The sequence below is a fragment of the Cygnus atratus genome, chromosome 2 (assembly GCF_013377495.2).
Source record: "Cygnus atratus isolate AKBS03 ecotype Queensland, Australia chromosome 2, CAtr_DNAZoo_HiC_assembly, whole genome shotgun sequence".
Lineage (NCBI taxonomy): Eukaryota > Metazoa > Chordata > Aves > Anseriformes > Anatidae > Cygnus > Cygnus atratus.
This window is the reverse complement of record NC_066363.1, coordinates 101,105,912-101,218,084: the sequence shown is the minus strand read 5'-3', so window position 1 is coordinate 101,218,084 and position 112,173 is coordinate 101,105,912. Positions and strand designations below refer to the sequence as shown.

Below are 112,173 nucleotides of genomic sequence, written 5' to 3'. Positions count from 1 at the left end.
AACCATTTTTCAAGTAACAATAATTATTCAATGCATAAAGTGGAAAAGAGTCAGGCTTTGATGGCCTCTCTTTTTGTTTTGTTAGGGAGAGGAAGGTTAGCTGATAATTATATTTCTAGTACTTATTTAATACAACGATTATAAGAATCATGGTTTTGTCAAATGAGTAATACCAAATCACACATTCTATGTCATAAAGACACAGAATGGTTTGGGTTGGAAAGGACCTTAAAGACCATCTCCCACCCTGCCATGGGCAGGGACACCTCCCACTAGAGCAGGTTGCTCAAAGCCCCATCCAACCTGGTCTTCAGCACTTCCAGGGAGGCAGCACCCACAGTTCTTTGGGCACTGCTGATACAAACAAAAATATCCTCTGTTTTGTCAGTGGAAAATATCTTTTATCACCTGGTTAGGTAGAAAACGCTAGTGACAGATAAACATGGCATTGCTACAACACTTTGAGACATTACCAAAGATTTGCTATTTGCTCGCTTCTATCTGTCCCTGACTTAAAATAAAACTGTATGCGTTCAGGGAAATCTATAAACACTCTGCAAATATTTCAGAAGTATGTTCTACAAAACTGTCCTGTGTTCAGGCATTAAAGTGTGTTTCCCTCAAACTCATTTAGTATATAATACTGAAAAACTTGTGACATAGTACACATAGTTACTTGTGACATAGTTACATAGTAGCAGATCAAAGAAAGCACAGGCCTGGATAACATATTGTTTTTTGTTATTATCTATTTTTTCCTAAAGGAAAAGTTTTTGTAGGGTTTAGGAAATGGAAAGTAAAAGATTTTGTTTCAATATTTTCTATTTTCTATGATGTTGTAACTAAAACTGATGCACATATCTCAACCTGAATAAACTGGTTGTTAACATATCTGTCACTTGTAGTATCAATAAGTGGGAGTTGTTTTTTTTTTAAATTGTTACCATTAAAAAAATGCAACAATTTTAACTGAAAGCTCCTTCAAAACTAAAACTCACATGTTGCTGTACTATACCTAACAGGCATAACACAACATGACTGGCAACACTACAAGTTCTTAAATCTATTTCCACTGTGCTTATCTGCAACATTACAAGTTATGATCCACCGACACCATATGCTGATGTGAATTAAAAAACAAACAAAACTTTATTCAGACCAAACTGAAACCACAATTCTAATAATTTACAGTAACAATTTCAATGCACAATTTAAGAAGATTACTGATTTTTCACATCTTTTTCCTCTGTACATTCATTCTCCTGTGTACATACTTTACATAGCAGCATCATTATAACTTCCCAATTGGGATTAGAGTACAAACAGTCTGAGCCATAACTAGTACAACTTCTTTGGTTCAAGGTGATCAACTCCTTCTTCAAAGACTTCATAAATTTCTTCCATAGCATGCATGCTACTTCCATAAATCCATGAATTAGAAGTCTTTTCTTTAAATTTCAGGCTCCCATTGAGTAATCTGTCCAATTTCAAGATAAGAATTCATCTGATAATCATTAACAATCAAGAAGCTGCACAATATTCTCTAAGCATTTTAAGTAGTAGGCATTTAGCTCATTCCCTTCTGGCTGTGGAGTAGCTAAAAGGAAGAAAAAAACCAAGATGTGAACTTCTCACTGATTCTGAATAAGAAATGATTTTTTTTTCAAAGATCATATCAAACACCTTGCTAGAATTCATCGTATTTTATAAGTATATCCACTATGTTTTGAGTAGAAAATTTAGTAAAAGTACTTTATGTTGCAAAGTCTGTTTGTTGTTGTTATTGTTTGCTTTTAAAAGGCTGTAATCAATGAGATTTCCAAGACCCCATTCAGTTGTAACAAAAAAAAAAGTGAAAAATGCCTTTTGATTCTTCTGTGTTACAATACGGTAATCCCCTGTTTTTGCTAAAACTTGTCCTTGGGAAAGGCAAGGTATGAAATGAAAAAAAAAAAGGCATGTTGAAAAATTTATTCATTTGTACTTAGAAGAACAATCTACCATTTTAGCCGTTTTTATACCATTTTAAACCATTTTGGTATATGAAACATTGCATTATATTATTGATATTGCACATATATATATTGCATATACATTGATGGTTGACTTAGTGAAGGATGAATGTGAAATGGCACAATGATGAAATCAATGGATTACAATAGCATAGAATGAACTATCATGATCTGTTCTATGATCTACTTATTATGATACTGTCAAGTAGTGCTCAATGTAAGCAGAAATTTTATGACAATTCTGTCTTGCAAAATACTATGGGAACTTGGTATTACAAGCCTCTGCACTGATGAACCTATTTGATTAGGAATATAGAGCAAATGAAATCAGTAGGAAAACATTGGCTCAAAATGAAACTTTTGCATGTGTTTCTAAGATCAGAGCCTGATGTGATTATTACCTACTAAAGCTGCAACGCCAGACCAATATTTGAAAATCATTTCAAAATGAATGCTCTTGAGCTGAAGATAGCAATCTATCATATAAAAGCTATTCAAACTATAGTTATCTTCAGTTACTTGAGGAAAATACTCAAGCTTTCAACTAACTCATGGTACAGTATTTTAAGACTGGCACAATGATCTGTTCTGATCCCTTATCTATGTAGCTGAATCAAGTCAATTTGAGAACTGTTAAGCAAAGTATATGCTAGATGAAGATTTTCTTTTCACTAAAGTTTAAGAACTAACAAAGAAGCATCGCATGTAGCGAAGAAAGCATTTTGTTGCAAACCAAATCAGACCTGTTCTTACAAATTAACCTGAGATTTAAAATTTAAAATTTGTTAACCATTTTACTATATCTGTACTTGAAAGATGCCTAGCTAAAAATCATCTGTACTCATGATTTTAGAGATGAAAGTATCCCCTCAAAATCTTATAGGAAAACAAAAAAAATATCATGAAGATATAAATTAAAATGCATTAGTGTCCTGGTTTCAGGTAGGACAGAGTTAATTTTCCTCCTAGTAGCTGGCAGGGTGCTATGTTTTGGATTAGGATGAGAAGAGCGCTGATAACATGCTGATGTTTTAATTGTTGTAGAGCAATGCTTACACCAAGCCAAGGACTTTTCAGCTTCTCGCTCTGTCCTGCTAGCGAGCAGGCTGGGGGTGCAGCAGGAGCTGGGAGGGGACAGACCCAGGACAGCTGACCCAAACTGGCCAAAGGGGTATTCCATACCATCTGACGTCATGCTGAACAATATATAGGGGTGGCTAGCCGGGGTGGGGGGGCCGGCTGCTCGGGGATAGGCTGGGCATCGGTCAACGGGTGGTGAGCAATTGCATTGTGCATCACTTTGTACACATTATTACTATTATTATTATTATTATTATTATTGTTATTATTTTCCCTGTCTTAATAAACTGTCCTTATCTCAACTCACAGGCTTCACTTTCCCGTTTCTCTCCCCCATCCCGGAGAGGGAGGGGGGAGGGTGAGCGAACGGCTGTGTGGTGTTTGGCTGCCAGCCGGGCTAAACCACAACAATTAGTGAGCTACTTGATGGAAAAATACATAATTGACATTAGTTAAAATTTAAACTTACTCTTCACTACAGAATAAGCCTCATCTATTTTTCTCCTTATTGATGGATTCTTCAGAGTCACTTTTGCCTGCAGCACACACAAACAAAATAAAATGACTTGATTTTTCCCCCCATGTTAACACTTTAACAGCAAAGTTAACTCCTTTGTTTTCAACTAGAAAATGACAGTAATTAGGAATATGAAATGCTGGAATTTTAGAATTAGCAAATGACTTCGTCATCATCCAGAATGCATTTATGTAAGCAGTCTGAAATCATACAGGACAAGTTACTTACTTATTATGTTGTTCAACCCCCCAGCCCGAGCATCTATGTTATTAACATAAGAAAATGGAATTGCTGGTGTAAGCTTTATTTTTTGTTTACTTCAAGGTTGCCATGTATAACAGTAACATTACATCTTTTCAAGTATTTCTCAAATACTAACCTTCTGATAGTTGTGAAGCAAAGCCCAAAGTGAAGCTGCTCCTATTCTCTGAACTGCTTTACTATCACTTTCCAAACAGGTAGACAGCACTGCAATAGCCTTATCTAATGACATAAAAACAAAACAAAAACAACCCTCATCTAGAAAATATCATCAAATATACACATCTCTGTATTTTTATCCTTGGAGAGCACTTATTTCTATGACAAGTATTGGTATGGCAGAAGAATTAAAGTTATATTATCAGATTGATTAAATTTAAATATGCTCACAAAGTTTAAAAACACAAAACCAAAAACAATCAATGCTAAAAAATAAGCAATTGGTAATAAAACAGGCACATGTTATGCACAGCCATCAGATATGCACTGGAACTGAGGAAGCCATAAAACCTTTTTATAACTCCCAGTATCCACAACTTGAGCCATATCAGGATAGAAATTAAGATGTTTCTATTTTCCATAGTAATTACTACATAGGCGATTTTTAACTGATGAGAAATATTTTAACCCTACAGGAGGCACCTTAATTTTCTAGCCTGACTCTGAAACCTTCAAGTCTCTTGAAGTCAGATTGTTCACTTCACAAAATTCACAGATAATGTATGTGAATAATGTACGCTTAATTAAGGCAGCAAATCAGCATTGCAGGGGAAAAAATGACAAGGATGGACACTATAAAAGACCTGCTGAGTAGTTATAAGGAAGACAGAAGCATTCTCTCTGCAATTAAATGGGAGAAAGAAACATGCCCTTTACAAGCAACTGAGAAAAGTTCTGTCCATGTTGTTACATTAAACATATACGTCATGATCATAACTTCACTGTTATTATAAATAGTTTCAGCACATGCCAAAACAAAAAAGTTTGTCTCAACAGCCATGATTTGCAGGAACTAATACGGTTTTGTCCAACAAAGTTATGAAAACCCATGGTAGAAATATTTAAAAATAATTATACATTGTTTCAGACAACGACACATGGAATTCATCTGATCTCCCTCTAAAACACTAGCTGTTTGAGAAAACTGTAAAAATACTTTAATTCATGTTGTATTACTATATTCAAATGTTCAGTCTCATGATATTTTTCAAATTTGTTTTGCTTTTCTTTTTGTTACAAATTCTTATTTTTAAGAGCATTTCCGACAAAATAGCAGTTCTATAAGAACTTCTATGAAAATCATTTTAATATTATTTAGAAAGGCATTTCTATAAAGTTCTTGGTCAGCAACCCAAATTACAATGAAAACATGGTATTTTTGAAGATATAACATTTTCTAATAGCTTAAATACCCTTTAGGCACTTACCATTAGCTAATATTTTGGGTTTATTTGCTGGACTAAAACAAATGTTATGTAGAATAAGTAGTGCTATATATTGGCTATTCTTGTGTTTGTTTTTACACATTTCCACGATCTGTTCTATAAAACAATTTATCTTCATAATCATTTGCTGTCCATCTTCTCCAAAAGATATGTTCAGTAGCAGCTTTAGCCAAAGAATACATATGTTACTAGGATTTTTATGACTTCCTTTTGGTAATGAAAGGGACAAAAAGTTCTGCAGGAAGTTACTCTGTCAGAAGGAAGAAAAAAGATGTTAGGATATATAGTATTCCATGGTTTCTTCACTAATGTTTGACCTTCCAATCTGCATGCTTGATCAAAACCTAGTACTAATGTTTTTATTTATATAGTTTTATTTATATATAAATATATAAACATTTTAATATATATAAACGTGTATGTGTTATATATTGTTTTATATATAACTTTATACTTTAAAGAATCCACACCTTAGTTAAAAAGTTAATATGGTATATGTAATCAATTATGTAGTAGATACTTAAAAGTTGGACCAACACAATACATGTATTTGAAGTATAATTTCCACCACTGCATAAGCATTTTACTTTGTGCTTAGCGTTTTTGCCCCCAAACGAGCCAGAAACAATTTAACTGAATCGATGCAGTATTTATCTAATGTGTTCTTGATTCCTTACTTATATGAACAAGTGTTAAACGTATAGTATCCTCCCCTTCACAGACAATGAGGGGGCACTGGGAGGAATGTCTGATATGCCAGGGGGCCATATCGACATCCGGGGGACCTCAACAAGCTGGAGTAATGGGCTGACAAGTATCTCAAAGTTCAACAAGGAGAAGAATGTAGGGAGGAACAAACCCAGTACGTGTTGGGGGCCATCCAGCTGAAAAGCAGCTTTGCAGAAAAGGACCTGGGAGTCCTGGTGGACACCAAGTTGAACATGAAAGACATCGAGGCTCTGAAGCGTGTCCAGAGAAGGGCTACGAAGCTGGTGAAGGGCCTGGAACACAAGTCCTACGAGGAGCAGCTGAGGGAACTGGGGTTGTTTAGTCTGGAGAAGAGGCTCAGGGGAGACCTTATCACTATCTACAAGTACCTGAAAGGAAGGTGTGGGGAGCTGGGGGTCGGCCTCTTCTTGCAGATTACTAGAGATAGGACTAGACAGAATGGATTCAAAGTTGCGCCAGGGGAAGTTCAGGTTGGAAATTAGGGGAAATTTATTCTCAGTAAGAGTGGTTAGGCATCCGAATGAGTTGCCCAGGGAGGTGGTGGAGTCAGTGTCCCCAGGGGGTGTTTAAGGAAAGGTTGGATGTGATGCTTAGGGACATGGTTTAGTGGGCAATAGTGGTGGTAGGGGGATGGTTGGAACAGATGATCTTGGACCTTAACGATTCTATGATCCTATGAGTCAGCAATGCGCCCTTTCCACAAACAAGGCTAAAGGTATACTGGGCTACATTAGGCAACATATTTCCAGCAGGTGGAGAGGTGATCCTTTCACTCTAGTCAGTAATTGTGAGACTGGAGTACCAATTCTGCCCCTCACCCAGCACACGAGAGACATGAGGAGAGTCCAACAATGGGCCACAAAGACGATTAAGGGACTAGAGCATGTCACACATGGGGAAAGGCTGAAAGAGATGGGACAGTTTAGCTTTGATCACAAGACACTCCATATTGAAGTATGAGGGTTTATTAAGAAAAGGAAAGTGTGTATATGACATTGTGAAAAATCAGTAAATATTACGTACCTTCTGAATAATGCCTTTACAGTCATGAGACAAAGCAAGGTTAGAAAGAAGATTGAAGACCACCTGCTGAAGTGGGCTGTTATCATTTGATACTTGGGAAGCCAATTTCAAGATGTTATACATTAATGAATTGCCAGCTGCACTTCGTACAGAAAGTGATGACTGTCCACCACTGACCCAACAAAGTGAAGTACAACCTTAAGGAAATCAAACATTTATCAGATGAGGAATGTACATATATATTAAAAAAAAAATCTATCTAAAGAGTGGCTTAACAGCTCAAAGATCAAGCTTTTTGACTTTTTGACACACAAGGAGTGGTTTTTTGTTTTGTTTTTTAATTCCTTTGAACCATAGTGAAGTCAATGGGATGTGCTTTGAATAGAAAAGTGACTCAAATGGAGCACTTTACAGGAATAGCAGTCTACTGTTCTAGAATCTAAGAGTTTATTCTGCTGTTAAAAAAAGTCATTGTTCTGTCTCGGAATGTATCCTGGTACATTATATCCAAGGCATTAAAAAATTATGTGTCATAAGAATCCAAAGTGACCTTCTGAAACTGGTTCACAAATCGTGCCTGTGTACGTTGAAACTTTTATTTTCTTAAAGTACTTTTCTGAGAAATGAGTGTTGTCCGCAGCTACCATTACTTTGTACCACAGTACCAAGCAAAATACTATGCTACAGGACTACAAGCTCAAATTAGCACAGCAGCAGGGAACAAGTAAGTTGCCAATACAATGTTTATGCATGAATGTGCATGTATACATTTTAATTTAGTGGTATTTGCCAACTGCAACTGTGGTTAATTATTTACATGGCAAAAGCAAATAAAAACAAAACAGTCTTTAACCATTACAAACATCTGCATCATTTATTTGACTGCACTAAAGGAAAGCGGTTAATGAGCTCAAAGTAGATAAGTAAGTTTGGGTCACCTCAACAACTATGAACAGAAAGAGAAAACATTATTTATCCAAAACCTTATTAGCAAGAAAAATACAAATACAGCCCGGAGGCAGAGGAACAAGAAAGACCATCAGAACTTTAAGCATGATTTCCGGTATATCACAGAGCCTTATATTCCCTGCTTTTAATTCTATATCCTGTGGGTGGCTAATATACGCATGTATTTCTTAAATCCATATTAAAAACAAAAAACAACAATACCTCATTACGAAAAAGTACATTACAAACTGCTTTGAGGTCTGGAGACATTAACTTAAAAAGAACTTAAAAAAACTGTAAAAATGTTCAGATATGTTCAGTTAGTATATTTTAACTAAGCTAATTCTTAAAGGTGTGTTGATAGGGAGAAAACAACATACTTATATGGCTCTCTTCAAGCCACAAGCAAATTGTTATCTGAGTCAATAAACCAGGATATGGAATGAGGCTTCTAGTAGCGGGGATAATTACTCTGAGAATTTCCTCAAATGAAGAAAAAAATCTTTACACAAAATATACTTTCATCAAACACAAGTTAACTGAGCCCAATATATAAATAGAAGAAATATAACATGGAATCAAATTAGAATATTGAATAATTCAAAACCAGAATCTTCTCAATAAGGGCTTAGATACAAAGTGTATAAAGTACTGATATACTGTTCTCTACGATACAATTCCCAAAGTTGTATTTCTACAGTATACTATTCAGTTTGGTAGGACTTTCAGAGTAACCCTCAAATATGGTTTGAATTAAATGTTATTTAATACTTTAACACAATTATATTCTTGTTAAAACCAACAGAGTGAAATGGGATCTGAGCAAAAGTCTTGAATGCATTAAAATCAAAACTGTTGATGTACTTTGATGGACCAGACCAGTGCTTTTATACTCTGCTGTTATAGTAGAAATTGACATTCTTTTCCTTTTATGCTTTTTTCTTTCCTTTCCTTTTTTTTTTTTTTTTTAAATGCTATCCTAATTATATTCTTTCAAAATATGTTGATGTATTACATCACAGTGTGACTCTCATACCTGCAGGATAGTTTGCAGTGTAGACACAAAGCAAATGCAGAGCAATTTCCATTGAGGAGTCATCTATTAAAAACCATGGCCATAGCAAATTCAGAACAGGAACAAGATGAACTTTAAGTGCTGCCATCTATGAGAACATGAGGAAGAATGAAAACTACTATATTATTAAATACTTTGAAGTATAAACAAAGTGAGAAAAGCATACTTTTTATCTTCTTGAGTCCCATTAGTTTGGCTTAAAGGACTGAACAGAGAGAAGCAAAACCCCACAACATTAATGAAAGATCCATGATTCCAACAAGACATTTATAGCATTTACATTGTTCAGTTGTTCATACTTTAACTTCTTCAGTGAATACCTTGAAATTATTTTTAGTGATATATATGCCTACACTTTATAAACCATATAGTATTATAGCATCTCTTAGTATTAAAATATTTTGGCAGCAAGTTCTCTGTTATATATCCATATTTTTGTTTCAGTTCAGCTTCGTAATATATGGTTACTGAATATTATTTGCTAGCAATTAAATTTAGTGCTCTGGAGAATTACATCAGTAAGCCAAACTTGTCTAGAACCACTGTAAAATGTTTTAATTACTGAGAGACATGCAGATTAAAGTAAAGATTTATTCACCTCAGCTGTGATTGCTGAAGAGCTACCTATTCTACAGTTTTATTCTACTCCAATTAAACTAATTGGAAGTCAAAAAGCATGGAAATAGAAGAATGCAGTTCTACAGAGCAAATAATAGAAAACTTTAATTATTAACAACGTCCTTCTTTCCTTCAAGAAAATGTCTCTGCAGATCCTTGATGAAAACAGGAAAAATGTTCAACAATAATCTCATCTATTTTTTTTCCTTTGTGTAAAGGTAAAGTTCTTGATTCTAGAAAGGAAAAGTTGCATCAGTGTAGCCAAGCACTGGTATATGGGAACCTTAGGGATAAGCAAATGGCTGATGCAGGCCCATAATTTACATGGTGTTCTGTATACAAAAAGGGGACTAACACATGCCTTCAAGAGGGGCACTTCTGGAAGGAATTACTTACTTTGCATTCTTCATTCTGAAAGAGGCAGTTTCTAAGGAGCTGCATAGCACATCTTAACTGCTTGTTAAGGCTATCCTCCTATTTAGAGAAAAATACTTGAAGATCACCAACACAAACAGAATTCATTTTGTGCAATGAAGGAAACATATTTCAATGGAGTGGTGCAAATCTAAGGTATCAATGTTCAGGTCACATATCTTCCACAGAGTTTCCTTCTGATTTCAGGTCAGATTAATCTCAGCTATCTTAAAACACTTTTACTAAAGACATTTACAGCAAGTTACTTGGATGCCTCCTCCTGTCTCTTTATAACTCACATTAATTCTAGGGGAACTGACCCGGCCAAATGCAGAGATCTGTAATGTAGAGCTCCATTTCTGTTACAACTAATGTAGAATTGGAGGGAACGCTTTCTGTGTTTGATTTGTTCCATCCTAAAGAAGACATCTAAAAAAAAGTCAGATGAATCACTTCCTAAAAGAACCTATTTTTCTTCCCTAAACAAGATAAAACAAGGATAAAAACAAGGATAAACCAACTCTATTTTGCAGATCTCTGTATTTGGTCAGACCAATACATCCTTATATTCCCTCTGTCTTAGCTCCCTATCCTTAACACAGGAAAGTTTCCAACCTGATAAGAATAGTACAAAGATAAATACGGACCTTTGGACAGTGAGGTACTATACAGACATTAAAGTATTCAAGTGAACAAAATATCTATCCTCATGGTACTGCTCTGACGCTAAAAGACTAATGATGGCTGACCTCTAACTTCTACAAGGTTGATACACAAAACCACTTCTGAAAGATGATCTAATTCCAGTAAGCTTGTTCAATCCAGAAGACTATTTCTGTTTTATTAAGTATAAAGGAAAAAAGAGGTAAAGTAGGATTCACGCTTAGTCTCCAATATGGTGAAGAAACAATGCTTACTTATAAATCATACCACGTAAAATTGTTGACAGTCAAAACAAAAGAAATATATACGTCATTATTACAAACACATTTATGACTGGTGTGTCTCATTTTTAAATAAACAAGATGCTAATTCAAAGAAGTTCCTTCAAGAACATAACTCTGGGTGTGAGAGCAAGCTGATGAAATAATCAAGTTTGCAAAAGCTCCATACTCAGGGACTCTTAAAGAAGCCCTATTATCCAGAACCACCACAAGTTGTCATTTGCTCTGACTCACCTGTGACAGCTACCAACAGTATCCATGTCAATGAAAAAAAAAAAGGGGCTGAGAAGTGCCATATTATGTCAGGGTGGGTTTTGTTTGTTTGGCTAGTTGTTTTTGTTTGTTTGTTTGTTTTGTGTTACCTTTTTTCTCTGTGCTTTCCCAGGCTTTAGAGAATCCAAATTCAGCTGTGCATGAATATGTTTCATCTGTTCTATACAATTGTCAACCAGGTCAACTGGAAGACAAAAATCATTAATATTTAGAAAATCATTCATAATCAAAGGAATTCAAAATACCCTTTAAAATATGAAGTTTCAAAACTACTGAAAAGAAAACAATAATAAAAAAACTAAGAGGATGGGTTACTAACAACATCTGGCAATATGACAATGGCCATTATGGAACATAAAATATCTTGCTTGCAATGATCTTGATTCCTGTTACCCTCCTGAATTGAAATTTAAGGATTCAGTTCTACAAATTCTGTAACTTATATTATCTTTATATCAGAAAATAACTACTACAGTTCCTGAGATGGGTTGTGTCTAGTAGAATGATCTCAAGAACCAAAAATATATTTAGGTCCTCTTGCAACACATTCCTGTGAGAGGAATGTCCACAGGAGGGACTGATAAAATGGAAGGGGGAGGGTGATTTTTGATGAATTCTTTTTATGATCTTTTTCAAAATACTCCTAGCTCTGTATTAGTTACAAGTCGCTGAAACAAGACAGACAGTTGTCAAAGATGGAGACTGTTAGGCTAGCATATGAAAATGAATTGGGAAGAAGAGGATAACAGATCAATTCTTCAGCTTATTTTCAACAATGCTGCACAGAAGACTAAAACTTCAAAGGTTAGGGCATGCATTTATCTCATTTAAGTCTTTCCCCACCACAGTTTTGCTATATCCAAGGTGAGACAAAGAAAGGCAAATGTTCAATTGACTCCAAGTGAAAAATGTTAATTTATTAGCATCTAGAGTTCCTTAAGTTATTACAAGATCATTACATCATGGGATAATTCACGTTGGACAGGATAGCCTCCAGAGGTCATGTAGACCAACATCCTAATCAAAGCACAATCAGCTCTATCAAACAAGGTTTACTTGGCCCCTCATTCAGTTAGCTCTTGAAAATCTTTAAGGACAGAGGCTATGTAATATGTCTGGGCAACCTGTTCCACTACTTGACTGCCCTCAAACTGAAAAATTTGCTTTATGGACAGTCTGAATCTCTTTCATTCCAATTTACGCCCATTGTCTCTCATCTTTCAATACCACACACTACTGTGAAAATCTGTCTTCTTCACAACCTCATACATACTACTGGCAGGTTGCTATTAGGTCCCCATCACAGCCTCATTTTGTCCAGGTTTAACAAAGCCAATTGCCTCAGTCTCTCCTCCAAGGCTCCAGACCCAGACCACCTTGGTGGCCACCTACTGAATTTGCTCCAGTTTGATGATATCTTTCTTGTACTGGGAAAAATCTGGATACATTATTCCTGATTTGGCCTAGCAAGTGCTAAGTAGAGGGAGATAATACTTTCCCTCAATTTACTCTCTGTGCTCCTGCTACTGCAGCTCAAGATGCTATGCTGTCAGTCTTCTCACATTCAACTTGCTGCCTACCAAGACCTCAAGGTCCTTTTCAGTTGCCCAGTCAAGCTGTACTGTTGCTGCTCTCCGGGTACAGGACTTTGCATTTGTACATTTAAAAGAAGTCCTTAAGACATCTTCTTTAAATATAAGCTAAGCTAAGCTATTTCAGTGCAATCTAGGTTTAAAGGACCAACAAACCAACAGAGAGATAGAAGTAACTAGAAAGCACCCAGGACAAAATACACACTTGTGCTGATCAAGAGATATTAAATGTACGGTACAAAAGAAATGCAAATTAACTGGTCTCCCCTGCATTCTGGTAGACTCAAAAAGTCTCTTTTTAGAGGTGTTTGTTTTATGACTGTAAAAACCTTAGGCATGGAAGATGTTGCACTGCAAGAGAAGGTTCTATTTAAACTGCAAAATGGGAAGAAAGAAACAAAGCGGCACAAAAGAATGAAACCGAAAAAGTATTTTGTTGTCTAGGTATGGGCAGAACTGAGAACACAGGGCATGCCTTCACCAACAAACTTCTATTGGCATAAAGTGAAATAAGAAATGGAAGAATTCTTTAAGACACTCCTATTCTTTAAGACACTCCTAGTGTGAAGACACCTCCAGTTTTGAATGGATGGATATGCTGCTAGCTGTAAAAGCTCACAGCACTTCTCATTCTAACATATAACAATTTTTTAACCATGAATTTTTGGACAGGACAAAACAAAATATTATCTGTAGCTGAAAGTTTTAATTATTAATAAAATTTCTCCATTAAAATATGCAAAAAATGCCTCTGAAAACTAGGTCTTTTATTTTGACAAAGGACATTATAATTTAAAAACTGTGAAATTTGATTTATAAAGCATTTAACATACATTTTTAAATGCTCACCTTCTAAAGCACATTTCTGGGCATTTTTGCTGACAGCCAACAGAGATAGCAATGCACTTACAGCAACTTCCTTCAGCACATCTTTTGAAGATTTCCTTTCACAGACCTACAAATAAAGCAATTTCATCACCATAATGAAAAAGTGAACACATTAAAAGTAGTATTCATATCATAAGTATGTTACCAGAGTCTATATGCTCATTCTGATGATTCACCACTATATTCCTGTCTGGAATTCTCCCTTCTCTACATTCATGTTTATAGTTTATTTACATTGAAGTGTTTCGTTATTTTCTCTACGTAAAAGAGATGAGAGAGTGATGGAAAGGGAAAATATTTCTGAGCCCCCTCCTTTTATTCTTTTCTTAACATGCTACTTTCCTAAAGCCTCGATACTGGCATTCCACAGACCATTTCTAATATTCAGGAATACTATTACAGACAACTTACTGACATACTTCAGTGCAATTTGACTTCCCTTCAACAGAATGAGAAGGAACATTACATATCAGTGAAATTAGAGTAAAAATATCATTGACCCAGATAATTTTAAAATACTCTTCCAACAGGATAAAAATGGCAGCTTATTTTTGCACCCCTTATCTTTGTCTTTGTGATTACCTCACATTTCTAATAATGTAAATATAAAGTCTATACTTTCAAAGGAATATATTTGGAGTCATATAACAAGAGACTTAAAAGACTGAGAGCTGTCTGTGCTTTATGTATTATCTACTGGAGAATTTTATCTGTCTAGCAATTTTCCCCAAAAATATGTTTCCCATGCAAATGAAAATGGTATATACTGTAATCAGAAGAATATAGTAAAGTTGGAACTGATGCTGGATTATGGCAAAGGAAAAATATACTTTGAAGTTAGCCTAAAATGCAGCATCCAAATAAAAGCTTACTTCAGACAGAAATCTTGTAAGTACCTAGCCATAGGACTACCTAAATTTTACACTGCTACACGTACATCACATATTCAACCTCTTACTGGCCTCTGTCCTCTAACTAGTAATTGCCTAATATATTTTTCAAATTTTAAGATGCAATAAAATATCAGTGTTTGCCCTAGAGTTATCACTTACTGATGTGTTCAGTGCCACCACAGAACTAAAAATGTCAAGAGATAAGGACTAGTATGTTAATGACTTGAAAAAGAAGACAATTCAATCTAGACAACTGACAGAAAATTAGATCAACAAAGCATGGACATGGGACTTCTGTGATTTAGTCATTCAGAACCTTTCAGCCTGTTAAATTGCTACTTGTTTATATATATTTTTAAATGAATATTATAATCATTAAGTAAAAATGAAACAAAACACAAATAAAACAACAAAACACAACAAAACAAAAATCAAACAACAAAACGTATTTCCCCATCAGTCTCTTGGGTGTTTTCCTTTGATTAAAATACTATGTGGTCAGTTAGAACTGATTAAATAACTATGCTTGGTTGTACTACATTTGTGTATATATACATATATATATACGTTTATATATATTTTTTTAAGTTTCCATTTTGTCTATTTTCTAAATTTTACCCTAAAATCTAGCAAAAAGTCCATCCTTTTTTGAAGCATATTCTTTTTTTTTTTTTATTTTCCTTACTCTGCAATTAAGATTTGCAGATTATAATAAAAAGGATAATTTATGTCAATCATAGGGAACACAAATAATTAATAATTAATTGATGACTACCTACTAGATGAGTGGAAAAAACAGCTATATGTAAACTCATAACACCTTCAAATAGCACATCCTGTGGTTTTAGCTTATTAATATTATGGCATTAAAATGAGAATGGACACCTTCAATTTTTTTGTAAGTTATGATTAATAAGTTTAAGATGTCCTTTAAATCTTCAGCAGATCTAGCTATGTTAGTCTGCACCCACTAAGTTAGTTGAAGGGGAGATTACATGCTTTACAAAATATTGTAAGTTTTATATTCAGAAAAAGAGTAGGATCTAAACTTGAGATTTTATGTATACATTATGGTTTTCTTATTACTTTTATTTCTAACCTTGAAAACGCATATATAAAGGTTAAAGTTTAAATACACAAAAGTACCAAGGCCTTTCAAAGTCTGTAGGTGTGTTTACTGCATACAACCAATTTAGTAAAGCGTATTAATTTAGTACCTGGTCACACTTGCAGACTTAAGTGACCATTTGCCATTGTATATAATCCATTTTGTAGATTTTATGTAGTTAGGATGTTTAATGGAGGTAACTGATTGCTTAAAAATTCCCATTCACATCCTTTTTTATGTTAGTTAATTATTTGCTTGAGTGTTTCTCTTTGACCGTATTTACCGTCACTGATTATATTAATAGCTTACCTTACATACTATAGCCTCCTATTTCAACTGTTTCTCAACGACCACCATGTGAAAAATAAACGAGTAAATGTAACTAAAATGTATATTCTCTGCTCTTCAGAAAACTGAAGCTGCTTCTTTCCTAATTCTGTTCTTTTTGAGGATCATAGCAGATATATACCCCTTCATGTAATATAAGAACGGGTTATCTTTTCAGCTCTTATTTGAGGTTATTCTACAAGAATTCAGCAACCATAGGAAGAGAGCAGATGAGATGATACTAAGACAGCATTATTTTGGTCACACTATGTATCATAAATACATATCAATTGATACATACTCAACACACAATATTTTACATAGCAAAATAGGTCTAAACGTGATGATAAAAAAAAGTTAAGAAAGTGACTCCAGAACACTAGAAATTGAGAGTTACGTTAGGTTTTATGAAACTTGTGTCTTGTAGTCAAACACTACTGGACTATATAAAAAACAAAAACAAGCAAACAAACAAACAAACAAAAAGCATTGGTAAATGGAAGTGTTTCAGTTTCAGCAAACGTTTTAGTATGTTTACTCACGGATCAATGTTATTGTTACAGTGACAAACTGCGCATATTTTAAAGGACAATGAGTACAGAGACAGAATTGATGATGTGAGGGAAGATGGACATAAATTTCATATACAACTTGTGTTATTGCTAAGTAATGGAAGATTTTAATTTTTACCTCCATTTATTTACAGACTGTTATTCTGGGCAGTACAAAAAAAGTATAAATAAAAATAATGAGATTACTGTAGGAAAGAGAATATTCAGAATGAGTATCTTAATAAACATCTTGTCACCAATATATATTATGCTAGGCCACAAGTTCCTGAGAGACTTAATGAAAATATGCTACCCAGATGACTTAAAACTAGTTTGGAAAAATACAGTAATATTAAGTGTATTTAAGCACAATATTGCTCTTACATTATCTGGGAATGAACTGAAGGGCTTACTGGTTTATTCTGATTCACAATTTTTACAAAGAGTTTGTTAAGAACAATGATGCTGTGATTTACAATGGGGATAATTACAGCTTGAACCTTAAAATCTCATTTAATTTTTGGAAGAACACGAAGATAGAACACCATATCAGTATTTGACAGACATATTCTATACAAGAAATATCATCTTCCCTACATAAGACTTCATCCCATGCTGTTGTTCCATAAAAGTAATGGCCAAAGAACTTCCTAGGAGTGGCTTCTTTGCAATTTCTCTAACTTATTACATGAATTTCAAAAATGAGTGTAATAGATATCTCAGGTGAAAGATGTCTCAGTTCATAACTGGAATAAACTGGTTTTTCATTAGACAACAACATTCCTTTAACAAAGTACAAAAAAGCAAAAATATATCCCACAATCACATTATTAAACTTTAAATACCTGAATAATTAATTCAGTAAGTTGAATTACTGATGTTTGACATCCTCCAACATGATCTAAAAGAAAGCTAACAGTTGAGTTCTGACATATACTCTGTTTATCTTGGAGCTGTCGTCTTCCTTCCTCACTCAAAAGGACAGAGAGGAACTGTAAACCAGCCATAAATAAAGCAGGATATGTGGTTGACAGATGAACACAATCACAAATGTTATCTGAAAGGTTAAATAAAAAAAGATTTTTATATTTCATTCTAAGTAACACTTAAATGCTTCAGAACTTAGAAACTTATCAAAGAAAGTACTAGCCAAGAAGCTGCTATATTAGTGTACTACATAAGGAATTCTACAAATTCTACGTATTTTGACAGTAAGTCTTTTTGATACTAAGTCTAAGAAAAAAAGTTTGCTCTAGTAGTTTGAATGAATTAATTGTCCTGCATTAACTGGATTATAAAGTAAAAAAAAAAAAAAAAAAAAGCAATTGCCATTTGCTAAGTCATTTGTTTTACAATTTTCTGAACTCTCCTCATTTTATTCAAAAGCTTACATTATAGTACTGACAGTACTCATCAGCTGCTTTATGTGAAATTGGATTTGAGTTTACCCCCATCATTTAACATACACCTGGTAGAAATCACAAGCTTGAATGATGCTCATACTTGGGTTTCTCTAAACATATTAGAGAATCTTGGTGACCTTGGAGCCCTCACTAAGCAAGTAATTAACAGAGGAATAATTAAAAAAAAAAAAAAAAAGAAAAATACCCACCCACAAACCACCTGTATAATAATCTTGAATTGCTGTATCCCTTAGCTTATTTTAAAACTTTTTGCTTTCCTTTTGTGTAAGATAAAACAAAAATACATACACAGGGAAAATAAAAAAGTGCTAAGGGATCATTTCAGGCTCTATTTGCTGTACTTGGTTGAGATTTACAGCTAGAATCACTACCCCACATATAAAAACAAGATTTGTGAATTTATATTGCAGTTCAAAAATTAATCTGATGGTATAAGGAAGAGATAAAAAAAGTTCATTTGAAAAAGTCAGTCAAACTTTCTGTGTACATTTATGTTTGTAATTTTGGATATACCATTGACAATCATTTCGTAGCATCTAAAGAGGTATGCCTCTTCTATTTATTTAATTATTTTATTAGTTACCAGGTTAAAACTCATCCAGAAATAGTTATTACCAATTATGGCTGTACAGTGATTTGCAAGAGCTGCTGTCACAAATGGAAAAGATATTTGGCTATTCTTCCACAATAATGTAGTTAGAAGGTTGAAGAGGTCTACCCATGTGTCACGAAGTACAGATGTTAACTCAGTATCTGCAAAGATAATACAGAAAAATCAAATTATTTACACATGCATACAAATCTGGATAGCTGAAGTGACAACTTTAAATTATGCTTAAATAAAGACCTGCTGCTATTTGGCTATACTGGAAACAAAGTTCTTTATTTACCTAGCCCATCTTTACAGCGAATGGAGAGAATAGCGAAGGTATTTCCCAAGAGAGGTTTCAACAGTTCATCCTGGATTACAAGCTGAGAGTCCACTAGTAAACATGATTTCAGAAGCCTGGACACAGATGATAAGTATTGAAGTAGCAATAGTACCTGTTAAATATTTTTAAAATATATGAAATAAAAGCCATACATTTGCACCTTCCGTATTTTTTAATACATTAACTCAATTGATTTATAACTTTTTGAATGAATATATACCACTTGAAAGAAAAAACAGGATGCAAACTAAAAATTGTTCTCCTAATATGTACTGTAGTAGATGAAACAAAATTCCTAGTCTTGAAACATGTGTGTAATCAACTTTCTAGTGACAAAGAATAAACTTCCCTGTGAGAAAGACATGACTTTCATTATGTGTACAGCATGATATTCTCTTGAAGCTCATAAACAAAAACATTAGAATGGTCAATAATATTGACAAACATATGTATATTTCCTGAAAACAGAAACTCAGTTTGAAGCTTAAAAAAAATAATAATTTTTTGCAGGAACACTTTTCACTATATCTGCACTATATCTGCCAGGAACACTTTTTCTTAATGACATGGGTATCTGCCTTTGAACTAAATATTTTGCTAAGTTAAATTTGAGACAAAAGTAGTTCTGTTAGCAACAACCCTTATACATTTTGCATACATCAGAATTAGCTGAGAACTATGCAAGTGTCTGCAGGACTGGAGCCAAAGCAAAGCTGCCAGATTTGTCACAGAAAATAAGTGTCAGTAACTGCATCTGTCTCACACTTCAATTCTGTACAAAGAAATTCTATTACACATTTATTGTAACTGCTCAATTCAATGTGTTTTAAAAATACAAAATTGGTTTTCAGTTGTTTGATGGTTATAGGTATTGTTCTAATACAGAAATTATTTTTTCTATGCTGAACATAGTACTGTATTTTCTCTTAAACCTTTTCAAAAACACAGATTCATATGAATATAGCCTATGGCAATATGTCTGGCATATGTTAAGAAATACAGATAACAAACATAACTAATTTCATAATTAAAAAAATAGTAACGAGTACATCTCTAACCTGAGCTTTTACATGTTCTGTATGACATGGATGACCCAGTGGAGCTTTCAATTCCAAGATATATCTCTCAACCAGATTAGCACTTACAAGACTAAAATAAAATCAAGATGGTTAGAAATATACTTAAGTAATTAAACATCCTACTAACTTAACACCCTACATCTGAGAACATTTTAAACAGAGCAAAAATAAATTATGTATTTTCTTAAAATAGTCTTTTTTTTTTTTTTAATATATCTAGTGCAATAGCAACCATTGTAGCATTAAGCTGTTCCAGAATAGCTAGCATAAATTCCTATTGCTATTATTTCACTGGTTAAAATTCTTTACATTTGATTGCTTATTTTCTTTCTTGTGTAACAATAAACAGCTCTGTAATAGTATAAACTGTATTCAGACAAGATTTTTCCTTAATTGCCGTATGAAGATCAACTGCAAAAGCTCTTTAAAGACTTTAAAAAAAATATGCTGCACTTTAGGATTTCCAAGCACTGTCTGCAGATGAAAGAATTTATTATGATGCAAGTAAAAACACGGAATACAATCTGAAGATTATTTTGCAGATGTTCCTTATTTAAAAAAATAGAAACAAAAATAAAAATAAAAATAAAACAAGCAAACAAAAGTATCCCACTACAGTCTCTGATCTTTCCCAAAGATGTCAAGCATTGCTTACGCTCTTTTAATGCAACAGGCCTTGGCTCACCCTCAAAATATAGTTTTATTTAATTAAAACTAGAAAATTATAAAATTAATCAAAATGATCTGCAATTCTGTCAGATCAATATTCAATATGCTCTGACTATATCAAATACCACTGTGTTAAAAAGAGAAAAAAAAGGTGACTCAATGGTCATCTAGACCAAACATCACACGACCAGTACACAGTAGTCCTGCAGAAACTACACACCACAAATGGTATCACCAATATGACTACCTCTCCTATGAAAAAAAAAATCCAAATTCTTGTATTGGTTGTATGTCAAAAAAAAAAAAAAATTAAAAAAAAACCAACACTGCAGAAGCAAGAATTGATCAATAACTTTAACAATTTTGCCATAACCATAGATCTCATTTCAAACTTTTCACCGCTATTACATTACTACACTTTGTCTGTAGTTCAGCAGTTATTGATCTCATACCTGCTGAGAGCTGTTAGCAAATGTACTTGTTGAAGAGCAATTCCAGTATCTTTTGGTGTAACAATCATCAGATTATGCAGAAGGCTGCAAACAGCTGACAAAAGTGCAGGTGTGACTACAGCACATTGTTTAGACATAACAGATGTGACAGAATCATGTTGACTTGGAGATGCTGTTGTGGTAGTATCACTTCGACCTAAAAGGTGTTTAAACAAAACAAACAAACAAAAGATACAAAATGATGTAGAGTAGTTACAGAAAATAACTGGATTTCTATTTTTCAGAAAATATCCAGGTTTCTTTTATACTTAGAACAGTATATTTTGGAGCGCAAAAAACATCAAATACAGGAAAGTGTTATTTAAAATAGCTCTGAAACAAAATGTTCTTTGTACAGAGCATCAATAATTGTAAAAGATAAATGCTAAATTTGGAATTATAAAAATTTTGTTTTCAATTCTTTCCTTAACAATGTTTTTAAAATCTATCTATATATTATATATATCTTATTATATCCATAAGCTTATTTACATTATATACATTTTATCACTTTACAACTGTATTTAAACACACACAAAGCTTTTTCTGTGTGTATGCACATGCATGTTATGTATATAACAGCTTTATCAAAATCAAATGTTTTAAAAGGGTGACTGTAAGACAGCCTACTTCTGTCAAATCTAAGTCACCCTATTTCCTTTTAAAGATGATATTTCATGCTTGTCTTCTAATATAACCATTAGAAACATCAATGGTGTATGTTCCAGTAATACACAAGCTTTATACTTATTTACAAATACTGGAATATTGGTAGGCTAAGCAGCAATCATTACGTATTAAAACTCAAAGTTTGACTCACCTTGTGCCGTAAGCCGACTAACTGCAGTTTCAGGAATGAAATTGGTTGAATTTGTTGGGACTGTTGACTGAAGCTCAGTAACACTTTCCAGTGACTGTGATGCAGATAGAATCTAGAAAGCCATAAAAAGGAAACTAGTTGATTGCAGCTTTGATAGAGCAGACTTCCATTTACATTTTGCTTATACAAAGAAACAAAAGTTTTAAAAATTGATCACGGTCAAAATCTATTTGATTACAGTTTTACATATATATATATGTATTTTTATATATAAATGTATTAATATACACCAAAAAATCTATATTTATATGCATCCAATGATTGAAACTATTGAAAGATAAGCAATACAAACAGCCTGAAACATTTCAGTTAAAAACTGATCAATGTCCATGGTAGTGGAAATTTCTCCTCTTCATCTCTTTCTTTTTTCCCCATCCATATAAGTGATTCAATCTATATTTGCATCAAAATAAATAAATAAATAAATAAAGGGTGGGGAAAAGGAAATCAGAAATTATTCTTCCTACCCATTGTATTCTTGCAGCTAGGTTACTTCTTTCCAGGTTTGGCTTTGATTTTCTAGAAGCACTTTGAGCTACTGGAACTCTCTATATAGTATTTTCTCATCCTTTGGAAGGTTTAACCCCACTGCCCCATGCACCATCACTGCCAAATGTTGTCAGGCTTCTACAGGGCTTTGAGCAAACTGCTCTTGGCAGAGAGGGGTGGAACTAGATGATTTTTAAGGTCCCTTCCAATCCAAACCATTCTATAATTCTATCAGCACATTTTTTTTCCTTGAGACCACAGTCCCTGTCTGAGCAAAAGGTAGCTACCTCCATGTTACAGCTCTGTTCTCTCCCCCATTTTTCTCTGTCCTACTACATTCCATCCTACAGTCTCAAATATTTCTCAGTGTAACACTGTGACACTGAAGCTACAGTAAGATTTGTGATGCATGTCTGAAAACCATGATTTACATATATTTGGGGGACTAGGACTTGCCTGACAGAGTATTTTTCTTGTTAGCAAAAAGCAGTACCAAATTGCACCAACCAATTCAAATTCAAACTTTGTTTAGATATACAACTAAAAAGAGCATTATTTGCCATTTGAAATGAATTATTTAAAGCTTCATAACTTCAGATTTAAATCATTCTTGAAAATGATTATTATATTAAATCAATCCACCTTGACTTGTGACAAATTCCGTATGCATTTAGCACTGCAATTACAAGTATTCTAATAAATGACAAATCTTTCTTGAAAAGTACAAATGCAACCTCCAACAGTCCACTTCTGCAACATGTAAAATCCTGAAAGAAGTTACTACTATATAGAGTCATCTTAAAGATATTATTATGAACTCATAAAGGCCTTCACATGTTAATAAATAACATCACCTACATTGCACAATAAATTCTTTTTGCATCTTGCAAAATTGTCTGAACACTTTCAGCAAACTTTTTTAACCTCCAGGATACAAATCCTGCTGGCACTGCTTTAGAAGGCATGTAGTGACTAATTCTCTTTTCAAACCTTTAAATCACTTAACTGTACAGCTCTCTGGTAATCACAGATTCAGAAAATAAAGTACACTTTTTTATAAAATAGGAAGATTTCATAGAAAAGATTGGCCGTAACTTGGCTATCTGGGAAATGTTTGTATCTGCACCACAGCTCAAGTTTTTAAGTAACTGTTCATTCTGCAAAGCAGCCCTGGCCAAAAAACATCCCTAGTGTGAAATACGTTGGTATGTCCATGCTGACTGCTGTTCTCAACCAATCATACATACTAAACATAAAACAAACATACTAGTTAAAGCAAGTTTTCTGTAATAACTTGAATTAATGTTTAAACTATACATTTTATAGAAGTCAAAGACGTATTATTTTCTCAGAATCAGACTGCTTGCAACATCCACAGTACAGTTTACAGAAAAATAAATTTGACAAAATTCACTGTAATTCACCAAGACCTTAAAGACACTAAATACAGCATGTATCAATGTACAAGCAATCCAGCTCTCCTGCTGTCTTTTATGTGACCTTGAATCATTGATTTCATTCCCACACTGCCATTTCTTCACTCTATAAAATGTGCAAAATTGTACTTATAGCCTCTGCAAGACCTTTGACAGACTATTTTACAGACTAAAGTAAAATAATAATAATAATTTCTGTTATTTAGTGTATTTGTTTTTCAATTTTCACATTTTTAATTTTTGCAGATTTGAGGAAAAACATTAGGGATAAGGAAAAACAATGAGTCCAAAAAAAATTCAGATACTATTTTGACTTAGGGTCATGTGAACACTGCGTGAAGTCAGACTTTGTTAGTGGATAGCTTAGATTATATTAAAACTGAAAACAGAAAACTAATACTGTCTTTTTATGTCAGAACTGTTTTCAAATATATTAAAAAATAATAATAAAAAAATAATTCTTTTCTGTTCATAGAATTTATAGAATAATAATACTCCTTTTGTTTTCATAGAATTCAAGCAAGCTGGCTTCCATAAAAATCTTCTGGATGTGGCTTATTGAAACAAAAAACAGTTTTATCTTCCTAAACTAGCATTTATGCAATGAATATAGACATAATTAAAAGATTTTTTCTTCAAAATTTATTAAATATCAGAAAATATCTTCCAAAATAAATATTTTTATTTGTTTTGATAGCTGGTAACTCTCAATTACTTGTGGCTGTTGTCACCAAATCTGTATCATACACGAACGCTTTTCCCTGCAATAGAACCTGAAGACTCCCTTTCAACTACGATAGGGAAAGCTTGCCATCTAGTGGGCTTGGAATGATTATGTGCTCCTGGTACCATCAACAGAAGAAACTTCTTTAAACTTTTGGTAATGACTACATAAATATGTTTCTTTTCCTCATTTATCAAAATGGAAAGCTTTAGGCCAATCTGTAGGAAGGTAAAATCTGAAGTTTTAGAAATAAACTGCAAGTGCCTTATTTCAAATCATGTTATTTTAAAGAAATATTTCCGAACTTTACTAGACAGACACTTCATAGTCATTAACTGCGCTCTGAAATTCAGTTTATATTTAGCCTCCATTCCCTTCCTTTGTCTTTCCTCTCTCTTCAACTTGCATTGAAATACGAGACCTCTGCAACTCTTATCTATCCAGCATGTCAATGTTTTTTTTATAGGCAAGAAACAGTCTACACAAACGAGTTTACAGCTGTTAAAAAGTTGACAGTGTTAATGAATGTGTAGGACAAATGGAAATAAAATCACTTTCCATCTTGACAGTCAAGTAATCCTACTAAATGTAAAGTCTACAACATCTGGAGGACTAATACAAATTACTATACCTCAATATGCTTTCAGATTTGTATAATTAGTTGGAAATACAGAACAAAGCCTTTACATTAATTTATGATGCTACTTTACACATATAAATTAATTTGACCTAGTAGATTCCAAGTTTTTTGGTTTTTTTTCTTAAGCCACAGAAGCTGCACTAGCTTGTTGTAATGAACTAACTCTTTATGAGAACTCAAGCACAACTTCAAGTAGATCAAATATTAGGAAGAATTGCTGAAATTTAACTTTCACCTCAGGTAAAAACAAATGAACAAAAACTTAAATTTGTTCAACTTTAATAAGAAAGTAACACCCTATTCATTAAAAAAAGGAAGCAACTGTTTGTAAATAGCGTGAGATTCCTATTAAAACATTTTTTTCCTTTAAGTAGCATTCATCTAAGATGAAGCAGCATGTGTTTCCTGATTTACATGGAGTTTCATTTATTTTAGTTTCAAATACTCAACTTTGAATATTTGTGTTTAAAATGACCCAAAGGTATTTGTGTTTTTATTATTATTATTATTATTATTGTGTTTTTTTTGTAAGACAAATGAAAAGCAGGTTCACTAAAAAATTTCTAAATCCAAAAGAGACAATTTAGCTTAACACTCAGATATATTTTTCCTAAGTATTAAAAATATAGTAGAAGTGCTCTTCATAAATCCATTTATAATAGAGTCAAACAAGAAGGAAAAATGTTAATTATGAAACATTTTGAGACAAAAAGTTGCAGTACTGGCTTTTCTGTATTTATTTATTTTTTGATCCCCTTCCACAGTAAAATTAGGCATAGCAGTTTGAGTCAATGATACAGTATCCTGGTGTGTTTTACAAGTATTTGTTATATCTGTACATTTGCGTAACAGAAAAATGTCTGGGCAATTAGTTCAAAAGTAATTACTTTCAAAGTAAAGATACAGCCCTAACATTCTTTAACTAGGAAACTTACAAGTGCCCTAGGCTAATAATACATTGTTAAGAAAAAAAAAAAAAAGAAAAAAGCACAATCAAATGAAAACTATGCTAAAACTATGTATATGGAATTTTTATATCCAAAATAAGCACCTATGAATATAGCAAAACAGAAACAATATAGGTGCCTTAAGTGTTGAGTTTCAGCTGTAGTATTTAATAGATCAGGACCATGCCAACTGAAATATGAAGCACTGAACATGAATATGACTTATAATGCTCTTAATGTAAATATTTTGTTTCATACAAGGAATTAGTGGAAAACAAACCTAGAGATAATGCTATTGTTATTGCATTAGTAATTGTCCTACGTTGTGTTTTTTTTTGTTTTTGTTTTTTTTTGACAATGACTTTCAAAGAAACCTACACTTAGCTGTGACAGCTTTGAAAGATGTAACATTATGGCTTTCATATTACATTATGAAATAATGGTTATTCATATATCAGAAACTTTCAAAGAAAATGTAAAAATAGTTTATATGTCAAAAATTTCTGGGAGTTATGCTACAGTCTTTGAAAAGATATGATTTTTATTAGGTAATTAATGAATGTTATAGAAGCTTCCCCCACAGCCTCATCTAGTATTGCCAATCCATTCTGGAACTGGAAGAATGTATTTAATTTTCTCCTTTTGCATTTGCCATTTTGAAAATAGCGTATGTTTACAGTATTTCACTGCAGAAGTCATCCTAGCCAGAAACAAACTTTTCAAACAGAAACCTGTTTTCTAATATTGTTCTTTTCTATCTTGAGTCTTGTGAACGCTTGTGGCACTTTCAAGTTTTATAAACACATTTTCAGAATCCAGTGTTCATTATTATATTGTATATAATTTTAGCACAATACACCTCTGTTGTTTTGATTGATCCAGTTCTATAGTTGTATTACATAAATATAAGTTCATTCTGAAAGGACAGTTTGGATATAAGCAGAAGTGGCAACTACAGACAGAGATGATTGCATTTTGTTAATAAAGCCAATTACAGAGTGAGTAATCTCTAGAGAGTACATCTTTGTGGGAGAAGCTATAGAATTTTAGCACTGTCCTATGCATTTAGCTAGACAGCCATTTTAAAGTTTTACTCAGCATACTCAGCTAATTCACAGTAAATTTCAATTTAGTTTTTTTTTTTTTTTACATTTCAGTTTACTTTAAGCTTTTTTTTTTTTTTAAGCATTTAGTACTTATTTTCTTCACAGCATCTCATTAACAACGGTGCATTAAAAATAAAAAGATTACTCTGGACATTACCATAGTTTCTGATGTTGACTGAGAATGTGAAGATTGGCTTTGACTGGCAGGAACCTTCCAAAGATTAAGAGAATCATCCAAATCTGTATAGGAAAAATGGGGGGGGGGGGGAAAAGACAATTATCAGAATCAAACAAATTTTTCTTTTTTATTACTACAATACCAGGAGAGAGCAAAACTAGCTTTTCAAAGCTTTGTTTCATAAAACAAAAAAGTAGACAGTCATACTTCTGAAAGTCTCAAAATATTTAATAGGTTTGTATACATTGTACCGCTCAAATATTATCCAGCAAATCCCTTGAATAAACAGAAATTAAATAGAATACAATATTCAGCTATGACATAAAACACCATGGAAAAAACTATACTTAGCTCAAATTGCAGTTACATAGCCTTTGATCATTTGAAATAGTTCAGATTTAGTTTTATTTAAAATATAATAGGATAAAAGTACTGATACTGTGGTCTCACAATACAAACATAATGAACTGACGTCCTCATCTTCAAAAAAGCTTCAAGTTTATAACTTAAGAGAAGCAGTTTCAGGAGAATCCATATCCATAAATATAATGAAGGCAGAATTAACTTGTAAATGTGTTTCAGAACAAAAAGTGATGAAACCTTTATAGCTCAAACCTGTTAATAATAGGCTTTCAGTTTTTTATATGTAGAAAACATAAGTAAGTCAAACAGTATGGCACTAGACTACGCAGATTCCAAATCCCCAAACCATAAAAGTGGAGGTCCTATAAATATCTTAGCTGATTACTAAGCTGAGATAATTATTTTTAACATAACTTTATTGATGAGGTTTTTTAAGTTGCTGAATAACGTGAAGGAAATACACCAGGAAGAAAACCTACAAAAACAGTTTCAGGAAGATAAACCAAAGGGAGATCTTCTATTAAGAAATGACAAGGGACCTAATATAAAAAGCAGCAACAGGTCATTATAGATGAACATAATTGTGAAGGTATGAATGGAGCACTTATAAGCCTTTCAAGCACAATTGTTTTAGAGACAGAGCAAACATTGTCCTGTCCTCCCTTTCTTTTTCAAATAAAGCTTATGTTTCCTGTTCCTGAAATCTCATAGATAAAAGATAGAAGATTCTTCCTCCTCACTTCAAAGCTGCCAGAACAGCATTCTGTTGGCTTTACTCTTCAAAAAAACACAAAAAAATATCTCAACTGCTCACTGAAATGTTCTACAGTCCTGGAGAATTAGTTGATCTTAGATATGATATTGCATCAGTTAATTGACAGAAAAAGCAATTGGCCCAAACAAGTGGAACAATGGAGGACAATGTATTGGACAGAAAAAAAAAAAAAAAAAACATTTATGACTGTCCCCTTCCCTCCCCCTCCCCCCGCCCCCCTGCCCAAACAAGAGAAAAAGGAGAAAAACAACACAGGAAAAAAAAGAAAAAAGAGGGACATGAAGGAGGGGAAGAGAGAGACATGAGGTGGGGGAGACATGGAGTGGGGAAGAAAGTGGCACAGGGAAAGACAGAAGGGAGAGCACAGCACAAGGGAAAAAAAAGAGGAAGAGAAAAAAAGGGGGAGAGACAAAGCATGAGAGAGCCACAGGGAGGGGGGTGAGGCACAGAGACAAAGAAAGCCACAGAAGAAATTAAAAAATGAAGTGCTTTTATGACTAGAATTTTGTATATTGCTGAGGTACATCTCTGGTAACGGAGTAGGTTAACCACAAACATATAAATTCTATTTCCTTTCAGTGTGTCTGTCATAAAGTCATAACTTAGTAGGGAAAACAGCATTCCTCTTCTGTTCATGCTTCTGTAACGTAAGCTGCAAAGATGCAAAACCTACAAGAATTGCTCAAATTGTAACCTTAAAAGATGCAAACAGAATCTTAGATACACAAAAAAAGAAAAAACAAAATAATGATCCTATTAATTTTCCTCTCCTCAGTTTTCACTAGCTGAGCTTTCTCAAGAATTTACTAACTTTCTAAACTTCAGATAATACTACATATCTGGACAAGAACGTGGGTTCCACCATGCATCATAGAAAGAGACTTAGAAAATGATTACTCAATATAAGAGTTAGATCTCTGGAATTTCAAAGGTATGCAGATTAAAAAAATCTAACCAACCAATCTGAATATTTGATCAATCTCTGAACTAAATTATGTCTGAATGTCTTAGAACACTGATAACTTCAGCATTTTGGAAGCCACTCCTAATCATGCATCTTTGAAGCTGTAAAAAATACACACATTAAGAAACAGAAGTAGGAGATGTAGACTGTTTCTAAAACTGTATTTCTTTTTCCTAAACTTTCATACTTGTCTGTTAAAGTTGCAAGCATAAAAAGTATTTTAACCCCAACATTTCACAAGAAAACTTGCTGTAGAAACAATTACACCTTTTTACACCTTTACATTTATAACTTTTTGAAGATGTAACAGTTCAGAGCTTTGTCTGAGATATGCCGAATTATTTACTCTTAGATATTTAGACCCATACTGAACTTGAAAACATTTAAACTCATGGCTTACATATTCAATTTTGAGCTTCATTTTTAATAAGATTTACTTGAGGTAAGTTACTCTAAACTAGACGTTACTTCAGTAGGTTAAAAACGGAAGATTACATTAGCATAACTTACCAGTTACACCACTTTTTTCAATAATGTGGTTGTCTTCCCTGGAAGAATTTAAATCAAACATATAACAACCTAGGTAACAGTGTTTCACCATCTGATTCAAATGTTGGTAAAATTGACAGTGATACAAAAGAGCGTTAAGTGCAGGTTTTCCTGTCTGGGAGAGGCCGGATTCTTCATCATGTACACAGGGGCCCTGAAGACATGAAATTCACAAAGATAATTATTTTATGTAAAAGATTCCTTTAAAGAAAACTGTCAAAAACAAACAAAACACAACTGTAAGCCTAATACTGTTTGTGTGTATATGCATAGCTGTTTTACAGACTAACAGATTCCAGAAGTCAGATTTCGATTTTATTACGACTAAATAAAAGTTTTACAAAAACAGTAATGATTTAGTAAAATGGAAGTATTTATTTAACTCCTGAGAAATTTATAACAGCTAAGTAGAAAGCCATGGAAAGCTATAACCTGTGGGATTTAAGACTTTACAACTCTAATTTCTCATTTAATCCTACTTACAGATATAAGTATATTGCTATTATACCATCTACCCATATCAATCTATTATGACAAAAGATTTATTTAAAAAATTAAAAAAAAATGAAAGAAATTCTCTTTGAAGAATGTTTTTCAGACATATTTTTAAATACTGACTCAAGGGAAAACATTGTAGAGAACTGAGTTTATTCCTAGAAAGAAATACCTTAGTTGTTTGTTTTCCACATCAACAGTTTGATTTGCCTGTTTATATTACAGTATTTTTCCAGTGTCTTCTACGGTAATAGAAGAAAACAAAAAATCCCTATTAAGCTATCACCTGTTTTAGAATGACCACAAAATTAGAAATGTTAATTGGCAAAAGAACTCAAAGTGAGAAAAAAAAATTACATTCTGTGAGTTTTAGAAGGGATCTTGCAGAACTTTAATTAAGACTTGTTTAAATTATCAGAAAAATAATGCTAGTTAGAAACTTTCCTTTGTAGTCAGCAGATAGCAGAGGAACATAACCAACAAATAAGTCATTTGAAAGACACTATTTACCCCCAAGAGGCTCCCCCAATCCCTCCATTTACACTGAATATAAGCCTTCTTTCCAAGAAAAAAAAAAAAAAAAAGATCAAATAGAAGGTGTAAAACTATTTTGTATGACAGGGTAAGTTATAGCCAGAGCTCTGACTGGGTACTGCTAATTATTTTCTATGATTCTATATAAACAGACTATTTCACTATTTGCCTTTTATGCTAATTAAAGAATTATATATGACAAATAGTTTGAAGAAGAATGCGTTATTTCATGCAAATTGCTCATAACAAATTATAAAACTGTAGTCATTCACTATCAGCAATATACTTGGACTGTATCAACAATGACAAATGAATTCTTTGGAAATTCTGTTAAATTTAGTCAAAATCTTGCTACCCATAACTGTCTTTACCAGTTTAAAAACCTATACCATTCACTTTATTGCACAATGGGTGTACTGAAAGAGTCATTCATCAGTTACTTTCACAATGTGGTTTGACTTAAGCAATCTTCAGAAAACGTAGTACACTGCAGTCTTAGAATACTTTATACAGGTTGACTTATTACAAATTGTCTCCTGCGGCCACTCTTTAAAGTAATATAGCAAAATGAACTATTACAAAACAAATCAACCAAGTAACAGCAACACTATAGACATTTATGTGAAGATACTGGCCTACAAGCTCCAGCAACAGCCTTTTCCAACACTATTTTCATTAAATGATGAAATAATAATGTTCTACTTTGGCTCTGGTACGTTATAGCTACTATTCACCCAGATCCACTTAACTGGTCTCCTTTGAACTTGCTTGCATTAATGTCTGCAGGCAAATTATCTTATCCTGTGTGACGAAAAAAAAGTAACTGAACTACAGAATTTTATCCTGGTGGTATCTTACAACTTTAATTGCTGTTTATATTTTCAACACTTTTAATTTACCAGTTACCATAAAGTGTTGTTTGATAATATCTTTCAGCATGAACACTTATTAAGAGATGAGCAATTTCCATTAAACTGCACTTAACAAGAATTGACTCAACACTCACATTAATTGCACTGGCATTCATCCAGAATTCTGCAGCTGGATTCAATTTCTGTCACCTCACCATAGTCATTGAAATATTAAAAAAGAATAAAAAGCAACTTTCAATTCAGTTTATATTGACAAGTTATAATAGCTGCACCTTGCAAATCCCCTGCTACTAAATAATTATTATTCATATTGGTAAAATATTAATTTTTAAGTAATCAAAGACTGAAACAAGCCAGAGATTACAGATTACTTGAACATATTCCTTTATAATCAGATGTAAAGAAAAGATGTCTGGGGGACAAGAGGCTGGAGAGCAGCCCCACGGAAATTAATCTGGGAGTTCTGGCTGACAGAAAGTTGAATGTAAGTGTGCCCTGGCAGCCAAAAGGGCCAACCATATCCTGGGGGTACATCAAGCACAGCATTGCTAGCCAGTTCAGCGAAGTGATAATCAGTACTCTGCTCCACGCTGGTGCAGCCTCACCTCAAGTACTGTGTAGTTTTGGGCACCACAATACAACAAGAACATAAAACTTATTAAGACTATAAAAACTATTAGGACTATAAAACTATTACAGAGGTGTCCAAAGGAGGGCTACAAAGATGGTGAAGGGTATAGAAGGGAAGATGTAGGAGAAGCAGCTAAGGTCACTTTGTTTGTTCAGCCTGGAAAAGAGGAGACTGAGGGGAGGCCTCAAGGCAACCTACAGCTTCCTGATCTCTTCTATTGGTGGTCAGCGATAGGACATGAGGGATGGTCATGAAGCTGCACCAGCAGAGGTCCATGTCAGATATTAGGAAAAGGTTCTTCACTGAAAGGGTGGTTGGACATTGGAACAGGCTCCCCAGGGATGTAGTCATGGCAACATGACTGCTGGAGTTCAAGAAGCATTTGGACAACGCTCTCAGACATATGGTTTGACTTTTGAGTGGTCCTATGTGGAGACAGGAGTTGGCCTTGATGATCCTCGTGGGTCCCTTCCAACTATGAATTGAATGTGAATTCTATGATTCCCTTCCATATGAATTCTATCATAGAATATACCGAGCTGGAAAGGACCCACAAGGATCATCAAGTATTTGAAAATATTCGTCACCCAACTGGACACAGCCCTGAGCAACCTGCTGTAGCTCATCCTACTTTTCAGCAAGGGTGTATGTTCTTAAACAGATTAAATTACAGCAAACTGCTAGCAGCTTCATCTTTCTTTGGGACATATTGTTTCTTGCCACTCATATTTATTTCAAAACATTTTATAAACACTACGTTTTCAGAATTTCTTCCTCATACACCTCAAATCATGTTGCATTCTGAGTGTGGGCAGAAAAAAAAAAGACCAATTTCTATTTTAAAACATTAATGACACTATGTAAGCAAGTAAGTTTCCTAGGAGATTAAAGACATTATATAAGATACTGTACATACATGATCTAAGATACTAAACAATCTAACTTTAGCTGTTTTCTTGAACTTGCTGGAAGTTGGAAGAAGTTTGTCTACTCATGTATTTCTTTCCAAAACATCACCTCAGACATTAAATACAGGTATAGTGCATTAGGTTTTTATGACAAATAATGCATCTCCGTGAAAGTATGAACTTTCTCATCAATAGTTACTCACTTGCCAAACACAGTCTTTCACATCTTCAGTAGGAATTGGAATCACAAGAAGATTTTGTAGAATAAAAGCAGCCTAAAAGAAATGAAATCATCAATACTGCAGTCTAGTCATCACAGTTCAATAAAATACGTCAGACTGAACAGCACAGTTTCTATATTATTCCATCGCTTTAGACATATATAAGAAAAAAATTTTCCATATTCATGTTGGAAAAAAAAATTAAGACAGCAGAATGACACAAAAAACATACCTCCCTGCGTACCATGCTACATTCAGATTGGTCCAGAAGGATGTTTATCACTGTTCCCCATAGCCCTCCTGAAATGTTCTGGCAACTTTCTGCTAAAGCAATACATCCTACTTCAAGAGATGTAAGAGCTGATCCTATTCCAAGTGCTGTGAATCTGACCTAGTACATGTAAGTACAATATAAAAGTGACGTTTCTTACAGTAATATTAAACACGTCTTTTAAATTATTATTATATTAACTGAATCTGTAGCTTAGAAGGAACTTATTCAAAAATAAGTATTCAATAATCTTAACATTAAGCCATTTAAAAGTAGTTCTGACTAAAAATATCATACAATTCAACAGATTTGCATCAAATACATTTGCTCTAAACTTGTAGTACAGGTACCTGCTTCTGCGTTGGAGCTAAACAAGAGCAACATTGATGAAAACTGCTTATGAATCACTATCACGAGTGACTAATGAGAGGACAGAAGACTGAAGATAAAGTGAAGGATTTCACAGAAAATGTTTATATGGAAATATTGCCTCTACTTTATTGCTATTGTTACTTAGGATATAGCTAGTAACATTTAAAATAATACAAAACAGTAGTTTCAATATTGAATAAATTAATCAAACAAAAAAGTTGTAAATACTTAGGTGTCAAAATAAGATATCAACATTACATTAACTGACCTCAGGGTCTCTATCTACCCATAAAGGAACCAGCCATGCCAGACCTAGGTGAGAAGGAAGTTGGTCTTCACTGTTATCATAAGGCAAAGACCAAAGAGATACCCAGTCCTGATCAGAAAACAGAGAAAGTACGGAATTATTTTATAAATCTTTTAATGCTATGCCAGTCTACCAACTGAGCCTAAGTTATCAATTGCATACTAAACCACTTTAAATGCACACAACACTGATATTCCTGGAAAAAAGAGTTTGATTCTGCCTCTATAAATATGCATTTAACTTGTTGACTTCACCTATTGAATATAATTAAATTTGTGACTACTTCTTCATAGGATTAGGATAGCAGTGCTAAAGACAGAATAAATATTCCACTTGAATTTTACATGTATTACTCCTTGCATTTTTTATTTTTGCTCATTATAAACACTTTTTTTTTTGTAATCATAGGTGTGCAGGAAATTGCCAAATAAGAACACACAATTATTTCTTTCTTTGATCATAATTTATTCTTTTCCTTTGTGCACTTGCCATATGATTAAATAAAGTTATGCAGACTACCATGTATTACCTATCTGCAGATTCCATGAAATCATACTTGACTTTGCAAACTCAGTTTCTTACTTCATATCAAAAAATCCATACCAGCAAAGTGCTTTGGTTAGCATTTATGTTTAGCATAAAACTGCACAATGCATTAAGTTCATATTGAACCACGATACCTAAAATTTTATAGATCCGTCCTCTGGCCATCTCATATCTGTATATTTTTATACAGTAGATGACAATGTTGGATGCTTCTCTCAGAGTAGTGTATTTTGCATGGATCTTCAATACATACAATATTAATAACAGTAAGCATAGTCTCTTACAATATTTGAATTTGAAAGGGGAGGAGCATTAAAATACAAAATGAAATACAAAATATAGGTCAGGTCAGCAAAGTATGATCATAAAGCAATAACAAAGCAAATAAGGAAACAAAACATTGCATACTAAGTACATGGTCTATTTCTCAGTACTTCTACAAACACCTGATAGTCATTTCTGTCCATCAGTATGAACTAAAGGATCTTACGCCCAACTTTACAAGGTAGTTCTGTAAATAATGAAGGACCAGAATGGTTCGTAACACCACTAATGAGCAAAATAAAATTAAAAAGACCAACTGGATTTTAACTACTTTTTATTTCAAGTCACTACACTGTACGTTTTAAGATGGTATTAAAAACTTGAAAAAAAAAAAAAAAACAGTTATCCAGGATGCTTCTTGTATAACACTGATTGCACAGAGGAAGGCAGCTAACTTTGTATTCCTTTCTCCATAAGATCTGACACTAAATCTCATGATTGCAAACCATGGATAGGATTTAAAAAATTTTTTAAGAACATAAATTATCAGTATTGTAGACATTAACACTGTTGTAGACAGATTATGACTTATAGCCACAAAAATGTCATTGTTCATTATGTTACTATACATATTATTATATGTATGACTAAAATAAATGAATAAATAAATAAAGGATCACATCCAGTCTTTCATCCATGCACTTATGATTTAATTCGTCAGAGGTAGCAGTCTTTCTGCAATGTACTTAATACTTGTTACAATATATCTGTGCATAGCCTCACAAGTGAGGAGATAAAGGCAACTATAACACACTCACCATATCCTTGGCTTGAGCCATCATTTCATGAGATAAGTGAAGCAAGCAAAGAACTGTACTTTTTGTAACACCTTTTCCCATGAAGGACATAGCATTTCCTCCCCATTCAACATAAAATGATGAGATGACCTGGGAGTATGGGAAAAAGTTCATGGTAGCTTTACTGTAAACAGCATACAGGTAGAGTACCAACTGTTGTACAAAACTAAAACACAAACTTATGGAAAGATGGCAAACATTATCAAATATACACTTTCAGCTAGATTTTAAAAATGTATTTATAAGTCACTTAGTCATACATTGATTTCCTATATGGTTAAACATCTGAAGCTCATTGAAGAGGCAACTTAAAACCAAACTATATAGGAAAAAATATATAAATAAAAAATATAAAACAAAAGACTACAGTGGAACTACATAATAAACACAATATTGAATAGAAACCTGAAAGTTTATTTTTGATGGAAATTTGTCATTTATTGCACCCATTTTTTCTTTCAGATATGCTTGGAACTAAAAATGGAGTTTCTTTCCAAAATTCTGTGTTCAAGAAAATGGGTCATTTCTATTTCTTGTTGTGATTTGAATTGGAATAAATATACTAGCTTTCCATATCAAATTCTGATGAACAGAAAATAGAGGTCATGGGATCATACTGTTAAATAAATGGTCTTTGACTAAATATATAACCATATATGTTAAAATGAAAATCATGCTGCTTTTAACAAAACATGGCCAAAAAAAAATTATTCTTAATACTTATGCTTCAAGATGAACTTTTCTCCCCCAAACATGGCAATTTAAACTTCTCCATTTTTGTTGTTATTCTTTCTTGATGTTCCACCCTATAGGAATTCCTTCCAAATGCAATCTCTTCCCTCCCCCCAAAAGAAACCTTAACTTACTTTAACATTTAGGCCAATTAAAATTGCTTAATTCTTTTGCACATCTTGGCAAGTTAAGACTTTCTCCTAAAACACTACACCATTGTTTCATAACAAATTTCAGTAAAATAATCACCTGTACGTAAGCTTCACAGACACTTACCTGGTTGCTATTCATATCATTGAGAACCTCAGACAAATTAAAGTTACTTTAAGACTTTTTCAAACCTCTACCATTTCAACAGATGTTACTACTTGAAGCTAAAAAGAAAGCTTCTAAGAAACAAATGTTGACTTCCCAACAGCAGCAGCATCTTGAATTACCTCTTTTCTACTTTCTCTGTATTAATAACTTGCCTGAAGAGTTACTACCGTTACCCTTCACCCCCTTTCACGCATGGATTTTGCTTGTGGGAGTATATCTTGGATTTTACTCTTAGTGTTTTAGTTATAAAAAAATACAACACCCATTTGAGCTTTCTTGTCACTAACTCTTAAACAGGGGATGAAGGCACAAGGAATATAACCAATCTTCATAAGAAAAAAATAATTTATATTTATTTATTTTTAAAGTACGTATCACTCAACCTGATCTACATTTTTTAGCTATTTACTTATAAGAAAAGTACCTTTCAGAGCAATGATATTCACTACAAGTACAGTGTAAAAATTATGACGTAATTAGTTACATGGTGTTTTACAAGCATTCAGACCAAAAGTTAGGTTATAACATAACCTACTTACTTCAAGAAGACCTGTTAAATATTTCTTACAAATTGTGACAGGTTCAACTGTAGCAGAATATGTACTCCAGTCTGGCAGTGCAGTAACATGAACCATTCCTCGTAATGTTCTCTCCAGTGAAGGAAGTCCATAAAAACGTGGTGCATCTGTTAGTCGTAAGCATTGTAGCAGCTTCAGAGCCAGCTCAGTTCTGAAAGAGCCAGCAAGTTCCAAGCCCTCTCTGGATTAATTGTAAAAAGCAAAAAAAGTATCAACTGTCAGCATGAAGTTATTGTAATGAATTGTTTTTACAAGAGGCTGATGCATCATTCTTATTAGTGCTAGTCTGTGAGTCTCAGCATCTCAATTAGTTACTGCTGGCTTATGAAGAAAGTAACACAGACTTAAATTATTATTTATAGCTTCAACCAAGTTCTGAAAGTATAACATTGTAACTGCTTATAACAGGACAGCTTAACCAAAAAAGGACAAGTGAGATAGAACTCTAATTACTGATGAACGTATAAAAGAGCAAGAGTTTTTCAAAAGAATCTCTCAGAAGAGTCACAAAGCTTAATAGCTATGTTCATTCCGGTTCAAGAGACAAATTTTAAAATATTTCCTGCAAGTACAACACAAAACTGGAAGGGATTTCTATAATCATTTTTCCAGCTGTCAATTCTTTTATGTATATATATATATATATATATATATATATATTTTTTTTTTTTTTTAAGAGCAACTGGGAAGAATGAAAAAGATAACATTCTAAAAGTATTTTTACAAACAGTTATTTTGTGGTACTTAGCTAAGCAAATATGTCAAGTTGCAATTTTAGCATCTCCTCAAATGCACTTGGATAGAGGGGTTTACTGTGGGAAATATTTTATAAACTCAGAGAAAAATATAATATAAATCAATTTCTGTCTTTGTTTGACTAACAGAAAAAGGTTGGAACTTCATGCTGGGAGAAGCTGACTAATGTGACTTGATACACTCTAATATACTTTAGGGCAAAAATGAGTTGGGTGAAAATAGGTATTTGTTGATATTCCAGTGTTTTGCTTTCCTATTAATAACTACTACAAAATCAACCAAATTATCATTAGCTCGTGCAAATTTCCAGCAGTGAAAGAGAAACAGCTCATCTTCTCAATACCATCAATTTATTTATCATTTGTTGAAAAACTGCATACCCTAATACACTAGTGCATAGCCTTCCAAGTTTCTTAATTACCTAATTTTACTGTGAAAACGTCTAGCTAATGCTGATCTTTACTTCAAGAGGAGTATACTACTCCATTTTTCAGATTTACCATGACTGTACCATGGTATAATTACATTCCAACTCTGACTGAGATACAGTAGCACTACGCATTATGATCCCCAGCCAGAATTAAACAGAATTAAACTCTACCTGTCAGTCACCAACACTGAGCAAAATAACAATGCGTTAAAAAGACGAATGAGTTCTTTATCCAGCTGCTGCCTGACAGCAGTCTGTATTTCATCTATTTCATCCCGCACTTGGGATTCTGGTCGCACAAGAAGGCCCAAAAGGGAATTTGGCTTCTAAAAGAAAAGAATAAAAATACAGTCACATACTGCATTGTTTAAATTCTACTTTAACACACACACTAAAGCCATTTTTTTGTTCAGTGCTTTTAAATCACACATTATAAATCATAAATTCCGCAATCGTTTTAATACGAATTATTTGTTTAAAAAAAAAAAAAAAAGAAAAATGTAAAATTTTCCAATAATAACCAGTTACTTGAATCTACTAAATATCATAAAATAATCATCCACAGTTAAAGCCTTTAAAATCTCCTGGTATTAATTAGCCATATTTGGTAAATTTTATAGGTTTCCCAGTTAACCATACACATTAAAGTACATCAGTTCTATACATAGTGAAAAGAAGATTACTAGTAATTTTTTCTTAATGTTTAGACAGCATTTTAAAAGGGGAAAATGCAAGAGCATAGAGACAGTACTTTTCTTAACATGTGATATGTAAGACCATGAGTGATATCACTTTGAGGACACTATGCCCTTGCTTTATAAAATACTGTTCTTTACAACAAAAACTTAAACTGCAGTCATGACTTTTATCCTTGGCATCTAACTATTGTTTTTTATACGGCAAGACTGAATTATGTTTTGACAAATATAATAAAAAAATTGTTTTATATTGCTTTCTTAATCTTAATGTCCTATTTTATACTTTTCAATTTTACACATCTTAAAAGAACACCATTAGAGAGAACAGATCTCAAAAGTAAAGCACACAAGTCAAAAATCTGAAAGGAAAAAAACCTACATTCTTTCAATATTATACTTGCCATTACATATAAACTAGCCTATATAATATAAATAAATTGAACTTCCTCAGCGCAATAAAAATATTTTACTTAAACATATTACAACCATTTAAAATCAAAACTAAATTGACAGACTCTGAAAACAAAAACTTATGTCTTAAATTTCAATTCTTGTTCTTAAGCCACAACAGATGATGTGCATTTATATCTTTGTCAAACAGAAGGTTCTAATATGGAACCTCATCCTTTAAGTTACGTAGATAATACATATATATAGCTAATGTAGTTAACCATACCACAGTTATACACATTCAACTATATGGGAATATACATGTATATACATACAAATATTTAGCTAACAATATAAATTTATATATTTATACATATGTACATAAAGAGCTATGCATAAAGCTATTGGATAACTAACTATTATTAACATTTCACATATATATTAACATCTATAAGGTTCTAAATATTTTACTACAGTTACCTACACCAGAGCAAGACAAACACACACAGATGTTGTTTACATTTGGCAAATACAATATTAGAATTTAAAGAAAGAAAATCAAACAACAAGTAAAGGAGAGAAGGAAATTTACTCTTGCTCAAAGTTAACTTTTCCCAACACTTAAAAACGTAGGACAGACAAAGTAGCACGGTAATACTACAAGATCTGTCTATTTCTTGGCTTTGTTGAGAAAAGTTGTTTTCCTTGAGCAGCTCACCACAAGCAAACCAACCAACCAGTTCAGAGTTATATCATCTTGTACAGCCTACAGCTGAGTTTCTAGGTATCTTCTTACGTTTTTAAGCAATGATTTTATGATCCACTTTAGATGGTCTACCTCCAAGCTTGCTCTCTGCTCTCTACACAATTTGTTTAAAAATCTTAGGACATCTACCAAAAGCTTCTCATCCTCAGCAGAAGCTGGAAGCACTTGCAGAAACCTGCAATGAAAACCACAATACTTGTACTTGTAGGGAATTAAAAGACAGTTTAATATCTCAGACTAACAGGGCTGGGTTAACTTGGAAATATGCGGTTACCTATAGCAAATGTGGAATTACCTACAGTAAATATGAATATGACATATTTACATACAATAAATATGGATTTCTATCAGTTAGATATTTTAAAGCACCTGTATTATATATACTTCACACATAAAATATCAAATATATTTAACAATTAAATCATACTTATATATGATTATATGTTACATATTATAATATACAGTATAATATATATAGTATATGTATTAGGTATTATTATAGCCAATTACTATTACATACATTAAATAGTGTGTTTACATTTAGTAGACATAGAATTGCATATGGGAAAAGAAAGAAAAATCTGAACTGAGTAAAAGAAAGGAGAAAAAAGTATCCTTATAAATATTGTGTTCTTATGTTTTGCCATTTTTGCATACATAAATTACAAAATCACAGAACCACTAAGGGTTGGAAGGGGCCTCTGGAGGTCATCTGGTCCAAATCCCCTGCTCAAGTGTAGACACCAAGAACAGGTGGCCTAGGACCATGTTCAGAAGGCTTTTGAAGACACCCAAGGAAGGAGACTCCACAACCTCCCTGGGCAACCTGTGCAAATGCTCCATCACCCATGCAGTGAAAAAGTGTTTCCTTATGCTTAAACAGAACCTCCTGTGTTTCAATTTGTGCCCATTGCCTCTTGTTTTCTCACTGGGCACCACTGAAAAGAGGCTGGCTCCATCTTCTTTGCAACCTCCTCCAAGTATTTATATACATTGATGAGATCCTTCCCATACTCCCCTCTTCTCTAGGCTAAACAGTCCCAGCTCTCTCAACCTTTCTTCACAAGAGATGCTCCAGTCCTTTTTTCACCTTACTGCCCCTTCATTGGGCTCCTTCTAGTATGCCCATGTCTCTCATGTACTGGGGAGCCCAGAAGTGGACACAGTACTCCAGGTATGGTTTCATCAACACCAAGTAAGGGGGAACAATCACCTACCTTGACTGGCAACACTCATTCTAATGCAGTCCAGGATACAATTAGCTTTCTTTGCCACTAGGGAACACTGTTGGCTCATGTTCAATGTAGCGTCCACCAGAACCCCAAGAGCCTTTTCTGCAGAGCTGCTTCCCAACTTGTAAGCCCGCAGCATGTACAGGTGCATGGGTTTGTTCCTCTCTGGGTAGAGTACTTTGCACATCTCCTTCACAAGGTTCCTGTCAGCTCATTTCTCCAGACTGTCAAGGTCCTCCTAGATGGCAGCATGATCCTCTGGCATACCAGCCACTCCTCTCAGTTTTGTAACATTAAAAAAATTGCTGAAGATACACTCTGCCCCATCCTTCAGATGATTAATGAATATATTGAACAGGACCCATTATTGACTATTGCGATACACTGCCGATTACAGGCCTCCAACTACACTTCATGCCACTGATCACCACTCTCCAGGCCCAGCTGTTCAGCCAGTTTTCAAACAGTTTTACCCATCCAGCCAATACCTCCTCAGCTAGTCTATGAGAATCTTATTGGAAATGGTGTCAGAAAGCCTACTGAAATCAAGGCAGAACATCTCCACTGCTCTCCTCTCATATACCAATCTGGTCATTTTCATTGCAGAAGGGTTTCAGCAGGCTAGTCAAGCATCACTTCCCCTTGGTGAGAACATCCTATTCGTGACAATCTTCGTCCTTCACGTGCCCTTCTTGAAGACAGGAGCAACATTTGCTTTCCTCTAGTCCTCAGGCACCACTCCCAATTGCCATGATCAAAGATTATTGAGAGTGGACACAAAATAACATCAGCCAGCTCCCTCAGCACCTGTGGGTGCATCCTCTCAGGGCCCATGGACTTACATATATCCAGTTTGCTTCTGTATTGCCTGACCTGATCCTCTTCCAGCAAAGGGTTAATGCCCCTTGCTCCAGCCTTTGCCCACATTCTGGCATTCCTGAATGCTGGTCTTCCTAGTAAAGACTAAGACAAAGGTGACATTCAGGACTTCAGCCTTTTCCATGTCCTTTGTCACCATGCTCCCTGCCCCATTAAACAGGAGGCCCATGTTCTCCTTAGTCTTCCTTTTGTCACCTATGTACTTATAGGAGCTCAAGTTGCCTTTGACATCCCTGGACAGGCTCAGTTCCAGTTGGGTGTTGTCTTTCCTGACTGTAACTCTGCACATTCAGGCAACACCTCTATATTCCTCCCAGATTACTTATCTCTGTTGTCACCTTCTGTATGCTTCCTTCTTGATTTTTGTCAGGAGGTCCACATTCATCCATGCAAGCCTCCTAGCATTTTTGCCTGACTTCCTGTTTGCTGGGATGGATCTCTCTTGAGCTTAGAAGAGGTGATCCTTGAACATTCATCATTTTTCTTGAGCCCTTCTTCCCACGATAGGACTCTTCCAAGCAGATCTCTGAAGAGGCCACAGTCTCCTCTCTGGAAATCCAGTGTCGTGATCTTACTTTTTCCCCTCCCCACTTCTCTCAGGATGCTGAACACCACCATTTCATGGTCAATGGAGCCAAAGTTACCTTTGAAATTCACATTATCCACAAGCCCCTCCTTGTTGGAGAGTACAAGGTCCAGAAGATAATCTCTCCTTGTTGACCCCTCTATCACTTGGAGTAGGAAGTTGTCATCAATGTTCTCCAGAACTCTCCTGGATTGCTTATGTCCTGCTGTGCTGTCCCTCCAGCAGATATCAGAGCAGCTGAACGCTTCCAGGGAAGGGACATTCACAACTTCTCTGAGTATAATATCAAAGATCTTTAATCCTCATCTATAATTTCAGTCAATTCGCTACCTATACCTAGACAGCACTGCACACGTTCCAGCTGCTCTCTCATATCTAAGGCAACCCCACCTCGTCTTCCTGGCCTGTCCTTCCTAAAGAGCCTGTAGCCCTCCTTTGCAACATACCAGTCATGCGAGCCATCCCAGCACATCTCTGTGATCCCAACAATATCACAGCCCCGCAACTGCACACAGATTTCTAATTCCTCCCATTTATACCTCATTCTACATGCATTTATGTACAGTATTGGCAGATTTAAATGGACAAATAAACCAATACTGGAAACCAACACTAATTACTTTAGTATATTCTGCCATTTGCTGTTACTGATTCTTCTGACCTTTTCAATGTATTTTTTTAGGCAATTTTACAATTGTTACTAACAAATTTTTGGAAGTAGTAAAGGTTTCTGGAGCTACTTCCTTACACAGATATAAGCAGATATGTATAACCGTCTCTATATTCAGCTGAATCCCAAGCTACAGGAAAACAAACACACACATGCAAACATTTTTTCTCATTTGCATTTAGTGAAAATTTTGAAAGACTGCAAAAATTAACTTTTACTTGGCTTTGGTCAACTAAGCAACCAAAATAACATGGGTTTTACATACTGCACCAAAACCATCAGTAGGTTATGAGAACTGTTGTAGCTTGAGCTCAGCAGGGAACAAACCACCCCATTCCCCTTCCTAAATAGCATATAAAATAAGATTTCCAGCCCAGATGTTAGGATCACAGTTTGGAGGGATAAACAACAACAAAAAAAAAAAAAGCCCCACAAAACAGTAAACAGAATTTGTGCTGTAGTTCAGGCAACACTTCCTAACGCCAATTAGAACTAAGTGGACTTATGCTTTGAATCACAAGACTGTAGGCTCTAACCTGAGCTGCAGAGTGAGAACTAGTGGAAAACTGCAGTGCAATGAATAACCCTTGCTGAGAGGTAGATTATATTCAGATTCAGCATGAGGGCTTTAAACTAGGTAAGAAGGGGGACGGGGCTGAAATAAGGCTTGTTGGAGCTGTGCCAGGGGGAACAATGGCAAGGCCGGGGGAGAAGGCAATGGCCCAAATGAAGTGCACCTACACTAATGCATGCAGCATGGGTAACAAACAAGAGGAGCTGGAAGCCATCGTGCAGCAGGCAGGCTATGACTTGGTTGCCATCACGGAAACGTGGTGGGACCACTCTCATGACTGGAGTGCTGCAATGTCTGGCTATAGGCTCTTCAGAAGGGACAGGCAGCACAGAAGGGGTGGTGGTGTGGCTCTCTATATTAGAGAGTGTTTTGATGTTGTAGAACTTGAGGCTGGGACTGATAAGGTTGAGTCTCTGTGGGTTAGGATCAGCGGGAATGCCAACAAGGCAAGCATCCTAGTGGGGGTCTGTTATAGACTGCCGAACCAGGATGAGGAGACGGATGAGGAGTTTTATAGGCAACTGACAGAAGTTGTGAAATCGTCAGCGCTTGTTCTTGTGGGGGACTTCAACTTCCCAGACATATCCTGGAAGCACAACACAGCCCAGAGAAAGCAGTCTAGGAGGTTTCTGGAGAGCGTGGAAGATAGCTTCCTGACGCAGCTGGTTAGAGAGCCTACCAGGGAAAGTGCCCCGCTAGACCTTCTGTTCACAGACAGTGACGGTGGGCGGGAGCTGTCTTGGGCAGAGTGACCACGAAATGGTAGAATTCTCTATTCTTGGCGAAGCCAGGAAGGGGACCAGTAAAACTGCTGTCTTGGACTTCCGGAGGGCTGACCTGGAGCTGTTCAGGACACTGGCTGGCAGAGTCCCTTGGGAGGTGGTTCTGAAGGGCAGAGGAGTCCAGGAAGGCTGGGCACTCTTCAAGAAGGAAATCTTAATGGCTCAGGAGCAGTCTGTCCCCACCTGCCCAAAGACGAGCTGGGGTGGAAGAAGACGGGCCTGGCTGAGCAGAAAGCTGTGGTTCGAGCTTAGGAGGAAAAAGAGGGTTTATAATCTTTGGAGAAGAGGGTGGGCCACTCACGAGGACTATAAGGCTGTTGCGAGGCTGTGCAGGGACAAAATTAGAAGGGCCAAAGCTCATCTGGAGCTCAATCTGGCTACTGCTGTTAAAGATGACAAAAAAATGTTTTTACAAATACATCAACACAAAAAGGAGGACTAAGGAGAATCTCCATCCTTTACTGGATGTGGGGGGAAACTTAGTTACAAGGGATGAGGGAAAGGCTGAGGTGCTTAATGCCTTCTTTGCCTGCGCCTTCAGCGGCAAAACCAGTTGTTCTCTGGATACCCAGTACCTTGAGCTAGTGGAAGGGGATGGGGAGCAGGATGTGGCCCTCACTATCCACGAGGAAATGGTTGGCGACCTGCTACAGCACTTGGATGTACACAAGTCAATGGGGCCAGATGGGATCCACCCAAGGGTATTGAGAGAACTGGTGGAGGAGCTGGCCAAGCCACTTTCCATCATTTATCAGCAGTCCTGGCTATCAGGAGAGGTCCCGGTCGACTGGCAGCTAGCAAATGTGACGCCCATCTACAAGAAGGGCTGGAGGGTAGACCTGGGGAACTATAGGCCTGTTAGTTTGACCTCAGTGCCAGGGAAGCTCATGGAGCAGACTATCTTGAGTGTCATCACGCGGCACTTGAAGGGCAACCAGGCGATCAGGCCCAGTCAGCATGGGTTTATGAAGGGCAGGTCCTGCTTGACGAACCTGATCTCCTTCTATGACCAAGCGACGCGCCTGGTGGATGAGGGGAAGGCTGTGGATGTGGTCTACCTTGACTTCAGTAAGGCTTTTGACACCGTTTCCCACAACATTCTCCTCAAGAAACTGGCTGCTCGTGGCTTGGACTGGTGTACGCTTCGTTGGGTTAAAAACTGGCTTGATAGCTGGGCCCAAAGAGTTGTGGTGAATGGAGTCAAATCCAGCTGGAGGCCGGTTGAGTCCCCCAGGGCTCAGTGCTGGGGCCGGTCCTCTTTAATATCTTTATCGATGACCTGGATGAGGGGATCGAGTGCACCTTCAGTAAGTTTGCAGATGACACCAAGTTAGGTACGTGTGTCGATCTGCTCGAGGGTAGGAAGGCTCTGCAGGAGGATCTGGATAGGCTGGACCGATGGGCTGAGGCCAACTGTATGAAGTTCAACAAGGCCAAGTGCCGGGTCCTGCACCTGGGGCGCAAACCCCAAGCACAGCTACAGGCTGGGAGAGGAGTGGTTGGAAAGCTGCCTGGCAGAGAAGGACCTGGGAATACTGGTTGATAGTCAGCTGAATATGAGCCAGCAGTGTGCTCAGGTGGCCAAGAAGGCCAACAGCATCCTGGCTTGTATAAGAAGCAGTGTGGCCAGTAGGTCTAGGGAAGTGATTGTGCCCCTGTACTCGGCTCTGGTGAGGCCCCACCTCAAGTACTGTGTTCAGTTTTGGGCCCCTCGCTACAAGAGGGACATGGAGGTGCTCGAGAGAGTCCAGAGAAGGCAACAAAGCTGGTGAGGGGTCTGGAGAACAAGTCTTATGAGGAGCAGCTGAGGGAGCTGGGATTGTTCAGCCTGGAGAAGAGGAGGCTCAGGGGCGACCTCATCGCTCTCTACAGGTACCTTAAAGGAAGCTGTAGAGAGGTGGGGGTTGGTCTATTCTCCCACGTGCCTGGTGACAGGATGAGGGGGGAATGGGCTAAAGTTGTACCAGGGGAGGTTTAGGTTGGATATTAGGAAGAACTTCTTTACTGAAAGGGTTGTTAGGCATTGGAATGGACTGCCCAGGGAAGTGGTTGAGTCACCATCCCTGGAGGTCTTTAAAAGACGTTTAGATGTTGAGCTTAGTGATATGGTTTAGTGGAGGACTTGTTAGTGTTAGGTCAGAGGTTGGACTAGGTGATCTTGGAGGTCTCTTCCAACCTAGACTATTCTGTGATATGACTCTCACATGCCTTCCAGCTACATTGGGTGCAGCCAGAACAAAGTCATGCTTGCTTTCAAATATCTCTTTCTGTGCTGTTAAAGATCTATTTGCAAACACATAGATGATGCATTTTAAGAGTAGTTTTACTTTACTCCTAAAACAAAGAAAAACCATGCACAAATCAAACACTCAGAAAATCAGAAATTAAAAAAATAATTAAAACAACATACAACCCAAGTCAACATTAATATTACCTGTTTAATCTGTGCTTAGTCCCTTCTATCAGCTTTTGGAAGTACAAAGAAACTGAATTCAACTACAGGATCACATAATATTTTTCCGTAAGACCATTCTGACTGACTACATGCACAATCAGAATCAAAAAAAAAAAACAGTTCCACTAAGCTGAAGATATGAAAATTATGAAATTTACGATTTAAAAATCACACTCTTAATTCATTTTTGTAGTCAGTACGCTTACCTATTTATTGCTTTTTGCCAAACAAAGCTCTTCAAAGTGTTTCGACAAGACCCAGAGATGCATTTTAAAGCAAGTCTGTCATTCAGAACATAAAAACTCAGCCTAGTGAGAGCAGCCCTAACATCTCTGTGGGATACTGCCTGAATGATTGAATTAAGACAGTCCTGCAGTCCATAGGTTGTGTGAGTTATTTTCAGTATAAGAATGTCTTCTGAGGAGAGTTTTAGCATGTCTAAAAATCTGAAAAGGCATAAGAGAAAAATGATTAACAACTAGCATCTTTATAAATTATTTCAGTGAGTGCTGACTCCTTCACTTTCCAGTTCAGATGAGAAGACAAACCCTCAAATGCCTTAAAAATGTATTTCTGTTAACCAATCCCTTCCCCTTTCTTTTTTGCCCTCAACAAAAAACAAACAAACAGAAAAACGTTAAAAAACCCACAACCACAAATCATCAACAACACACCATCCCACTACATTCAAATCCTCAGTTGTTTAGTTTTTTTGGTAAGAGGGCATCTCTCAAAAAGTTGTTTGAAAGGTGTTATTCACAAGGTTTGTAATGAACTTTTCCTCCACAGTATTGTAGATGTTGACCTCTTAGACTATACCATCTTCTTTTTAAGAAATTGCTATGGTTTTGACTAAGGCAATTTAAAATAAAAATAGTTTATCAAACCAATGACTGCAAAGTTACCTCTGGCTCAGAACCATTCTATTTACTCCTAAAAATTGTTGGACCCCTTAAAGGACACAAGCAAAAATGAAATATTGTCAAGACGGACAGAAACATAGAAACAAGCATTTCAGTCCTATTAAATCAATCACATTTTAAGACTGTGTACAAAATAGTCTTGAAGAGAAACCATGCTAACCAAGAACTAACTAAAGGATGTAAAGAGTTTTTTCGACTATCTATGATGATTCTCAGGTATTACCATTAAAAGGAATAATTATTTAAAATTTAAATTTGCCAAGAAAGAGAGAAGAAAATACAGGTCATGCAGTGATGAAGGGGGGATAAAAGATAGCTCCTTAAAAAAAAAAAAAAGCATAATGAAAGAACAGAAACAAGAATTTAAGTTTCTTATTGTTTAAAATTGTGTGAAAGGAGTCCAACCACCAATAAAAGTTGGATAAAGCTCTAGACTTCTTGCTTAAATACAAATTAGGTAAAACATTAGCTATGAAAACGTATCTACAACCTCCTGGGATGTGATCATTTACATTTAGAAGATAGCATTCTCAAAGCATGAACAGCTTGAACTGCTGTTTCAAGTTGGAAACTCATTTAAACTTGAAGGAACACTAATATGATTGAAATATATTAGGATTTAGAATCAAGATAGAATAGCTCACGTTTCTGCTTGCTTCTCATAGTTTGTCAGTTGCAATAGGTTTTCAATCCCACGGTACCACGACAGATTCCAAGCCATCTTTAGCATATCTGACACAGGTTTCGTAGCCAAGCACTCAGAAGACAAAGGCACCACAACAGAATTAGGGCTAACTGCATGATGAGCAGTGATTTTGACTGGCAGATGATATCTTTAAATAAATAAATGAGTAAATAAACAATTAAATGTATAAACAACTACTAAATGCTCTATTTAAGCAAGCTTTTAAATTTTATAAATAAAAGTTCTTAAAACTCTTTGTCAGAGAATAAAAGGCTGGGAGAAAAACTCCACATTTAACACTTAAAAGTGCAGACAACTTTGGATTTAACATTAAATGTTTCCCTTTGCTCTCCCATCTCTATCCTTTAGGGAGGACAGCAAATGGAAAGGACTGAAGTTGGCTGTAAAGAAACAAAACAAAAATCCACACCAAAAAAAAAAACAAAGCAAAACAACACAAAAGAAACAACCAACACATACCGCCTAACAACAGCGACAGGCAAACTGAAGGCAGGTAGACCAGTACCACTACTGGTTATGCCATCAGCCCTGCAAGAAAGAGATTAAGCTATTACTCTTGATTTTTTAATTTTGATTTACTACTAATGCTGCACTTCTTTATTATTCAGACATAGCTGCTTTTTCCTACAAGTAGCAGTTTACGAAGTCATCATTGAATACATTTGTGTTAACAAACATTGTTTCTTCATGATTATGCAGCATTAAGACAGTTCTTAGCTCACATACATACAAAAATGTGCATGAGAATTCTTTTCAGTATATTTCACATGCGTGAATTCTAAGAACATTTTTATTCCTGAAGTACACGCACATTTCAAATAATAAAATATTGTAAGCTGAAGTCTCTGGTTTAAGGACAACCACTACCAAGCCAAAATAAATAGAAATCTAATTAAGTTAAAAAAAACACCACAACAATAGCTAGCTATTTGATTAGTATAGCTTCCATTTTTGGAAAACATGGATTAGAGAACAATCAGGTGTTTCTGAAAATGAAAATAGATATAAGTACGAAGTATTTAAACTGCAAAAACATGCCAGGTAGATCTACATAACAGGCAACCCAAACAATTTGTTTGACATACAAATACAAACAATTTTCTTGACCTACAAATAGGCAATACATGCAATTTGGGACATATTAAAGTTTGAGGGATAATTTATTTGAATATATACATATGTAACTGATTTTCAGGAAAACCTTAAATCTTGTTTAGAGATGATGCCAATAAATAATTGTTTTTTCATACCATGTGTCTGTTCTTGCTACTTCGTCAAACAACAGAAGACAAAGCAATACTGTAGTTTCCATTAAAACAGCTTGATCATTTTGGAATATCAGGGAAACTGAATGAAACAAAGATATTTTTAAAATTTGTTAGGAAAATACTGACATTTAATAATACATCAAAGAACAGTGGCTAAAACCAACTTTTTTCCACAACCATTTTGCTAACATCTTCAACAGATGCCACAACATGACTAACACTAGCAAACAGTGATTTCTTTAAAATATTAGGGACACAGAAGCTAGCCACGGTTCTTAAGAAGGCTTTTGGTTAAACATCTAATCACGTATTTTCTATCTACCTATGTATTAAATTCAAAATAGAATCCTTACCTCTGAAGAGCAAAAGCAACAAAGATGACTGCTGTGCTAGAGACAAACGAACAACTGGATCAGCATACACAAGTTTCCGTAAGAGTGTCAGACAGGGTAAGGCTATGGATTCCATTACCTGCAAAAACAACAACAAAAAAATTAAATAGAGATATCGATTAGGATGATCTGTTAAGGAATGCTCTATACGAATTGTCATGCTATGAACCAATACATTCTACTATTTATACCAGAGCAACCTAGAACTTTCTTAGACAAGGAAATTTTATCTGGGTGATAACTGCATATTCATTAGAAAATACTTAACTTCTAGTTTTATTTTATTGGTATGTTTGGTAAGAGAGTAATTTTTCTGGTTTCTGGCCTTGTAACACAGTTGTAACTTTTGCTTCCAAAGTATGTATTTTTAAGAAGTACATATATGAGCTGAAGGATTTCAAAAAACTACTTCCTCATAAGCTTATTTTTTTTGTTTTGTTTTTTAATGCAAATAGCTTACTGCATCAGATTGATTCTCTGATCTTTCATATCAGGGAATCCAAGAAGAGAATGCAGCTTTCTAAAAGTCAAATTATTGGTGAATAGCCAAAAATAGACCAAAGTAACTTCTGGTAAAGAATGAGAAGACAGCATGTCCTTCACAGGACATTCCTTTGCTTGTCTGAGACTCTACCTTTAAATTTTGTTTTGTAAACTCCATCACCAAACGCAGTTTTGTTTAATATGCAACAGATAAAAGCCCTGCTTATTTAATATAGGAAAAAAGATTTCTGCACAGCTGTATACAAAGCCTTAATTAAATTAAGCTTTTTCCCTCTACTAAATACTACATCCTTTTCTTGTAGCCACTTCTCTAAGATAATACAAGTTTTTTTGGTTTTGTTTTGTTGTTTGTAAGAGGAATTCCACAATAATAAAAATAAGCTAAGCACCTTATAGCCTAAATAAACTTACATAAAGTGATTGTAAATAATGAATTTCAGGAAAATTCAAGCACCAGATTAGATGTATTACAACACTGGAAAACTTTCTCATCTACAACAAATATACACTCAACTATAAATGTGATCTTATCTACCAGGACTTTACTGGTTAGGTGATCTTCTATTGGTCAGAAAATTACTCCCCAAATGTAACCTGACATATATTTTCACTTACTATGAACATAATCTTTTAAACTAAAGAGGGTAGATTTTAATTAGATATTAGGAAGAAATTCTTTACTCAGAGCATGGCGAGGCATTGAAACAGGTTGCCAAGAGAAGCTGTGGATGCCTCATCCATGGCAGTGTTCAAGGCCAGGATGGATGGGGCTTTGAGCAACCTGGTCTAGTGGTGCCCGTGGCAGGGGGCACTACATGATCTTAAAGGCTCCTTCCAATCCAAACCATTCTATGATTCTAATTTTTAATTATATTTTGCTTCAGGTCTTAAATTCAGAGACCATTATTATTATAGACAAGACTTTTAAATTTATTAAAAACCATTTTTTGGTCTCTACTTAGAAACCTCACAGAAGTTTTGATATATTTCAGAACCACATCACCCAACACAGTCTGGCCAACTATTATAATTGGTAGACAAACCAATACTTCTCTAATTAAGAGAATCTTGCCTTTATCAAAAATTGAGTAAATTAAATACATATTGCAATTCCAAATGTTACTAAATATTTGTATTCTGTGTAGAATTAAAGTACAAAGAAAGTTAGAGTTTTAAATACAAAAAAAAAGCAAATATTACCGCTGTCATGCTGTGCAACTTTTGCAGAAAAAACAACAATTTTACCTTGCCATCCACATGTACACATTCATTAAGGTAAGCCAAAATCTTTTCTATCACACCCAGCTTTTTCACAATGCCATGCATTTTGGTATCTGTAGGAAAAACAAAAGATAGTTAAGAACCACTGCTTCTACATCAATTTAACCCTGAACTTCTTTCTGCATTATCACAAACTGTTGTTGTTGACAACAAGTTTCTAAAATTCTTCTGTTAATTAGCAAGTACAAATCCAGCTCTAAGGCAAGCCTGCCCAAACTGTTGCCTTGTCACCAACCTTTCTTTAGCTTAGACATCGCAAAGAATACTAGAACGCATAAATATTAACTAGTCCTTCTAAAGAACTTGACAATAACCGTGCAAATTGTGCAGTTTTAGACACACGCGTCTACATAACAAGTGAAAAAGAGTACAGATGCTCACATTACTAAACAGTCATCACAGCACAAATTTTAGATAATATTCTCCAAGGCAAAAATGAATAAATAAAATAAAACCTGCACTTCATTTGCAATGATCTGACTATAGTAGCTTCTTGGATGGTTGTCTCAAAGTTTTTATGGGAAAATACTTAGGATATTTATGCCCCACAATTAAAGTGATCCCAAGTGCAACACAATTTCCTATAAGGATTTCGTTTGTAATATTTGGATAGCTTTCAACAGTTTAATATTGAACTAAAAATGGTATTTACAAAATCTCATTCATCCTAAAAGTATTTTCTACCTACCTCACCGTTCAGAACATCTGGTTTAAGAACATTCAACAACAACAAAAAAGCCATGTTATTTGGGTTGGTTGGTTTATTTTCATTTTTTGTTTTAAATAACGTGATCTTTCATATTAAATTTGTCATAAGACAGATACATTTTCTCCTTTTTAATTTTATCCTATGCTCCCTTTCATAACTGGTATCTGAAAACTTTACCAGCTGTAGTTAGATATATTTTTACTACTCAAAGGAGACATTTCCTCAGTTGTGTAATAATTTTTTTCTGCCAAGAAAAAAAAAAAATCAATTTTACTACTGTCTAAGACCTGATGTTCCCATGGTGAAAAGAACTATTTTCTGTCATTAGGATTTTTGTTCCTTGAACAAAACCTATGCTTGCACCAGATTGACAGAAAACCAAAACAAGTAGAGAGCAAAATTCGAGGTTATGATCTTGCATTGAGCCAAATGCTCTACTCAAGACTGTTTACTTTTTTTTTTTAATCAGATCATCTTTACCAGATTTCATCATTTTTCCCCCATGTGAGCAACACAATTATAAAAGAAACAAACAAAAAACACGATGCAAATTTATGCATCAGTCACTTAAATAAAGTCATAAAGAGAGAGTATAACAGGAATGCTTTTCCTGCAAACATACTAGATTAAATGCCACGGGGAGTCTGCATCTTGATATTGATAGAGGGTAAAAGCGGCATGGAAGCTTAGAGTTTACTGAACAACATTCACACAAATGACATTTGTCCTGGTTTCAGGTAGGACAGAGTTAATTTTCCTCCTAGTAGCTGGCAGGGTGCTATGTTTTGGATTAGGATGAGAAGAGCGCTGATAACATGCTGATGTTTTAATTGTTGTAGAGCAATGCTTACACCAAGCCAAGGACTTTTCAGCTTCTCGCTCTGTCCTGCTAGCGAGCAGGCTGGGGGTGCAGCAGGAGCTGGGAGGGGACAGACCCAGGACAGCTGACCCAAACTGGCCAAAGGGGTATTCCATACCATCTGACGTCATGCTGAACAATATATAGGGGTGGCTAGCCGGGGTGGGGGGGCCGGCTGCTCGGGGATAGGCTGGGCATCGGTCAACGGGTGGTGAGCAATTGCATTGTGCATCACTTTGTACACATTATTACTATTATTATTATTATTATTATTATTATTGTTATTATTTTTCCTGTCTTAATAAACTATCCTTATCTCAACTCACAGGCTTCACTTTCCCGTTTCTCTCCCCCATCCCGGAGAGGGAGGGGGGAGGGTGAGCGAACGGCTGTGTGGTGTTTGGCTGCCAGCCGGGCTAAACCACAACAACATTTCAATCCATTTTAGTTACTTCGATAACCTCAAAATAAAGGAAGACATTTAGGACGTTGAAGAAATTCTTCATTACATGTAAAATACCTTTAACTAGCCCATGTAATTGATTGACCTTCCCAATTAAAATGCAACAACACTAAAGATATGTTTACATTTTATAGCAATTATTGTTTATATTTTATAGTGATCATCACCCCAAACACAAGACAGAGTATCTAAGTTAGCAAAAGGAAAAATTTGAAGCACTGTTAGCTCTAAAACAAATCAACAAAAATCAGTACACTGTTGTTTACAATAGTGTTAAATTTTGGTCCAACAATATATATATAAAACCTACAAGAAACATCCTCAGCAGAAATGTACACAAAAATTAGAAAAACAAGTTCACATAATGGTCAACACATAAATACAATTTTTTGGATAACTTACCTTGTAAAATGATGGCTAGCTGCTCAGCTGCAGACTTCCGTAAAACTAGGTCAACAGCATCAGAAGTCAGGATGTCATAAAGTTTTTCAACAGTTTCTACCTAAAAGTGAAACTATATCAGATTCACATGCAGTACGCTATTGTAAAACAAGGTAACTAGACACTTTTCCTAACAAAATAGGAAATCACAGAATGGTTGAGGCTGGAAGGGTCCTCTGAAGGTCATCTGGTCCAACTCCCCTGCTGAAACAACTGAGCTGTAAACACCTACAGCACGCTTCTCAGGACTGCGTCCAGAAGGCTTCTGAAGATAGCCATGGAAGAAACCTCCACAAACTCTCTAGGAAACCTGTGCCAGTGCTTCATCAACCACACAGTAAAAAAGTGTTTCCTGATGTTCAAACAGAACCTCCTGTGTTTCAATGTGTGCCCACTGCCTCTAGTCATCTCACTGGGCACCAATGAAAAGAGGCTGGCTCCACCAAAATAAAGATTTTTTGTTAGAAAGCATTTGATTAGATTCTGCATGCATGTAATAAAGGAATAGGTTTTAATCTTTTTGCAACAAATCTCTAATTCCTAAAATATATACAGTAGTTCCTAATGAACAATAGAAGTGGATGTCTAATAAATAACATTCAGTTTATGCAGGGCTACAGAAAGCTCAAAACTACGCAGAAATGCTAGAATACGCTTTTTAAGTCTCTGCCATCAGTCCCCTTCAATAAGGGTGGAGGAATTACAATCATCCTGGAAACCCAGATATACAGATTTCAGATTGCATTTTCTGGATGATGTAGGGAAAGAGTATAAATCAAGTATACAATTAGCGATTAGAATAATTTTTAATCAGAGGGAAAGGATCTTAACAATTGTTTGATGTATTATTGTTAATCTGAAAATGCTGAGGGTAAAGAAGGAAGAAAATATGGAAAGGAAGTGGTTAAAAAACAGTTTAACTGAATGCAGGGAGAAAAATTTTCATACAGGTCAAATACTTGTGATTTGTTTTTCATTTTGAAAAAGCAGCAATACTAAGAAAACAGACAGCATTTTGCAATGTTTTTAAATATTTCATATTGGAAAAAAAATATTTGCCTTTTCCAGTAAAAAAAAAAAAATGGATTTTGTGGAAAAAAATCTCTGACAAAAATCAGACGCTACTCATACACAATTAAATTGCTGTAAGCAGGGCAGACCTGCACCCTTTGTACTTAAGTCTTGTTGTTAATTTATCTGCAACGAAAAAAAATGATTACTTCTCTTATTCGCAGTTGCAATTGATAGTGTAAACCTGAAGTAAACCAATTTGTATGAAATACTGCAAACTTCAAAAAATGTTAATGTCAGTGACCAGTAAGCCAGAAGAGAGGAGCAATAACAGTATTTAGACAGAGCTTACTCACCTTAAATATTGATTCCATTTTATCATCCAATTTCAGCTCAATAACTTTTTCTATAATAAATAAGTTTGAAATGCTGGAAAACACACCGCCATGCAGGTTTGGGCGTTTCAGACTTGCTCCTTCTTCATTTAAAAGATGGAATACTAAATGTTTAAGTGCTATAGAACGAACCCTAAAGGAATAAACAATTAGGAGAACTATATAAAGTCCTCATTAGAAAAATTTAGCTCTACAGTTAGTTTATAAAATTAATAAAGTGAAGGGTGGGTGGGAACAAAGTCTTTACTCAATGTACTTTTCACTGTGTCTAAGTCTATATTGTGTTGTTGTTTGTTTTTTTTTTTTGAGTAGACGTTTTTGTCATTAACGTTAAAGACATGCTGAAATCCTACAAGGCATTACTCACAACTGCTTTTTCGAGAAGAGAAGACGCAGAGCGGCCCGTAATCTAGTAGTTCTAGGGAGAATACCCTCTCCTTTGTCAGAAGATGTTTCACTCAAAGTGAGGATGCAGTTACCTAGCTTATCTTTTGTGTCAGCGTAACCCTAAAACAAACAAACAAACAGATTATAAACTTAGTAAATTAGAAAGTGGAAGAAGGAGCAAAAGCAAAAAACCCACAACTTAAAAAAAAAAAAAGATTTATGAAGATTAAAATTTCTCTGCCAACAAAGTGAAAAAAAAGTGATCCTGTATACAAAATTAAATAGAGATTTTTATATGGCCCAGAGGTACTTTGACCTGGAACCTTTGACCTTTAATATGTTAACATGATGCTGTTCTATAAGGTCAGTTTCCATTTTAATAAGTGGGACTCAGTCACTACATGAAAATAACTTTAAAACATTAAGTCCTACCTATTTTCAGGTATTTACCCCTTTCACACTCAACCAAAACAAACCAGAATCAATTGCATACTGCAACCACTTAAAAAACAGAGAAAAATTGGGTTCTGAGGGAACAGGCTTATATAGTTGCCAAGCCTCTCCATGGTATTTGAAAACTCCTGGCAGTCAGGTAAAGTCCCCTCTGACTGGAAAAAGGGAAACATCACTCCCATTCAAAAAAGGGTAGAAAGGAGGAACTGGGGAACTACAGGCCAGTGAGCCTCACCTCTGTGCCCAGAAAGATCATGGAAAAGATGCTCCTGAAGCAATGTCAAGGCACATGCAAGACAAAGTGATCCAAGTCAGCCAGCACAGATTCACTAAGGGCAAATCATGTCTGACCAATCTGGTGGCCTTCTATAACGGAGTGACTGCATCAAGTTGACAAGGGAAGACCGACTAATGTCATCTATCTGGACTTCTGCAAGACTTCTGACACGGTCCCACATGACATCCTGATTGCCAAAATTGGAGAGATACGGACTTGAAAGGTGGACCATTAAGTGGATAAGGAGTTGGCTTGAAGGTCAAACCCAGAGAACAGTGGTCAACGGCTCTATGTCCAGGTGGAAGCCAATGACAAATGGTGTCCCTTAGCGGTCTGCCCTGGTGCCGGTACTGTTTAATATCTTTATCAATGACATAGGCAGTGGGATCGAGTGCACCCTCAGCAATTGTGCAGATGACACCAAGCTGAGTGGTGCAGTTGATATAACAGAAGGAAGGGATGCCATCGAAAGGGACCTGGAGAAGCTTGAGAAGTGGGCCCACAAGAACTTAACAAGGTTCAACAAGGCCAAGTGCAAAGTGATGTGCCTTGGTGAGGGCAATCCCAGACATGAGTTCAGCCTGGGAGAAGAACTCATTTAGAGCAGCCCTGCAGAGAAGGACTTGGGGGTTCTGGCGGACAAAAAGCTCAACATGAAGCAGCAGTACACGCTTGCAGCCCAGAAGGCCAACTACATCCTGGGCTGCATCAACAGAGGAGTGGCCAGCAGGTCAAGGGAGGGGATTGTGCCCCTTTATTCTGCCCTTGTGAAGCCCCACTTGGAGTCCTGCATCCAGGTCTGGGGCCCCCAGTACAAGGATGTGGATGTGGTTGGATTAGAGGTTAGGATGAAATTCTTCACTAAGAGGGTGGTGAGGCACTGAAGAGGTTGCCCAGAGAAGCTGTGGATGCCCTATCCCTGAAGGCCAAGCTGAACAAGGCCCTGGGCAACCTGACCTACTGGGTGGCATCCTTGCCCACGGCAGTGGTGTTGGAACTGGATGATCTTTAAGGTCCCTTCTAACTCGAGCCATTTTGTGATTCTATGAAAATAGAAGGCATTTTATATACATTGGGTAAATATAGGCCTCCAGTAGTCTCAGCTAAAATATTTGTTTTATGTAGCCATGACAAGTTATAGCACAGAGAAAAATTCTACTCAGAAAAATGAGTTTGAAAGAAAACCTCTCCATACATGTTTAGACTACAGCTTATATTAACACCACCACCTATCTAATCTTGAATATCAGTGGAATGCATATGAATGTGTGTAACACAGGAAAGCTGTCATTAAAGGTTACACCAGTAACCTTTCTCCCATCCCTTTCAGTTCTCATAGTGCTTCTCCTCTGCAGTAGTATGTTTTCCAATCTGTTTCTTCTATTTCATGGGACATCTTATTTGCAATTTTTTTTTCAATTTATGGTAATACTGAGGCACAGGCAATGAACAAACTTACAGCAATAAGTAAGAAATAACTACCTAGAGTGATATTTTGAAAGAAAGGTGAAAAAAATGTACTTGGATGTACTAGCTAAACTAAACATGAGACGGAAACCCTCTCAATTATTTTTCAATGGTCTTGAGAATCTGGAGAGGTCCCAGTCAACTAGAGCTGGCAAATGTCTGAATTTTCAAGAAGGGCAAGAAAAATGACCCTGGTAATTATAGGCCTGTCAGTCTCACTTCAGTGCTTAGTAAAATTATGGAAAAAATTATTCTGGGAATTATTGAAAAACACCTGAAAGGCAATGTGGTCATTGGTCATAACCATCACAGGTTCAAGAGGGGAAAAGTCCTATTCAATGAACCTAATTTTCTTTTATGACAAGGTTGCCCACCTAGTGGTCAACGGTAGCCAGCTGATGTGATCTTTTTGAATTTCATCAAAGCTTTTGGTACTGTGTTTTACAGCATCCTCAGCTGATAGGTCAGGTTCAAAGAGTTACAGAAAATAAGGTTACACCAGGCTGGCACCCAGTCACTAGTGGCACTCCCCAGGGATCTATTTTAGGGCCAGTTCCCTTCAATGTTTCCATAAGTGATCTGCACACAGAACTTAAATGCATACTAAGTAAGTTTGCAGACGACACTAAATTAAGAGACCCTGACAAATTTGATGACTGGGCAATCACCAACTACATGAAGTTCAGCAAGAGTAAGTGCTGGATCCTGCACCTGAACGTGTGTACAAATGGGGGAGGAGAGGCTGGAGAGCAGACCCACAGAAATTGATCTGGGCGTTCCTGTCAATGGTAAGTTGACTATGAATGAACAGTGTACCCTGGTAACCAAAAGGACCAAACACATCCTGGGGTGCATCAAGCATGGCATTGCTAGCCAGTCAAGAGAAGTGACTGTCCCACTCTGACCTGCGCAGGTGCAGCCTCACCTTAAGTACTACAGTTTTGGGCACCACAGTGTAACATGGACATAAAGCTATTAGAGAGTGTCCAAAGGAGGGCCGAAAGGATGGTGGAGGGTCTAGAGGGGAAAATATATGGGGAACAGCTGAAGTCGCTTTGTTTATTCAGCTTAGAGAAGACAAAACTGAGGGGAGACGTCATTGCTGTCTATGGATTCTTCACAAGGGGGAGGCACCGAACTCTGGTAACCAACGATAGGACCCAAAGGAACGGCCACGAAGCTGCAACAAGGGAGGTTCAGGTTGGATATTAAGAAGATTCTTCACTGAAAGGGTGGTTGAGCACTGGAACAGGTTCTCCAGGGAAGAGGTCACAGAACCAAGCCTGCCAGAATTCAAGAAGTGTTTGGACAATGCTCTCAGACATATGGTTTGACTTTTGGGTGGTCCTATGTGGAGCCAGGACCTGGACTCGATGATCCTTGAGGGTTTCTTCCAACTCAGAATATTCTATGAGTCTATGAAATAAGACAAAAAACATACACCAGGAAGAACAAGATAGGTACAGCAAAATAGCTAATTTGGAATCTATGATCTATAGGTAGATCATAGAAGGGAAATCTCTATTGTTTTTTTCTTTAGTGCTAAAGAACTTTGATGGAGCAACTAGGCTGAAAATCAGACTGAAGGCTGCAAAAGTAACTATTAGATTGAACCAAGAGTGAAGATATGGAATATAAAATTGGTATTACAGATATGAAGACTGATGTTAAGGATAATACTGACTGTTAATACTTACAATCAATTGAAAACAAAAAGGAAAACAAAGAAAATACAGCTTACATGTACTGCTATTCATTGAGCACATAACTTGATCAGAAAACTGTACAATCACAGAAGATCTCTGAATGTTCAGCCTTAAAGATATGGGAGGCACTTAAATAAGCATGAAAAAGCATGCAATGTTTTAAGCTGTACTTGGATTTCAACTCATATCCTCAAAAAAAATTTAACTTAATTTCTACTACATTTCGGTGTTTCACATTTCTAGCAATAACAGGCTAAAATCTGTCTACAAAATTTAAAGAAGTAACTCTGGCTGGCATCTGGACCCATATAACATTCACTATTTGACTTTTGATAAAATAAGTCTGTTGGTATATTACTGTTAATCTACTTTCCAGCTGGTACTTACAACAAACTTCTTTTTGTGGTTTAAGAGGACAGTGCTGTTGTTTACATGATTTAATACATCAAATTCAGATAATAGCACATAGAATTACCTGTAAAACAGGAATGATGGGATAGAGAGCTTCAATAAACTTGTTCCAAGTCAATACTGCCATTACTAATCGGCCCTGCAATAGATGCATCAGAATGGCCTTGGCTGCAGAATGTACCTGTTAAACAACAAAAAAGAAAAAAAACTAATGCAAGAGCTGATGTTTGTCATTGATCAGTTTGTCAAGAAAAAATGTAATACAAAAAAAAATCTCAAAGAGAAAGGACCTACAGAAGAAATACTATCACTGAATGACAACTTTAAATTGTCTGTCACACTAAACATCAGGCTGTTAAAAAAGCCTCTCAGAAGACAGAAAACAAACAAACAGTTCTGCCTAAATAGTACAAACAAGAAGTCTTGAAATTGAAAACCTCATTCAGGCAGAGAGACAACTACAGAGAACGTAATTCCTCTCTGGATTGATTGCCTGCGTACCAGAGTCTAAGCATACGATGTACCAATGCCAAAATGTTTAACTTCCAAGTTAAAATTGTAATATGCCGTGACCACTACTGGAGTTTCTCATGTAAGAATAAGTCTGAATTTTATTTTTGATTGTTTGTTTTAGATCTAACATGTTTAAAAAGATCTTGATGCCTTTTTATCAAAACAGTTCTGAGGGGAAAATGGTTGGACTTCTCTATAAATATTAATGAATCTTTCTGAAATAAAATAAACCATTATTCAACTTCAACTTATACATCTATTGGCCCCTCTATCCTCCTGGTAAAAAAAAAAAAGTTTATTTTTTTCTGACTCTACATTTCTGGAGTAATTCCCAGAGTTTCTAGTCTTTATGATATGCTTCTGTAGAGGGTTTAGAAGGACTTAAAACCTGTTATATGGCCATTTCACTTTATGGAAGAAAAACTAAGATCATCAAAACTTTCCAATTGTACATGAAACAATTTGTAGTTTTTTTTTTTTTATCAATAAAAGAAAAAAGGTATATGATGCAATATAAATACTGTATTGACACCATATACAACCTATTATTATTGTTAAAATGGGAACAGAGGAGAAAAAACAGCTTCTCAGAATTTATTCTTCCTTAAATAAATACCTACCTTTAGCAGACAAAAAAATAGCATTTTTCACCAGAAATAAAAATACTCTCCCTCCAGGTAACAGGTCTCTGTCTTTTATAAACTTTTTATAATCTTTTATAAACCCTGTCCTATCTTTAAGCAACTGGATTTGTAAAAACACATGGCAAATGTTAAGCCCAACCTTGGGATACAAAGTTCTTCTCAGTGTCTTCATATCATCACATGCCTGAAAGATTAAACTGATGCTTTATGAGAATTTAAATAGCAGATAAACATCCAAGAAGGAAAAAGAATAGGTCTTGGTATGATCTGAATAACATACATTGTTGAGACACAGAATGCATGCTTACAAAATCATTGCATTATTAGGAAAGAACAAAATGAATTCTTATTGTTCTCTTAGCAAGCTCCTTAAATTGAATATCAATTTATCAATATCAACTGAATATCAATTTATTTGATATGCTTGACCAGTTAGTCTTTTTAATATAAGGCATTCAATAGAATAGCCAAACAAAATAAATGCTTTCCTTGGAGGAAAAAAAAAATATATATATATACACACACACACAAACTATAAATATAAATACAAATACAAAGTACATTATCAAACACATTTTACTTCTTTTAAAATGGTAATCTCTAAAAAACATTTCTAAATGGAAATATGCAGTGTTGTGTTTAAAAAATCCCTATTTTTTATTCAATTTAAATTCACTCTTTGCATAGCTTTTCTCTATACAAGAAACCATATGAAATGAAAACTTCAGGTAAGCCTCAAAACACCACACATCGGCTTATAAATACAGTTCCTAAACACAGTACCTCATTTTTATCTTCCTGAAGGCCAAATGTAGAGATTTCATATAAAACTTTTGGATGAAGAAGAAAGTGTACTCCATGGCAGACTGAAGAAACAGGTTTAGCAATATTATGAACACGTAGACAGTCCTTCAGTAAAAATAAAGATGGTTAGTTTTAAAATTCAAGACACTCTCCCATTGCTGAATCTTGTTTTATAGACTGCCTTAAGTTGTGCTCCATTAAAAGGCTTTCTTTATGCAGCTAGGAGCACTACAAGTTAATTTTATGGTCCTGGAAGAAACACCTTCTTTGTTGATCACTAACTAAAAATTCCTACATAAGAAATGCAGAAGCATTATGTTTTGATTAACTTTTTTTAAACTATTATTTTAGATCAAATTTTATACGTTGTTCAGCATGACATTAAAATAAGCAAAACCTGTAACAGTCAGGTAAAAATCTCACAAAAAGCTACAAGTGGAGGCAATGTTTTTTTTGTTTGCCTTGTGAAAAAGTAGCTCCAATATCTTTGTATTTTAGTGAATTGTGCTATACCATCAATATGAAGTTTAGCCCGTTAACACTCATAATAGGAAATTATTATGCCCAAGTATTATGATATCAAAATAGAATAAAGATTTTTATTTTCACTGATATAAGCCAATTATGAATACCTGAAATGATCTGATGAATAAGACACTACCATTATTAATACAGAATACAACCATACATTTTTAGGAAGCTTGCACTCTTCATGCCTTGAATGATCTTTATTAAAAAATTAAAAAATAATGAAAAAAACAAAAACAAAACAAAAACCAAACAAAAACCAAACAAAAAAACAAGAAATTAAATTTGTTAAAAATCTGTACATAATATTACTCAAATGTTTTAAATGTTCCCCATGTTTTTATACATGTGAAAAAAACATTTTCCTTCTTTTTTTTTTAATTTTATTTATAGCAACTAAGCAACTGAGCAGACTGTAGGTACATGAACATATATATATATATACACATATATATATGTTCTGAAAGTGTCGGTATTACAATATTCTATTTCCCTTCAGTAAACATTCTTGCAAAAAGCTGAAAAGCAGCCAACTCAAAATGATTTTTGCTCACATATGAAAAAAACAAAAAACAAACCTAAAAAGCACAACAGAAGAAAGTGAAAAACCTCCATAAGGAAAATACAAACTGGGCAATCTCATTTCAGCAGACAAGTAAAAATGAACACTTCAATTTTTTTTTAAAACAAAATTAAATTGAAACACTTCTGCAGAGCAGCACCAAAAACAAGCCAACCAACCAAGCCAAAACAATAAACAGTGACCAGTATTACTAAGAATCCTTTCGAAAAAGCAAAATTATCAATCACTAGTTTTCCCCACACTTTAGAGACATTCTGAAGGGAAGTACCTGAAGTATAATCTAACCAAGTAGTTTTAAATCCCCAATATAGAATAGCACACTGCAAGTCCGCACCTATACAGATCTTAAAGCATACAATGTGGTGAGCAGAATTGGCAGTAACAATGCTCTTGATGAGATAATCACACAATATACATTATTTAGCACAACACCAATAGTGTTAAGAAAGCTTTAGTTCTAACCTTAACCACTTCAAGACAGCAGCGATAAGCTTCAGTTTTTATATTCAGCAAAGGATGAGCCAATAGATGGAGAAGCACATTTTGACCCTCAGTCTGAAGCAATGGGTTTGCCTGGCCAGACTTCCAACTTAAAATGAAAAATAGTTCAGTTTACATTACAAAATTAACTGTGATTAACTTTCATATAGTGAATATGTTTATTTTACAGGAACTAAAGATGCCTATAAAACATTTTCTTGTTAAGTTTCAGGATAACCCCTCAAAAATACTTCCTGAAAAGAAAAATCACTTGATTGACAAGTTCAAGATAATAATGTTTTAGCAAAATCATAACAAATCTTCAGATTTGTAAAAATACCTTCTTTCCGTACTTATATGTAAAATAAAGACCATCATTTTTCAAAACTCTCTCATGAAAATTAGGAACCTGATAAACATTTATATTAATCTGAAAATATCATATTCTATTGAGTTTCAATAGAGTCTTTGGAACATGGCATATAATTATAAAAAAAAATAGTGCTTTCAGATTTGTTTTGTTATCTTTGTTTTTACCTGTAGAGATAGCAGTCCATCTCGTTGTCACAAAGAAAACTGACATTAGTCAAAAGACAATAATCAGTTTAAGTGAATTCCTGTTTTCTGAAATTGTAATCAAACAATAATTCTAAAAGGATTAGAATACTGAAAAGTATTTTGACATTTCAGAATTAAAAGCTACTCATATTAGACAGCTCTTAAAACTAGTTTCCTTTGAAAAAAATATCTGCAATCAAGTTCTGAAATGGTATAAAATTAAGATTTGGTATTTCTACTTAAGTGATACAAAATGTTTCCAGGCACCACAGAGTAACTTAAGTTCTTTAACTGGAAAATAACATGAGAAGTCTGAAAAATTAAAAAATCATAAAAGCTTACACTTAGAAAAGAATAAAGCATGGGTTTTTAGCACCTGACACTCAATTAAAAAAAAAAAAAATCTACCACAGGATGGTACAAATTATTTACCAGAGATCTTTCAATGGTTAAAAGAAAAAAAAAGTTCAAATACAGGGACAAAAATTCAAACAACAACCAAGTTGAGATTCTACTTGAGAAAGCTTATAATTTTTTTTTTAATTGATATTTTCTCAAGTTTTATATAGTAAGGTACTTACAGATTTGAGCATATGTGAATGCATTCCTGAAGCAAGGGCAAGTGTTGATGGTAGGGTAGGCTACTTAAGGCCTGATCTGCCAATTCTAATAATTCAGAAAAATTCTTCTCCCCCTGGAAAGTAAAATGAAGAAAAAGAAACTATCAAATTTTGTAATATAAAAATATAAAATGTTACTGTATAATCTTCCAGAATTCTTCACTGTTTCTACTACACATAGTTTCATTCAGCCTTTCACAGAGAAGCTTATAGTTAACCCAAATAACAAACTAATTGGATTTCATACAAATACATTTTAGTACCCACTCCTGTGAGCTGACAACTCTTCACCTGCTGAATCCAGAGAAAGATCAACTAAACTCACTGGGAATAAAGAGTATCTAACTTTTCACAGTGTGAACTAACATGCTCCTAACGCTACTCAAAAAACTTTCTGAAGTACCCAAGAATAGAGTATAATAAAAGATTTCACTGTTAAGCTTTTAACAACCCACTATTAATAAATCTGTGGGTTTTTTTGTTTGTTTTTTAAATCTTCCTATGTCTTCATACTCTTGGTTAACAAATACATTAAGCATGAGCCACTTAAAATTGAAGGAGATTAAAACTTCATTATGAATAATATTTTGAGTAAATTACTGATTAAGTTCAGAACCTGTTTATGTAAAGGATGAATCAGCTCAGATTTAAGATAGAAGGACATTTCAATTGCTGATTTCATTCATTTATATTTTAGTGACAATGGAACAAGCATTTTGCACAAGCAGGAATTACTAGTCCATTCGAATAATGGAGAATATTTCAGCACCATGCTTGAATCTCTTTAACTAATAAGACATAATATAACAGGTGTCTTCATAAGAAAGTGAACCACCCAGATTTCACACAGTCTAGAAGTAGTAGTGTATTAGAACTACTATTACCGGGTAGTTTGGAATTAAAATATCCAAAATATTTAAATACTAGGCAACAACATATACACACTATATATTTAAATATAGTACTTGCTTTTTTCCTACTACTTTGCCTATAATTAGATTATAAACCCACTTACAATCTGACTTTTTTCTTTGTTTTTTCCCTTCATGAGTATAAAATACTCACATCTGTTAGTTTTCTTTCACAATGCCAGAATACAGTTTTTACAAGGGGGAATAAAAACAAGCATAGGAAATAAGTTTGCCTACAGAAAATGCTTTATATAATGAAATTCCACACCTTCTTATGAACTTCAATCATAAAGCTACAAGTGCATTCAATGGAATAAGCAGCTTCTGAGGCTTTTTTATAAATACTGTAGTTCTCGGAACTCATCTGCTCCAGATAGGCTGCAACGGCTTCATGAATGCTTGGATATTCCAAGGAAAAGGGTACATCCAGAGAGAGAAGAAATAAAGCATTCAGCAAACTCTTTTGTGAAACTTTACTCGCCTTCAGAAAAGAAAACAACTGTCAGAATAACACAGCCTGAAAATACAGTAAAACCAACAACAGCATTTGCAGTCTTTCAATAAGTACAATCATTACTGCTACTGCTTAAAATTTAGAGGAAGAAACAAAAATCAAATGAGTTCTACATGAAGAATTTATTTTTTATTAATAAGTAGGAGTGCAGTAAATTCCAGTCCTAACATTAAACCTGCAACTAGTCACAAAATATGAGATGCGTACAATCCAGACACAGCACTAAGAACTTCATAGATTTGCCAGGTCAATCTACTGTCCAACCACTAGATGGCAGAGAATACACAGACCACAATTATTTCTCTCTTACTAACAAAAAGCTGTGTACAATTGTGCATAGTAATATCACATATTAAGAACTGTGATTTCTGCTTGTTACATTTTGTTTGGTTGATTTTTGTTTGTCTTCCTTACTGCAAGTGTTCATTCAACTTAAATTTTGACCTCAAATGTGGTAACTATTTTCAACTCCTGCCATATGCAGATTTAAAATTTTATATTATGTACATGAAAGCATAAAAATTATAAAAAAAATCATTAGATTAATATGTCTGCACTTGTTTGCAGAGACAAGAAACAACTTTCATTAGTAAAAGATTTAATGTTCATGGCAAAAAAAGTAACTGAAAAATTAATCTGCTATTCAAATTGAACAATGTCTAAAAAAGAACTATAATGCAATTTAAACTGACAAAAAACGTAGACATAGACTTTTAAAGAGGATTTTTTTTTTTTTTTTTTTTTTTTTTTTTTTACTACTTTGCGTCCTACAAAAACTTCCAAACACGGGAACGGGACCCCCATCAGAAATAAATTCAGAAGAAACAACCCAAGAGCTATAACACAGAACTTGTTTAAAGAGCATTAAAAACACTTAATTGGTAGAAAGTGTAAAACATATTTGCTCACTATATTCCATCAAATTAAGAGTGATGATTTTACACAGTACTAGTCATACCATATTAACAATAAACAAGCAGGGGGCAGTATAGCTTTGCAAACCATGAATAATACCAGGAAAAAAAAAGTTACAGGAAGAAGAAAAAAACATTACATTTTGAAAGCCTCATTAAAAAGCTGTATTAAAAGTTTTTTTTAGACTTGTATTCTGCAGCAGATTCTGCAGAATGCACCAATATCTGAAGAAAGGACAAAGTTCCCTTCCTCAACCATATATCAGCCAATGTAAGTCAGAGGAATTTCTCTGTCCAGGGGCTGTTCTCCCAGCATTAATCACTGTGGAAAGCATCCCTTTATTCCCTCTTAAAATACAAAACCCAAACACAATCACTTTTCAAATTAGTGATGGCCTACCTTTTCTACGGGGAGAAGTGTTTGCAGCAATCTAATAGTGAAAAGAGAAATGCTAGTAAATGCCATTCTGTGATGTACCATCATCACCTCGGGCTGCTCTACACTTATATTGGTTTTGTGATATAATATAGTTTCTCCAAGCAAACCCAAGACCAGAAGCAATTTGTCTCTCTGAAAAAAATAAAATTAAAAAAATAAAGCACACAATCATTAGAAATAATTGACACGTTATAATTACATCTTTACAGCATTTATACAGTATAACTATTTTGAAGATGCTAGAGGTACATACTAATTTACAAATGCAAAAATGGTACAACACACACAGTATTTCATTTGGCTTCCATATAGAACTTTGTCTAAGTTCTAGACTTCACTTTACATTCACTTGCACTTCTGAATACTTTGTTACCCGTTAATAACTCTCTCCCCCATTTCTTCCCCCCTTGCTCTTCATTTCTTAATTCCTGCTCACTCCATTTTGGAACTTCTAGCATTACAGATATTTTGAAGATCATTTTCAGTATGGAAATATTAGGACCTAGTTTGAACCCACTAATGAAACTAATACAAAAATTAAAAAGAAATTAAAGAAAATCTTTGAAATCAAATGTTTTATATGCCCATTCATCCTCAAAGGAAACATCAGCACATTTCTCAAATTATATAAAATCACTACCATTTGAAGAGATTCAACTCATTAACACAAGAAGGGAAAAATTTTTTTTCTAGAACCTGAAAAAAACAGGTTTTGTACTTGGAATGCCAGTTTTAGAATGCCAGTTTTCAGAGTAACAATTAAGAAGGCAATACCAAATGGGAGATTTGGCTTATTAATTCTATTCATCACTGTTAAACAGTTAATACAACTAACTCTAGATAAAATTGAAGAAAATGACAAAAAGCAATTGACTAAATCAAGTCTTTAAAGAAATTATCATCAAAACTTACTACACAGTGAGAAGAAAAGGATTTGTACTCTTCTTATAGAGTACAAATAAATAAGTTTCCCTCTGTGCTGCTACAATTCACAAGAGGTAGAGTCTCTGCTGCAAGACCATGGAATCTCAAGTCAGCAGTAGAATCAAAGACGTTATTCCTCCCTGAGACAGTGAGGACTGTTTTCAAAGCTTGTGATCCAAAAAACTGAGAGGCCACAATAATAAAACTTTTTGACATGGCAGAATCAAACCATACCTAAGAACACATGACAAAACCATAAAATAAAAACTTTATTTGGGAGGATGGAAGCATAAAAACATGCATGAAATGCATAGATATGCAAATGTAAGTATTTTTGATTGGGATTTCCAAAATAAGTAATTTTCACAAAGATATTCAAATGCAAAGTTTTAAAACTGGATAAACAAAGAAACATCAAGCAACAGCAAGAAATGCTTTCAAGCTTCCTGGAAGGGAGACACATGACCTCCTCCCCTTAGAGCTAATACAAAACAAAGAGAAAGAATGTTTTCTAAACACTGAAGCCTAACAATTCTATAAACATTATTTTTGGTAAAAGATATTTTATTCTATATACTATTAAGTAACATATAGGTAAGCTTAACACTTGTTTCATACAATTGCCTATCTTCTACTTACTCAAACACTAAGAAAGATAAAGAGCTGTGTTTTTTTTTATCCAATTGCTTTATCAAATTTAGCTTTTCTGAATGGCACTGCACAGTTCAGTTCTGCATCATAAATGTAGATACAACACCTCATTGAGGTGAAGTTTATGTTTAAACTAATACTTTACTAATAAATCTCAAAGCTCTACCTATGGAAGAACTTTGGTATCAACTTATACCAGCATATAACATCAAATATTTTTTTATTTTTTAATAGGTATAACTGCATACAATTACCAAGCTTATTTGCAGAGTTTTGCTTGTTAGTAGAACAATGTTTGTTTCCAGGCAACTAACAGCAATCTATATAATGTATGTGAGATGATGCTCATCATTTCTACTATACTTTGACAGATTTGTATGCAATTGAATATACGAATTCGTGTCATATAACAACTAGACAAAGATTATATTAAGCTTCTTAGATTATCTCTGCAATCATCTGTGTACTTTGGGAACTATCTCTTGGAGAATATTAACAACTACACTTTCTCCCTTTTCTCCTCTGGGAGCTATTTGGTGGAGGATATAAGGAACGGTACCTCCTCCTCCTTTCCTTGTGGGCTAGCTACAATAGCTTTTGAGTATTTTGAATGTCCTTGGGTAACCAACAAAATCCTAGTCTTCAGGATGCTTTTTTCTAAGGTTAAACAATTCAGAATACCACCTGGGCAGTGTGGTAGTGGTGTGGGAAGATATGGGCAAGTACCTGTCACAGTTGTCTCCTCCAGTGGTTTTAAACCTTACTACTGAACAACTGCGGAACCCTAAAAAAACAATAGAATGTTTGAAAGAAGCATGCCCTGATCCTGGCAATGCCAGAAAGTTACAGCTTGTCACACTGTGCTGGGGACACGCGTTATGAAAGCATCTGTCTTCCCGAGCAATCCCTACGCATATTAAGGGCTTACTTCCCTAGATGTGACAGACATCTTGCTGAATATCACTTGCTGACAGGAAGTAGAGAATAATTTTCTCCTTTTGCTTCCATGTAGCCTTTCCTTTAATTAAACCACTCCTTATCTCAACCCATGAGCCTTTTTTCCTCATATTTTCTGTCTCTGTTCTTCTGAGGAAGGGGAGTGAGAGAGTGGTGTAGTGGAGTTTAGCTAGCCATTAGTGTAAAACCACCACAGTTCTTTTACAGACTCTTCCAAAGCAAAACTTCTTAGATTAAATAGATGCAAGAAATCTTCACTATTGACTTGATGTTGATCAATGACAACAGATTTTTGACAGATCAATATACTAATTCAAAGAAAAAAGTTCTCGTTCTTGGATAGATTCTACAACTAATATATAATCATTCGTACAGTAGCAAGTAGGTAAGTCTCCAGTAATATTTTAATAATTATTGCAATACCATTGTTTCATATTCAGTGGTATCTTCACGAACTCTAGCTAAAGTCTAGCATTTAAGATGACGATTAACTCAAGTTATTAGACAAGTTTCAGTCTCTTCATCTCTGTTATTCATGTAGAAAGTATATGACTTGCTGGCTAATGTTTCAGCTTTCCAACACCTTCAAAAGAGCAAGTCACCCATAGCTACTTCACCTGTTGATCACTAATTTGGTATTTCATCTCTATAATTCTCAACTATGCTCAGGTATGTCTTTCCAGCAATTTAAATTGCTTGGCCGTCAGCACCAAAATGCTTTGAATCTCTCTTGGGCCAAACAGCTTTCTCCTTTCTTTCCCAGTAAAGCAACAAAGTTAGATTAGCTGAAATCTGTGCAGAGATCTGTAAGTCCTGTGTACGAAGTGGACACCAGGTACTTTACAATTCCAGTTTTGGACCTAAACAGTTATCTCCCTACTTTTAAATGGATAGTTTACAAGGTGTAAATAAAGTGAAAGCTGTCATTTAAATCAAAATGCTCTTCAATATTTGTAGTCAGTACTCTTCCCTTAGATCCTTTCTTACATGTGTTTCAAAGGCTACTTAACAGCTTTTCACTACAAGACAAAACTCATGATTTATTTTCTTGAGGTGAAACTTCAATATCTTCTGTTAAAAGAAGAATGTGCCAGTGATAAAACCAGTAATAAACTATTTAAGATTTTCAAAACGATAGCTCAGCAGAACATTAGATATGTATATTAATCATGGCAGAAAACGTCAAAGGCTTACAAAAGCAGACTATTAAATATGTCTTACTGAAGCCTAAGGAAGTCTTACCAGTTCCAATCCAAAAAGGCTTTCATCTTCCCAAACATTCTCAGAAATAGCATCACCAATAAGGTACATGTTTTCAACAAGCAACTCAAGAACTTCCATTGTCACTCTCCTGCTGCCTAGGAATAGAAATGAGAGGATAAATTAAAATATAAGCAAAATAACATATGATATTGAGACAACAGCATGTTGAACAAGGGATTATTCTAAATCTGAAATTCTGAAGTGCCAATTTTCCTGTACACCTCTATTAAACTAATGCTAACTACCCTCAATCAGCAATAGCTCTAAAACATGGAAGATAACAACTAGGCAAAACCACGATAGAAGACATTAAAGCAATCATATACATGAAAAACACACTACGTTTGCCTACAAATCCTACAATACAACATAAATCTTACTACAGCTGTAAATCCAGTTACTGGATTTTGATAAAGTTCAGAATAGTCACTTATTTCCACCACCACATCCATCAAGAGAACTGGGTTACAGATATTCAATATATATTGCCTATTCCTGATAATCTGCATTTTCAGTACAGCAGAGTGGCTTTCCTTCTAGACTGTTTTGTTTGAGATCTTTTGAAAGGCAGATGAATAACCACTTTATCTGCTTGTACTTTTCTCTATAACATTTTCTCCCCTTTGCCTAATATTTTGTTACTCCTTCTGACTCCGAATCTCTTAATAACACGGCTACTCTGGTCTGTCTATTAGTGACTTTGATACTTCGTACAGCTTTATGCTTGGACATGGGACTACAAAGAAACCCGACCCAAGCTTAAACATTTACAGCCTACAATTGCTACAAATACAACCCCTCCCTAAGATCCACAAATAATGAGATGTTAGAGGAGAATCAGTGAAAGACTAGCACACTTCACAAAGAACAAGGCAGAATATCTGGAGCTAGACCAAGTATTTTCAACTTCAGATAGCAGAGGATGCCAAGGATGTTTGGCATCCTAGAGAACCATACTGTGAAAGTTTCCCCCAAATACTTGATTTATCTCAACTGTTGGCTTAATTACTTCTTGATGGTATGTTTCTATTTAAAAGCATGGATTCTACACACCACGGAATTTTCCAATTCATTTTTGAACTATGATAAAGACTTAGCATCCCTCAAGATCTGTTTTAAAAATTAAAAAGCAAGCTCCACAGCTTGCTGCAGTGTGTATAAGAAGAGAGAACAAAAAAATAATTTATCTACCTTTTGTAGATTTTACACACTGCAGAAGCCTTGTTGGTATACTTGAGGGGGAAAAATGGTGTGCGCCAGTAATGTAGAGAAAATGAAAGCTCATGCAATTTGCAGCTGAAGTGTTCTGCTTTGAGCGAGCATATGGCAGGAAGAGCGCAGGGCCTTTCTGAAGGCTTGCTTTTTCCAATCTAACAGAAGTGCCATTTATTTTAAGCAAATATTACTAATTTGAAAAGTATGTGCCTGATAACTCCAAAAAGTACTTTTGTCCTCTTTTCATTATTTTGCAATTTCTTAATCAAATTGCTTGTGTCTAAAGCAGTTGAAAGGTGACTTAATAAATCATTAGGAATAATAAAATATTACAATTATAATGCAAGTATTAAATAAGGGTGCTTTTAATTTGAGTTATAGTTCAGAAAGTTTTGAAGTTACAAGCTAAACATTACACTTGCAATAATGCAGGAAACAACTTCCACGTACAAAATTTATTCTGTAGCTGGAGAGCAGCCTCGAAGACTACAGTGAAGAACATAATTAACTTGATAGCAAATAAAGCAGTTTTCCCAATCAAGTACTGACTGGTTCACATCATACCAGAAATGACCGCAGTGACACCTGATGATAAGGAAAATACTTCATAAGCAGTAACAGAAATATCTTAATTAACAAAAATGCTGTTCCACTGTTCCTACTTCATAGGCTAGTACAAACTCAGGACTGTCATAAGAACGAGTTGACAGAACCAATGAATAGGACAATGTCAGTATTATGTTTTTCCAGAATCATTTAGCATGATTAATATTTTTGGAACACTTACTTTATAATATAAGAAACTCTACCTAGGGAAGAATAAGACAAATATATTCATACACATACAAAGATACTGAATAGTTAATTCAACTGACTATGGCCTTCCCGCTAGGCAGACTGCTGAGATAACCTGTCTATATTGGTATAATCTCCTTATCCATATACAACACAGTTATGAATCCGATTTCAAAAGCAAATAACACAATAGCTAATCACAAACGTAGCTTCCATTCTCCATGTATTAGTATTTTAATATAGAAATATTAGTATTTCTATTGAAGACTACACTAAAGAATATATAATTAACTTGATAGCAAAAAAGTTAAAATAACTTCTTACAGCTACACAAACTGACTAGTTTAACAAATTGTTACCTTCAGATCTAAAAAAAAAAAAAAATCACAAATATGAAATGAAATGTAAACTCAAGTACTATTAACTCTCAGCAAACCTGTTTAGAAACTATCACAATGAAAGATACAAGTGCTTGACATGTAGGCAAGCCCACAGGAACTGCAGATAACACTAGTAAGAGCATCAAGCAACAGGTACTCAGATATCAAAGTGGGCCAGCAGCATGAATTGACATATACTCACAACTATCATGTCCAGTTGTTTCGAACTGTCTGTATTACAATTCTTCATACAGATCATCACTATGGCTGCTACTCATCTTAATTACAGGCAGACAAATAACAAACAAGTTTATGTGAAGAGACTAAACTCTCAATCTTTGCCTATGCATGAGGTTAGTATGACAAGACAGCTGACATGATAGTGGCGGATCCACAGGACGGGATTTTAGTCAAGGAGAGGAATCTAGTTCTAAAATAGAACTATCTCCATCACCTTATGTTATATATAGGTGAAACTGGGAAGCAATATGAGAACCTTTAAATTGCTATAATATTGGCAAAGAAAAGGAATTTGAAATTAAGTAACAGAACTATTCTCCAAACCCAATTCTGAAACACAGTTTTGTGTCTAAACTTGGCTTGTAAGAGCACATTTGCACCTACAGAGCCGGACCAAAACCACATTAAAGAGTTTGATCTTGCAAGCCTGGCTGAATAAGGAAGCAATAAGGTGTTAGAATATCTATTTGTTTTACTTTTCAAACATTTCTTGCAAGACCATTCCACCATACTCTTACGTGAGTACATTTGCAAGATACTCATTTCTCGATACCTGGGGGAATCAGTATGTGTTAAGAGTCCATTATTACTAAACGCACAGTAAGAAGGATATGTTCAGATTTAAATAGCTGTCATTAAGACATTCTGTATTAACACTGACTTTAAACCACTGAACTTCAGACAAATATGGTAACTAAAAAATAACCACAAAACCCAAACCAAACAAAAAACAACCAAAAAGAAAAAACACTCAACTATTGATTTCTGAAATAACTTTACATCACAAACCGGGTCAGCACAACAAAATAAAAATTCCAGCAAACATCTCTACAAGGAACAGAATTTGAGCTTAAACAAAATATACATTATATCGTAAATTAAAAATAAGTGAATTTTACGGTAGGGTTATTGATTTTCCTGTACCTAGTAACTTAACTAGTTGGAAGAAAAAGGATATTTATTTTAAAGTGATGATAATGCTAGTAAAGGTTCCTGTTCATTTTACTGAAAAAGCAATTCAGAAAACATTATTATATGAGGAACAGTGTGTTACAGCTCTGTAAGACAGTGACTGTCTTACAATGTCACAGTGTGCACTCACATCACAGGGTTTCGGATCAATGAGAACTAGATAAAAATATTGGTTTTCTTATCTCTTTCTCATTACAGCACAGTGGAAGAAGGAAGAAATATGATCTATTAGACTAAGCAGAAGTTTAGAAAAAAAAGAGGGCAAGAGAAATGACCAAATTCATCTGAAAATGAATTTTAATTCTATGATAAGCTGCAAAGAAACTTTAAACAAACACTCCTCAATGATGGAAAAATTCACTATATTTTAACTCTGTAGATTTGAAGTGACATGTCAGAAATGGAAAAGATGGAAAATAAGATTTTCTACATAAGAAATGATGATACCAGAAGTCAAGAATGTGCTTCTGAAGGGTTAGTATTTAAATATAATATCACTATCCTAAAAGGAAAAAGCAAAGATCTTGTTAACATGAGTTTGTTTTATTACCAAAAAAATGGATTGAATAACTTTCCTAGTGACATAGATGAATGCTGATGTTACTATCAAATATATTAAGTAAAAGAGTACGAAGTCATAAAAAGTTATAAACAGTAAAAAACAAAAAACACTAAATAAAAGTAAGTATAAGATTCATACATATTTTATTTGATTTTTGTAAGTTAAATAGTTAAATCCTCATATTCCAGCTCAGGAAACTGTGACAGGTGTATTACCAGAAAAAAAAAAAAAAAAAACTCTTAGTATTCTGATCACTAATCAATATGGAAATAGCTGGAAATATATATATTTCCAGCTCCTATATTTGAAAACCTTACCTCTTCTACCAATATCTATTTTGAATTGTTTTACAACTAAATGCAATTTTAGACAACCTAAGAGCAAAAAACACTAACAAAAGGTTTTGCAATTTACAATTTTTAAAGTGAAATAAAAATCATTAGCTGCAATTAGACTATCTTTACTTGTTTTTCTTACTTCATACATAATAAAAACAAACATTTTTTTCCCAAATTTGTATTTATTAATTCTTGAACATGAGAAAAAATACATGCTCAAAGAGATCGGGACACATATTTTGGTAAGCATGTTTTTTTTTTCTCCTTCTTCCTGAGTGATGTTTTATTTCACCATACCATTTTTCCCCTCACACACGCACACTTATTCCTACCACTCCTCACTGTTATCAGTAAAAAGCACCTAAAACTTCTGCAAGTCTGTAAATCAAACAGAATATTGAAGCTTTATGATCTGAACAAAATCTCCAGGAAAAAGCTGCTATAATTAGCTGCAGTTCATCAGTAATCATCTACACCTTATTTGAGGTACTCACCTCATAATACCAACTTCCTAAGAGAAAGTATAGAAAATGGAAAGAGAAAGTGAAATATCTCATTCAGGATTTTCTCACCTGTTCTTAAAAGAGGTATAGCATTTTCCAAGACTGAAACGCAGAACTGAGGAAGGCTAAGCTGCTTCATCTGTAATTCTAAAGTGTCTTCATTTTCAATATCTGGCAGGTCAATATGTCCTACATCAAGTTGAGAATGCAGAGAGATTCTCGAGTTTGCATTTGCTTGAGTACTGTTTCCACTTAAAACAATAAACAAAAATAAACAAAAGATAAAAAGAAAGACGTTAAATCTTGCAAAGGAAATCCGTATACATAAAAGATGACAACAAGTATTTTAACGTCCTCCTTCTATGATGCATCCCCCTCCTTCCCAATCTTTTCTGATACTCACCAGTGCTGCAGGAAGCTGGAGATTTTGTTGTATGATTTTTATTTTTTTTAGATCATAACTGGTAGGATCACAAGCGAATGCCTACTGTTTTAGCAGTCATTTTTCACACTTAGAAGTGTGTACTCAAAAAAATTCACATACAGTGAAGAGATACAATATTGCAAGAGAAAAATCAGTTGATTTGAAACTTTTTTTTGAACAAAGTCTAATAGATGCTTGAAGCAAGGCCACATTAAATCAAATTTCAACTCAAATTATACCAACTACATTAAAACCATTCTATGCAGCTAGCCACAGAATCCTTAGAAAGAAAATGCAGTACCCTTTATTACAGACTGTAGGGCTTTCTCTGTCCACTGTAAAACAGAAAATATTCCCTTCCCAAAAAAGTGCAACCAAGTATATATCAAAAAAAGCTTTATATACATGTATGTCTTAACTACATAAAAATATATAGTTCATAACTTCACTTTTGAGGTACTTTCAGAAGGAATTTAATTCTGTTGGCTGCGTTATAATTAATGTAATTCTGAATTAATCTAATTAGCGTTGTAAACAACATTTGAATTGCTTTGAATTGCTTTAACAACCTGTATGACTTTTATAGTTTGTTTTTTTCTGTTACTGTTAAACAAGCTGAAGAAACTGAATTGCGGCATGACTGTGCTATTTTGTCTACCTAAACATAAAAGATATCTCAAGAACAGTAATTAAGAGTTTAAAAGCTAAGATTAAGAGGATGATAGAAGACTACAAGTGAAATAGGGGAGTTCAACAATACATAGTGGTTCTGATTGCACTTACCAGAGGGTAAGGAAGGAGAGGTATCAATCAAAAACAATTCAGAAGAGGAAAGGTTAAGTTTCCAGGCAGAATTTGAAACAGACAAACAGACAGATTGAAGAGTCTCAAGATTCGAGAATACGGAAAAAAAAGAGTTACTTACAGAACTGCAAAAAACAAATAGTTTATATATTACATATTATGTTCAAAAAGATAAGATTCACTATCAATTACTCTTCCATATTAGAATCAAGAATGTCAAAGAACATTATAGCAATTTCTGTTTCATTGGCTCCTTAAACATACTTTCTATTCAATGTTACATTTTTCTTTACCTTATTTCTGAGTTACATTATATCTTCATAACAAATATGATTCAGGGGCAGTGAACTGCAGAAAGGATGCATGAAGAGAAGTGTACCTTCATGAACAGCTCTCGGTATGGCCTTATACTTTTAACGCATTATCACTATCTCACCCTCTGTTTCATAAATGCCTCATCATTGGCATTAACTCTTATGTAGATTTCCTTACTACACTAATAGCCAGAGCCACTACTCTCTCTTGCACAATATGCTCCAACATACTGAACTGTTAACTGTTCATCTTAGAAAAACAGCCAGCTCCTTGAATGCCTAAAGCCTAGAGGTCATTTATAGTGACAGATACATAGCAAAACCTGAATATAATAGACTTAAGGAGAGCAAAAATAACCTTTTACCATAACAACTCACTCTCAAGATGCATATACACATAACACTGTGAGCTGTTCTCATCTGTAAAATCACTGTCTGTTTGAATACTTAGGAGTTACTCAATCATTAAGCCAATATGCCACAAAGACTCAAAAGAACTACTATTAAGCACACAGTAAGGATTTGTAAGACCTTTTAAGTTCCCACATGTTAAGCAGTAAATAAGATGGTGATTCTGGACTGGTAGCTTTAAGCAGAATCACAGAATATCCCGAGTTGGAAGTGACCCATAAGGATCATCTAGTCCAACTCTTGGCACCGCACAGGTCTGCCCAAAGTTTAGCCCATGTGACTAAGTGCACAGTCCAATCACTTTTTAAATTCAGACAGGCTTGGTGCAGTGACTACATCCCTGGGGAGCCTGTTCCAGTGTGCGACCACCCTCTTGGTGAAGAACCTCTTCCTGATGTCCAGCCTAAACTTCCCCCGCCTCAGGTTAACACCATTCCCACGGGTCCTATCACTGGTGTTTACGTTAAGTAAACGTTAAGTAGGTTGTGTCAAGATAAGTAACACATCCACACACAAACAACAACCTCAACATTTTGAGGACATGCAGTGAATTTGGAACTTCATATTGAAGCTGCATTTTTAGAAGATATACAGCTGAAATTTGTTATCAGATTTAGCACCAAGGTTTAAAGAGTTTATTGGAAATCTTTATAAAGCACAGTATTTTTGACAATACTTTACACTGTTATCTGTGTGATGGTCATCCAGTTTTTAAGTACTTATGTGGTCATCTGCTAACTAAAAAGAAAAAACCTTGACTTTACAGCAATAGTCTGAATAAATATTTTTTTGTGTTTTACAAATACACACACACACAGCATAATAATAATACTAAGAGATTTGTTAAAAGTATTGGTTGGGTACAGAATATGGCAGGTAAAACTGATCTCAGGTATTCTCAACACTATTTAAAGAACTAACTGTTTGATTTTTTTGCGTCATTTGATTACTTTCCATAAACATGGTTTGAATTTTAGCTGGTTAACAAAATGCACATAATCCCACACACTGCAAAAGAGTTGATGCCATAATCCTCTAATAATAATATTAATTGAAGTATAATTTTATTTCCTATTTTATTCACCTAGAAGATGCTGCATCCCAATCTTGACCATCTCCTCTAGGACGCTGAACTGTCCTTCCAATCACAGATGGCCGAGGACTACTACTTCCAGGTGATGGATTCTGAGAACGAGGAGGACCTCTTGGTTCTTGACAATAAGATACAGATGAATTCTGTGAAGCTGTGCCTTTATAAAAATCATATATCATCCATTAATGAAATCTGTTATTCTTAAAGATACTATATAATTACTTTTACCATTACTTGACTAAAGTAGCATATGAAAAGCTACAAGTCTAGCAAGCTAGGACAGCCTAACACTGGCAAGTAGCAAAACACTGAAAACTACAGTGTTAATTTATTAATAATAAATTTTGAAAATTAAAAAAAACAAAACACTGGAATAATTTCATGCCATATTTTGGTAATTGTTTTAGTCTTAGAACTGCACACTGGAAGAAAATATTTTTTAAGCTACATAAGCTTCAAATTAATGTTGCACTGGATGTGGTGGTATTTGTGTGGTATTTGAAGTCAAGCATAAAGACACTGAGTTACAGAAATTAAAACATATCAAAAAAGAGCCAACATGAAGAAGATTTATGTAATAACCGACCAAAATACAAACATGGTCTCTGACTAAGGCTATTGGATTTGCTGATGTTATAATGTAATTAGTAAAGAAATAGCCAATAGAATTCACTGAGATTAAGAGACCAAGTATACTGGCAATTTTATGAAGAGAACCAGACTGCCATTTTAGAGAAACAAAAATCATTAAATCCAGCTGACAAAATGGAAATAAGAAAATCATTACAACTAGTCTACATTATAAAATTTACAAAATTTAAGCCCTGAAAACATTGCCCTAACAAAAAATAGCTCTAAGAACTGTAACATCTGAAACAACGATTGCATTATTCTCAGCCATCAGAATACAAAGAAGTTACCATGGTTCAAGCAATTTGTAAGTAAACTGTTAAGCACTAATAGCTCAAAAACTTTTCTGAGACTCAAAGACTGCCCACTTTCATTTTACAGATTTCATTTAGCTTTGTTTAAAAAAAAAAAAAAAACTATTGCTAACGTAAAAATAGTTGTCTACTGAAAAAGTGGATGCATGGAGTATCATAGGAAATGATTCAAATAATACATTCAAATCTGAAAGTGTTTAATATTGAAAAATAAGTATTCTTAAATAATGCAAGCACTCAAGAAACATTTACTAACATAAATAGTACTGAACATCATCACTTAGCAAAACAGTTTCACAAGATTACGTTCACTATAAAGTAGTGCTTTTATTTTTTTTAATAACATTAGACATTCTTACCTGTAAGAAAAACACAATAGTATTTAAACTATTTAAAAATACCTACCTTGCTCAGTGGAAAAAAAACTCGGATCTCTGTGAAAGTTAAGTCTGCTTCTTAAGAAGATGCACAACTGTTGCAGGCACGACACAGCCTGCAAAGCTAACCGATGCCTTCCATCTCCTCCAAAAGCCAGGTTTAGCAGAGATAAAAGGCTCTGCAAATATAAAACCATTAACACTGGTAGCTCAATATTAATGCACTTTCATGAGCGGTCAGGATAGAAAGAACCTTGCACTAAATACAGTTCACAAATGTTTCTAAGTAAAAATCATAGCAATAAATAAATAGGCTTAACTACTGTTTTCTCACTGAATACAAGACTATCAGTCTCAAAGAAAAATTGAGTTTCTCATTATTATATTTCCAATTAAACCATTGCTTTCATGATGGGACCCCCTTGGATGGTATGTGTATGCCAGGGACACGATTTTGCCTTACCCAGATGAAACGAAGTATTACTTCACAACACACTTCATTACTGGTTAATAATATACATTATTACAACAAAATAATTTTCTAAATACAATATAGAGTTAATGTCACTGTTTCAGTGCATCTAGAGTTTGACTTAAATGGACTTTTGCTAAGAAACAAATTGTAGCATTTACATCATTTCTTACTTGACAAAACTGATTCCATAACAAAACAAAATCCTTAAACTTGATGTTAGGTCTTACCTGAACAATCTTTGGTCTTTGAAGGAAGATCTCAGCAGGAAAATCTTGCATAATCACATCCTGAAGAAGCTCACAAGTACTCCAAATTAAACTCTGGTTGCTACTTCTCAAAGAGCTAAAAATGCAGTTCGTGTTTAAATGTACATTAAAAGCAAAAAAAAAAAAAAAAAAAAAAACAGTTATCATTAGCTGGAACAAGTCTCTGCAAGAAAGTTATAATCACAACACTGAAGAACCTAAAAAAAAGAAGCTGTAATTCTACTGTCTTGCGATTTTTTTAACTTGAGTTATTCCTTAGCTATGTTAATTCTGTATACAATAAAGTAAAAACTCCATTCCAGCTGTCATATAAAATTAAGTTCCCAGAAGAGAAATAACCATATTGATTCTGAATTTGAAATTAAAATAAGAAAGACTGGTAATTCCCTGTGAAGTTAGTGATTATCTCAGTGGCATACAGCAAGCAATCTAACACTTACCAAGCTTTGTCTATTAGTAAGGTTCATGTAGAACTTTGAAGCACTCAAATTATATATGTTGGAAGTTACATAAAGTAACAAATTTAGTAGCTATTAGTTAAAATGTATTATAGTAAATAAAAGAGCCATTTGGATGTTCTACTTCAGTTTTCCTTTTTTTCTATTTTTACTGTTTTAAAAACCACTGTTAAAAATTCAAACATCCTGTTCCAAGGATCTAATTTTTTTTTCTACACTACACTTTCTACATAAAGCAGATGAAAAGTTAAAAAGGTTTTCCAACTTTAGAGATCTTTTGAAAGGAAAAAAAAAAAAGCAAAAACCTATTATAGGAAACCTTACAGTTAACCAGACTTGCTAAATAATCAAGTTCATCACAACGCATTGCTGGCTATGCCAGCAAATCTATCCCAGCTCTCACAAGGAATCCCAGCTTTCCTTGGGAAAAGCTTCCTTGGGCCACTTCAAACATTGGTTTTCTATATGAAAGTTTTAAGAAAAAAAATACCAATGCAGAAAGATCTGAGTGCCTCATTGCTTGAATAAGGCACTGCAACAAAAGTTATTGGCCTAAACTTTGTTAGGCTACTACCTAACGTATGAATTTCTCTGTCAGGTGGCGGGGTGGGGGGGTAAAGTAATGATTTTGTTCCAGCATATTCTGAAATTAACTGAGTGACATATCTGACTCACTTGACAAATTTAGAAAACTGAACCAACACAAACAAAAAACATACTCTGAATTAAACATCAAGAATTGATGCAGGCATTAACAAGAATCCTGCCCTGTTACAACTCCTTGTTTATCTGCTCTGCTAAACTTCAGTGTAGTATTTACAATCATTTATCAAAGATTAACTCATTGGTTATTTACAGAACACAGAAGGACATAAGTTTAGAACCCCCAAAATCCAATTAAAAAAAAAACAAAACACAATGCTTCTATTACTGTACCTTTCATTTGATGAAAGAATGTGTCGATCAGTTGAAGTAAGAGTTAGCCAAGGAAAAGTGGAAAATTTCAAGCATTTTGCTGAAGAAAAAGAAAAAAGCAGATATTTTAGAGCACATTTTGTAGAAATATTAAACTGTATATTTCTACAGCAGTCAAATATGATATATGAGATATGATACTCTATATGAGTAGAGTATCTATACTAGAATATAACTATCAAATATACTCTATATGAAAGCTCAAAAATAAATACCTTTTACTAAATGCATATTTTAAAAAAATGGTGCGCTACTTATGAGTTTTCAGCAATATCAAAAAATAAAGGCCAAATCACAATGAAATATGATTATTAAGGGCAAGTTGCGCCTGACCAATCTGGTAGCCTTCTGTGATGGAACGATTGCATCAATTGATGAGGGAAGACCAACCAATGTCATCTACCTGGATTTCTGAAAGGCTTTTGACACGGTCCCACATGACATCCTGATCTCCAAAATGGAGAGATACAGATTTGATCCACCATTTATCCACCATTCAGCGGATAAGGAGTTGGCTTAAGGTCAAACCCAGAGAACGGTGGTCAACGGCTCTATGTCCAGGTGGAGGCTGGTGACAAGTGGTGTCCCTCAGTGGTCGGTCTTTGGACCAGAGCCATTTAATACCTTCATCAATGACACAGACAGTTAGGATCAAGTGCACCCTCAGCAAGTCTGTAGATGACACCAAGCTGAGTGATGCAGTTGATACAACAGAAGGAAGGGATACCATCCTAAGGGACCTGGAGAAGCTTGAAAAGTGGGCCCACAAGAACTTAACAAGGTTCAACAAGTCCAAGTGCAAGGTGCTGCACCTTAGTCGGGGCAATCCTAGACATGAGTACAGCCTGGGAGAAGAACTCATTTAGAGCAGCCCTGCAGAGAAAGACTTGGGGGTTCTGGTGGACAAAAAGCTCAACGTGAGCCAGCAGCGCATGCTTGCAGCCCAGACGACCAACTGCATTATGGGCTGCATTAACAGAGGGGTGGCCAGCAGGTTGAGGGAAGGGATTTGTGCCCCTCTGCTCTGCCCTTGTGAGGCCCCACCCAGAATACTGCACCCAGAAGGATGTGGAGATGTTAGAGTGGGTCCAGAGGAGGGCCATGAAGATGGGCTAGAGCTCCTCTCCTATGAAAAGAACTGGGGATATTTAGCCTGAAGAAGAGAAGGCTCCAGGGAGACCTCATTACAGCCTTTCAGTACTTAAAGGGGGCTTATAGAAAAGATGGAGAGTGACTTTTTACTCAGTCAGGCAATGATATGACAAGGGGGAATCGTTTTAACCTAAAAGAGGGGAGATTTCGATTAGATGTTAGGAAGAAATTCTTCACTCAGAGCATGGTGAAGCACTGGAAGAGGTTGCCCAGAGAAGCTGCGGATGCCCCATTCCTGGAAGTGTTCAAGGCCAGGTTGGATGGGGCTTGGAGCAACCTGATCTAGCAGGAGGTGTCCCTGCCCTTGGCAGGGGGCTTGGAATTAGATGGTCTTTAAGGTCCTTTACGACCCTGAGCAATTCTATGGCTCTAAGATTATTGAAATAGGTTTTAGCAAACGGAAAACACGGTATTAGTGAAAGAGTACATGATCTACTACATCGTGCTTCCAGTCAAGTTATAATTTTGTTCTGCTGCTAAAGAATATTTTCATAATCTCTAAAAATGGAAAATTGACCTCATGCTTTTACTCTTAAAGCAGAAGAAATTCTAGTGGTTACTAAATTCTGACACTAAGTAACTTTTAACTAACACACTTTAAGTTCATAAAAGTTATTCCACAATTCTAAAGATAGCTAATGCATTGCTAAAAAGTAATCTAGTGATTTATATACAGTAACTCTAAAGTCAGTTTTTAAAATCTACTTCTCAGCACTGTATTATATGTTAATTATGGGAATTGCTACTAGCATATTGGTTCAGGCAAAGACTTGTCAAAGTAATATTTGTCTGTGTTTGTCAATTTACTATTTTCATATTTTACTGACAATAACTAAAACTGTAACACTGTTTTTCATTTAGGTATAAGATAAAGATTTCTAAAGCTCCTAAACTAATTTTCTGGAAATTAGAAAGGTATTTCTACTATTCAAAAATTACAGCATGCTTTAACATACTTTACATTTTTCACTACAGCTAAAGTATTTACTAGAGAAGAAAAAGATTATACTGAATAACATTTTCGTAAGCTTTGTAACTAAAGTTTTTGTGATACCAAAATTCATAAAATAACAACAGGAAAAAGAATAACCCATATTAATATTTGAAATTGAAATTCAATCCATATAAAATCTCTATGGACTTTCTGTAATTAACATATTCCTAGGGTATATACATACCATGTGTTCTTTTTAGAGGTATTTCTAACCGTGGCATATTGTTTCTATCTTGACAAAAATATCTAGTGAATAATTCCTCTTGAGGTGGAACTACAACAAATAAACAGTAAATTAAAAAAAAAAAGTAAAAAAAAAGAAAAGAGAGCAAAAGTTATCTTTATTGCTTTACCTGAACTGCTTCCTTTTTGTCCTACTACTGAAAGTGATTTAAAACAAACTCAGGAAAGCAAAACAAAACTGTAATCATGTCTCATTTTACAAGTGCATTTTGCAATTCCCCCCCCCTTTCTTTTTTTACAGGGTCTTGTATACTGAGGGAGAAATAACAGCTAAAATGCTACTGTAGTAATACAATAGATAAGATGCTATTTGTAGTAATAAAAGCAACTTTTATAATTAACTATCAAAAATGTCTCCATACCAATACTGCTGCTTTTTCGGGTTAGCTGAAATGTTGTGTCCTGCATATATAATATGCATATTAATATTAATAGATGCAATCAATATGCAAACTACGTAACAGAGTCTACACAAGGTATGTAGCATCAAAAGCAATCTCTCTGGAACCTATTTGATCACTCATTTATGTAATTTACAGTATAAGGAGGAAATGTGTGTTACATTTCAATTAGGGAGTTCCAAATAAGTATATTTTAAGAATGCATATATTACATTATTCCCCATACACCAGGGATCTTAGATGAAAATCTTGCTGAACTTTTATGGGGACACAGGGAGGAGAAAATAAAAAATAAAAAATAAATCAATGAACAGCCATCAGATTGTTCTGGCAAACTGAAATTCCGAGCATTGGACAGGCTGCAAAAACAATAGAAAAGCTACTTTTATCTCTGAGATTGCACAGTACGAGTGACAGAGCTCTGGCTATTACTACTGTACAGCATAACATCAGTGGCTTTCCCACAGATGTTGGAAGATTATGTAAGGCCTTAGCAGTTTTAAAATAAAAACTGCTACTAGGCTCATTTACCGCTTTTTTTTTTTTTTTATTCCTCCCAGAGTTAAAGTCTGCTATGCAAAGAAAGGTAGCAAAGCATAGCAGCTTAATTATAGTTTTGTTCAAAAAGTTGCTACACTCGCTGCCATAAAGCAATCTTTGGAAGTTATTCCTGTATCATGCCTCTTTCAAGTTATAATAAGTTAATACACACTGTGAAAATGGACAGAAGATCTGATTACAAACAGGATTTTTCTTCTGCAGATAATTTCATTAAAGGCATTACATGATTAAGCTAAGGTCACACTTTTTCTGGCATAATCATAGACTTAACTGAATTCTCAAGAATACATTCATCAACTACACCTCAAAATGCCTGCTTTTCAAAACCTAGAAGCTGTTCATTTACTTTATTTTCATTCTAAATAAGTCACGGTCCCAAATATATAGTTTACCTTGTTGATCTACTGAAGGCTGAGACTGAGCTTGATAATCTCCTGATAAATAACTAGAAGGAATTTCAGCAGGAAGTAAGAACAGTCCATCAACAATCCCATCAATTATAGCTTGCAAGTTTGGTTCAACATCAGCACGGAGCTGAGAGAAGAACTCCACGGCACCAATTCCAATCATCTTCTGGGCAGCAGACGGATGCTACATCAGGACAAATAATTGACAGTTAGCTGGAAGAATCTCAAGGACTTCTGAGGGAAAGGAAGGGAGAAAAGAAAAGGAGTTATAAACAACATTTAAGTTTGATTTGCCCTTTGTTTTGGGGTTTTGTAGACCTTTCACTGGTATCAAGGACATGCTTTTTCATTTCTTCTGCATAGTTGCTGTTTAGTGATTAAAACATTATTATCAGCTGAAATCTGTAAAACTTCAGCAAAGTTCTCTCAACCTTCTAAGAATAAATAGTAACACTGTTCCAATCTTCACTTCTCAGGAACAGCGCAAGTGCTTGTCCAAAAAGAAATTAAACACTAAATGGGAAACTGAAGAAGCAGAACTCAAGCAAAAGACAGTAAATAATCATTTTTCCAGTTACCCCTGCAATCAGTTGCACAGCAAGCCCCTCGAACGGTTTTCACTTATATTTACATAGAATGTTTTTTTTTATTCCCCTCTTAGTAAATGACAGTGCAGAATCCCATTACAAGGAACTACAAAACCGCGTAACACACAGTTTTGTTTAGCACCCCAAAGACAACGTTTAAGAATAAAGGAATGTTACTCGTACCTTGATCAAACTGCTCACAAAATTCAGCACTTCCTCTTTCATTGGCACTACCGGAAAATTGAACCACTCCAGCAGGTTAAGGAAAAGCACTTTCTCCTGGACTAGATCGGCGTAGGAAATCAAGTTGTGATCCAATTTCAACAGGATGTTCCTCAGAGAGCGTTCTCGTATCTCTGCCAGCTCGTGACCTGCCTCCCCCAAAGGGACAAAACCGAGTAAGATTACCGGACAACTTCTCATTCGGACAAAAACAACGCCCCTCCGCCGGGGCACAGGAGAGGGGCGAGAAGCGCCGTGGCCCGGTAACGCGACGGGACGGACAGCGGGAGGGGGGGAGAGGAGAGGGAGAAGGAGGGTGCCGCCAGCCGTTACCCAGCTTCCTGACGAGCGGCGCCAGCTCCATGGCGCTCCTGCCGCCGCCGCCGCAATTCAACCGCCGCGCCGGTTCCGCCAACCGTCCCGCCGCGCCCGGCCAGCGCCGCTCGCGGGGCACCTCGGGAAACGTAGTCCCCTTCGCTTCACCTCCCCGGCACCGCCGCGAAGCACCCTGGGAGCACGGCGCTCGCCGCTCACGCATGTACGGAGAAGGCCCCGAGTGTGCCGGCGGGAGCGGAAATAACTACAACTCCCATGGAACTCTGCGCGCGAACGGTCTCACCGGCGGGGAGGGGCGGTGCGGCCGGGGCTGAGCGATCACATGGGTTCGCCCAGCCTGGGCTGTGCGGCGCGTTTAGTTTCTATGTTTAATTTCTTCAGCCAGCTTTCTGTTGGTTACCCGTGCCTTGGCAGCGCAAGGCCTTCCCATCAGTACCCCATACAATGCAGAAGCCCACCCATGCAATTAAAAAATGCGTGTTTTCCTCCTTATGGCTCAACGTGCAGCACCCTGGTTGTGCAGTGGTGCTGCTGGGGTTCAGTCTGCCCAACCCAAACCAACCCAAACCAGGCCAAGCCAAACCCAACCCAAACCCAACACAACCCAACCCAAACCCAAACCCAAACCCAACCCAACCCAACCCCAGCCCAACCCCAACCAAACCCAAACCACACCCAAACCAAACCAAACCAAACCAGACCCAAACCAAACCAAACCAAACCAGACCCAAACCAAACCAAACCAAACCAGCTACCCATCTAGCAGCACTGTAATGCAAGCATTTCAATAATAATCGCCATTCTCTGCCCGGAAAGGAGCTGCCACATTGGTGTTTGTTCTTGTAGCTTGAATATAAGTCTAGGATGACAGCTTGTGGCTCCGTCTGTAACTCTACAATGACAGTTCTTCATATCTTAAGCTTCAGCATCATTCTTTGATGCACGTTTGCAACATCATCTTCTGCAAAGTTGGTGTTTTTTGTTTTTTTTTTTTGGTCAAAGGCCAGACATGAAGTTAATCAGGAAAGGGTCTGAGGGTCTGTTTTTCATCCTGTAGTGCCCTCATGACCCCGGGTTGGAAGCCAGCGAATGATTTATGTTTATAGTAATAACTGAGTATTTGCCAGTGTTTCTTTGATGTAACTGGCAACACTCTGGAAATAGCCCTTGGTGACTCATGTAAAGTAAATAGGATGAACTAGTGGGTGGATCATGAGGGCCTTTTTTTTTTCATTTTATTTTTTTTAATATAGCCTAGACTCTAGAATCCTCGAATCACTGAGGTTGGAAGGGACCTGTGGAAATTTTCTGGTCCAACCCCCTGCTCAAGCAGGGACAACTAGAGCAGTTTGTCCAAGAGCAAATCCAGGCAACTTTTGAGTATCTCCAAGGAGGAAGACTCCACAACCTCCCTGAGCAACCTGTGCAAGTGCTCCATCACCCTCACTGTAAAAAAGTGTTCCCTGATGTTCAAAGGGAACCTCCTGTGTTTCAATATGTGCCCATTGCCTCTTGTCCTGTCACTGGGCACTGCTGAAAAGAGCCTGGTTCCATCTTCTTTGCAACCTCCTTTCAGATATTTATAGACATTGATGAGATCCACCCTGAGCCTTTTCTAGGCTGTAGAGTCCCAGTTCTCTTAGCCCTTCCCCATATATGAGAAGCTTTAGTCTCTTCATCATTTCTGCGTCCCTTCATTGGACTCTCCAGTATGCCCATGTCTCTCTTGTACTGTGGAGCCCAGAACCTGCCACAGTATTCCATGTGTCATCTCACCAGTGCTAAGTAGAAGGGAAAGATCGCCTCCCTCAAACTGCTGGCAATACATTGCCTAATGCAGCCCAGGAGCCTCATTTTCAACTTGACGTCCACCAGGACTCCTCCCAGGTCCTTTTCTGCTGAGCTGCTTTCCAGCTGGGTGACTCTCAGCATGTACTGGTGCCCATGTTGTTGCTTCTCAGGTGCAGGACTTTAAACTTCTCCTTGTTGAACTTTCTGAGGTTCTTGTCAGCCCATTCCTCTAGCCTGTCCATGTCCCTCTGGATACACTGCTTAGTTTATAATGCAAGGCAATTTCTCAAAGCAGAATGTCTTAAACACGTAGTAAGGATGCATAGTACATTATAGATTGCCTACTAGGGGGGTGATGCTTATTTTTGAAAGATGGTGCTTGCCATCATAATTGGAAAAAATAAATTGATGATAGGTGGTGTAAAAGTGGTGGATGTTGTTGCACATATATGCTCATAAAAAGTTTTTGTATGTAACTGCAGATGCAAAAATGAAGATGGCCTTATTATCTTCGTACTTTCTTTTTTGTGTTTTTTATTGCATAAGAAAATACATTTTATTGCAGCCAACAAAAATTTGGAAACTGTACAGTATATGCAAATGATTTCCGAATGGATATATGATGCTGCCCTCTCAGTTTCCATCTGATATTTTTTTCCAGCCTGGTTGCAATCACTGTGCTATTATTTCATAGTAAACCTATATTAATATATAAGTTTATATTAACTCCATCTACCATATCAAGCCTGTAGTAAATTCTTAATTACAACTCTGAGCTGTCCATTTTGCAAGAGAGTATTTGTATCTGTGGAACAATAAAACAAAGGAGCTTGATTAATCTGATTATAAGCATCTTATGCTTGCTGGAACTATTTTTTTTCCACAAGATGCTGAATTTACATGGATCTATCAGTGCTTTTCAACTTAGTCCCCAAAAGGGACTAAGTAAAAATGTTTCTTTAGGAAGAAACATGCATCATTGACATCTATAGGAATGTTCAATAGATACCTTTCTTGACTCTTTGAATATGGTCTATCAATATTGCATGTGAAAAAACAAATGTTTTCTTACACTGTCTTCAGTGTCTGAATTCATAGCTACAGAAAAGATTCATAGTTGCACAGGTGCCACATGTACACTCTCCATTGCTAGTATACTCCTCTGCACTGTAAGTGCTGGCATTTCATTCAGATTTTATTAGCTGAAGGCCTAATTAAGTTCAGCTGAAGAAGTTTTCCTAGCCTTGAACAGTAGCTTCAATTTTGTTGCTCCTGTTGTAGACCAGAAAAAAGGTTTTGTGTACCCAAGACAGTGATCCAGAGGCACACTTTATCAGCTGATATAATGTATTCTATGCTATCATGGCTCAAACTGCTATTCAAGATGTTCAACAGTAATCAGATGTGCATTGCTACATATAGAGGAACGACATCTTAAAGGTAAAGGGTCTCTCTCCTAAGAAAAATAAAAAACAAACAAACAAACAAGCAAACAAAAACTTTTACTGAATACACAAAAGGAAAGAAAATGGTAGATGGATTAAAAAATTATTGCTGGGATTCTGAGAAAATCTAAATAGGAGAAGAAGGGTCTATCATTATTAGGAGCACTGATTCCGTGTGTGTCTGCATCTCCTGTTTTGGACTCCCACTAATGCTTTCACTTCCTCCTACCTCCTATTTCCCATTAGCCTGCAGACTCCCATAACTGCTTCTAAAACCAGTTTGACTTTTTCATCTCCACTAGCATTATTTAACGTGAATATCTGTTCTACCATGTATATTCTTATTGATCTGAAGTCCAAATGTGTAGGAGTTTCATCACTGGGGATATTAGTCACCGAATCTCATTTACATTGTCCCGTGATACTTTCTTACTGTACTCTACATAAGATGTACTTTAAAGAACTGCCCACTCCTATATCCTCACATGCATGGTGTCTATAATTCCAATAACTTTTTCTTCTAATCTCTTCTATATCAGTTGCATTTTATCCTAAGCTCTAATTTTGTGCCAAAAGCCATCTTTTAGCAATTTCACTACAGGATGCTCTGTAACTTTGAAATTTCACTTCAGTTAAATGCCTTAGAGAGAGATGAGCTTGAAAAAAAATAATAATAAAAAAAAATCTGAGTGTTTTTGAAGGACTCCTTTTATTTTTATTTATTATTACTGTGATTCATTCAATGCAGGATGAGGTCATATTATCTTTGCATTCTTTTTTCAAAGTTGTGTATTCAAAATAAAATTTATTTCCTTTTGAATTCTGTCCTCTTATATTCTTCTGTTATATTCAGTTTCTTCTATATATTCAGTTGCTCTGAAGATCACCATATCAAAGACTATATATGACAGTCTCAATTCCACTTTTGATAATATTATTACTGTACTTCTGAGCTTAAGTGTTGCAGTTTATGATTCTACATGAATTTCTTGCTGTCTGACTTTTCACATACACCAAAGAGCAGCAGTCTTGTGAAGAAACATGAGGTCATGTGGGATGCAAAAAAAAAAAAAAAAAGAATTCTAGGAGCTTCTCCAAATGAAATACCAGATGGGGACTGTGATGCCCAAGATTTGTTGACCTCTGTATTTAAAATGAACCTTGTGACTGAAAGATGGGAAAAAGGAAGGACAGAAACAAAGAGAATGAAAACAGTAGGAATGGAAGGAGTCAGAAACGATCAAGAGAATTTAGATGAGGAATTCCCCAGCTGAGAAAATTATATATTAACCATCCTCTCTATTGCACCCTCTGTTGCTGCATATCTACTGCACCCTCAGCAAGTTTGCCAATGACACCAAGCTGTGTGGTACAGTAGATACACTGGAGAGAAAGGGATGCCATCCAGAGGGACCTTGACAGGCTTGAGACATGGGCCTGTGCGAACCTCATGAGGTTCAACAGGGCCAAGGGCAAGGTGCTGTGCATGGATCAGGGCAATCCCAAACACAGTTATGGGCTGGGCGGAGAATGGATTGAGAGCAGCCCTGATGAGAAGGACCTGTTAGTGTTGGTGGATGGGAAGTTTGACATGAGCCAGCAGTATGCACTTGCAGCTCAGAAAGCCAACCATATCATGGGCTGCATCAAAAGAAGTGTGGCCAGCAGGTCAAGGGAGGTGATTCTCCCCCTCTACTCTGCTCTCATGAGACTCCACCAGGAGTACTGCATTCAGCTCTGGGGCCTCCAGCACAAGAATGACATGGAAGTATTAGAACGAGTCCAGAGGAGGGCCACAAGGATGATCAAAGGGCTGGAGCATCTCTCCTATGAAGACAGGCTGAGAGAGCTGGGGTTGTTCAGCCTGGAGAAGAGAAGGCTCCAGGGAAACCTTATAGTGGCCTTCCAGTACTTAAAGATAGCCTACAGAAAAGCTGGGGAGAGACTCTTTGTCAGGGAGTGTAGGGATAGGACAAGGAGTAATGGCTTACTTAAACTGAAGAAGGGTAGATTTAGGTTAGATATTAGGAAGAAGTTCTTCACTCAGAGGGTGGTGAGGCACTGGCACAGGCTGCCCAGAGAAGCTGTGGATGCCCCATCCCTGGAAGTGTTCAAGGCCAGGCTGAATGGGGCTTGGAGAACAACTTGGTCTAGTAGGAGGTGTCCCTGCCCATGGCAGGAGGATTGGAACTAGGTGATCTTTAAAGTCCCTTCCAACCCAAACCGTTCTATGATTCTATTAATTCCAGAGCCAATTTAAAAGAATCCTTTCCTATTCTGGAGGCCTGCTGCCACCCACAAATTTCTCATCCTTCTCTATTTGCTAGCTGCTATTGATAAAAGAGTATGCCAGTATAGAAAATTAAAAAAATATATAATAATAATAATTGGTTGCCTATCTGTGCAGTCCATACTGGACCTACTGTACATATACTGTAAATACAACATATGCAGAACTGTGTATTTATCACTTTAAATGACTACCAGATTCCTGAAATCAGCATTCAAAATCAGTAGGGTGATAGCAGACTTCTAAAGGTTTTCTGTTAACATTAGTGAAGCTGCATATATAAAAACCATTTCCTTTGTGCTTTTTACAGCCAGGACCAGCTTTTCATTACTGCATTATATTAAAGCTTGTGACAAGATCTCAACAGGTGCTTTATTGTAGATTCTTGAATTTTGCTGCTTCCAAATCAGGTACATAGTACCCAACCTAAATGCATGTTACAAATGTTTGTGTTTTCAGCAGTTCAGATGCAGCTTTGGAAGAAGCTCATTTATGAGATTATTAATTTATTGTTTATTATATATTTTCTTCCCTACTGAGACTTTGTAATTTCCTTTGTTTTTCCCTTAACTGGATCTTCTGTGCTAAATTGCATATGCACATATGCAACTGACTTACAGAGTGGTGCAGAAAAACTACTTGCATATATATAATAGCTAGAAAATTTAATTTCATACAGATTATTGTATTTGGTGAGTCAGTCAATATAAATATAAATATCTACCATGAAAGAGCAAAACAAAAGGAATTTTTTAAAAAAAAACAACATAAGTGAGAAAATTTTTCTCCCATGATGTTTGCTAAAAACATATAAAAGTATGTTTTTTCCACTGCAGGTAATGAACTTCTGGAATTTCGTGGCACACAAGGTTGTCAATGCAGATAGTAAAAGTAAGTTCAAAAAAAGAGTAGACGAATCAGTGGAGAACAGGCCTGTCCATAGCTGTGGTTTCTGGGCAGGATGAGGCATAAACAGATCAGAGAATATAGCTTTCCTTAAGCAGTGCCTCAGGTCGTTGCTCAGATACAGAATACTGCACTAGAGTAGCCTTCCCAGTAAGGCACTCTTATTTTCTTCTGATGTGTGAATTTAGATCCTATCAAAGGAAACATACCAGGGAGAGAAAGGGAGCACAACACAGAGAATTCAGACGAATAAACTGATTAGCCTTTACAATTCTGAAAAGGTCCTCATACACCACATCATCTTTCAGCATTTGTCAGATTCCAAACCCTTCAAATAGGAGATGTAGTGCGCAGATTTTTAGTGACCTTTAGTAAGTATTTATTCCCTCAGAAATGGCTTTAAGCTAAAAGAGGGGAGATTTAGATTAGAGGTTAGGAGGAAATTCTTCACGGTAAGGCACTAGAACAGGTTGCCCAGAGAAGCTGTGGATGCCCCATCCCTGGAGGTGTTCAGGTTGGATGAGGCCCTGGGCAACCTGATCTGGTGGGTGGCAACCCTGCCCACGGCAGGGCGTTGGAACTGGATGATCTTTAAGGTCCCTTCCAACCCAAACCATTCTGTGATATTATTCTATGATATGAAATATAAAGCCAACTTAGATTGAATGTCGGCATGTTTCTTTTACCAAAATGAAAATACTGGATTAAACTGCTGTACATTGTATCTTCATCCACTTCACAGATAGGGCTGGCAAGGTGGTGCCTAACATACATAACTGCATTGCTTTATTTGAAGGCTGAGTGCATTACATATGATTTCTGGCTCTGGATGTATAATTACCATGTATATTTTCCCTTTTAAAAACAAATTTTAGTTGCATCATTTAAAATCAATAAACCTCTCTGATGAACCCCTGAATGTTATTAAAACATTGAGCATTTTGATTTGTATCACTGAACTTCTTTACTGTTTTCCAATATTTTAACATAGTGGTTAGTGCACTTAATAAAAATGGTTTATTTTAAAGGGAGCTTTTTCTGCAGTTTATTGCTCAAGATGGTCAACAATTCTTGAAAACATTAATTTTTGATTACTGTTAAATTGTCATGGAGGTTACCCTTTCCTGATAATACTAATGCTGCACATCATTGCAAAGGATAAAAACATTTCAATAATCAGTTCTTGAATTTGGCAGATACTCCCATTTTAGTCAACATTATGACATTTTTATTTTTATTATGGTGTAACTGTAATTAAATTGCCAAGTCTAGGTCAAAACAGGAAATAATCCCTCTTAAATACTTGTAGAGGATTCATTTTATGTCATATTAATTTATAGACTAGTAAACGCTTTGGGTTACATTAATAAAACTGGAAACAATTTTTAATATTATTACTCTTAATTAATAAAAATAGTATCTGCAAATGGTACTATACTCCTTATTTACCTGAGAAAGTGACCTTTCTAGACTCCCGTCATTACCCCCACACAAGTAGGCCACATAGTCATATTCACAGGTCTGGCCATTAACTAACCATTGCACTTACTTCAGAGTCTCTGGGTTACAGAAGGAAAGACAAGATGGTTGACTGCTTCCCATTTAATGTTTTTCTCAAGTGTTACCCTTTCCTTAGAATTAATAAATAACTAAAAACAATCCCAAAGATAAAGGAAAAGTGATTCTGTTTCCATTCTGTCTATTTGAGAATCTACAAAGTTTCTCAAAATTATGGTTCTAATCACACAGGTAGGAGGTGGCCTGCTGTTAACACACAGGGCTTGCATCTTGCAAACTTTATAGATTCACACAATTACGTGAGGCAGAAAGGACACGAGGGAGAAAATTACTGAGGCAAGTATTCTAGTGCAAATTGCAGCCTGTCTTGAGTAGGGTACTATTTCTAAAAAGAAAAATCTCACAGTAGTGATTTGACTTGAGAAGCAGTTGGAATTGTATATTTTATATTCTCAACTTTTCTAGCTTTTAAACAAATGCTGAAAATATTATAGTGATGTCTGAAATATTTGACTCTGGAATTAGATGCTCTTTATCTCAGGTGGAAGAAATATATTAGGAACGTTTTCTGTTGCCAAGATCCTTAAAATTATCAAAATATTTTCATTTCTAATTTGAACACAACTTCAAAACTGTATATGAATGAATTCCAAGTTTAGACTTGATTTTTGTATGGATTGTCCTTAATACAGATATTTCTTTTATTTCTCCCCCAAACTTCCTAGACTTTCAAACAGAATCTTGGAAACCAGATATCCTGTGATATCATTTGTTGTACTCCAACTACTGCTGTTGTTGGATTTGTTACCGCATGTTTTTATAAAGGCACAGTAATTCTCAGTGATGCTAGTACTGCATATTTCTCAGTTGCTGTCTGTGAAGGCAGCAGAAAGCCACATGGCTCATCATTGCCCACAAATGTGACATCATGACATCTGCAAGATCTGTAATTGCCTGAATGCTCTTGGGCAGTAATGTGAACAATGTGAGACTCAATTTTTGGCAAGCTTTCAGAGCTTGTTAAAACAATTAAACGGTCCTGGAAAAACGTTTCCCTGGTATTACAAATTAAATGAAAACGAAAAACAAAATGGCTTTGAAAGAATCGTGCAGATCCATCATTGCTTAAAGTATTTTGGGCTCCACAAAGCTAACTGCCAACGCTGTGAACCAGGAGGTTCACAGCTGTGTTGTGATGGGTCACCTCCTCATGGGCCTTTACCACGATCTGGGCATAAGCCAGAGGCTGGCACTGCCTGAGGCCTGGCGCAGAAGGAGCTCTGCCCACAGTGGTTTCTTGGAGACATTTGAATTCCCTCTTTCCCCCAGCAGGAGGAAAAAATATGCCTCAGTACAAAGGCAGATTCTCATAGTTTGCCCATTTTCCCACTCAGCTTTTTATCTTCCTCTGAACTGCTAAGAACTGCGGAGTGTCAGCTGGCATGTTTTGAATGTCAACTCTTACTTTTTTTTTGATCCCCTAAGCACTTTTTTGAAAGCATCTTACCCAAATTCACCTGCAATACTTGTGAGAGTTATAGTGTATGCACGAAACCCATTTTCCATACAAAACTTCAGTTCTGTCCTTAAAAACAGGCGTTTTTCCAAACATCCTGAGAACATTTTTCAGAAGTCAATTTGAAAATGTAACCATATGTATGCCTTCACGTAGCCATATTTTCTTAGTTAACAGACAAAATAAGTTTTTGTTAATGTCACCCTGCTAAGTTGGGGTAGATGCTGAGCAGTGAGCAGGATGGGTTATATTCTGCCTCCAGAATTAGCTGTATAGCTGATTATTAGCAACAAATGACATACAGAAGAGAAAGGCCATGGTCCATTTTCAGGTTGCTGAACATATAGTGTTCATCTACTGACATGTCGCCTCGGAGAATAAATGAGATGCTGATGGAGAGCCACCTAGCATGGCTGCCAACTTGTCATTTCACAATTTTTTTCTGGTCATAATTTCATTTGGTTAACAAACTAAATATATAACACAGACACTTCAGTCACACTTGGTCATGTGTTAGAATACTGAAGCTTCAATGTTAGTGCTACTTAAAAAGGCAAAACAAACCAAACACCTATGTTTCTCTAGCACTGCGGGTTTATATATATATATGTGTGTGTAAGTAACACGAGATTTCCACACAGTCTCTCTTCACCTCTCTCTGATTTCCACCTACTTTTGCCTCAATAATCTGAAGTATTGATAAGCATTAAAACATGGTAAGTATTCTGCCGTTATTAATGAGTCAGTTGTGGCTGGTTTTCAAAGTATAAATGACAAAAATATACGTATTTTTGCAATGCCCGGCAATGCCTTTTTCTAGTTTCATATAGGAAAACTTTATTAATAGCATCCTAAAGATACCAGACATATGACACATGCTGGGCTAAAAATATTTTTATTCAGTACTGAAATCCTTACCATCTTGGTTCTCACATTTGTCTTAATCTACCTACTAGCAAATTTTATACAAAATATGCATATTTGGATTTAACAGTGATAAAATTATACAATGTTTTTAATTTACATTTTTTCATAGAAAGACAATTAGTTTATAGTTAGTATCTAAACATTCCAAAGATCCATATTTAGTGAAGAAAAATACACTTTTTAAAATAAGTGATATAATGGTGGCTACTGCTGTTTGTTGGACAGTGCTTCTATTCTTCAGTTTACAGGACAGAAATCTGTATTCCCTAACATAATGGTATTTTTTAAGGTTTTACTTTTAAATTATTGTTATTGTTTGCTTGTTTACAATTTGAATCCTATATGTTGAATGTAGGCCATAGCAAAAGGCCAGCTTAGCCATATATACCTTCCAATTCTTAATGTCAGACGAAAGAGTAACCCAGTATCTATCTATGGCTCTGTTCACTGCCTAAAGGAATCAGATATATACTTGTCTCTATGAAAGCAATTTATTATAGAAATGTTCCTTGAAATTGTCTCTTGGTCTGCACTAAGCAAATTTTCCCGGCTGATACAGGAAGAAACCTGGGTTAGACAGCTATAAAAGAGGTCCAGCCGGCCTAAAGCAGTTCAACAGCTCTTTTAATAAGAAGGCTCTAGCAGAAGAATGTGAGGACTGTTTCCAGAGCCAGCACATTTCTCTTTACAATTTAATTAGCTTTGCAATTAGAAATAACTAATTTCATTAAGAATCCATTTGAGCTACGTGACCCTCTCAGAAAGCAGCATGTGGATTCTCCATTGCTAGTGCTAGATAATCATTTGTCCAATATGAAGCACAAATCACTTTGTTAGGTCTAAATTTTTTCATTCTCTCGAGTCAGAGGTCTGTTGCTGGCTCACAGTTTAGTAAAAAAATAACTGAGGTTTCATATCACCTCACTATGTACAGATTAAACAACATTTAGCTGGTGATGTTTCAAAATCAGACATTTGGTCCCAGATTGTGCCTGCCCAGATGCCTCCTTTAGCTCCAGGCCACCCATTTAACCATCAGAAGTCTGTATCACTGCATAGACGTCTTTCAGCAAAATGACAAGCTGTTAGATAGCATTTCTCCATAAGTCTGCGCATAGGAATGAGGATAAAGAATAGCATAGTCTTCTGTTTCCTTTTTTTGCTCTTTTCAGAACTTGATGTATTTCATCAGGACCTGTCAGAAGTGATGACAGAAACCTCATTAGTGGCCAGCAGTAGCCTTGACACTGTTCAAGAAATGATGCTGTTGATGCACAGATGTCCGCAGAGCAGGACGGGTACAGAAGAAAGCGTGCGCATCTCTCCATAAGGGGAGCAGCAGCTGCTGCTTCATCTGCCCTCCCAGCACAACAGGGAGCATCACTGGAAACTGTTATTAGTGTGCAGCTCCTCTTCCTCACTGCTAGCCTAAGGACACAGCTACAATCTAGCCCCAAATTACTGCCCGATAGGTTGTACAGTCTAAAATGCCATGATCCTTCTCTCTTCGACTGCAACATATTGCTGTCTGAAGGTCAGCTGCAGCCTCACTGTTTTGTGTTTGTAGACACTCAGTGCTTGACATACTGTTTATGATGTGTAACAACTAATGAAGAGGGGGTTCATTAAATCTTTTCTTTTTCTTTTTTTTTTTGGGGGGGGGACGGGATGGGACAGGAGGGGACATGGGGGCTGACAGGGAGTGGTCTGGTTTTAAAGGAAAGGTTCTAAAAATGGAAGACATATGAGCCGCCCTATATGTTTTGTATAGCTACCTTACAAGAGACTGGTGATGCAGACAATTCTTTTTGCTTGCCCTGAGGACTGAAGTGCGGCAGAAGCACAACCTGGGAAAATGGGAAACCCTGAGATATGTAAGACAGGTAGAAGCATGATTGAGCAGTGACTCCAGGAGATATCCAGAAGCAGAGGAATATTCATCAGCTTCTATTTGACCACTAGGTATATTATTGTCCCTGAAAGACATTTTTCAGATCTCATATATTAAGCCAGCAATCATAATGAATTCAGCTTGCAACATTTCAAAATAGCATTTCCAGATACTTAATGAGTACTCTGGAGCTTGCTGGATTCCTTTTTCTACACCTAGGCATCGCTGTCCCAAGTGACAGCAGTGTCTGGGACACCTGGTAAAGAGCACAACTGAATTTACTTACAGTCGGTAGGTCAGAAGGAAAGCTGGTTTCCTGCATGTCCCTTTGAGGAACATTAAGGGAAAATTTAATGAAGTAAATGACTTCAATGGTATAGTAACTGTCTTAAGACAAATTACTAAAGAAAACAATGCGTGACCTGTATCACTATCAAAAGAGAGGACAGAACTATCCTTTAGCTCCTCAAAGACTGTAGACTATTTACAAAATATCCTTTTAACCATGCAAGGATGGATTAGGGCTCAGAGTTTTCATGAGCAGCTAAAAGAGCTAGATACCCCATTCCTATTAACGGTAATGGAAACTGGGCATTCAGTGTCACTAGGCAGTTTTGCAACATCCACATTTAGATATTACAAATGAAAAAAGAAAAAAAGTGTAGAAAGTCTTCCAGTTCATTTTTGCATTAAAGGGAAGAATGTTCTCTGCAGTACTGATGAAGGATTTAGTCTATATTAACTGTTTCTAACGATTTCTAACTTTATCTCCATGTAATTATTCTGAGCTTTTTTTTTTTTACTTAATATAGATTTGACTAAATATTGATCTTTTTTTTTTCTGTATTCTGTTTTGCATGCTTACACTTTCATTCCTGACAGAAAATAGACTCTTTATTCCCATCTTTGATTCTAACACCCTTCGTACATTTATCAATGGGTAGCATGTTGTTTGTCTCAAATTTTGTTTCCTGATGCAATTCGATGCATATTCATTGTTATTAATTTTCTTAATTCATCAGTTTCCACAAGCTTTTCCTTCTATGAAGGATTTTATCTTCAGATTTTATCAATGTGATTTAAAAACTATAGTACATAAAAATGCAAGCCCCCTGACAGCATTTCTGATTGCACACAGAGGTTGAAACTTTGGTCTGTGTTATTTTCTCTGACTTAGGGCACAGTCAAGTCAAGGTATAATTTTAAATTGTTGTCAAATCACCAGCCTAAGACATATATGTTGGATTGTTCAAAAACAACCTAGTTCCTTACTCTTAAGAATTTAGATTCTCTCTTAACTATTTTGCTGGTCATTTGGAAAAATAAGAAATGTCAAACCCTGATATCAAAATACTACCAGGATTCAGGACAGCAGGAGACAAATGTCTCTAAACAAGTCTCAACACTACTCAGTCTCAAAATATTTCTGTTCCATATTTTATTCAGAGAAAGTGAGAGATGATTTAAGCACTGTTTTACAACTAATTTTTTAAATGTTTTCCAAACCTGAGGCCTTATATGATAAACATTCATGCTGAAATTGTGTGACAATTACTAGCTTCAAAAAATAGAGTTTAACGTGGTGACCCTGCGATAACCCCAACAATTCGGCTGCTTCTAAGACAAAATGATATATTACAGTAAAATATATAGACATACTTAAAAAATTCCTTCTGAGAAAATGAGCAGTAATTCACTACTGAAGAAATTCCACTGACTTCATAAGCTGTGAAAGTGTGAATACTCTGCAAAAGAATGCCAGTAGAAATCCACAAAGATCCTGTTACTTAAATATTTCATCAGAAGTTATTTGTTATTGATGTGACAGTTTTCATAGTTAGCACAGCAAGCTACCTCATGCAGCAGCCATAAAATGTCCTTTTCTAGCAGAAACTCTGTCCTCGTGTGTGAAGGATATTTCGGTAAAACGCACAGCCGTGAGGGCATGCACACACATACAGTCACCGGCATTTTTAGTATCAACCCTCTCCTTCTCCTCCAGTTTCAAGTCTGGCTTTTTATTTAACTGTCTCTGTCTATTTTTCACTTTTTTAAATAACTGTTTTCATAGTTCCCATTGGTTTAAGTTCGCTGAGAAGAGTCAAATACAGCTATAGACTGAGACATGCATTTGAGGGGGAGGAAGTGCACAAAGATGCCAAGGATCCAGGCACAACAAGCTGATTATGGTCTTGCACAGAGTCCTGTGAATTAAGGAAGCCTAGGGGCTCAGCTTATTGTTTGGACAATTTAGGAAGTAGTTGCATCTTCTAAGCTCTCAACAGTATTATACAATTATTTTGGTATTTGAGGGAGTAGCCAGACTTCCTTTTTAGATGAAGCATCCCACGCTGGGCAAAGCTTTAGATAGATTACCAGGTCTAGATAGGATGTTAACCCAGATGTTGATCATGTATGATAAATCCTGTATTTGTATTTTTCTATGGCACAAATAAAGCTAGTGTTTTTCTCTCTGTGCTACTCTTTGTTTAATCTGAAATCTTAACATTGTAAAAGTTTTACTTTGAAAGATTCTAAATATTTTTGAAGTTTCAGGCTTCATTTGTAAAATAGAGGTTTCTAAAGAAGACACTCATTCTTTTGATAACAGATGAGTCAGAGAACAACGTAGACATGGGCTTCTTGCCTGTAAACTTATATTAATAGAACTTCCTTGTTTGAGAAAATTGTTCATAACTTCAAAAGGAGATACCGGCCCAGTTAAAGTAAACACTCCTAAGTGCCCGGATATGACTAGTTTTGGAAAGAAAAGGTATTGATATCAGAGATAATTTGGCTCAGCAGTAGAGCAGAAGAGTTGCAATGAACAGTGCAGCATTTCAGGATGCTGAAGTGCACTTTAGTGCTTATTCCTGGCAAATGGCATGGAAACAACTCCTGCAAAATGTGGAAAGATACAATAAGGTGCTCTGGATTGCCAGATAAGTGATCTCTATGGGCTAACTTTTAGTTTGGCTGGAACAATATGATAATGAAAGCAAAAATAAAATACCCTCTTAAGGAATTATGAGCTATCTAATCATAACTAGTACAGATAGAAAATGTCTACACTGAAATTTCTACTATACTTGCATACAAAGGAGAAGGTCAAATTTTAAAAGGAGGTCTGATTCTTGGCTGGGGTAAAGATCCTTGAGACCTTCACTCAAGGAAAAAAAAATATATCATTTTTACAGTTTTATATTTTACCAAAGTACTCAGGTGGTTTCATAATTGTATGGAGGGTTTTATCCCTATGCATCACTGAAATCAATGGGACCAAGTCTCATAATGCTAGATGGGCTGGCCTGGCATGGACACTACATCTAAAAAGCAGGAAGAAGAGGTATATATACAGTCAAGTGTACTCAGAATTACACGCTTTCTTATATTATTGGGAATATATTATTAAAAGATTGAACATCCCAGTACCTGTGCTTCCCTTTTCCTTCTTTTTCTTTCTCTCTTTTTCCCTTCCTTTATTCCTCCCTTCCTCCCTTCTTTTCTTTTTTCTTTCTTTCTTTCTTTCTTTTTCTTTCTTTCTTTCTCTCTCTTTTTCTCTTTCTTTCTCTCTCTGTCTCTTTTTCTCTCTTTTTCTCTCTCTCTCCTTCTCTCTATTTCTCACTCTTTCCCTCTTTCTTTTCTCTTTCTTTTTCTTTCTCTTTCTTTCTTTCTCTCTCTTTCTCTTTTTCTCTCTTTTTCTCTCTCTCCTTCTCTCTCTTTCTCTCTTTCTCACTCTTTCCCTCTTTTTCTTTCTTTCCTTTCTTTCCTTTCTTTCTTTTCTTTCTTTCTTTCTTTCTTTCTTTCTTTCTTTCTTTCTTTTCCTTCCTTCCTTCCTTCCTTCCTTCCTTCTTTACTTCTTTACTTCTTTTTGAAAGGAATGAATACTCAATTCTGTGGCATCCCACATTATTTCATGGCTGGTGAAATCTCTGTTGGAAATCCTAAACATATGGGAAGGTCTTAAATAGAAAGTCCTGATGACTATATTTAACTACATTTATATAACTGACACAGGAAAATGTTACTTGGGATTTTCAAATCAAACTTTTCAAGCCAAAGAAAAAGGGAGATAAAAGTATTGTAATGAAGGACATTGATTATCTGTTTTTCGGCAGAGACATATTATCTATCCTCAACTGTCTATTACATGTAATATTTCCCATGCACATACAGTGAAAAAACAATAGAACATAAGGACAGGAAGAACTAGGAAAACAGAGAAAGTTACCTTTGTTGTTTTATGGATTACATTTCTCATTTGCTATGCCAAAATTTTGCATGTCCCACATACACATATCAATGTATGTGGGATCATAATCATAAAATTTAGGACTTTTTTCAATATTATTAACAGCATCAAATAGATATTTTTTACATGGAAATGACTGTAATCAAAAGTCAAATTCCAGTGCACATATGCTACAAACAGTTTTGGCTCAGATTTCATTAAGTTCTGCATAATGCAAACGTACTTTGTAAACAATTGCTGAGTCACAAATTATGTAAATTACAAACAGAACAAGTTTATAAGATCAAACAGCCTATCTCTTGGCTGTTATAGGATTTGTTCTTTACACTCACCACTACAGTCCACCTCGCTATCATTAGAAAAAGAGATTAATGTATACTGAATTCCCAGTATTACGCATTTTGCATTTAAATGATCTGTCATGGCTAAATATTTTGCTATTTTAGGTCAACTCAGAAATGACTAGTGCCCTCCTCCCTGCTTTCCCCAAGTTAATATAGCTTAAAGGGGCATCTTCAGGGGATAACATATTCCCTTTCTGAGGATTCTGACACTTGACTTTTTGGGTGGTCCTGTGCGGACCCAGGAGTTGGACTTGATGATCCTTTTGTCTCCCCATCCAACTGAGGATATTCTATGATCCTATGATTGACAGCAATTGCCTGCACCAAAATACTCTACAGGATACGCTACACTGAAATCAATCAATGCTGTCAATTCAGCCATATTTAATGCCATTAAAATATGCCTTATGTGAAAATTAAACATGAATTAACATCTAAGAACATTTATAGATTCAAATAAATTTCATTTTCAATGTAAAATTTCAATTCCTGCTCCCTCACCCCCAGGATTTTAACAATTCTGAGCCCTCTGATGAACTGGATTCACACCTTTTGTCCCTTTTCCACTACATTTTTCCACTTCATTTTTCCATGGTTCTGATACCCTTATTCCTCCAAAGTGGATTGGCTCACTTATTTTTAGATATTCTTCATATTAATGCCAACAGATATAGAACAACTGGGGAAAATTAATGCTAACTTCTCATTTCTTTCTTTGCATCTTTGTCTATTTGTTATTTGCATATGTTGTCATATATCTTGGGTTACAACAATAACTGTCCTAAATAGCGCATTGCAGGAGATTTGCATGGATAACAATGAGAAACAGTAAAGGCTCACAAATGGCTTTGTTTGTTAATTTGTAATGTGGAGGTCAGATATAATGGAATCTGACCTTTGAGGGTAAGAGGAATTGCCTATGTGCTGTTCCCAGATCAAGAAACAAAAGCTCTACACATAAAGTGAAACTATTGTTAAACTGCTGTTACATAGAGAACACTTGATTCTTTATTTCTTTGTTTATTCTGTAAGACATTTTCTCAAAACTTGGTTACATTGGTGCAAATTGTAAGCAAGATCTACTCTAACTTGGGTGCTCATTCTCAGCTGAGACAAAAAAATGACAAAGTTTTTGTAGGAAATTCCAGCTGTTTTTTTTTTTTTTTTTCCTTTTTTTTTTCAGGAAGGTGGAAGTCCACAACATAAAACGCAATTTATTCAAGATAAAATTAGGGCATTACAAAAGGCAATAATATTTTATCCATTTTCTTCAATGAATATAGTTCAGTACTGTTTCATTGGATGAGAATACTTTTATTAGTACTGTTTCGTTAATGGAGCAAAGGAAAGATTGCCTATTTAAATTATTAATAAAAGTGGTAAGAGTACAGCTGCATAAAATTGTCTTGTTTTCTACAGACAGGCTTTGTGAAAATATTTTATTTAGTTTGAATTTATATTAATTGCAAGCCTGAGGCTCAAAATAAACCAGAGCCAACCAGTTGTTGATTATAGGCTTGTGGATTTGAACATCAGAAAATATTATGGCCAGTAAAATAACTGTTATTACCAAACTGTATTAGTACTGAAGAAAAGACAAATTATTTTCAAATGTTTTCCAAAGCTAACTATAAGCTAGTTAACACCAAACTTTACTGAGTCACTTAAAATTCAAGACAAATCTAATAAAGATGTAGATTTCCAAATATTTGTGAACTTGTTGTTACAGTAAGCTGAAGTCATAAGTCTTGATTTTGTGGAGTAGCTAAGCTGCTTAATTTTATTACAGTGCTTTCAATGTATCTTGAAATAGACTTTTTATTTTTTTATTTTTTGATAAATATATATTTTTAAATGATCACAATTGACTACTCCTAAACATTATACAGGCTGTTATTTTGGTTGTTAGTATGGAATCACTAGATATAAAAAATGGCTTTAGAATATCAAGACTTGTTAAATTACATCATTAAATTTTAACAGAGTCAAATTCATCTTTTTTCTTTTTCTTTTTTGTTTCCTTTTTTCTTTCTCTTTTTTGTTTTCTTTTTTTTTTTTTTTGAATTAGTGAAAAATACCATTTAAACTATTCTCTGTGTTCTTATATAGATTAGGTTTTGGATATAATTTAATAAATGCAGAACTCTGTTTCATATGGACAGAGTTGATTTTGTACATTACTAGTACACAGATTTTTCCATGATATTTGACTTAGCTTTTCATATGATATATGTTAATGTATGTGGACACTCCTTTCCTTAGTATACTTTCTACAGGGAATACAGACTGGACAAGTAGAGAGAGAGAAAACTTGTCATATCTGTCCAGCATTTGGATCCCTTTATGTGAAAACTTATTACTCCAAAAAGCTTCTAAATTTAATTTAAATGTATGGAGGGTAATAATAGGGAAGTCCTAACTCAATCTAATGTGTTAAATTTGATTGGGCAGATATTGACTACTAGCAGCCAGTTTGATATTGACATTAAATAAATCAGTGTTCAGTAATGGAAATAATACCTGGACCATAGATAATGGTTCTCTGGGAGAAAGTTTCTTACAGATGCTCAAGTAGGTGCATAATAGTGAACGCAATTATGCATGGGGTAAATTTGCTGCCATTTCTAATTAGGTTGCACAACAGTCCTGAGAAGCAGGTAAGGGATATGAATGAATTACTTTACATACATGCAGTGGAAAACAAACTGGTTAAAGGCAAAGGCAGACTCAGAGTCGGTCTTGATGGGAGGATGGCACAGCCTCCTGCCTGCTTCTCTGTCACATGAAGTTGGCACACATGCACCATGTGTAGTGGGTTTACGTGGCAAGGTTTTGGTAGCAGGGGGCCATAGGCGTGGCTTCTGTGAGAAGAATCTAGAAGCTGCCCCATGTTAGGTAAGGGCCCCACTGCTGACCAGAGCTGAGCCAATAAGCGATGTTGTTTTGCACCTCTGTGAGAGCATATTTAAGACTGGGAAAAAAAAAACACGCTGCGCCACACAGCAGCTGGGAGAGTGAGAGGAGTGAGGAACAGCGTTGCAGGCGCCAAGGTCAGTGAAGAAGGAGGGGGAGAGGTGCTCCAGGCGCCAAAGCAGAAGTCCCCTGTGGCCTGTGGTGAGGACCATGGTGAAGCAGGATGTCCCCCTGCAGCCCATGGAGTACCACGGTGGATCAGGGTTCCACCCTGCAGCCCGTGGAGGAGACCACGGTGGAGCAGGTGGACCTGCACTGATGGAGACTGTGGACTGTGGAAGATCCCTGCCAGAGCAGATTCCGGGCTGGACCTGCAGCCCATAGAGAGGAGAACACGCAGGAGTAGGTGACCTGGCAGGAGCTGCTGCCCGTGGTGGGGGATCCAGGTTGGAGCAGTTTGCTCCTGAGGGATGGACCCTGTGGTACGCACCCATATCTGGAGCAGTTCTTGAAGAGCTGCTGCCTGTGGGCAGCCCACGCCGGATCAGTTCAGCAAGGACTGCATCCTGTGGGAGGGACCCCACAGCACGGGGGACGAGAGTGATCGAGAAGGAGCAGCAGAGAAGAAGCGCTATAGACTGACCATAACCCCCGTTCCCCTGTTCCCCTGTGCCGCTTGGGGGGAGGAGGTGCAAGAGGGTGGATGGGGGGGGAAGGTGCTTTTGGTTTCTTTCCTTTGTTTCTCACTTCTCTAGCTTGATAGTAATAAGCAATAAATCTTACTATCTCCCTATGCTGAGTCTGTTTTGCCCGTCACGATAATTGCTGTGCGATCTCCCTGTCCTTATCTCAACCCTTGAGCACTTTTCATCATATTTTCTCCCCGTTCCTCTTTGAGGAGGGGGAGTGAGAGAGCGGTTGTGGTGAAGCTCGGCCACCCACCTGAGTTAAACCACCACACCATGGCAGATGGAGATATGGCTAGAGCCTCCTTTGTGTTGCTCTTTCATACATAACCAAAAGCAGCATTTTTATGAGTACCTTCAAATGAGAAGCACGTCTGAGTGATTATCCTTGCTTTCCCTAGGTCTGATTTTCAGGTGTTAAGTACCTCTTGCCTCTTGTCTTTGGCTAAGTTTGGAGATGCTCGGGGATCTCTCAAGAATAGTTCACAAACATTTAAATCTGAAAATGGTAATGACCAAAATTAGAAGTTTAGTTTCTTCTTTGAGATCTGTAGAGCTGACACCAGGAACAGTTTTTGTGTTCTGTTTTTAGTTCTACTAAAAGCATTTACTTGTAGATGTACCATGTTGAAGCATGTTGTCCCCCCGCAGTCCATGAAGGACTATGCTGGAGCAAATATCCATGTCTCTGTAGAGGACCCCAAGCTGCAGCAGGTGGACGTGCCCTGAAGGAAGATGCAGCTCATGAAGGACCATGCTGGAGCAGTTCATGAAGGACCCCACTCTGGAGCAGGTAACCGGTGTGAGGAGCAGCAGAGAGGGGCTATGGTATTTTTGATAAAGGACAAGCACAGATAAATAAGGTCAAAACTTTTACCTATTTTCAGAAGAAAAGAGCATGGTATTGTATTCCAAATACTGAAACTGTTCAGAGAGAGACAAATTGTACTACATAGCTTATAGCTCCTCTTTTTGGATTCTTCCAAAGATCTATTCTCAGTTTATGTCTTAGGCACTTCATCAGTGTCACAAACAAGAAATTAAGAAAGCTTTTGAAAGCTATTATCCTTATGCTGCAAGATACTTCTTTCAATTATTTTCCAATAGCAGAGAAAAGTAGACACATATCTAAGAGACTAAAGCTTCTGCTTTCTGTTAGCATTCAGCCATCAGTACATCCTGATCTGGTGTCCAAACATCAGACTGTAACAGATAGTTGTTAAATACCCTACCAAACGCTATGCCTTTAGAAGATAAGGCTAGCAGATGTGATAGATGGGATTTGCCCATGTGATGACAGTTTCATTTTGCAAGCTGTGTGTCACCTATCTTAAGTTACAGTAGGTGATACAGCAACCTATAGAATGATTCATACTTCTGAAAATATGTAAGAACAGCAAACATTTCTGCCATTTTTTGAAGACAGCAAAAGCTTTTAGATATATAAAGAACTTCAGCAATTTTTTTTAATGTTGGACTGTCAGACAAGATGTCACTTCAGTTGAGAACAATTTTCTGTGGAATTTGAAGAAGCCATGAGAAGTTTTGATAAGAAAAAAAAAAAAAAAGCTATGAAATGGCCTTCTGATGAGATGGTTTCCGGGTAACTAGAAATTGCCTACTCAGCCAAGATTTCTTTCCTGTTCTGTGCTACTGCTTGATTTCACTTCCAAGCCTAGTGGGAAGTACTGCTAGTGTTCTTTCTGGCTTTCCATTTTACTCTTCTGTACTTTCTCCAGATGCCACTCCTCACAATGCTCAATACAAAATGATCATCTCTGAAATGAAAACCTCTGCTCTGTGGTGGTCATTGCCATGCAA

At 35.7% G+C, this 112,173-nt stretch overlaps 1 protein-coding gene across 2 annotated transcripts; it reads right to left on the bottom strand.

Annotated features, from left to right (window-relative positions):
- Window positions 1-1,124: 1,124 nt before the first annotated feature.
- On the bottom strand, window positions 1,125-90,063 carry RTTN (rotatin). Of its 2 annotated transcripts, XM_035550607.2 has the most exons (49): window positions 89,871-90,063; window positions 89,499-89,686; window positions 88,714-88,912; window positions 87,301-87,390; window positions 84,932-85,010; window positions 83,499-83,613; window positions 82,825-82,975; window positions 81,467-81,632; window positions 78,499-78,680; window positions 73,404-73,519; window positions 69,591-69,761; window positions 68,031-68,243; window positions 66,813-66,925; window positions 65,656-65,782; window positions 64,062-64,187; window positions 62,186-62,302; window positions 57,788-57,927; window positions 57,382-57,553; window positions 55,976-56,075; window positions 53,507-53,595; window positions 51,719-51,836; window positions 51,348-51,444; window positions 50,557-50,625; window positions 50,036-50,224; window positions 48,675-48,914; window positions 41,321-41,465; window positions 39,608-39,762; window positions 38,212-38,431; window positions 36,584-36,712; window positions 34,917-35,024; window positions 34,238-34,396; window positions 33,988-34,059; window positions 30,306-30,498; window positions 27,673-27,755; window positions 22,114-22,225; window positions 21,255-21,450; window positions 20,113-20,203; window positions 19,013-19,166; window positions 18,738-18,875; window positions 17,544-17,755; window positions 13,781-13,886; window positions 11,429-11,523; window positions 10,105-10,182; window positions 9,052-9,178; window positions 7,068-7,264; window positions 5,298-5,565; window positions 3,989-4,092; window positions 3,562-3,628; window positions 1,125-1,597 (listed from the first exon to the last, which is right to left on the bottom strand). In XM_035550607.2, the coding sequence occupies exons 1-49, from the start codon at window positions 89,899-89,901 to the stop codon at window positions 1,515-1,517; spliced, it is 6,690 nt and encodes a 2,229-aa protein (XP_035406500.1). In that variant the 5' UTR covers window positions 89,902-90,063; the 3' UTR covers window positions 1,125-1,514. The 2 variants fall into 2 exon arrangements, with proteins under 2 accessions (XP_035406500.1, XP_035406501.1); XM_035550608.2 differs by lacking the exon at window positions 34,238-34,396.
- Between the last annotated feature and the right edge of the window lie 22,110 nt (window positions 90,064-112,173).

Bases quoted from the DNA above. Each gene is read 5' to 3' on its own strand.
- RTTN (XM_035550607.2), bottom strand. From the start codon at position 89,901: ATGGAGCTGGCGCCGCTCGTCAGGAAGCTGG. The intron at 30,499-33,987 runs GTGAGTAACTAT...TCATGTCTTCAG, and splicing joins TGAAAGACTGTGTTTGGCAA to GGCCCCTGTGTACATGATGA. The intron at 13,887-17,543 runs GTATTTAAAGTT...CTTTATTTGTAG, and splicing joins TTACTGAATTAATTATTCAG to GTCTGTGAAAGGAAATCTTC.